Here is a 144,179-nt window from a genome sequence, read left to right as displayed (position 1 = left end):
GTATAATCGTCATCAACTGTTGCCTTTAGCTCGGTGGGGAAGGTGGCTGCAACCAACACCGTCACAGGGAGCAGCATGCACAGGTGTAGAGGGCCCATTGTGAGTTGGTCCGGGCTATGAAAACAAACAAAGGCAAGTATAGTTAAAGTGTTGAAAGTTAATTAGTTGAGAGTGGTGTCAATCAAAAGGTGAGAATCTGATTACCTTATTGGGAATGATTTTACAAATCGGTTTATTTGTAAACTGGAATTATGGGGCTAAACTGATGGCTAGCAATAAGAAAGATCCATCAATGCAGAGATGCTTGCTGGGGGATTTTCATATTTTACCCGGTTGGATTCACTGTACAGTCCTGCTGCATCTGCATAATATCTACTCTTTAGCTGACTTCCTTGGGGTCTTTTAGGTGAGCTATCACCACTTTATAGTTTTTGTCTATCTTGTTTCAGACTGATCGCAATGTTTCTGTGATGAGTACATTTAAATTCCAAGAGTTTAAGCTTTCCAATGAGATGTGGCAAGACGTATTTCAGTGACTAGTGACATTGTACAGACACGTATCTGCTTATCAACAGTCCGGCGGTCCGTTGGGACCTTATGGGGTGTTTTAATATTGAACAACTGCAAAGGAGATTGCATAGGATTACAGTTCTCTATTTTCACTATTATAGCACATTGTTCGTTGTTTACATAATTGTTACTCTTAGCCAATCATGTTATTGTTCTTTGATATCCACACCATTTAGGGCAGACCTGCTATTGTAACCTATGGGATTTATATAAAAAAAAAAACGGTTCAGCTGGTGGCCTTTAGAAAAAAGTTGGAATTGATTTCCGTAGGGTGGGGCTCCCCTGTTCTCCTTGCAAGTTTAAAATCCACTGATGTCTTTTTTCCTTATTTTGAGTGTCTACTAAACATTAAACTTATCAGAAGGACCTTGTGTGCAGAGTCCCAAATTGCAAGATTTCCTTGGAGTCTAAATGAATATTATTATTTACCCTCCAAAGATGTTTCAAAATATGCACTGTTTTTCAAACTCGCGTGTTGTGATATTGTGTAACGTCAACAGAAACAGTCCAAAAACTGTTCACATTAAAAGTACGCAAAGAATAAAAATCCGTAGATTACACAAATGTAGCTGCTGACAGCTTGCTCAAAACAACAAATTTCTCGTCATTCCTGGTATTCATTTACAAAAATATCACTGGATACAGTTTATGCCATTATTGTAGAGTACGTCAGATGTTGGTGGTCAAGTTAATAAGGAGCAGAACACAGCTGTTCCAGTTTACAGTGAAAATCACATTCTTAAGGAAAACATTCTCAAGCGCATTCTGAGGAATACCTTGCTCGTTGGGTTTCAGAAAACGTATTCTCTATTCTTTGTTTTGAAAAACGGCTAAGACAGAGACATATTTTTGACATTCCCTGCACTCAATAAAGGAACACACCTGTGATTGTGTATTTTACTTTACCCCAACATTCATTACTGTATATATTAGGATCCAGCATGAGTCACCCATACCTGACGCTCTTTAACTTCCCTGCATACAATGACTGTGCCGACAGCAGAAGCTGTCGGATTGTTGCGTTCCGCGTTGAAGTCCTTCCCTTGGCCCTTAACCACTTTGCGCCAGTTTGCTCCTGACTCAAGCCTTCTTATAAACTGCCAGCCGAGAGCTTGTTCCGGATTGTTTTGTTTTTTTATGGGTTTTAACTCTTTTCAGAAGTGAATTCACAAACCTTTGATCCCTTAATTGTTTAAAAATGTTCTTTGTACTTCCTTTTCTGTTATAGTATTATTCTTTTTAGAAGAGAAGTGTCTCAACAATTGGTAGAATAGAATAGAATGGAACAGAATGGAATTATTGTCATTGTAACACGTTAAATGCACAACAAAATTAAAAAGTGCAATCCTGATGGTGCAAGATAGTTTACAATAAGATAGAATACCACAATGCAAAAAAATCAGTTAGGTGTAATTGTATAAAACGAATAATATATTTTTAATGATAATAAAATAGAATTTAATACTTACCCAACAAAAATACAAAAGCACCTACTCCACCTCTTTCTGAGCAACAAACATGAAAGTTAAACTCCTTCTCAACACCTTCCTAACATTTACAGCCTAAATTACGATGTACTGCAAAGTACTTTTAGTTAGGAGTAAAGGGACATTTTCCCAAGCTCTCGTGTATGCAAGGTTTTGTAGCCGTTAAGATAACATGAACCTTCTAACGCCCTCCCTGAAGGCCCCTCGCCTCCCTACTGGATCTGTTTTGGTGCCAAAACTGTCAGTGCCTCCCTAACAGAGAGTGGTTTCCTTCACTTCAATGGATGACCACTTAAGATATGGGTGACAACATTTGTCAGATTGTTGCAGTTTGTCATAGTCTTGGATTAAGTGTATTCTAGACAATCCACAGTGCTAATGGAACAACTGAACAGATAGACAGGTAGGTAGGTAGGTGGTTACTTGGGTGGGTGGGTGAATTTGATCTTTAGGTAAGAAGATATCTAGGTAGAAAAGGACCATTTCAGTTAGATTTAATGTGTTAAACTCACTTTATATTGTTTAGTGCTGATTGTTATTTTATGATCCTGTTTCTTTTTGTTGCACTTGAAGTGTAGGATAAATCTGTTGTCCGTTCTCTAATCAACTAAGTTGAATACTGCTCTGAAAATGTCAAATTCTTTGGCATACAACAACTTTTTAGAGTAACGAAAATAGTTACTTTCCCTGGTAACTTGTTACTTTATTCATAGAGTAATTCAGTTACTAATTCAGTTACTGTGTGGAAGGAGAAGCGATTATCCATAACTAATTGTTTTTTTAGAGTAACATATCCAACACTACTAGCATGGCGCGTGGGTGCTGGACAAACATGGCGGCGACCTACGTGTGGATTCCACTGTGTAAAAGACCAATGATTTTTTTTTTTTTAATAAAAAATAACATTGGTCCATGTATGTTTGCCTAGGAATTAAATCAACGCCTTTTTTTATTAAATAAAACTATTTTTTACCACTAGGAGGCACTAAATGTTACATGCTGTCCATTTTCACGCCTTCCAGTTGAAAAAAACCCCGAAAATTTAATTTGATTAAAAAAACAATATAAATCATATTATTTAAAATAAGCAAGAATACCTTAACTAACATAAACATGCATTTTTTTTTCAAAATGTGTATTCAATATATATAACATGAGGCTCACCAAGAAATGGCTTACCTACCCCAAAAACATTGTGAAATGCTGGGCAGAAAAAAATGACAGTAGAAATGTTGCAGTTTGATCGCTTTGAGTCTCCATGGTTTCTATTTGTTCCTTGCACTTTGTAGCACTCATTTTCGGTTGCATTCCACAATACAGTATCATCTAATGGTCAAATATTACACAGTGTCCCTTTAAAATGAATGCAGCCATCTAGAATATGATAGCCACTATTCCTCTCCCCTATCAACGATCCAAAAACATTGTATGATTAGACAACCTTAGTGAGATCACACTTTGGATATTCAAAGGGGGAAACAGTGGATGGTTCATTTTCCCTTTGAGCGATGGTTCTTCAGCACATATTGGGGAATAAAGTGTGAAAATAATTCATTTGTGATCGCTTCGATTTTAAGCTAACTATGAAAGATAATTTTCTGTTTATTTCAGAGATCTCTTGCTAGCATTGAAGGTGGGGTGCATAGTTTGAGATGTCCATCCATCCATCCATTATCTGCACCGCTTATCCACAGTAGGGTCGCGGGGGTGCTGGAGCCCTTTCCAGCTATCTTCGGGCAGTGGGCAGGGGACACCCTCAGCTGGTTGCCAGACAGAGACAGACAACTCGCTCGCTCATTCGCACCTAGGGACAATTTGGAACGGCTAATTAACCTGACATGCATGTTTTTGGAATGTGGGAGGAAACCCACGCAAGCATGGAGAGAACATACAAACTCCACACAGGAGATTCGATCTCATGAGCTCAAAACTGTGGCGCACAAGCGCTAACCACTGCGCCGCCGTTCTGCCTTAGTTTGAGATGCCTTCAAAACAAAAGGTGCTTGACAGAGGCTGCAATGGTGATTTCAGCCAGGAGATGGCAGCAGCAAGTACAATATTTTGAAGTTACGGACACCACCTCTATAGGAGCATTTATTTTACACAACATGAGGCTCACTTAGAGGGATTTGGCATGATTGTCTGACATCTTGGTGGCTTCCGTAAGCTGAAATAATCTTTCCAGCTCTTTTTGTTGCGTGTGCAAGTATGTGAATGACTCCCTCGAATAAATTCTTCCTTTTTCATCTTTTGGTTTTCATTTGGACTGTATATGAAACAGTCCTTTTCTTACTTTCACAATTTCACGTCTTATTTTTTTTTACGGGTCCAGCCTTTTACAAGGTTTTTGGGGTCCTCGTAGCAGCACAATTCGCCCAAGTAGGACCATATGGCACAACACCGGGACAATTTCGAGACACTGGAAGCTCCCCAGTAGCCCAGCCATAAATGTTTGGAAAACATGCTGGATAGATTAAATGGGTTAGATGTAACTAATCAGCGATTTTTATCCCAACCAGAATGCCTTTGTATTTGTAGTTCATTGCCCCACACTCCTAGTGAAGTATCCTGCCTTTTATTTTTCCACCTTGACATGCTATTTTTGCCTGTCTGTTTTGGGTTTGTTTGGGTTTTTTTATTTTTGAATTTTTTAATGGAAATTGTTGAAAACTCAACAAAAAAATGGGCCATACAGTTTGTGGACTTTCCAATTCAGATCTGGAAGCCTTCAACACAGTTTTTCTTTGGCCAGGCACAGGCGCTGTTTCTCAGAGTTAGAACACACACTGTGGTCTTGATTTTTTTGCAGCCACCAAAACTATTCTGCAAGTCTGCACAAACGGAATATTCTTCGTCGAACGGATTTGCTGGCCACTTGCTAAGTTGTTACATCAGCTCTATGGTTAAGAGATTTATATGAAGTTTGAGTCACAGCTGTGGTCGCCATTGAGGGTAGGATGAACCACGATCCTCCGAATGAGCTCAAGACAGTGGCTTGGAGGTTGGCCACAATGGTTAACCTTCTCTTTTAGTTATGACCACTCCTGGTTTTCTGCTCTATTCTCTCGTGTCTGCAAATGACAGCACACGTGCATTTATGCATCTCGGTATGGCATCAGAACAACCAGAATCCTGATAACCCAATCGGAAAAAAAAAAAATCTGCGTTGGGTTAATAGTATTAAATCGATCAAACGGAGTCGGAAAATGTCCTTTGGTCGGATCCGCTGTGGTCATGATGTCACGTAGGCAACTTCCAAACCAATGAGCAGAAAAGTCGTTTGGATGTCGATGCAGACAGTTTGATAACTGCACTTTCCAGCTGGAGGAGGAACCTTTAGTGGTGTGGGTCTGGGTGGACTACCAAAAATGTATTCTTTTTCATTTGTGTGGAAGTGCAACATTACAAAAGTCAATTCCTCTTTCATGAAATGCAATAACGTCGGCCAGCTAAACATCATTGCATTTGCCAGGATTGATAAAAGATCTGAAGTTATACACTAAATCAGGGGTGTCAAACGCATTTGAGCTAAAGGGCCGCATGATAGAAAAAACACTCACTGGGGCCAGACTCGTAAAATAATGGCATAAAATGTGTGCCTGAGCTATAGGGTTGGGCAACAAAGAAAAAAAAATTGAGGGTAATCATCACAGCTAAAAAGATCATTGGAAACTCTCTCCCCGGCCTGACCGCTCCCTCCCCACTCTGGAGGACATTGCCGGCTTGCGATACCACGGCAGAGCCGTCAACATTATAAAGGACTCTTCTCGCCCCAGGCATTACTTCTATGATCTATTGCATTAATGGTAGCGCATTCTTCCCCAGGGCTATCACCACCCTAAACAAGCATGCAAAACTGTTACCAGTTACATTGAAAATATATTATTTATGGACTAATTTTGGAATTTGACTTGCCGCTTAACGTTTTTGCACTCCTTTTCATTAGATAATATTCCATTCAATTACAAATATGCCTCGGGGGTGTAAGATTCAGTTATAAAACTAAATTTTAGGTTTGTTTCCCCCTGAATATTTCTATTCCTTTACCAAGATTGATTTTCTTTAAGTGTTTATTAACTGTGTATGTGTTTAAAAAAGGCAAAAAATAAATAAAGTACAGTTTATTTAACCCAGGGAAACTCATGCAGACAGGAAAGTGACAAAAGTACCATACATACACTGCTGTAATTTTCATCTTTTTTTCTCTTAAAGTCTTTACTCCGTGTTTATTCTGGAGTGTTATGTCTAATCTTGTTGCAAACAATGTGCAACACGTTTTTTTAAATGACATTAAAGACAATTCAATTGTTAGACAAACAAAACCCTCTCATTCGAGTTCAACATTTTACGTTCAAGTAAGCTTTGCGTGCCTTCTTCATTCCCCTACTGTAAAAGTTATGACCAACAGAGGGCGCCATTGTTCCCCAAAACGGGGTGAGAGCATTTACAATATCGTTCAACACTTTATTGAAGTTCTTTTAACCGATGTCAGATACAATCATCTCAAGTTATATTAAAGTAAAACTAAGTTATATTGATATTTTAAAAAGTGGGTAGGATAAGATATGTTTATGTTGTACATCTTCTAGAAATTAATTAAAAACCTGCAAGATGTGACTGATTTAAAGTCATATTAACGCTGGACATTGACATAATATCGTGGATACATTTTTGCATCTGATTTCAGTATGAGATTGTCAAATTTAAATGCAATTGAAGCAACACAAACTACAACATCTTGTTCAAATTTCAAAATAAATATTTTTGGTTAGGCAAAATAAGACAATCAACTCTGCTGTCCTCGGGTCAAAATGACCCACCACTCTAGTTAAAACCCTAGGGGGAAAAGTCCTCCAAATGCATTTTTTTCTTTTACGATAAATGTTATGACTTTCCCTAGATTAGTCTCAACTTTCGAAAAAAAAGTTATGTTGTATTCATTCACATTTCAATGTAAACTGGGTAAAAAGATACAAAGATGTCCTTTGCAGTGAGGACAACAGGAGGAGAAAGTCGAATGATCATTCCTACCTTCTTGCATTCGATCTGATATCCCCAATTTATTACTTGTTCCCACTAGAAGATGCTCAAGGAATGTCCTTTGAAAGACAAAAAAATCAAAAAACAAAAGAAAGGGTCATTACTTCATCCCAGACGTCCTGACATCAGCAGGGCGAATGCAGCTCTCTCCTCATAGCTCCTTCTGAGTGTCTGCAGAGAAAGTTGAAAGCACTTGATGCTGGGAAGGGAGGCAAGGGGTGGGGGATGTTTAGGGAGGCAAACACAATCCGGGAGAGGCTTTTCCCCCTTCGTTCTACAGTGACCCAAAACATAAAATAGAATAAAAAAAACTGGTGCCCACGTGTGGGTGGGGCATCCAGCAAGTGCCAGTGTTGTTTTCAGCTGCACTGGTGATGTGCTCACAAAGAGGCGCAAAACGGGAGCTTGTGAAAGCCTGCGTGTGGGACACTGCAGGAATTAGTTCCACTGGTCTCACAACAATAGCGTGGGGGTGCCACAGTTCTGAATTCCCACATTGTCCACATCTGCAACTCTTTCCGCTTAAAGGGACACTGTATGAAAACAAACCACTAGAGTTATGGTTGAGATCATAACATTTTAAACACACAAATCAATACTTTTACAGGTCTTAATCATATTTTTTGACTTTTTCTGTGTGCGCCTTTTTGACAGCAATCCTACTCTGTATAAATGTGGCTGCATTGCATCATACAACCAAAAAGAGTGTTACAAAGCACAAGGAGGAATACAAACTACTGAGACTCAAAGTGGCCATATTGCATGATTTTCTTCTCATTAATTTACCCAGCCTGTTGTGAAGAAAAAAAGAAAAAAAAAGAAAAGAAAAGCAGTTAGAAAATGGACGGACAAAAAAGGAAAAGAAAAAAGGAGGAAGTAAAAAGTCAAAAAAGGTGCAAATAATTGATCCAATTGAGAGGACATAAACTAACTCAGATGCAGTCTAAGATGACGCAACTATTTTTGTTTCATGTATTGATGTTAAATGATTTTGAGTAGTATGTTAGGAGTGACAAGATTGGACAGATTGAGAAATGAAATTGTGAGAGGCAGAACTGGAGTTGTAGTGGAACTGAGCAAGTGCGTGGATAAGAGTGTACTCAGTTGGTTTGGACACATGGAGAGGATGGACCAGGAGCGAATGTTGAATAGGAGAGCAGAAGTAAATGGAAGGAGACCAAAAGGAAGCCCTCGATTGACGTGGATGGATGGTGTTATGAGTGCACTGCAGGAAAGAGGTCTAAATCTAGTGGAAACTAGAGCTCTTGTTGGTGATAGGAATGAGTGGAGGTGTTGTAAAAGGATAGTGGGATGTTTGGATGCGTTCTAAGGGATGAGCAGGGTACCTGTATGCGGCAGGGGTAAACCAGTAAAAGCTGTTGGGCCTCGCTGTTGAACAAAAGAGTGTGTTCTGTAACCCTGACCCGAGTGAGATGGCAGCTTTCTCGTGTTCCGTTTCATCTGGAGGGACGAAAGCATGACCAACTTAGGTGCTGAGGTGCCTAACTTGTTTGGGCGTTTGGGCATTTGGGTTGGCCATGGTCCAAAAACGTTTGTGTGTTTTTTGCTATTTTTTCCCTTTTTTATTTTATTTGTTATTGTATGTGTTTGTCTTGCTGTCGGTCACCCCTCTTGAGGGATATGACCAAGGTAGATCGAATAGATAGATAGCATTGATGGATTCAAAAGTGTGACCAAATAATTTAATGGGTCATTTAGTACTATGGGGTTCATACTACCCTTGGAGTTGCCTGAATTTAATTAGTTTACAAAAAGGATTGGCATTCAAAATTTTACAGATTTCAACTGTTTGACACGTAGGATGCAGCAGTCCTAGGAGCCTATAAGACAAGCAGAGGCAAATATAAACAAATGCTATAGGTGTTTAAGAATTTCAAAAGAACAGTATGTATTGTTTAGCAGACCTTAGTGCTAAAAACTGTTAAAAAGACACTCAAATGAGGAGAGAAGACATCAATGTATTTTGAACTTGTGGGGAGAATAGGGAGAGAAGCCTTCTATATAGACTTATATATACAGTATATATATACAGTATATATATATATATATATATATATATATATATATATATATATATATATATATATATATATATATATATATATATATATATATATATATATATATATATATATTTATATATATATATATATATATATACCTTGGTCATATCCCTCAAGATGGGTGACCGACAGCAAGACAAACACGTATACAAAAACAAAGAAAAAAGGAAAAAGTAGCAAAAAACACAAAAAGTTGACCATGGCCAACCCTAATGCCCAAACACCTAAACTAGTTAAGCACCTCGGTGAAACGGGACACAAGAAAGGGGCCATGTCACTCGGGTAAGGGTGACACAACACACTCATCAACTGCTGGGCCTGACAGCCTTCACTGGTTTACCCCTGCCGCATCGTACAGGTGCCCTGCCCATCCCATAGAACACGTCTAAACATCCCACTATCCTTTTACAACACCTCTCCACTCATTCCTATCACCAACAAGAGCTTTTGTTACCCTGTTGTAGGAAATTACGACTTCTATTAGGCCAACTACGGAAATATGTACGTCTGTTTAAAACAAAAAAGAAGAAAAATACATATGGTCTTTCCCCACAATCTATCTATATAACTTAAAATTATTTATGTGGGAATGGGAGCAGGTGCACCTAACTGGGGCGTCTCCTAAATTTCTCTTACGCATTCAACTGGAAAAAGTATGTTGTGGGATTTTACGAGCTGAAGCACAGATGCTGATATTGAGCTGTGCACCAGTTTTTGCTTCTCATTTGGTGATTCCTGCATTGATTAAACAAAAGTCATCTGATGTGAGACATCTGGCATGAGACAAAAGAGTAGATGCTATGACATCATTTGTATTTGAAACTGACCTATATAGAATACCTAACTCGGCTCCGTCGTTCCCAGCCATCTGTTTGTAATATTCCACCACTGATGATAGTGTGAGTGCTTCTTTTTATTTTTTCAAGTGCTTCTGTGCGTGCATGAGTGCTCGGGAGAGGAAGTTGGTGGTCTCGAAAACTTGGGTGGCGGCGTACACCTGATGTAAATGATTACATTTTATGATGCAAATCATCATCCGAAATGAGGATTCTGACCACACCTGTCAGCGTGCCAGGACTCCAGATCACTCCTCAAACTTTTTCATTCATAGTGTTCTTGTTGCTTTATGACTTCAATACTGCCATCATAGCAAATAAAGAGCTTTTTAGTCTTATTACAGAAGGTTTGTCAGGTGTAAATGGTGCTTTGGGCCACATAAGGTCAACATTTGGCTCAAAGCTAAACTGAGATGTTTCCAGATCAAGTTAATAATACATGAACAGAAGTAATAGTTTTACAGAGAAACTTGTTCATTAATGTCTTGTTTTTTGAGAGGGTTATGTTCAAGAACATGTGATAGGCATGATGCGCGAAGTAGAACACTAAAAGGTGCTGTACACCATCTTTTTGCTCAAAGTCATAATCTCAGTCTTAGTCAGCCCTTTCATGATGCACGGGCAAGTATGTGCATTTCTTAGATACTCTTGAATAAACTATTTTATTAACTTTTTTCGGGGGGGTTGAGATGGTCTTTTGACTGTATTGAAACAGGCCTTTTCTTGCTGTTCATCTTGGAAGGGCGATTACCACGTGTGCGGTCCCTTCTCAAGGTTTCTTCATTTACCTCATGTTGAGGTTTTGAATGATTCCTTACCCTAAGGGCCCGGTCACACAGCCGTTTGCGTCTGTATCGCGGGTAAAATTTTGCGGTTTTTTTAGCCCGTGGTTGCCCGCGATGGAAAATGCGCAAATTTGGCCAACCCGCTGTTCATCGGTGGTATGCCCGCAAAACAGACGCCGGCGACTGTTCCGCTTCCTCATAGCATCATTTCCGCATCATTTTCTCGTGTGGACCACGGGTATAAAAGCTCCCGAGCCGGTGTTGTGCCCAAATCCGACTCCTACGCAACCCCCCACCCCCCTCGCGTGAACACGCATTCTGCTGCGATCGCTTTGCATTGACGTTGGTAACTTTTTCATCCGCGTTAACAAATGCATTTTGTAGAATACGATCGCACTATATTGTTTAAATAAACGCGTTATATAGACTAGGATCTCCCAATTGTTATAATTAGCTCGCTTTATTGTTTTAATAAGCGTTTTATATAGAATACTATCGCTTTTGTTGGAAGCGCAGCAGAATGCGCGTTCACGCAAGGGGGGGAGGATTTTATATACGGTGTGCATTACCGTTCGATTACGTTCACAACAAAAACAAAGACGGAATGGTTTAAGTTGTATTACATTCCCAACAAATTGCATTTGGTTATATGTTCGCCATTACATTCCCTAAAAGTGATATAAAAGTGAGATAAAACGAGGTAAAAGTGGTTGTAGTAGCGAGGGGATGCAAATCTCGGCAGGGATGCATTTCTCAGCATAACACTGGGCTGTAGAAATCATAACCGCTCAAGACACAGTCCCGTGAAGATCAAGATTTCAAGCTATGGCACCGAAGAAGCCAATATGTTATCATTGTAATAGTTTTTCATTTTGATTTTATTATCTTGTTATGAAATGAAAATAAATGTCAAGAAATAAAAATGGATTAAGACGAGGTCACTACGGTGACGGGGATCCATGTCCACCCCTTGACGCCTCGAGCACAACTGACGTGTGCTCGGCAAATCGCGCTGTATATACGCGGAGAAAGGCGTTTGACCGTCACACGCGTAACACGCTAATTTCACGTAATAACACCGCGATACAGGCGCAGAACATGCTATTACCATGCTCCACCCACGATTACCCGCTGAAATTTCCCGTCCTACCCATGTGTAACCACGCCCTGGCCGCGGCCAGAGCACGTCGTTCCGCGTCATTACCTCGTGTGCCGCCCGCGGTTAACACGTACTCAAAGTTTTGAGCAGCTCAAAACTTTTTCGCGCGGCCAACCGCGTGTGAATTTCCGACCGCGAGTAAAGCACTGCTGTATCTCGTCTATATGGCGGTCTCAAAGCGTCCAACAGCGCACAACAGCGTTTACTCCACGGCCAGTCATTTCTGGCCGTGATTCGGCCTCGATACGCCTGTGTAAGGCTGTGTACCCGTGCTCTAAAGTATTGAGCAGCGCAAAACTATTTCGCGCTGCCAAACGCGCATGAATTTCCGACCGCGTGTTAAGCACTGCTGTATCTCGTCTGTATGGCGATCTCATAGCGTCCAATAGCGTCCGCCTCACAGGCAGAAATTTCTGGCCGTGATTCAAACGGCTGTGTGACCGGGCCCTAATGTAGGTTTAAGATCAGGGGATGGTGTAATAATAGTATGTGGTCTTGACAGCCCTTTGAGAATACTTGTGATTAATGGCTATACAAATAAACATGACTTGACTTTAACCATTTTCTAGCTACACGAACCAAAAACTGCAATGATTAGTATAAATGCACCCTCAAACCTAACCTAATGTGTTGCACTTTGTGAATAGAGTTGCTAAAAGTAAGATAAAAGCAGATAGGCTCGTTGGAAAAGTTAGAGAAATGCCATTTAGATAGATAGATAGATAGATTTTGGTCATTGTTAACACATACCTAAAAGAGAAAATATTTTCCTTTAAACTTTTTCAGCTTAAATGACGCACCCCAACTTTAATTGTTTAAGCATCATACAAATAAACACTCTATTATCCATTGAAACCAAAGAACAGCCCCTTTTTGCAGGCGCAAGCATTTGTTTAAAAATAAAAGTACTATATGCTTTTTTAAATCAGCTTTTTTGAGTGCCACTGAAAAAGAGATCTAAAAAGCACAAGGAATAACACATACTACGAGGCTTGAGAGGGACCAAACCGCATCTTTTTTTGCCCACCCCTTTGCAAGGTTTTAGGTTTTTGTAGTAACCGTAGCAAGATGTCAGACATTTATGTCAGCTCCCTCTTGGAAAGACTCAAACTATACAAAATAAATCATGTTTTGGGTGGTTTGGGTTTCATTTGGTCTGTATTTGAAACAGTCCTTTTCTTACCTTCACAATTTCACTTCCCATTTTTGTCCAGCCTTTCTTAAGGTTTTCGGGGTACTCGTAGCAGCAAGATGGCGACCAACCATGTCAGCTCCCTCTGAGTGAGCCTTATGTTATGTAAAATAAATGCAAATTTCTTGACCTGTGAGTATCTTAAAAATAACGTGTTTATATCATACTTGATGTATTTTTGCTAATTATTTAAATAAAGGCACAGTGATCCCTTGTTTATCCAAAAAAAAACCTGTGATAGGCAAATTTTATTGAATAGAAACCCTAATTTTTTTTACAATTATTATCCAATCAAATACTTAATAAAAGTAAAGTATAACCATATAACAAACATTTTATTCAGGCGAAGAATATGTTCAACAAATATAAGAACTATTAAAAAGGTTTTTTTTTAATTTCGTTCAATTATTTATTTATAAAAAACTACTGGACCAGCAAATAATCAGTGGGGAGAATGTTTAGCAGATCAGAACCCAGAACACAATGAACAATGCTAATTTGTGAAGCAACAAAACCATGAAAAGTAAACTGGGCCATAGCAAGGGATTAATGTATTCCGATTTATGTATTTAGATTTCTTTAAGTGGTAGCTCTCTTGGAACTTATCTTGCACAAATGTGATTTAAATAAATTAAATTTAGTGACAAGTTCAAACACTCGTTGGTTGTTGATGTTTTTGGTGATCCCTTGTTGGTCATTAGTTTTGTTTTTATTCTCTGCTGATTTCCATCCCATACTGGGTTGGTGATTTGTCCAGGCAATTGACCAGATCTCTGAGTCCCTGTTCTCCAGCCAATATCATCAGCAAAACAGAGGTTAGGGATATATTGACCCCCATTGCTGATTGTACCTTCATGTTGGTCCAGGGGTTTAGTCACGCTCTTCTCCAGGTTGATGTGAAATAAAGTTGGCGAGAGAATGCCTCCTTGACTTAATGACTGTTGGCATTGGCGTAGCGCTGTTCAATGGTCTGAACTTGTTTCTGGCCAATGTTGCATTTCGGATCAACGGAAAACTGGTTGGCACTTCATGCAGTCTTGACTTCCCGGGTTTGAATTCCGTGTGTGGAGTTTGCATGTTCACCTCGTGCCTGCTTGGATTTTGCTCCCGGCACTCCGGTTTCCTCCCACATTCCAAGTTAGATGCATGTCAGGTTGATTGGTGACGCCCAAAATGAGCATGTGGTTGTCTTTGCGTGACCTGCGACTGGCTGGCGACCAATTCAGGATGTCACATGTCCACCCCCAAAGACAGCTGAGATTGGCTCCAGCGCCCCGCGACCCAGATGAGGACAGGCGGTTAAGAAAATGAATGAATAGATGGATGGATAAATATATACAGTATAGTATATACATCAAATATGAAAAATATCCCTTGAAAATAAAGCTAAATGAGACTATTATGCTAATCTGTAAGTGTTGCATTACCTGAAAAAAGGATCAAAAACGACAATTAAGGGATACATTAATTAAGATTACCTGCTGGTGAAACAATGCATCGATTGCATGCATTTTTGCTGTGTAGTGGATTTTTCCATCACAATAATATGTCATTTATTACTGCACTAATTTTTTTACAAATTTTTATAGATTGTTCAAAATTAATTACTGAATGTATGTTTTTGTTAATTAATTGGCTGTAGAATTAGCTAATTTTCTAAATCTTACTTTATGATCTAGATTTTTAAAGTAGGGAGTTGCAAGAAGTGAGGAAAACTGTTATAACACGAGAAACAATAAAGTAAAAATATTTTTAAATGAAAATTCTAGTTGCCAATGTATCCATAAAATAATTTTTTTTTTTTACATGATTCCTCAAATCATTATTAGTATTTTTGTGGTAAGCTAAAATGATATGTCCCTAACTTTATAATACAACCTAAAATTAACAACTTAGTTTACCCTATGAAAATATCTGAAGTAATTCATATTTTTTCAGTTCATTAGCCGCATGTGTAGCTGTAAAGCTACACAGGAAGAGGGGAGGGCGCAACAAGGGGGAGTCAAGTCTCGGCTGGCAGCCTTTGGGTTTTTTTTTTTGAGAAAGCAGTGAGTGATATTTTTGGTTGAGAGGTTGAGCCTGTGTATGGTGGATAGAGGGTCTTTTGTGCCTCATGTCACAGACTCATGGGAAATGCTCTCTTTGCACTCTGGTGTGGCCCATGTGTAATTATTGAAGACATTCTAAACTACGGGAAGCAGCAACTACCAACTGCAAAATGTTGTTGTTTTAAAATTTTTTCCATGATAAAGTATCTTGGGAAACCCCTAGGCATAAGTTACTCCATTGCTTTTCAACCTACGTGCCACGGCATAGTAGTGTGCTGTCAGACCTTGTCTGGTGTGCAGCAGAAAATGTTTCAATGTTATCAATTCGTGACCACAAATTGTTGATTACGTTTGCAAAAAGCATACTTTGGCAAATTACTGTAATTTGACGTACTGTGTCTTGAAGAGTGACCCAATTACATCAACACTGTCCAGAATACAACCGCACTATTGTTCAAAATTCAGTTTGTGGGTCTCACGTATGACACACCATGGCTAAACATTTACGCAGCGACGTTTTTCGTGTGCATAATTGACATCGACATACATATCAGTTTTGACTAACGTGATTGTGAAAAACGAGTTTATGCTATGTTAAATTCGACTGCTTTGTGTTTGGATTTCGTTGCTGTACACTGGCCTCTCCACGTACGAAATAACCTTTTCCCAGGTCGCGCTCGTACGTAAAATTTCTTCTGTCTCGAACGAATTTTCACCATAAAAAATAATTGAGAACCAATTAATCCGTTTCCGGACTCACATAATCAGCCAAGTTAACTCTAAAAGCTACAAAAACATCTTTCTGATTACTAAAAACACATTCAAATTGTCTCATCTCATCTCATTAGCCGTACCGCTTATCCTCATTAGGGTCGCGGGGAACATCCAGTTGTAAGATAAATAAGATGATATTAACAAAATGAGGGATTATTATGAGTACTTACCATGGAGATAGTGATTGCTAACTATGTGTGTGTGTGGTGGTGGACAAGAGAGGGAGATAGGTGTGGAAGGAGTGAGGGAGTACGAAAGAGTACGATAGAAAAACACAACACAAGCGCGTGGGATCAAGTCTTTATGATGGGGAAGCTACCTGGGACAAGCTTATGCTGGCAGTGAGCGATTTTGAGCATTCAGCCCTCTAGTGGTAGCTTTTGTAAATTCTTGTAACGTGGATTATGTGTTGGATGTCAAAAAAAGAATTATAACCAAACGCATCCCCCTTTTTTAAATTCTCAAAACTAGAGATGCTCGTATGTATGTATAGGGTCCACTGTATTTCTTATTTACCTGTGATGTCATCATTGGGCTGTAGTAGCATATCAAACTTGCAAGGACCACACTAATATTGATTTCAAACTAGGACAAGGGTCACAAACTATCAACTAGCAAATGGCTCGTGGGTCACAAGTTTGAGACCCCAAATTTAGATGCCTGTTGCTAGTGTATTTTGTTAACATCCTGCCTCTGTTAATGCAATTCTTATTTCTCTTATAACTTGAAACTTTGCCTCTGGTGAAGGAACATGTACTGGAAAATCAGGGGAAGACCTAATGCATGCTAAACCCATGACTTCAGCCCTCCATTTCTTTTTTGCCATTTGAGTTGATAATGTCACGGTTGCCATGGCGCCCAATTGGCCCCGCTCATGGACACCGGCTGAGACGCGTTGACTGATTGCCCCTTTGGAGTACTTAAACGCGGTCCTTTGAGCCGTTAGTTGTCTGAGCTTCTGTGATACTTCTGTGAAATTTCTGTGAAATTTCTGCAAGACTCCTGTTAAACTCTGTGAAAAGCCTAGTCTGTGATTGATCCTGTTTTAATTTTCGGCCTGATTTGTTTGATTTTTACCATGCTTTTGTTTGGATCTCAATCCACTTCTGCAACCATCGATCCCCGGATCAAGTGTGCACGCATTCCTCCTCTCCCTAATAAATTGTGTGTAAGTTACGCGAGTGGGTTCTAAATTCGGTTTCCTGCCCCGGGTCCGTGACATTACAGAGACCATTCTGTTATCGCTGGTTCACACCTTTGCGGACTTTTATTTGAATTGAATTGTCTCTATTGTCATTGATATCAATGTATTTCACATTGTGTTTCGAAAAGACAGCAGAGAGCAGGGGACATTTTTAAGGAGGTGTCTCGTGTTGGGTGGGTGTGACTGTGTGCGCGACTGATAGGCTGGTGTATGCTATTAGTCAAACAGCCATTTGGGCACGCGCAGTCCATGCCCCCCAAATCAAAAGGAACTGGGAAGGATAGCGGCCTTCAGCTTTTAGTGGATTGTTAAATTGAAAAGAAATTAATCAATTAAATCGGTCTCTAAAGAAAGTCAGAAAAGCAGAAAGAAATGCTGATCATCAGCAGGTGCTCTGTGGATTATCATCGGATCCGGGAATCGACTGAGTTGGCGTCGGAAGGGAAAGCAATTGCCTAGCTGCAGGTTCGGCTTAGACTAACACCCTATGCTCGCGCGCAACTTGCCAGCCGTTCAGTGCCTTAAACACACAGGCGGAGGCCTTAAACATCTATGAGGGCGTGGCAAGAGTCCAAGTGTTCCGGTTTACGTTGTGGGTTAGGGGATGATAAAGCCCGGTTCACACAGTGGTGGACGGGGCGTGCGTGTTCAAGTAAGTAGGGCCTGCTGTGCGTGTTTTTAACAATTGTCCTCGAATTTTGTTTAAATTTTGTGTGATGATAATAAAACCATTCATTCAACTGCATTTATGTGTGGCATGTTATTATTTGTAGAACTAGAGTTGTTATTTTGTTACAGTCGGTAATGATGTCATCTCCAGGTAAGTTTGTCCCTTTGGGTCTTATAAAAAGGTGCGACACTATTTCGCAGCAGTTTCCGGTCCCCATTAACTGCGAAAACTGAGGGATCTATGTGCTGTCATTCACCTCTTTTGGTTTCCTAACTCCTTTTTTTCAGTTTAGGAGTGAGAATACATGAGAATGGCTGAAGTTCTATAACAATATCTACTTAAGACTTTGAATGCACACACCAGCACTTACACACACAAAAAAAACAATTAAAAAACAAAAAACGAGAGCAACGATAGTATAAGAAATGATCACCAATCAAAAACACTGAGCTCCTAGAAAAAAATTAAGTTTTCATGTAATTATTGACTAGGTGTGTCTTCCTTTTGGAATGAAAATATCTGTTTAGGGATGTCATGTCATTTTCCATGCTCTCCTCACAATGTCAGTGTCCCATGAATCTTTATTTTAACATTTTGTCCTCTCTCCATTAGAGCACGGCCATGTTGCTTTTGGCTCACAAGTTAAAGGAAACACAATGGACTTATGATAAACATTTAGTCTATTGACACTGTGAGGCTGCATATTAGGTCACATACTATAAATTCAATTCCTAAATGTTTATATCATGTCTAGAGGTACATTATTAAGATTCTCATGTCAAGCTGCCAAAATACTGGCACAGATAATGAAAGTAAAGATGGTTCCCTAATGTGCAGCAAGTTCAACTTTTATAAATAGTATAAATCTCTTTAACACATGATATCATTGAAGCATAGCAGCTGGGTACTATAGTATGAAGAACATACTGTAATAGTTTTACTTTGAGGGTTTAATAGGCATTATCTAGCTCCTATAGGCAACCAGGCTGCAGTGAATACATCAAATGAAACAATCAAGGGAAACAACAATCAAGGGAAATGTTTCATTGAAATCAGAAATGCTTTTGGCAGTCTTGATTTCATGTTAAAAGTCTCAAGCTCAAATTGACAAAATATTAAGGGCAACTTCAGCTTTGCAAACAAATAAGAGCTGTGCATTTAAAGGCAAAAAGCTATTAACTGATGCTAATTTGCTTATTCTTTAGCTGTGACATTTTAGCATTAGCTTGAAATTGACTGTTTAAATGGCATCATTGTTCTGATGCACGAATTTTCATTGCATTCTAATCTTGTTGCATACAATGTTTCACAAACAATGTTATCAATGCCAATAAAGAGGATTCAATTCAATTTATTATTCTCATATAAACCAACACAACACAGCAAGAATTTAGTAAGGAGCTGCATTTTGTCCAACAAAGCCATTTTGGATCAAGGATTCCCTTTTGTGAAGTCACAGTGATTAAATGTGCGGCGTCCCGGTACTGATACATGAGAACTGTTTGGACAAGCGCAAAGTGACATGTATCCCTCAGTAAGGATTTGGGGAGATGAAGTGTTTTCAATCCACATTGCCCTGCAAGAATCTGAGAATGTGAGAGAGGAGAAAGGTGCAGACAGATCAAGGTATTTGTTGAGATGGTCAACTGATGTAATTGAAGAAGAATTCCTGCTTCGGATGTTGGTGTTTGTTGAAAGTCCTTTTGAGTTAACTTCAAAACATTCATTCATCTCTTAAATGATGGTAGTTGAGAGGTGAGACGGACAGAATTTTTTACCCAGCTATTTTGGGGACTTTACTCCTAGTAGTGTCGTGTGTATTATTTACCACAAAATGTCACTGTATGGTGAAGTGAAATGAAAAACAAGTGCTAAAAAGCACAAGGAAGAATACAAACTACACAAATCCCAAGAGAACAAAACACACCATTTTACTTATTTTTTTGCCCAGCCTTTTTGAGGTTCTTGGGTACCCGTAGAAGCAATATGTTGTACAAATATGTCAGCTTTCTTTAGTTGAGGCTCATGTTAACTGAATGCTTATTTTTCAACCGAGGTGTGTCTTAAAAATGTCTGTTTATGATAGTTAATACATTTCTGCCTATATTGTTATTCTAATAAAACTTTTTCTTACCACCTGGCAGCAATGAATAATACACACATACAAACTAAACACGTTTAACCGAGTGAGCTATTCACTGCTGAATGATATATTTTTTAATAAGGTAGGACAGTGTTTCCCAACCTTTTTTGTGTCTGATTGGCTATGCCAACTGCTCTCTTTAAGACTGATTGCATGGACCAGAGTCTTAAAATCTGAGCCTAGTAACAAGCAATGGCAGAAATGTGATTGGTTAAAAGCTTGAATATGAAAACATGAAAACCAGGGAGAAGCAATGGAAGGAAGCTGACAGTCCATTTGGAATTATTCAATTAGTATGGATGGATAAAGTATAAATGACATCACGTGATTCAAATATTTTTGGGGCCAGCAGCGAAGGCCTTGCTGGCTCACCACTCCTTGTTGTAAAGTGTCAGGATCTAGCATGCCGCCTTCCTCCAGAGGGCGCCAGCTGGATGTGAAGCAAGACACACCTGAGCCCAATATCCACACACATGTCCTTAATTACCCCAAGACTTAATATTGACTGCTCAGACAACACACTGCGGCTGATCATAGCATTTCCATTTCCGGTTTAGTCTTTATTTCTGGTTTGGATATTGTCAGGTTTGATTTTCTTTCGACACGCTCTTCATTTTATGACCCCTTTTTTGTTTGTTACTTTGTTCCTGGTTTTGTTGTATAATACCATTCTTATTTCGAGGCACCCTTGCCTCAGTTCCTTTGACCCTTTACTTGGTTCCACCCACATAACGTAAGAGTACAGTGCGTCTATGTCATCTCTTCACCATAAACCCCTGCCAGTGTTTTGCACAACATCCCTATCCCGCAACAGTGTGATTTCATCCTGTCTGTTTTTGGGTGACACACCTCGATTTTTCGTCACATTTATTAAAGGTCTTTCAGCGAGAAAAGAGCAAAATATAAATAATAAGCAGTCAAAAGAGAGAAGAGCATTGCAGACATTTGGTTATAAGATGACTACTCTAATTCGTAATGGTAACTGCAATGAAAAATGGAGTCTAATAATTCACATGTCAGAATTTGTAGCAACATGAGCTATCAATCTTTACTCCTCTAGACTGATTGATGGAAGGAGGACGAACCCGAACAATTACTCATAAAACTTTCCCTTGGGTGGGTTCTACTAATAAAAGCATTAATTTATTTTCAAAGATTTGTTCACTTTCCAGATGTTGTTAGACTTGAGGTAGTAAGAGCATATGATTTCTATGATTTATATTATCATCGTAGAACAAAGGCACTATCTCTTCAAACTAACGAATGAATAAAGTGTATATAATTACTTGTGTCTTAAGGAAGATGTAGCAACAGTTTTACATTATATTAAATGGTACTTTTGATATTTCATCGGCATGTGCACTAGCTAGAATAAGGCAGAGGTTGTGTGTGGATGTGTCAGACATGGGGACTTGAGACTTAGTGACTTGGACTCGAGTCGACTCGAGTCGCTGTTTTTATGACTTGTGACTTGACTTGGACTTGGCAATCTAAGACTCGGGACTTGACTTGTGACTTGACTTGCCCAAGAAAAAAATACTTGGGACTTACTTGGGACTTGAAGGTGAAGACTTGAGACTTACTTGAGACTTGCACATGTGTGACTTGGTCCCATGTCTGGGATGTGTTTACACTAACTGCCTCTATTTTCGTTTTCTATTTTAAAAGAAAACATAAAAAAATACCCTCGCTTAACACAGCTCTATTTGAGATATTATTCACAACACATCTTGTTCACATTGATGAACAAGAAACACGTGTCACATTTTGTAGCAACATAAAGCAATAAATGCTGAATCATCTCGACGGATTGATGGAAGGAGGACAATACCGAACAGTTACTCATAAAATGTTCCAATGGGTGGGGTAGGCCTATGCTACAATACTAAAGATACTCAATGTTTCCTTAATTAGGTTTTATTTCCAATATGTCTTTAGATTTGAACTCACTAAACTAAAAGAATAATTTTGTTTTACATTATTTTTGTAAAAAAAAAAAAAAATAAATACATTTTAAAAGGAATAGAAATTGGTAAGCTTTGGGCTCAGCACTCAGGTTTGAATCGTATGAAGGTCCTTTTGACATGTTGTTTACTTTAACGGCTATTTCTGATGAGGCTCCTTCCCACACGGCACATGTCTGTAATTGTATAAGACAGTAATGCTGCATTGTTGATATTTAAATTCTCCAAATCCCAGCTTCACACCAGTCCTTCATCCAGACTGTGTCTGGCTAGTAGGCCTACTGATTAAATGTAGATATGAATGAATAGACATAGTTGACTGATGATTATATCACAAAGTAAATAATTACACTTTATCTATATAAGACTTAGCATGCAGAGCAAATTTTTCAGCTTCCTCTGTTCGACATCCAACAATTGTAGCTCGATAGAAATAAATCCCGACATGAAATTTGGGTCACATCAACGTTTACAATTGTTTTCTAAGCAACCATTAAATGATGCAAACATAGGTTTGTGGCATCCACATAAGGATCAGAGATTGATACATTCCGATGAGCATTTCTGAAAAAAGAGGGTCAAAGAGTTTACTGAGATATAATACTTTTTAATACGACTCATTTTTTATTGCCTTGCACTTTAATCTTTGTCCCCACTTATCTTTTGATTCAGTTTTGCCCAGTCATCAATAGGGCTTTTAATTCATTACGCTTGATCTGTTAATGTTTATAACTTAGACCTGATATTGCAATGGTCCTCTTGTAAATTAAATGTTTTTATTGATACCCCCATTCCTATTGAGTGTCAAGGAAAATGAAATAAAAACAGAAATCATTGCAAATTGTTTTCAATATACCCTGAAAAAAAGTCCTCAGCCATTGCCAAAAATGTTTGCTCATTTTGAGTATAAGTTTCTTACTTTTGTTTTCTAGTATGATAGGAATACATGTAGACTTAAAATAGGCAAAAGTTGCACATATAACAAAAATATACTTAAAAAAGAAAAAAGGATGCACCATTCTGTTTATTTCTGGTATATATACACAGTATTTTTCTCACTAAATATTTCCTAAATTCAACCAGACACTCTGTTATTAGCTACATTTCATGTTAATGATGTCTGTGAACTATCTGTTCTTTTCCTCATAGACAGGTTTTTAAATTATTCCTTAAGATTTTAGATCAGGGGATGGTGGTATAGTATAGTCTTGTCTGTACAGCCCTTTGAGACCTCTTGCGATTAAGGGCTACACAAATAAACATGACCTTACTTGATTTAACCTATCCAAATGCTAGAAAATATAAAAAAAATGACTACCAATGAGATCCAACAATAAAAATGAGGTAAGACGTTATACTCAGCTACACGCCTACGTTAGATTTTTCAATTATATGTTTATCTTTAACCACTAGGAGGCATTTAATACTACTCGTATACTGTAAATACACACACACACACACACACACACACACACACGCACGCACACACACACACACACACACACACACACACACACACACACACACACATATATATATATATATAGATAGATAGATAGATAGATAGATAGATAGATAGATAGATAGATAGATAGATAGATAGATAGATAGATAGATAGATAGATAGATAGATAGATAGATAGATAGATAGATAGATAGATAGATAGATAGATAGATAGATAGATGGATGGGCACCACGGCGGCGCAGTGGTTAGCGCATGTGCGGCACAGTTCATGTCATGGGAACCTTTTGCGTGGGTTCAAATCCAGCTCCAGACTTCCTGTGCGGAGTTGTATGTTCTCCCCGTATGTTCTCCCCGTGCTTGCGTGGGTTTCCTCCGGGCACTTCGGTTCCTTCCACATTCCAAAAACATGCATTTCAGGTTAATTGGCCGGTCCAAATTGTCCCTAGGTGTGAATGAGCAAATGAGTTGTCTGTCCCTGTGTGCCCTCCAATTGGCTGGCAACCAGTTCAGAGTGTCCCCTGCCCACTGCCCGGAGATGGCTAGGATGGGCTCCAGCCACCCCACCCCCGCGACCCTAATGAGGATAAGCGGTACGGCTAATGAGATGAGATGAGATATAGATGGATAGATGGATAGATGGATAGAGAGATAGATAGATAGATATGTTAAAATAAGGAACAAACACTCTGTTATTTCTAACAAATATTTTGGGGATTAGCTGGCATGTAATTCTGTTTTTGCAGATGCTTTTCCTTCACCTAAAAAATGCTGTACCAACTGTTCACTGTCCATTTCCTTTCCTTGATAAAACCATGAAGATTACCCTGGCCCAGAGTGTTTCCCAAATCTCTCCCAGCATTCCACATGCACTTGTACTGCCAAAGTGGCCAAACTTCCAAAATAACTTCCCGGCTCTGATAGAGGAACAGAAAGCAGATGTTTAGAGTCCAATTGCGAGAGACCCTGATAAGCACCCAAGTCTAGATTAAGTTGAAGCAGTCTAATGGTTGGAACATTTTGGAACAACATTTGAATTGAATTGTCTTTATTGTCATTGATATCAACATTGTGAAACATGGTATGCAACGAGATTAGACATATTTATAATCTCAGAAGTGACACTCTTTGCTATACCTATGGAATGTAATAACAATACAACAGTAAAATGTATTTCAATAAAAACAATAATACTTTGTTTTGAGAGATGTATTTGCAGTATTCCAGAAGGATTTTGATGATCCCCATATGGAGTTGGACAAATTCCAGGATCCTTTCCACTAAAGAAAAGACTCAGGAACAAAATATATGTGAATGATGAGAATACATTTCAGTATTTCACTGGACCATACCCAAACAAGCATGCATTAAATCACCTTAACAGTGCTTAAGAAAAAATACCCAGTAACAAAGAACTGAAAGAAAATGCAGTTTAAGCTTAGAAGACAAGGAATTAATGTATTTTGTTTACCATGTCAATACAGGGAAAATAAATGAAAGTAAAAAGTCATAACTTTTGTCAACAGTCTATCTGATCAAGAGCAAAATTAGATGGTATCTTGAAGGCATTACCTCAAATGTATTGACGTGGTATCAAGTTGCAACATAAGCATTTTCCTCCAACAAACTCAAATTGACAGTAAAATCAAATACAATCTAATGACCTTATCTCATTGACTTATTGAAGGACAAAACTGCTCAAAATATTAAAAAGTGTGCAATGTGTATTATTGAATTGTGTTAAAAGACAGGCAGCACATATCATCTGGTTGGCTGCACATTCATTTATCTCATCATCAGTCGCCCTTTTCTGCACTACAATTAAAGGGACAATGTGTAATATTTAGCGCCTCATAGAGGTAAAAAAAATCAATAAAAACTAGATTCTTAATAAGCAAAAATTCATTGCCTATCATAAGAATACGCATTTTTTAAAATACCCGAGCAAAAAACAAAGACATTAAGTTGTCAAAGACTTTACAGTATCCCTTTAACTCGAGTTGGAAAAGTATAAAGTATAATATTTACCAGTAAAATGTATTTGCTTCACTTGAAGATACTTGTATTCAATTTATTATCGTTTTTTAAAATTATATATCAGATATTTTAATAAAACATGGAATACTACTTCAACTCTTACTACCATTAATAAAGATGATACTAATAATAAACGCAACATAAACTGGTCTGTTGGATTAATTAGCTTGTTTTAGTTATTATTTATATTACTTGAGAAAGAAAACACTTCGTTCGAAAAAAAATAGATAAAAAAATGAATAGTTAAACAAATAATACGCCAAACTAGCAATGGAACAAATTACTTTTGTATCCATATTGTAGTTGCAATTTACTTTCTCCTACAGACTCGCACTTGTGAGGTTTAAGCTGGAGAAAGTTGCATAAGAGGCGAAACTATGCCAAGCTCGACCTAGGCTTCAAATATCATCATGTCTATCTTGCGTACCTTGTGCTTGTACAAGATGACATCCATCAGCATCGATAAAAGAAAGACGAGCAATATTTATCTTTTTATTGCTCATATAAAAGCATTATTCGAGGATTCTATTGTAGCCATAAAAATGATACCAAGGTCAACTGGTTTCTGGGCTTTCACAGGAAACATTGACCTTTCAAGGACAAAGTGTTCCTTAATTCACCCCAATCAAATGTCCACTGTATTATTAAGTCAATGAGAGTTATATTTGAAAAAGTGGATTCTGTTTGGCCCATATGTTAGACCAATAGTTTTCACCTCATTGGGTGATATACACCTTGTGAAATATCCACCCATTCATTATCTGCACCGCTTATCCTCAGTAGGGTCGCGGGGGTGCTGGAGCCCATCTAAGCTGTCCTCGGGCAGTGGACAGAGTACACCCTGAACTGGTTGCCAGCCAGTAGCAGGGCACACAGAGACAGACAACTCACTCGCTCATTCACAGGACAATTATGACGGGCCAATAAACCTGACATGCATGTTTTTTGGAATGTGGGGGGAAACGAGTGCCCCAAGGAAACCAACGCAGGCAAGGGGAGCATGCAAACTCCACACAGGTAGGCTGCGGTAGCTGGTCTTGAACCCTGAAAATTCTACTTAATTATATTTGAATGTATCTTTTCCTTCTCCAGTGAACGTCCAAGCTACTTAATTTTAAGAACTTTTTTTATAATAAACCTTATTCATGTCGAGCAACTCAGTATCCAACAACAAAATGTTAATCAACAATATATATATAACGAAACACATGTACAATATAATATGTTAAACTAAATGAATAAACACGTTTGAAAAAAAAATATGGTGTAAGATTTTTTTGTATTTTGAAAGGGAAAATACAACATTTTGTAAGGGCATAAAGCTGTGGAAGTTGACAGGAATGGTCACAATGCAATTATATACGGCAATTTGTAACTAAGTACTTTCAGAGTAACGCGCTACTTTGGAGGGTCAGTATTTCAGGCAGTTATATGTTCGTGTCCACATGTACATATAACCTAAATCATATCAGAATGCCTAAGAATGAGTGGGATGAAGAAAACGTAATTTATTTTTAGACAAAGTAACTAATTACTACATACCTGTCAACCTGTACGTTTTTGCCGTGCAAAGTACGTTTATTATGCAATTTAAGACGTGTACGACGTACAAGAAAATTCGCACGGAAAAACGCAAATTTGTCAATTATGGGTACCATCCGTTATACACCGACTATCACGAAACGGCAAATCAATCAAGTCAAACGAGTTTGCTGCGGTAGCCTCTATCTCGGTATCGTTTTTTTTCGTTGCAAACGAAGCGAGTGGTTTGATGCTACTGTGCGTATACGTCTGCCGCCTAGGGATTTCCCATCATTCCGTGGTAGTTGTGTAGTGAAAGGAAGTCCGTCTCTTTTTAGAGAACCGGCTTTTTCGGCTCAACTCATTAAAGAGAGCCGGCTCTCAAACGGCTCACTTGCTTTGATGCATTATATTACGTATTATTATGTTGTATAAAGAAGTTAAGAAAAAAAAGGAAGTATAAAAGAAGAAAATGAAAAAAAAAAGGTTTGTGGTTATCCCTTTAATCAGTATATTACCAACAATACTTTAATGCAGAAAATGAATTAATAATAAGAAAATTCTACTTACCGTATTTTCCGCACTATAAGGCGCACCTAAAAGCCTTTATTTTTTTCAAAAGCTGACCATGCGCCTTATAATACAGTGCGCCTTATTTATGGAACAAAATTAATTCGCAAAGTCTTGCAACTAACTTGCAGCCGCCGACTAGATTTTCCCCCAAACGCAGTCTGCGGTGTATGCTGGGATTTATTTACCGGCGTTTCATTGGCTAACCAATGTGTCAATCATCATTTGAATCGATCACTATTGGCTAAAGTTATTCGGAGGTCAAGGGGAGGATCCTTTTTATCATTTACAGGCTGGCATTGGCTTAAACGGCAAAACAAAGCCTGCAATTGGCCGAAAAAGATGAATGCGTATAGCACGTGGCTGACTGCATTCAGAAAGCATTTTTTTACTATTTTGTATTTGTAAATATTTTATTCTCCTGGATTTGCTAAACTCACGGGTATAAGAGGACCACGGCTGCACATTATTATGAACACAACGACTTCGGTGAGCTACTCTGGCTATATATATATCATCTCTGTATCTTGTTTCAGACTGAACTCGATGTTTCTGTGATAAGCGGTGCAGATAATGGATGGAATGGAGTGTCTATTTTTAAATTAAACTCAATTCCAAGTGTTTATTGTCATATATACAGTAAAGTTGCGAGCGAAAAAGAAAATAGAATCTAAGGAATGGTTGGCATTTCTTGAATCCCAAGACTTTAACCTTCCGAATTATGGAATGATGCATTTGAGTGACATCGTACGGACACCGCATCCGCACGTGTTCTCGACACGAATTTGCGTCTTTGCAAGCTTTGGGAATGTTAAGGGGGTAATAAGTTTGACTGAACTATCTGACTGTTTTGTTGACGTTCCCATTGTAGCGCCTTATAATCCGGTGCGTCTTATGTATGTCAAAAATAGGACCAAAAACTATTTTTTCGGGGTGCGCCCTATAACCCGGTGCGCCTTATAGTGCGGAAAATACGGTATTCATATTTGCATGTATTTTTTCCTTCTACAGCAAACGTCCAAGCTACTTCATTTTTGAACTTTTTTCATAATAAACCTCATTCATGTCGAGCAACTCAGTATCTCACAACAAAATGTTTATTAACAATATATATGATACAACAAAACAGTTGTACAATATAACATGTTAAACTACATAAATAAACACGTTTGAAGAAAAAATATGGTGTAAGATTGTTTTGTATTTTTTAAGGGAAAATACGACAGTTTGTAAGGGGATGGAGCCCTTGAGCTTGACAGGTATGTTACTAGTTTTCTAGTAACACGCCCGACACAGGATGTCACTAAAGAGAAACGTAGGCAAAAGTCACGTTCACTTCTTGGACGTCTTCCAGCCGTGACAACGACATCACGACATATTGCCCATAAAGACTTGATTGGTTGTAAAAACAACAAAAGAAAAAAAAAACTCGTTTGTTCATAAGAAACTGCGAATCCTGGTGCGACTGACTTGCGGTCGGTCACTCGGTTCGGACCTTCGTGTCGTATCCACTTGTTGCGTTCACACTTCACAGCACTTGTTGCTATTTCAAGGGACAACAACAACAACATGGCACAGAACGGGCTGGCAAGGAACCAAACTGGGGAGAAGATGCACAAATCGGACGACCACACAAGAGCCTTCGTGTACACTAACAAGAGGGGCTATGATGTCACTCGCAACCCACACCTCAATAAAGTAAGTGGGGTGACGTCGCGAAGAGTCGGCTTATGTTACCTTAGCGCTCTGCTCTTGCGTTCATTTCAGAGGGACGACAACGACCTTGTTGTTGAAATGACGAAAAATACTACAGCGTTATTTCAAAGAGAATCGTAAACATTTTAAGATAGGATATATGACATTTTATGCTTCGAGCCACGCCATTTTTTTCCTGTTCTCAGATGAAACTAGCTTAAATTCAGTGTATTTTGACATGAAACATGGCATGTTAAACAACTTCAGTTCAATTAAACATGCTTTGAATAACCAAACATATCTATGAAAAAAATAGTTGAGTTTTAATTTCATTAGCCAGTGTGCACGAATCTGGAGAAGCAATTGCATTAGTCAGAGCGTGAGTAAGGGCAGTTATATTTAGATTTAAAGAGCACTGACCGAGGTTTACAGTGTCAATGTCCCTTGGTCATGCAACATTTACTTTACTGTGTTGACTTTTATACTTTCTAACGGGGCGTGCGTTGATATCTTACCAGCAGTATTTGTGAATGCATTCCTGAAATTTAGTGGTAGTGAAGTTGTACATTCCCTGGCATTACTTAACATGCCTTTACTTTTAACAGTGATGTGAAACAAACATCCCTGTCGAACTATGACTATTGCTTCCCTTATTAATGATTGTAATTCCCCTTACTAAGTGATAATAAGCCTTACAAACACGATGGGGCACATATTTACTCACAGCAAGACAGACTATGTAGACTAACAACAAGATAATATCAGGGTTGGGTATGGTTACTTTAACTTGATTACTTTCAGTTACTTTTGGATTACTCCAATACCAAATATGCTAATAAAAGACAAAAGAAACTAAATATGAATAAAATTATGACTCACAACACGTGGTATGATTTCTCTCCTGGCTTTGATCTTTTTGAACTCCGGCAAAACTAACATAAAATGCTCTCTCTCTCCCTTATTGCTCCAGCGAAGGTCGGGGGGTCCCGTCCCTGTGCTTGCTAACATCATTTTTGCCGTTCCATGTATTCCGTTACTCCCCAAGCCTGCACAAAATTTAGTAATTTTATTCATATTTAGTTTATTTTGTCTTTTATTAGCATATTTGGAGTAATCCAAAAGTAATTGAAAGTAATCAAGTTAAAGTAACCCTACGCAACCCTGGATAATATGTGAAATCATATATATATATATATATATATATATATATATATATATATATATATATATATATATATATATATATATATATATATATATAAATATAATATGTTTATTTCATTTACTACGTAAATAACACAAACCATTCTTACAGTATTTTTCTTCGTTCTTTCCCGCTTGCCATAAAATTAATGTTGTTTTTATGCGTCGCAGTACAGAAGTTGGCAGACTTTATCTGTTCTACAGATGGTAATACTCTGTAACAAAAAAGTATCACAATTTAAATAATTTTTCAACAAAGATCTCTGAGTATCAGTTCCCATTGTTCTATACTTGGTATGTACAGTACTTACTGCACAAGGCTAAAAACTGTGTCATTGGAGTGAGAAATGCAGAGAAAAACATGCAAAAAATAAATGCTTAAGCAGGGAATTTTTTTTTCTTGTGTACCGCAACAGTTTTGGCAATCTATAATGACGTTTTCATCTGCTGCCAGTGATCAAGACAATCAGGATTAGACCCGGAATGGGCAAGACAAGATTAGTCCAAGCGAGTTTTTGAAATGTATTTCTTAAAAACTTTTTATTTTGCAAAAATTGTTGTACAGCATACACAATTCAAAATGATAAATGATGAAATGATAAAAAACACATATAAGTTGACATGTATGTAGTGAACTCATGCACTTTCCAGCAATACTTGAAAGTCTTTTGATGATGGTAATAGGAAACAAAGAAAGTTTTTCTTTTGTTGCATTTGTTTTGGTTGCATTGTCGGGAGTGTTGTCAAAGATGAAAGTGGAAGGAAACATTCGAGACGAAAGGTCAATGGGATAAAAAGGAACATAAAAGAAAGGACAGAGTTTAAAGTTGTGCAAGTTAGGTTATTTGTGTGGTGCTTGAAAGTGTTTTTCTTCTAAACACCAGCGGCTGTGTCCTCTTTTTTTCGTGGCCGTTGACAATATTATGGGTGAAAATTTTTATTGTTTTCGAAAGTATAATGAGGAACATGGCTTGAACGTTGCTTAATCACACACAAACTTGCAGATCCATATTTGATTTTAAGGAGGTTCATGTCATTGCCGGGAAAATCATTCTCTGGGGTGGACTCACTTAATTTTTCATTTTGTTTGCAACACGCATACTGAACAATAGCGCTCTTGCTAGCTGTTCCAGTGAATTCTCTGGGTTTGTGTAGAGCGACAAAGGTCACCAAGGTTGTGAGTCCGGATTGATGTGATCCCTGTCCATGGTGCTGACTGACCATTAAAAGTTTAGTTGGTGTAATTTGTGAATTTATTTCGGAAAAAAAATATCAAGTGTGATTGGTTTAAAGCAACTTAGAGATATATTTTTTAATTGATTAGTACAGGGCTATTATTTTCTCATGCATTTCTGAAAAGACTCGTATGTTTTTTTTATAAGTTGCTACTATTTTATCAATATGCTTTAACTAGATTTTAACTTTTAGAAGTGAGACTAAATTGTCTCAATCAACAACAAATACATATTTCAAAAAAGCCCTCCTAAATTGATAGGCTAATGCAGGGGTCAGAAACTTTTGGCTCATGAGACATATATGGCTCTTATACAGTGCATATGGCTCGGAGATAATATTATACACATGCAAATTTCATCTATCATGTTCCCAATTTAAAAAGCTCTTAGTTGAGTCTGGTGCGCGCATAGTCAAAAGCGCCAATATGTAGGAAGGTTTGGTCCAATATATAAAGAATTTACTTTCGACTACACTTTACAGTCAAGATGTCAAACCAACAAACCCTGTTTTGGCTATAGTGTGCCAAGGAATCCTTTGTATGAAAGCTCGTTTAACAACTTAGGTTGACTGTTGAGATACTTTATGATGAAATCCCACCGGGGAAACTGTAAGAAACCTAGAAATTCCAGTCAAGCACACAGCGCAATTTTATTCGGTGCTGCTTTCAGAATGGGCGGAGCTATGCACACAGCGCACTTCATTTTGCCCATTTGCAGTATGTTGTAATATTTTTACAAAACAGCTCTACACTTTTTTTAAAAACTATTCTTTATGAAAAAAATGAAGCTCATTATTAGCCTCAATGATCTCAAGTACTTGCGGGATGGAGACAAATTTAAAGTTGTATATTTGGTGATATGGAACACAGGCTCTGTTATTATTCTTCCATCCATCCATTATCTGCACCGCTTATTCTCAGTAGGGTCGCGGGGGCGCTGGAGCGCATCCCAGCCGTCGGGCATTGGGCAGAAGATACTCTAACTTGGTACACAGAGATAGACAACTCGCTCGCTTATTCACACCCAGGGACAATTTGGACTACTCGATTAATCTGACACGCATGTTTTTTGGAATGTGGGAGGAAACCAGAGTACCTGGAGAAAATCCACGCAAGCACGGGGAGAACATGCAAATTCCATACAGGAAGGCTGGTAGCTGGATTTGAACCTATTACCTTAGAGCTGTGCCGCGGACGTGCTAACCACTCAGCCGCTGTGCTGCCTGGCATTATTCTTATTTCATAAATTTGGTCAAATTTAACCTCACCCAATAAAATAAAAAGCGCTTAAAAATTTTGTCTGGAGAGCTGGTTTTGCACTTTTGCTAAATTTGCCTTAATATATTTGTATGGTATGGCTCTCAAAATGTTTTTGCCATTATGGCTCATGGGTCAAAAAGGTCCCTGACCCCTTGGCTAATGAATTGAGACTTTTTAATGATTTCTTACGCCAGTTAAGAAAAACAAATGCTACCAATGTAGAGCTCTTTTATCTTTTTTTTTACATCTTTTGCATTTGTTTACATTTTAAAATTTCTGATAAAACTACAATAAATTAATATTTCCTGAGATGGTCTGTGGACAACCAGGCGTTTTTGGAGACTACTTGTTGGCTGTAAATACAATGCTTGTGCGCCGAGTTTAAGGGTATTCACACTAAGTGAGGTTGGCTCTTCTTATGTGTGTGGTGCCCATATTGAGGGCCTTAGATTGCAGCTTGAAATCCTAAAGCCCGCTGCTTTGCTGTGATTTGCTCCACTCGGTCCTGGCTGAGACATGAAATAAATCTGGCTTGGCTTTTAAGCCTTGGAACTAACTGGTAGCGTTTTTGTGATCAGGCCTTGAAGTTTACTGGGAGTGTTCTTTTGGCACTCAGGTCGATAGCAATGCCGTAAAAATGCTTTCTCACCTCTTAATAATAATAATAATAATAATTTCCTTGTATTGTCATTCTGTGTAACAATGTACACAGAACGAAATGTCGATTGCACCTGACCATGACCTTCCTATTACCAACTTTCTCCATCATATGGCTTATATAAATTTGTAAGGGATTGCCAATTTCTTTTAGCTATTTCTTTGAAAGGATAGTGGTACGATTAACTTCTACCATTCTTAAGAACATAGTTATAATGAAGAAAATATATAAATATAAATATGTTAAAATTTTACGTGCAATAAATGCAAGCTAACTGAGAATTGACACTTGCAAAAGTTAAGACTTTTAGTTAGAACCTTACATTTCTCCAAACAATTCTCGGTCATGTCATCCTGGGTGTACGGATTTATTAACATTGGCAACGTTTATAGTTTTGGCACATTAAACATACAAAGCATATAACATGTCATAGTTCATTGTTTTGTTTTAGAAGATAGGACACCAAGGCTTTTTTGTGTCTTCTTCTCAAATCTTCTCTAAGTGGCACCGCTTTCCCCTGTTATTTAAAGTCTTACAGTGCTTACCTTGGCAGGAGGTGTAGCAGTAGAACGATGGCTTTATTTGAAAGTTAGCCCATTATAGAGGGTGTTTGTTCAGCGATGGAGACATTGCCAACTGGACCCCGGCTTACACTTACATCCATTTTTCTCTTTAAATTCAAATTATGTTGCCACTTGCAATAAGCAGCAGAAATTGCCTTGTTTATTTACGTTTCAACAAGGTACATTTTTGCAATACGAAAGGGTAAAGTGTTGCTTTTCCACATTTAGGTGTTTATTTTTTTTAAATGCAATAAAACAGGTGGATAAAAACACATTAAGGGACCAGCTGGGACCTTTTAAATATGTATTTGACAAGTGATTTTATTTGGACTTTTTCAACATTTCAAGGCATGAATGTTTGGAGTGGAGTTCACCCGAAATACTCAAAGCTTCTGGCCCTGTAAACTCTTAATGTTTACCTCTCAATTTACACCGTGGGACCATGAATGTACCTACTGTGCAAGAATGCTTTTAGAAGGGGCTCCATAGGTTGACCTAATTCGTGCTAGAGGCCTCTTGGTTTACCACTTCGGATGTTACATGCTGCTTTGTCTTGCTTAATAAGATGCTTTTATGACCTGAGCTCTATTGTGGATTGAGGCTTTTGTGTAAAAAAACAAAACACAAGCTTTTACATCACTTTACTGGCTAACTGAATGCAGGGTTGAAAGTGAAATACATTAATATTGTGTGCTTTTAATCAGAAACTGTCCGTTCTCCTTAGTTGTCTTTTTGTAGTAATTAATAGTTTCATATGTATATGAGTGCAGTGGGGTTGGTGTCTGGTGACGTAAAGTGTCAATTACTTTTTCACATAAGGCCACATGGACCTTTTTTTATGCCTTAATAAATGAAATCAACATTTCAAAAATACATTTTGTATTTGTTTGGGTTCTCTCTATGTGATATCAAAATTGCTTTAATGTTGAAATACAACAATGGATTGGTAAAACGATTAAAAGTGTTAACAAGGAAATAGTTCGTCGATTCGCTGTGTCACACGATCGATCTATGCTTCACTCATCATGGCGCAGAGCCAATGACATCACACGCAGCATTTGTTGTCAAAAATAACAAAGTGAGGTGCTGTGCAAACTAAGGCTCGATTTTCAAAGGCTCCAGTCAATTTCATCTCATGAAACATGACGGACACGGAGAAAGCAGTTTGGCCGAAGTGTAAAAGCACTCCACATATCACAAAACAAAAAAGTGCATCACTTGCAAGCTTTGCCAAAGGGATATGGCATGGGAGCACCACGATTGTGAGGCAGCGAATCAAAACCAAAACATGGATTTACCGACGAGGATGAAAGGAGCTCATTAGAAGGTCACTACATTTGTTTTTCAAAAATGTGTTTGTTATTTGAGTTTTGTAAGAGTGGAAACGGAACCTTCGGTGTTTGCTTTTTAGCTGATTAATGACTGGGCGTGTGTGTGAGACACCTGTTATTTCAATTAAATCATCTTAAGAAGTATTTAATTGTGTTTTTATAAAAACACTCAGTTTTCACACAATTGTGGTAGGATTAAGCATCTTGTTTTCATTTTCTGGCAAAGTCCGAGTGATTAAGTGAGGAAACGTAACGTTAGTCTCTGTTCGCGCTTGCTTAATAGCTTAATAGTGATTGTGTGTGTGTGTGACCGACACACTTTTTATTCAGTTAAATGAAAGCATGACGTTTTTTTGGTCACAGCACAAAAAAGCAGTATCAACCACTAATAAGCTCTTTGTGATAAATATGCAAAAAACCCCACAGAATTCATGATGGGGAACATACTTTTCCGTAGCACTGTATAACTATTATGTAAATCCCGTGACGAAAAATTCAGCATCCTCATACTCTGTGCTTGAAATGGTGCCGCCATACCTGATTTCAGTTGTATCTTGTATGTATAAATAAACACGCTCACCCTTCATATCCTATGGCCAGCAAATTGTGGGTTGTATATGACAACATGGAAGTTGCTGTCGTATTCAGGAATTATATTGAAATTAAATAAATAATGAGTAACTGAGTAATGCAGTAAGACACCATGTGGAATCGACAGTGAGGTTACAAAGTCTTAATGATAACTTGATACAGTATTCATTACAGAGAAAGTAATTGTGTTTCTGGAAAGTGTTTCTTCGTAAGGAGTGAGTCGCAACACAGGCAATTGTTAAGTGTCAAACCTAAACTTCCTTATCTGTCGAGACGCTCACTTAAGGCTGAAAAAAGTTTTTTTTGCCGCCAGGTGAAGCTTCTACTGTCAGCACTGTGCCTGAACGGACCTCAGGAAATTGGAGCAGAAGGTCGGAAATGACTACTAAAGCACGTTGGGGGCCCGGCACAGGCGGGCCTCTGTGGCTCGGGCAGTGGCACATTGTTGCCCTCCATCTGATTTCAGCCAGCCCAAGGGATGAGGTGTGTTTACCTCACTCGGGTCAAGTCCACTTCACCTCGAACAGGAGCTGGTCACAGCACAACCTACTAATTGATGCGGTGCTGAAAGCAGCCTGTCCTCACATTGACAGGCTTTGATTTCCTTTTAATCTCTGCACACACTCTATACCTGTGTGCACACACAGGGCAATGTATGTGCCCGTGGTCCGGGTCCTGTCTCTCCAGAGGGGCAGCCAAATATAATAGATGTGTTTTGTATGTACTCGCAGAGCAATAAAGAGATGAAGTGGTTTGCCCGGTGCAGAAAGACCCTTCTGTGGCAAAGACGAAAGTGCTGGTCTCACTCCACAGACGTCCTCTGTCTTCCACCTTGATCATGGGTTAATGAGGCAACTGTGTGTATCGCGGCACTAGCCACGTCCTGCATGGTGCTTTGAAAAACAACAACATTCCCTCCCCCAAAAAGTTTGCACCCAATCAGGGATGCTGTTTTACCTCAAAAGCTGACCTGAGCATCAACATATAGATCCCCATTTTTTGGCTCTGCACTGTCAATGACCACAAAACCAGAGAACGTTGTTAGAAAGTTACATCTGGAGCAAACTGCTCTTAAAAAATAGCGATTCTTTGAGTTTTAATGAAAACATTTCTTTAAAATAATCAGGCAATGTTCGGAAACTGTGGGTAAAAAAGTGTAGGATGGGAGAAAAAATAATTGCAAGCTACAGTGTGATATATGACTTCTACAGATGAAGGAATGGAAACAACAACTTATTTTCAAATGTTGAAAACCTGTATGGTTGGATTCCTCAAAGGTGACGGTATGCTAACTAGTGAAAGTCACAATAATGCACTGAGGCAACTTGAAGTCATTCAAATTGTGTTACAGTACATTTGTAAGGCTGGGACATTCATAATAATAATCTATTGCTTGACTTTTCACCAAAAATGAATTTTCCCTTAAATGTGTACAAAGCCATGTGTACATCTATGAAGAGACAATTCAGTTTTATGCTGGCCACTTACCAAAATTGAAACAGAAGTACAGCTATAGCTGAAACATTTGAGTGTGTGATTTTAGAGTGTGTTTGGTTGCAAGATAACTTCTTACTCTATTTCAGTTATTTCAGAGTTGGAGAATGGGGAAATATGTGTTACCCAGTTCGTATAGTCAAAAAACGTATTGTCGCCATTGTGTTGAGTTTTCTTTGGGTTGAATACAGCTTCCTAAAACCACATTTTTTACGCTAGTACATTTTCAAGTTTGTCAAAGATTTTAACTATTGAATTCATTCACAATTACTTTTGAATGCACTTCTGACAATATACATGCTCGATTTGTGAAGGGTACATATTTGTTATTACATATTTCTTACTTATTTGTATAGCTGACGTAAACACAGTTTTGTATAACCTCTTTGCATCTTTGAGACCTGTGAGGGAAAGAAACCTTCCACAATTTTGAGCCAAACTCTGAAGTACAAAATATACAAATACAAATACAACTTCAGTCACCAACTATGATCTTCCAATCCATTTGGAGCACGTTCAAATTCCCCCACTGAACACCATAGCTTCAGATTTGTGTCACAGTTGGTGATCTCCAAGCAAGGACCACATTATAGACATTCACAAAATTGAATGCCCTGTACATGCTGTCTTATTGCCTATAAAGTATATACATAAAGCTAAATCATAAGGTTTGAGACAAATGCAGCCTTCAGGGAGGACACCTATAACAATTACTTAAATTTGGAGATAAGGTCCTAGGCCCAGGCCCGAACCCGGCCAAAATTCGGGTGGGGTCGGGTATTAAATGTTAATCATTATCGGGCTGAGGCTGGGCGAGCTTCGCACTCGCTGTTTTTTTTAATTTAATTTAATTTTTTTAGTTAGTAGCGTGTTGTCTGGTGATTAAAACAGCTTGTCCTGCAGTTTAAGGTCTGTCATGTGCTCCAAATCTCTGAGCCTGCAGAGGATGCCTAAGCCCCGGAGGTCGGCGACGTAATGGTGGACCGACTCACTGGGCTGATGTCGACGCTGCCGAAAGAAAATCTGCCGCACCAATGTGGAGTGCAAGTTTCAGGAAAGATATGCAATACATTCCAGAAATTTATGAGGCTTCAAAAGATGCGTTGGCCCTCACCCATACAGGCTATGGATTAGCATCTTCTGCCTTCATGCATCGTTAGTGTCGAATAGCCTTAAATTGTTTTTCATAAGATCCTAACCAGCAGGGCCACGGGACTGGCAGATTGCCAGGCAGGGCGAGGAACTTAGGAAGGGGCGTGTGTCAGTGCTTCCAAGTGTACGTAGTTTATTCCGGACAGGTGTTTTAGATTGTCATCAGTGGTTTCTGGTGGTCAGACATTCCTGAAAAGGAGTCTGATGGGTCGAACATAAAAAAATCACAACTTTGTTCCCCTTCACAAACCTCTAAACAAATCCTCCTTCGGTAAATCACAGAAATCTGGGTGCAATGGGAGCTGTAAATCTATACATATTAACCACAGTCACACCCTGAAAATGAAGATTTAAGCAATATGATCCAACCATCAATACAAACCTCCACACAACTGAGTAGCATGAACTCCTTTTTGTGTTGTTGTAAGTCGATCCTCATTCATGGGAGGACAACAGAGAAGCAATTTGTCTTTTTCCAAACTGACACAGGGAGACACTCAAAGCCTCATCTCCTTCCAATGGGGCGCTTGTCAAACATCCCACTTCATCTATTCCTCCTTTTCTTAAAGGCTTCTTAAAAGTACTGGATATCACAGTTTCTCTCAAGAGACTGTCATGCCAGCATTTAGGGGAGCATTTAGTTTAAGTAATGGAGAATTTAGTTTCAATTTTGTATGCATGGTTTTCCCAAGGCCAGAGAAAATTGAAGAAAATTGCTGCCTTGACAGTTTTCAAAGTTTCAAAGACAAATGTGAGTATACCTCTCACCTAAATAGACAGTATGAATGGTATAAGTGCTGAATATAGTTTTCAACTCAATTCAAAGGTTGAAAGAGTTGGCCATTCCCTGTGAGACTTGGATGCCTTCCCAGGTACACTCAGGCTCCTTAGGGACCTGCATCAAGGAGGATGAAAAGGCCACCTTGAAAGGATCCGATGTATTTAAGAGGAGCTCTACATGGCCCTTACCTCCACCCTGTCAAGGCTGCCCTCCCTATGTCAACAGCAGCTGGTTTTTCAAGGCTGTTGACCCAACAAACTTGTCTGTACATTCACGACCTGACATAATTTGCCATTACATTTTTATCTGTGGTTGGTGATTTGAAGATCGTTTTGGGTCATATCCTGGCTTCATATTGCTAGTGCGACCCAAGATTTCATGACTCATGTCAGCAAAATGATGATTACAGGATCCTATGAAGCTTGCTCTTTAATAACCTGCAGTCATATGAGTGGTTGAGGTTAAATATAGTGCTGTTTCATTGATTTTTGGGGGGTGTTGGAAAAACCTTTAATACACATTTGCTTGAAATGTGTATATACTGTTTATTTATGTTGTAATGCGTACTATCGGCCTTGGTAAATTAAAGCAATAATTAACTTATCAATGACAGATTGATCTGATTTTGTTTTGGTATTGTTTTCTTTGGATGTGTTTGATTTGGAGGTTACTACACCATAACAAATACTGTGTGTGAGTCTTGGTCATGTCTGACACCCTATTGTTGCTACCAGAATTCAGTATGGCTTCAAAAAAAACTAGTGGAGATAATTTTCAGCAAGTCAACTGTTATCTTTTACGACCGCTCTCATTTATGATGAACAGTGTTCAAGCAATGTTTTTTTTTTTTTCAAATTAGTTGATATTTGTCTTTAGATTTTTTAGCTGATCCATGTGAAGTAAATATTATTGCTTGAAAAAAGAAGGTCTGTAATGATCAATATTATTTGTACTACTATAGTGTTCATTTTTATAGCGCCCGGGCACAGTCAACCTCATATATGTGTATCTTAGATCTAGTCAATAAATAATTTACCACCCATTAAGTGTGATATGCGCTCTGAATGCTTAGTCCATCTGAGCTTTTGGATTTTTTTAGAGTATCTGTATTTTGGGAATCTTTTTCCTTTTCATCATTTACGTGATTGATGGTATAGCCTGTGATACTCATATTTGACAGCTTCCTGTGCTCTATGGGATATTGACTGAAGACAAGTGGTAAGATTAGATACGGGTGGTATACCAGCTCAGTAGCCTAGATGGTAAGGCACCCGCTTTGAGACTGGGAGGTCGGTGATTCGCGCCCCGGCCGAGTCATTCCTAAGACTTAAAAAGTGGTCGGCGGCGCCCTCTGTTGGCTGCGGCTGCATCGGCTCGCTACAACGGGTCAGGTGCAATCGACATTTCGTTCTGCGTACATTGTTACACAGAATGACAATACAAGGAAATTATTATTATTATTATTATTAAATGTCCTAAATATTTGAATGATTTCAGAACTCAGTGCCACGTTGTTTTACAGGCTAACTATTCAGTTAGTACTCCCAGATTTAACACTATGAATATTGTAGTATGATTGCACTTTTAAATAAAAACTTCATGGATTGACTCACATCTAACTTTGTGTTGAAAATAATTTGAAAAGAAACTTAACTCACAGTTAATCACATTTTAGGAATGCAAATACTTTTCAATGGCTCTATTTCCATTGTATAATATAACAATTATTGCACCGATAACTGGGGCTATTCCATTTGTGATGTATGTAACCTACTTTTAACGAGAGTAAGCCATTTTATGAGTAAAATGTTGACGTTTAATATTGATTGATTAAAAAGGATAAGAGCAGATTAGATGTATTTTTATTGAAGGTTTATTTAGTTGCCACACTTTTTGCCATCATCATGTGAGAAGATTAAGTGTAAATTGTGTTCAAAAGTGAGACCTCTTGCTATTGACACACACAGAATAAAAAATACATAAAGCGTTTGACCTGTGTAATACAGTCAAGTTATTTTACAATGACATAGAAAAGTTATGGATAATCTGCATAATTAACACTGACATTGATCCCAAGAGCCCGTCTTTGAGATATGTTATCGTTGTTTTTATCTGTAAATTGATGACTGATGGTAGCCATGCTCCATAGAAACACACTTTTGCCTTTCTATATGTTTAAGCTTTTCTTTAAAAAGCCAACTGATGAATGGAGGATATTTCTGGGGAGACCAGAGAGGTCACTATTTATGTTGGAACCAATCCATCTGAATTTTGCTTCATGGCAGTTTTATGTTTGGCAGATCAAACACACACGATAGAAAGCATGAGTAGACTCACATGAATGTCCATTCTGGGCTGAATGAATGCACTGAATTCATTCCTTGGCTCCCTCATCCTCGGCTAGGAAGTATTCACCACCGGTCACAGTCTTTCTGTCTGCTCTGCTGTCAGCATGATTGCATGAAAACTACCAGACTGATTTCACTTAACGAGGAGTGTAGCCGGGATGAAAGCAGTTCAAAGTAGATTGAAGTTAAAACTGTCATTCAACAAGTTGGGTGTGAGAAATTAATTTCTTAAGATTACCACTAGAGGTCACAGTGGCTGAAAATGAAGTCTAAGTGTGTACATTTGAATAAGTTGCGTTAAGGAATCCCAAAGGATAGCACTTTGTGTTCACAAGCTTAGTTTGCAAATCTTCTGTTTGAGCAAAGATGAATTTCAGAAGGAGATATGAAAGCCAGTTTTAATCCCCACCTGAAGCGACTGACAAGAACAAAAAAACACAGATCAATTTTGAATTTCCTGGAGCAGCGGTAAAGAATAACTATCTAGAGTTGAGCAGAGCAGCAGTAGGCTACAGTGAAGTGGATAATTTTAGCGGTTAGTGTGAGAAGCTTCTGAAAAGGCCAGTATAACTTATAGTATAACTGCTAGAACAACCCAGAAATTGTCAATCGTCAGTACCCTGAATTATGGAACTCAGCATCATCTGCTTGCATGACCAGCCGTGGAAGGCGAGGGATACCAAAAGACTCAGCAAGCTTTGATTTGCAAGGAGCAGTCAAGAATAACAATTAGCTGCAAGCAGCGAGCCAAGTGGCTAACAAGAAAGGCTAGCAAGGAACATAAGCAAAAAAAGGCTAGTAAAAGCTTGCAAGAGCAAAATAAAATAGGACAGGCAGCTAAGGCTTGAATGACTCAATGACAATCACTCCAATCTATCTAAAGTCAAATCATATTTATTTGTATATAATCTCCAAAAGTCTCTAAGAAATGCACAGACCAAAATAAGCATGAGGGAAATTAAGGGCACATTAGATCTTACAAAGAACAGTTAAGTGGTGTAGTCACGTCACAAGATCATCAGGACTGACCAAGATAGTTCTCCAGAGCACAATCCAAGGAAGCAGGAGGAGAGGATGACCGAAAAAAAACTGGGCCAACAACATTAATGAATGGACTGGTGTCAACTTTGCCATGACCCAAGAAAAGGCCAGGGACCGTCAAAAGTGGAGATGGCTTGGCGGTGCTTCGACGACCCATGCAGTTCAGGGATCCATGAACCTCGATCATTTCACACATTATTTTCACTAGACTGCAAGAGGGGGCGGCATCTTGGCCTCCGTTGATAATCTCAATTTTGCCGTGTTTTGTTCCCCCTAGCATACGTCCCTCAAATGACCTAATATCTCATTCTTGGGAGAAATGTAATAAAAAATGGTAGCACAGAGAAATCCCACCTTCTATGGAAATTCCTTTTGAGCAAGTCTGAAATACTTAACTGTGGCAAACGGACACCACAAAAGTTCAGAAGATAAAGCGTCATTTTGCCAAAGTAAAAGCAACTTTCTCAAATGGGATTTCCAATTTATATAAACAACTGAGCAAAAACACTCCAAAAAAAATCATATTCTGCAGAGAACAAGCTATAAATAGTGATATACAGCCAAAAAGCAGGAAGCGGCGGTGACCATGAGTCAGACGTAATCGAAGTAGAAAAGGAAGGCGGAAGCGATCAGACTGTTAACAGGGACAGTGACACCAAGAATGAAAGTTTCATTGGATTTAGTGATTTGGAGTGAAAATGATACCATGTATTTTACGCTAGAGTTATCTGAACAACTAAATATGTAACATCGTTACTGACGAGAGTAACTAAGATATGCTCGTATGAGTAGCGTTAGTATACCGTGTTGTATTTTAATTTTAAATTGCCTTTCAAGACGTCATATATGTTTCGCTGTTGGATCTTATGACATACATTTCCCCCAAAATACGACTTATAAATGTTTTTCTCCTTAATTACTTTAAAATTTGGACTATAGGGTGCACCTGATAAGCCGCGTGTGCCCACATATTTACAAAGAAAGACAGTACACAGAAAGTGTTTTCATAATATACAGTAACCTAACCCCCTTAACGTTCCGCTGGCCTCTCGCCGGACCCTTGATAAACAAATACGTGTCTGTACAATCAACAGTTGGTATCCTCCGATACGTCCTTTTCTCTTATAATTGGTCAATATGCATTTTTTAAGTAGTTGTGAGCAGGCCCCCCTGAGTCCTTTGGAGGGTTGCGGTTTCTTTACTGCTTGGACAAAGTAAATCGTGCTCTGAGTTGGATGTTGCTATTTGTTCGTGTTGATGTCAGTGCAGATTGTGTCTGCTTTTGCCCGCAGGACCTGGTCGTGGCACCACATATACCTGCCATCTCCTAAGGCCTTTGAGCAACAACTGGGGATGTTTTCTAATGATCCTTTTTCTGACAAACCTGACACACAGGTGAATGAACAGGCCCCAGGTGAACAGGTTGGCAGGGCTTGGGAGGACATCTTACACTGCTTTGACCAGGAAATGGAAGTAGTGTGGCTCTACTTTCCAAAGATCTGTTCAGGTGATCTTCTGGCCAGCAATATTTTCCCCCAGGCCTCTTGCTTGCTCATGTCCACCACATTGCCGACGCGCTCCTCTTCCACCTCATTGCGAACCTCGTCCTGGATAAGCTTTTGCCTTTCCTGTGCTTTGGTTCTGACGTAATATGCTTTTGGGTTGCAACCCAGCCTGGCACAGGCTGTAGCTACAGTTTCAACCAGGGTGCTGTGCCGCTTCCTCCTTGTTCTGACCTCCACTCCTGCTGAAGAGACTTTTCCACCAGTGGAATCTTGGTAGAGCAGGACGTCTTTGGCCCAGCAAACCTTGAACTCTTCTGCCAGACTGCTGAAGGGGGGTTGCAGCAGGCTGCACTTGTATATATATATATATATATATTTTTACATTTATATCTTTTTACCCCCTGGTTGAGTCGTCCCATGAATAATGTTACACAACAATTGATAGTGTAGGGATTCAAGCAACAAAAACAACCCTAAGAGTTTCTGGCTTCACTGATCATAGGACCTTTAGTTTCAATTATTATTATTATAATATTGCTCTGCTCAGATATTGTTCTGGAAAGCAACATGTTTTCCTTTTGGTTGGATCTCGTTGTTCCCTGAAAGGTGAGGATTTTTCATGTGTTTATGTAATTTTTGCTGTCGTCACAGTAGCTGACCATTTACCACACAAATTACTCCCTGCATTTTTCTTTTCTGTAGTTGAAAAAAAGGCAACACCATGCTGTCCTCCTTGTTTGCCTCTGTCATTTTTGGCTTCTCGTAGAAGTGGGCACGTAAATTCTGCCTAGCTGGCAGGATGCACTATGGTGACTATTTTTGCACCAAATGCATATGTTGACCATTTTTTGCACTATGATGACTATTTTTGCACCAAATACACATTGCACAAACCATACGATACAAAACTGTATGTAACATCCTATATGCCGACATTTCTTGGGTAAATTTTGTGTAAATTATACCTATAACCTTATCCTCCTTGTTTTATAACCTTATCTTCTCTGTTCCTTTATCTTCTTGGGTTTTTTACCTCACTGTGAATTTGTGAAACTGGAGTGTCATGCCCAATTTTGTTGTCACAATACGTTAACCCATTTTGTAACAATGACAATAAAGGTATATTCTATTCTATTCTATGCAGCAGTGGTCAAGAGAGGTCCTAACAGTGTGCCTGCCACTCACACACTGGGCGTGCACTGCAGATTTGCTGAAGATGCTGTATGAAAGAAAAGAGCTGCACTATCTACGTGTAGAATTAGCGCTTTGATGGAATTAGTGGAGGAGTGAAGTATAGATCTCATGATGATAGTATCGATCCGCTCCAATTACTTGCTTAGTATCGATATTATCCATATTTGTCTCAAAAACATTCCCCCCGTTATTGATACTGCTCGTGGATTTCAGAACAAAGCAGCTTTTACTTAATGCTGCATTTCTGATTCAGATTCATTGTCAAAAAGCAATAAAACTTCAATTTTCTGGCTCTTTCTATCCCTGTGGTTTAGTGGTTTTGTGTATATGAATGGGAACCTAAAAGAACTGTAAATAGTGGCCCGATCACTAACTTGTTACATCTGCTGTGTTTTGCAAACATATGTTGGGAGTTGATTGTTGATTGATGACTAAAAAATGTTTGTTGTTCAGATTTTTGAGTGACTGTTTTCCTGCTATATCTCTCTTTCTAATTCTGTCCTCTAATCCCAACTGATAACAAAGAGGCGAGTCCGTCATTCCTCCCGGACATACACTCATTTATCCCCACCAGCTGTTTTTACAGCGTCTAGACATACATGCCTCTGCTGATAAAACAAGAGGACGCTTCAGCACGGTCATCAACTATGACGACACTCCGAGGAAACTGTTTTGATTGACTGTATTTGAACCTCATCTGTTTTCATTTTGAATCCCATCTTGGCACGACATTTTTTTCTGTTATTGTTGCGGTGGATGTCGTGCTGAGGCTACAGATAGCCATGCTCCGTTTGCAGTGTTTGTGTACACGACGTAAATGTGTACAGATTGAGACGTTAAGTGTTTGTGTGTAGGCTCTGCGTATGAGGGCAAAAAGTCTGTTTGTAAATACTGATGCTCGATCCCGAAAGGCAAGCGCCTGGTGACTCATTGTTTCCTGCAGCTGTGGCCGTAGCCCCAATCCCAGTTTGGGGCAGGGTTGGCTGAGAAATAATAAAGTTTCCTTTGATAGCAGGGAGCTATCACATTTCAAAAAATTCCCACATCCAATGTCATGTCCCAATTAGCTAACAGAGCATAACTTGGTCACACGTACGAAGCAAATGATAATTTATCACTCAGAAGAAAAAGACATTTGAGGTTAATTCACCCATAATCAGAGAGATGCAGAACAAAATGTGCCGAGGTCTGGGGAGCCGACGTGGCAGTATTAGCGAAGTTAAAAATGTTGATATTTTGTGGGAAAACCATTGCTCTCGATGCTCCCTGTTTGGTCAGCTGCAGTCGGTTTTCTGATCAGAGGAGCCCTGACATCACCAAATGAACTGAATCCAGATTCACAGACGAAGCTAGTGTGCTTTAGTTGACGGTTTGAGTAATATTTAGTACAGTATTGGACTTTGATTCTTCTTTAGTTTTATTCAAAAGCAGCATTTTGGTTGGCTGCTACTTTGGATGTTTCATGTTTGTATATAAGAGTCTTTTTTTCAAGGTCCACAAAGTTTTTCAGATTTTTTTTTTTTTTTTACTGAAATACTTCCAGTGAAGGATACAGTTCCACAAAGCCAAGAACTACAAAAGATTTATTTGTCTGTGTCCTTAAATCACCCAAACATAGCTAAGGGTTCCGTTTTCTTTGAAAAGTTCTTAAAAATAACCGAAGGTGAAAACCAAACTGACATAGCCAAAGACGTGCCACAACTATTTCCTTTTCCTGACAACAGATGGGCTTCAAATTCATAGTTAAAGCAAGACAGTTTTATCCAGGCAGACACGTGGTATGAATAATCACATCCAGATGAGAGATCTTTCTTAAAAAAATCAACATGCAAAATGTTCAACAATTGGTTAGGTGAAAAGTGAATGGTTTGGTTACATTCTTGATGTAGCCTTTGTTTATTCATGACTGATACTTTTGGCTAAAGATTAGATTTTGAAATAGATAAATTTGAATGAACAAAATGATTTAAGTTAATTTAACATTCATCTTATTTTAAATTGGAATAAATAAACAGCAGATTATTACCAATTCAGAAGGCCTTCAAGAGGTTTGTTTAATTTACATTTATTTATTTTTTATATAGACTGCCTTTGTGCATTAATGGTGTACTATATTACTATAGTTGTCATTAGCGTGTACGGAAACTGTTCAAATTAAAGAAACATGGCTTAATATGGGACTTAGTGTACCCAGTCATGGCTTTGTCAAATTGAAGAATGGAACAGGCCTTACTTTGCCTGGTCACATTTTTTAGCCAATCACTGCAATTAAACTAGCCTGTAGCTTGTGATTGAGAGCAAACTGCATAGTATTAATGATTAATTATAATATGGACTGATTCAAGACATCTGCTGCCAGATGTGGCAGAGCATCCCCAAAACTTATCTTCCTTCATGTTTGATTGCTAGGACAATTTCCTCGTTTGTAATGACTTACTTTAGTGTTTGAACATCAAGTTCTGTGTCTCATGAAAAAGCTCTAGCATTGACTTGTCAATCCACAAGACACACTCCTGAAATTATCTTTACTCCTTTCTACTACTGCATTTTTACAATTTTCAACCAAACATTTTGTTGTTATTTTTTTAATATTTGCAAACCCTGGTAATTAAACCCTATTTATCATCAATGGTTTTTTTTTCATGCAGGCAATAATCCGATTAGAAAAGGCACTATTGCCAGTATTGCAATCATGTATAGCCATGTAAACACATACTCAAATCTAATTAAGGTATTTGTCCGACTGCTAGTATCCCAATTGCAATGGTTTAGATTACTCACACATATTCAAGTAATCCGACTTTTAAGCAGGCGCAGTTCTTCCAATCGGGCTTTTCTTTTGCCTCAGAAGACTCTTATAGTACAGAGATGAATTATACCAGCAATCTTCGGTTTATGGACACTTGTTTTATTTTCTGCCCCCACTGCAAAAATGCTCTTGTCCAGTTTTATGGATGTCACAGTGTTATCCATCCATATATAGTGTAAATCTTTGCTTTTGGCAAGCCACTTACAAGGCCATATGACTGACTTGATCAACTGATAACATGCAACATGTAACATCAGGGCGAAAAGTCTGAAATGCAAAAAATAATCTGTAAAGTAATCTGAAAAATAAAAGTTATAAAACTTTTTCACTTTCACAAAATTATTTGAAACTAAAGATGAAAAATAAAAATGGTTTGCTTATTGAAATTAATTAACAAAGCGATTCAAATGTGTTGTTATCCCTACATTTCTATTCACTTTCGATATTCCCACAATGAACCATAGTGTGGAGAATAGGGCCAGATTGCTACAGAGACTTGAGAAGTCGTCTATTGTTGTCATCTGTGGTTACCACGGTATCAGACCAAATCGGATTTGCTTGTCATCATTCCTTGAGGATTAAAGGGAACTCCAGTGAGTGGACAATGATATGGACATAATAATAATAATAATAATAATAATAATTTCCTTTGTATTGTCATTCTTTGTAACAATGTACACAGAACGAAATGTCGATACACCTGACCCGTTGTAGCGAGCCGATGCAGCCGCAGCCAACAGAGGGCGCCGCCATTTTACCAATTAGGTATGACTCATACATGATGTTATGTATGATATGAAATGGACACAGATAATACAGAAAGGGAACTATAACTTGTAACTTTACCTGTTATTTAATTCTGATGCATTAATTGAGGACTTGATTTGTATGAGAAAAACCTGAAATATTGTGAGTATATAGTAAATATTCATCTCATCTCATCTCATCAGCTGCACCGCTTATCCTCAGTAGGGTCGCGGGGGTGCGGGAGCCCGTCCCAGCAATCATCGGGCATTGGGCAGGGGACATCCTGAACTGGTTGCCAGCCAGTCGCAGGGCACACGGGGACAGACAACTCACTCGCTCATTCACACCTACGGACAATTCGGACCGGCCAATTCACCTGAAACGCATGTTTTTTGGAATGTGGGAGGAAACCGGAGTGCCCGGAGGAAACCCACACAAGCATGGGGAGAACATACAAACTCCGCACAGTAAGGCCGGGAGCTGGATTTGAACCCACTTAGGAGGTTCCCACGACCTCAGAACTGTGCCGCACACGCGCTAACCACTGCTCCGCCGTGCTGCCCTATATAGTAAATATTGTAAATATTAAATAAAGAACCATCAAACCTCCTGTTTTGCTTTCTTATAAATTACATGAATAATATTCACCAAAAAACAACTTATTTATCATCCCAGAAGAGCATCTGAAATGTCTCAAACTGTCACTTTGGTACTTTTAGATGGAGTGCAAAGCTTTGTGGAAAAGAGCACCAGTGCTTAATTCATGTGACAATATTATAAAACACAAGTCAATCTTATCAAACATACTTGCTACTCGACACAGTTGCTGTTGTGCCGTTTTCTTCCAAGTAGGTCTGGTTGTGCACTGGGCTTTAGTTCCGTTGTATCTGCGCTATTTGATCGGACAGTGGCTGCTCTTTTGTCTGTAACTGACTTTTTAACCTTTTTCTGTTCTATTATCAAATGGAGAAACAGACCTAACAATCTTAATGTATGCTGCAGTTTTCACTGTATGTCTAATTATTTTTGACGTTATGTAATCTTCCCAACATTCCTTGCTCGATATAAATCGATCCCCGCATGGATAGATATGTAAAACGGCCTTCAAACGTTTGTATTATTTTGATGGACAAATTGTAGAACCGAAATGAAAGTAAAAATGATCCTGCCAATTGGCTGTTCTCAGCAACTGTTGTGCATTAGAAAAAAACAAAACAGGCTGTCTGGCGTCGTCGCCAAACGACCTTTTTGTAGCAAGGTGAGGTGTGTAAACGTTTTTTTTAAAAGGGACATTTAATACATGAGATTTGGTCCTACCGTTTAAGATGTTTGTAACCGTCTCCGCTCCAAATGACTTAGTTTGCTGGTTACAATAGCAACATAAACACCTCCATTGAGAGGTAAGTGGGGTCATAAATCCTTATCGGTAGACATTACGTTCAGCCAGAGGGGTCAAACACAAAGGCCATGCAATGTTTTCTCTCTCGACCTCTTGTAGAAAGAAAACCCTCCCTTTTTCCTCATTGAATAGAAAAGTGCTCCGGGGCAATCTCTGCCAAGCAGTAGATCAGTGCCAGGCTTCTCATACCTTTCCATGCTGACTGGCCAGTAAAATGTAGCTCCTGTATTTGAGCATTGATTGCGATTGTAAGGTTTTGGATGTGGAAACCCCCTATTGTTTTAGGATGAGGCCAATCACAAGGTCGTATTTGTTTTTGCGGGGAAAATGGCATTTCAACTTAAGAGCACAAATAAAGGGAACCATATGAGGTAAAATACCATCACTCGACAGACTTTATTTTGGATGCAGGATTCCGGCATTTTTTCCTGAATGACATCATTTTAATGGTTTCCCATAAAATGCTTCCCACCAATGTTTCCACTGTGCCCATGTTTGCAAAACCATATGAAATGAAATGAAATGATCTGCATTTATATAGCGCTTTTCAAGTCAAGACTTCCCAAAGCGCTTTACAGTGTGCTTCACATTTCCCAATAGCGGCCGTGCAGCCATGAAAGGCGCTAACCTGCATATTGGGGGTCTTAGGGGTTCAGTGTCTTACCCAAGGACACTTCGACATGTAACACGGAGGAGCCGGGATTCGAACTGGGATCCCTTGATCCCAAGACGAGCGCTCTACCCCCTGAGCCACTAAGTTTTTGTTTTAAAAGGAGATAGAGTTCATTTTAAGCATGATGTTATGATTTCCAGATTGTCTTAGCAGGAGTCACCACAGTAAATCAATCGCATGATTTGTTCGCCAAGGCTTTTAAAATGAATACTCTTCTAAAGTAACTTGACCATTTTATTTTCTGAGCTTTTGCACGGCTGAGTGATGAAGCACTGATCGAAACGCAAACTCACACAGGTTGCAGCTTGTACCACTTACACTACCAACATTATACGGCAAGTTGCTCAAGAATAGTTAAAAAGATACACACACACACACACACACACACACACACACACACACACACACACACACACACACACACACACACACACACACAACTACTTAGCTTAACTATTTAGCGCCTCCTAGTAATTAAAGAATGATTCATTAAAAACTATCTTCCTTAAAAAATAAGCAAAGATACATGAATTATATTATAAACGTGCATTTTTTGAAAAGTAATCGTGGGTCAAGAAATTAACATCTTACAGTGTTGGGCACGTTACTTTAAAAAAGTAATTATAGTTACTCACAAAAAGGAACTGATTTACTCTATAGTAAAGGTGACTAGTTACCAGGGAAAGTAACTATTTCCTTTAAAAATATATTGTATTTTAAAGAAAAAGTAATTAGTTAAATTACCGTGACTAAAAAAAAAAAAAAGTGCCGTTATTTATAACGCCGTTATTAACAACATTGTTTATTTTACATAACATTTGCCTCACCTAGAGGGAGCTGACATAATTCTCAGCCGACTTGCTGCTACAGGTATCCGTGAAACTCAAAATCTTGTAAGGCTTGGCAAAAAATAAAAAGAAAAATGGTACGGTTTGGTCAGTTTAAAAAAAGTTTGTGTGCTTCTTGTGATTTTCAAGCACTCGTTTTAGGTTGCACTTCGCAATCCAGCGGCATCTAGTGGTCAAAAAATACACAGTTTTTTAAACTTTTACTTTCCTCCTTTGTTTTGTTTTTTATTTTAAAATCAAATAGTTTTAATTGCACGGACTAGTATAAAAGGTTTACAGATTTTTTTTCACATCCAAGGTAACTGACCTGACTGTCTGTGAAGGATGGTGGACAATCTAAACTCCTTTCTTCTTTCTTTTTTTTTTAGGGTGAACAGACACAAACAGACAAACAAACAATCAAACAGATATATACATACATACTTAAATCCCAAACGCAAACAATACCACCCCCATCGCTTTGGTCCCGGTTGATAAAAAAGATGTTCACATATATAACGAAACGTGAGAAATATTAGATAGGAAATTATGTGACAATGTTGTGCGAGAGTAGTTCCCTAACAGCGGGAATATTGTGATAAGGAACCGACTCCTTTGGATCAAGTTAAACAAACAGTGGCACTTGGGAATTTACTGTAACTGTTTCCAGACTATAGTTGTTAAGGAGGTAGTATCCTGCTGTTTGGCCTCTGTGTGGTTGTGACAGATGGGAATGAAAAAGGTTGAGGTAGCTTGACGTTTTGTTTTTGAACATTTTCCCTTAAGTTACAAAAAAACTGAAGGAATTTTATCACTATCAAAGGACTTAAACCTTGATGTGTCTTGTTTAGCCATCTGGAGACTTAAATTAGCTTTTTTTGGTCGGATTAACAAAACATTTGAGTGGGAATGGATGGAGTCTGATGTTGACGGGTGGCTAAAACGGTTCGGCTTATAGAGTCTGGGAGATGATGGTGTGGGCATCGTCTCTGTTGGTAAGTGCTGCAGCCACTTAAGATGTGGTCTGAGGATGCACAGTGCAAGTGATCAAGGTAGTATTTGTTTTATCAGTTTTTTCCCCTGTGTGTTCTCACTAACTGAAGTCTGGAGGGTTTTCATTTTTGTCTGCAGTTAGTGACAGTCATTGCCTTCTATGCTTAGCCGGAAGCACGGCAATCGTGTAATTTGGGCCTGTCACTGCTCCGAATGAAAGAGGTCTGATTTGAACATCTGGCTCTGTAAAAAAACATAAATCCTTTTATTATAATTGAGGAAAGTTATAGCTCAGCACAGCATCTGTCTGCGTGAGGTTTTCTAACTACAGACTGGACTGAAGAAAGCTTCAGTGAAGTTTGTGATTAAGAGGTCATGCGCAACCTCCTTGCTGAGTCATACTAGACAAAATATTGTAATATGCAATTAATGATGCAATGAAAGACCTGTAGCGATCCGGCTGAGTGATAGTCCTTTACAAGACCTGTGCCACTTATTAGTTATTAAGACCATAAGCAAACCAAAATATTAATTTCAAAAAATGTTTACATTAATACATGGTTGGAGTTTCCATATACAAGTTTTGTTTTTGATTACTAAAATACAATGCTTTCTTTGAATTCAGTTAATGCAATTAACCCTGACACCTGTCTGAGATTAAGACTTTCGTATTGGCAATATAGACAGAAAATCATATAAAGTTCTGGTGTTTTGGATCTCTAAACTGTAATTATGATAGCAGCATTTGCCATGAATGCTGCCATCACGATTTAAACAAAAGTTGTTTACTGTCACGAGGCGTGGTGGGGTCGAAGGAGTGACCGGACCAGAACGGAGGCAGGAGGCAGGAAGAGAGAACTCAATTGCGCAACGATCCAAAAGGTTTATTCAACAAAATAAAAGTTGTCCAAAACTCTGGGACATGACGAAACAAACAGTTGATTCTTCCAACTCAACCAAACAGGACAAGGCATAACAGAACGGACAATGGTTTAAACTAAAACAGGACAAGGCATAACAGACCGGGAGTTTGTATATGTAATGAGCCCGCACCCGCAAAGCCCAAAATCCAGCCTTAAATAGCAGACACTCGATTAGTTGAACTGCTTCAGCTGGGTCCAGGGGGCGGGGCAGACCGGTCGCCAAGGCGACCATGACAGAGCCCCCCCTTTAAGGGACAGCTCCCGAGGTCCCAAAAAGAAAAAAAAAATTACTACCTCGAGTCGGACTGGCAGGCCGCAGAGTCGGAGTCGGACTGGCAGGCCGCGGAGTCGGAGTCGGACTGGCAGGCCGCGGAGTCGGAGTCGGACTGGCAGGCCGCGGAGTCGGACTGGCAGGCCGCGGAGTCGGAGTCGGACTGGCAGGCCGCGCAGTCGGAGTCGGACTGGCAGGCCACGGAGTTGGAGTCGGACTGGCAGGCCGCGGAGTCGGACTGGCACGCAGGGGAGACGGAATAGCAGGCAATCGGCACGGGAGTCGGGCAGGCAGGCATGAGAGTCGAACAGACAGGCGTCAATTCTTCCCGGGACCCCATTCGAGGCACAGCAATGGCCACGACGGGCGGGGCCGTGGTTCGAACGGGCAGGGAAGGTTACCTCTGCTTGCCAAACGGCGTCCTCCAGCTCTCCCCAAATCGCGCAGGGATCGTTCGCTGAGTTCAAATGTTGGCGGGCTCATTCTGTCACGAGGCGTGGTGGGGTTGAAGGAGTGATCGGACCAGAACGGAGGCAGGAGCCAGGAAGAGAGAACTCAATTGCGCAACGATCCAAAAGGTTTATTCAACAAAATAAAAGTTGTCCAAAACTCTGGGACATGACGAAACAAACAGTTGATTCTTCCAACTCAACCAAACAGGACAAGGCATAACAGAACGGACAATGGTTTAAACTAAAACAGGACAAGGCATAACAGACCAGGAGTTTTGTATATGTAATGAGCCCGCACCCGCAAAGCCCAAAATCCAGCCTTAAATAGCAGACACTCGATTAGTTGAACTGCTTCAGCTGGGTCCAGGGGGCGGGGCAGACCGGTCGCCAAGGCGACCATGACAGTTTACCATGTATCCTCTACTTAAAACATGTTGTAACATACAAATGTTCTGGGAGTGTCACCTTATTTTTGGATTAAGTGATTATTACAAATGTTTAACATATATGAGTCAACATTGTGTAAACTGTCTAGTCTTTTCCTTACTGTCTGGCCTGGCTCATCTTGTGGACTATATTTTTTTGTGGACGGGTGCTTGGAATTTTAAAAACACGTCTTTTGTCATTTTTGTAGTTTATTTAGTCAACATCTTTGTTAAGTGTTTCAAATACAACGCATCTTGACTGTGTATTGTCTGGTAGTGCCCTTGTAACATCTATTGCAGCTTTATGGGGAGTAACCTTTTGTGCGACCACTTCTCAAGGTTTTCTTGAGTTTCCTTAACTGTGTTAACTGAGTTTTTCCTTGTCGTCATTTAGGTTTCAGATAAGGGTATGTTGTAATGGTGGCCTAAGCAAACTTTCTATACTTTTGTGATTTAGAGCTACACACGCTGCCCTCCTTACAAACGAGATAGGTTCCGGACGATTGTTCGTAAGTTAAATTTTTTTGTAAGTTGCTTCAGTGCTCTATTTTGTATGTTTAAGGTTTATATATGTACAGTGCATCCGGAAAGTATTCACAGCGCTTCACTTTTTCCACATTTTGTTATGTTACAGCCTCATTCCAAATTGTATTACTTTAATCTCTTATCTCAAAATTCTACACAAAATACTCCATTATGACAATGTGAAAACGTTTTTTTTTTACTTTTTTTGAATTTATTAAAAATAGAAAACTAAGAAATCACATTTACATAAGTATTCACAGCCTTTGCTTAATACTTTGTTGATCCACCTTTGGCAGCAAATACAGCCTCAAGTCTTTTTGAATATGATCCCACAAGTTTAGCACACCTATCTTTAGGCAGTTTTGCCCAATCTTCTTTGCAATAAGTCTCAAGCTCAATCAGGTTGGATGGGAGACATTTGTGCACAGCCATTTTCAGATCTCTCCAGAGATGTTCGATCGGATTCAAGTCTGGACTCTGGCTGGGCCACTCCAGGACATTCACAGAGTGGTTCTGAAGCCAATCTTTTGAGATCTTGGCTGTGTGCTTTGGGTCGTTGTCCTGCTGAAAAATGAACCTTCTCCCCAGCCTGAGGTCAAGAGCGCTCTGGAGCAGGTTTTCATCCAGGATATCTCTATATATTGCCGCATTCATTTTTTCTTCTATCCTGACTAGTCTGCCAGTTCCTGCTGCTGAAAAACATCCCCACTGCATGATGCTGCCGACACCATGCTTCACTGTTGGGATGGTATTGGCCTGGTGATCAGCGGTGCCTGGTTTCCTCCAAACATGGCGCCTGGCATTCACACCAAAGAGTTCAATCTTTGTCTCATCAGACCAGAGAATTTTGTTTCTCATGGTCTGAGAGTCATTCAGTTGCTTTTTGGCAAATTCCAGATGTGCTTCCATGTTCTTTTTACTAAGGAGTGGCTTTCGTCTGGCCACTCTACCATACAGGCCTGATTGGTGGATTGCTGCAGAGATGGTTGTCCTTCTGGAAGGCTCTCCTCTCTCCACAGAGGAACGCTGGAGCTCTGACAGAGTGACCATCTGGTTCTTGGTCACCTCCCTGACTAAGGCCCTTCTTCCCCGATCGCTCAGTTTAGAAGGCCGGCCAGCTCTAGGAAGAGTCCTGGTGGTTCCAAATGTCTTCCATTTACGAATAATGGAGGCCACTGTGCTCATTGGGACCTTCAAAGCAGCAGAAATTTTTCTGTATGCATCCCCAGATTTGTGCCTCAAGACAATCCTGTCTCGCAGGTCTACAGACAGTTTTTTTGACTTCATGCTTGGTGTTTGTGCTCTGACATGCACACTCAACTGTGGGACATTATATAGAAAGGTGTGTGCCTTTCCAAATCATGTCCGATCAACTGAATTTCATGCAGGTGGACTCCAATTAAGCTGTAGAAAGATCTCAAGGATGATCAGTGGAAACAAGATGCACCTGAGCTCAATTTTGAGCTTCATGGCAAAGGCTGTGAATACTTATGTAAATGTGATTTCTTAGTTTTCGATTTTTAATAAATTCAAAAAAAGTAAAAAAAATATTGTCATAATGGAGTATTTTGTGTAGAATTTTGAGATATGTATGTATGTTTAAGGCTTGTATAAGTAACCTATATGTTTTTTTACTAAAAAATTACTATTTAATAAAATAATATGCTCTATAAAGATAGATAAAGTGAGGCTTAACTTACTTTTGGAAGATGGGCTTCAAGAGGTCTTCCTCAGCAGTAGAGGCTGGAATAAAAAGCAATCCAACAATTTTCTCAACCGCATCAAGCTTTCTTATTCCACTTTAATTTCAAAAGTAACAGCTCGCCTCTTCTTTACCCTTTACACAAACCATATTGAATGGATGCATGAGATATTTAACACAAAAAAACCGTCAAAGTTCTTAGCGGGCTAGAGATACAGTACAGTATACGTAGTATGTTTACAAACGAATGAGGAAGAGAAAGTGGATTTCATTTCTTCCGGGTGGAGTCTGGGCGACCTCTATTAGCACCACACGCCTGTAGTGGCAGAAAGAAGCACTACAGGAATGTCCTGTATTCAGAAAAAGGTGCACACAATACAAAATCTAACTTACAGCAATGTCTGGATATTTTTCGAAATCCCGAAAAAAATGTTCGTATCTACCGTTTTCCGAAAGTCAAATGGTTGAAAGTAGGCGACGTCTTCATACAAGTAAATGTAACTTGACCTAAAATGACCAAAAAGTCGCTACTTTCTAGATTTGCCCAAACCAGGTCTATCACTGGGGCAGTCTGTTTAAAGTGATTTTACTGGATTGGATCGAAAAATAGGCATATCTTGCCGCTCCTGATAATTATAGTGCAGTTGGTCATATTGTTTGAAAAAAATATGAAATATTTTAAAAGCACATCAATAACCATGTATCCCAACACTGGTGGCGTTGCATTCATGTTAAAAAAAAACAAGACGAGAAGACTCGGCTACATGTTTTATATGCTTCTTTGATGCGTTCCTAGTAAAATGTTACGGGTGCATTCTAAGATGCCCCCTGCCAAGTCTGCCAAGCCCCGAAAATTGAGAAAACTTTATGAAGTGGTTGGGAAGTGTGAATTCTGGTCTTCTATGCTTGGGTGGCTTTCATCTAAATCTAGCTGCAGAAGAAAATTGATTACTATTGGGGTTTTGTAATGTTTGATTAAGTTTTGGCAAATCGATAGACTTCATCAGAAGAATGATGCATCCTGCTGTTGTTTTGTAATTTTTAAAAACCTTTATACCTAGACTTTAAGTAACATCAAGTAAACAACATAATAAAACACACATTCACACATTTGGGTGGTAGCCAGGTTTACAGCAAGGATCTGTGATCTCCCTGCCCAACTTTGCCTCACACGTTTAAGTCTGTTTGCAATTTGCTGTAAACCTATTCATTTTGGTCTCCTGAATTCACTCCAAAGTAAGTTTCCATTTCCATCTCCAGAAAGCAAGTCGGCCTTCTGCCTGCCGAATCCAAACTGTTTTCTTGACTATAACAGTGCATTTGAAGTTTAGCCCACCTGCAAAAATGCATCAATAAATAAGCACATACTGTACACAAAAATAGACAGCTTTTATTGTGCTTGGTCTGTGGCTGTATGCTTGTGTTAGTCCTAAGTGGTTATAAATGAGTTTTTTTTCTGCATGTTTAAAGGGCATGGCATTCTCCCTGGAGGAGCGTCTGCAGCTGGGGATCCATGGCCTGCTTCCTCCTTGCTTCATTACTCAGGACCTCCAGCTGCTCAGAGTGCTTAAGAACTATGAAATGAAGAAAGATGACCTGGATAAGTAAGCCCCAAACACAATGCGAACACTCCTTAGTGAGTTACAACACTTGTGTGCTGCTTTATTTATTTTGTTTCTGGAATTTTGATAGATTTCCCAGGGGATTGCACATCGTCTCCGTGAGATCATATCTGGATAGTTTTTGTCTTTAACATTAAATATTTCATTAAACACTTGCCTTGTAACTCAGTCCTAAGGCAAAAAAATCCATGTCCTCCCTTTTCCTTCCCATGAGTGTTTTTCTAAACCCGTTAAACATAACATTTAACATCAGTTATGTTGAGTGTGCGTCATTCCTAATCCATGTGTACATACAAAAGTAAGAGTTGTTTGGGCCCATAAGGAGCTCCAAAATTAACAATCAACTGACCGGGTCAATGCTTTAAATCAAGAGGCATGTACTTGATATTATCTACATGCGAAATTTCCTCCTTTTCTGGGCCCCGGCACTTTATCAAACATTCCACCATTAATATTTTTTTTGTGAGAAAGACTTTCATAAAAACTGGTGTTTTACTTTAACTTCAACATTGTAGTGTCAATATCTCAGACAGGCTATTTGGGTCTTATCTTGATTCCAATGCTCTAAAAACAGCAACAAAATTCAGTTTGTGGATCTAACGCATTCCATTTTTGGATTGTGTTGCCATCTTTTTGTTGTTGTTGTTGTTGTTATTGCTTAGTCTAATTGAGTCTTCATATACTATTTATTTCATCAATGTAATCAGTATTTTTGAATTAATAATAAATGTAATGCAATATAATAACAGCAAATTGCATGCTCAACTATTTTGTGGGCAAGTGAAGGGGGGTGTGCTTTTGCATAACACATATTTCTTCAGAAAAGCGTCAATTTAAAAAACTAGTTACCATTTGTAAGTTTTACAGCAGGGGCCACCAACTTGTTAAAGCTGAGAAATACTATTCTAACTATGATTGGTTCGAATAAGTACAACATTTTTAGGCAATTCTAGAGTGACAAAGTATCATAATATTACTTTGTTGTTACTATGTTATTATTATGGTATTTCCCTGTTGTAATGATTACAATTGGGGTTAAATAAGCTCAGGCAGCCACTGAAAAATCTGCCTTGTATATGTGAATGATTTCTCATGCTATTTAGAAATTAAATTCCCCAGAAAATAATGACCCATCACTCGTGTGCTAACTTCAGGTGTTCTTGGGAGCTACCTGGTGCCTGGGAGCACAACATTGGTGACCCTTAATATACAGTACAGTATTTGTTTTTACCTTCATAGGGACGATTGTAAATACATTTACTAGACATTTGCAGAGATCATTACTGCTTACAATGAAAAAAACATTCTCAGTGTAAAGAGGAAATGTTTTGCTGTGTAAGATCAGATGGAAACCGACGTGTCATCAGATAATTAGGAAATGGCTTGCAAAATGCCTGATAACTCATATATTCTGCAACCCTCCACATACACTACTTACACATAGATAATAAGTACTCTGGTTCCAAAAATGCTTTGATTCGCCAACCTTTTAGGGATGGAACAATCATGTAACTCTGGACCTCAGAACCAAATAAAAAGAGACAAATAAGACAATTGTTTGAAAAAGAGGCGGATAATTGAATTGTGCAGTCCTCCATCCTCCACGAGAGCTGGCAATCTGAGTGTTTTCTCTCATTATTTAAAGCATACAAAATCTGAACCTGAAAACCATTGTAAATTCTCCATTCAGAGTGTACAAAATAGTTTCCCAGTGAACTTTGATGCCAGCTGACATTTTTGGAGTTCTTGCAATTTGTGGGAGAGGGCAAAGGGGCAGGAACTCCAGCACAACCTAACACTGTAGCTGAGTTCACTTCTCCATCTAGAACAGGTGGTGGCCATCCTTTTTTTCACAAGGGAAAAGTGTATTAGACAATACAGAGTCTTCAATCCAATACTTTAGCAATACATGGCAAAACTAATTGACACTTCGGACAAGGTTGGCACCAAAGCAACAACATTTTTTTTATAAATAGTACATTTTTACCATTATATGTACTGTGAATACATTTTCACCATTTTCATTTGGCGGGCTGGATTGATACTGTAAGCCTGACGGGCCAAAGGTGTTTGGTCACCTCTGATCTAGAATCTAGATAAAACATGTTAAATTCAAAACTAATAGGTAGCCCAAGGCTCTGCTTATTGAAATACTGTATTTAAAATTGGTTTCCCAGTAGTCATATCAGAAACAAACACAAACAAAAAAATCTGAAACTGTGTAGACAAACTTTTTAAATACAGTACTTGTGCTAAAATGAGTTGATAAACTTTTGGGCTGTCTGTAAAGTCAAATAACAAAAAAAGTAAATACAGCTTTATGAAGTCATCACATTTTATTATGCCAGAATGCAATGCTTAACCCAGTGTTCTCAAACTCAGTTTATCTGGGCGCTGCCGGAGCTAAGGTCTGATTAAGGTTGGACCACACTGGGTTTTCCACTATTCTCAAAATTCCTTCATTTTTCCACAAAATAGCAAAAAGTAAAAAACAAATATTAAGAAAAAAAACAAAAAAAAAAACAATAATAAACAAATAAAGTCGTAAGGAACCAAATATGTAAGTAAAATAAATTGTTAGTGCTCAGATTCAAAAAGTCTTTATCCTGTAACTTTCTGAACATAAATGGAACTTTTAAAATGAACTATTCTGAACATTTACAAGCCACTTGTTTTCACTATGGTCAGGAAGGTGCTGGAGTCTATTAAAGAAGAGATCTTTTCTTCCTCATGCCATGAGGCTCTTTAACTCCACCCGGCAGAGTAAAGGCCCACATTAAACCACACCACCTACATTGGATATTACCGAATCTTACTGCAATATGTATTCTGTGTAGCACTATTTAGTTACTCTATATAACACGCTACAGTGGGCATTTGCACGTCACACTGGGTATTTGTATATTGTATTCTTTTGGCTTTATTATTGTACTGTTCTCAGCTCAGGGATGCTGCTGGAAATGTGAATTTCCCTTCGGGGATGAATAAAGTATCTATCTACTATCTATCTATTAAAGCTGTCTTTAGGCAGTGGGCAGGGGACACCCTTGACTGGTTGGCAGTAGTTGCAGGGCACATGGAAACAGAAAACCATTCCCATGCTTACTTATTCTTAAGGATAATTTGGACCTGCCAATCAACCTGCCATGTTTTTGTAATGCGGGACGAAACCGGAGAGCCCGAAAAAATCCACTCAGCCATTGGAAGAACATGCAAACTCAACCAAGGGAGTCCATTAGTCTTAAGGGAGACATGTAAACCAGCCTTTTATAATCAATTTTAGGATTATATTAAAGACAGACTACTGTGCTGTATGATGACATGAAAGTAACAAAGGCAGTGACATTGTGTTTTTATCACCAAAGTCAATCAGATAAAAAATGTCACTGAAAGTTGCATCCACAGTCCCTCAAGCCTCAGGTCAACAACAGTCACAATCTCCTCCCCTGTCCTACCTCATGCGGTGCCTTATTACGCATTTTGATTTAAATCGTTAAATTGCAAAAAATCATTATGATATTGTGCAGGGCAGAAGTACACTGATTTACACGTTGTTGTTTCTCCCACGTCTCACTTTTGCGTGCCTACACGTACTGTCAAGGGTAGCAGCCAGCTAAATAAACTGACTTTGAAATATCCCATTTAAAGCATACTGCAGACTGAAATGAAGATTTATTTTTTTCCTGATCTATATTTGCCGCTGCATTTTCAAGTTAATTGGTCCCAATTGTAAGCCCTGCCAAACTCATATACACTGAAGTAGCACCCTTATCGAACTTGTGCAGGCCAAACTAACACCATAGCTTTATATCAAAGCCAAGGCCTCAAATAATCGTCCCGCAGGCTGCAACTGGCCCACGGCTCTCTCCTTTGAGACACCTTGCTTGGTCCAAATTCAGATTTCTGCTCAGATGTGACATTTTTGGCAGTACAAGCTATAAAAAGCAAATGTATTCTGTCTTTCCACAATTGGATACAGGCCACTTAAACATGTGGCTCTTAATCTAATACAGTTTATACAGTTTTACAATAAGACCTCAGTCCTAACAGTCAAAAGGGAGTTCATGCAACCATAACGTCATCTTGTCTTTTTCAAAACTAAAACCCAAAACAACAAAAATAAGATAGAGGATGGAGGCATCTACGTACAGTATCTCTATATGTGTCAATAACCAAGCAAGTGTTCTTTCAATTGTAGAAAACTTTCAGTAGCTGGTGTCATGCATGTTAGTGTATGAAATACGATGTTAGTGTCTCATCTCATCTCATTAGCCGTACCGCTTATCCTCATTAGGGTCGCGGGGGGGGGCTGGAGCCCATCCCAGCCATCTCCGGGCAGTAGGCAGGGGACACCCAGAACTGGTTGCCAGCCAATCGCAGGGCACACAGGGACAGACAACTCATTCGCTCATTCACACCTATGGACAATTTGGACCGGCCAATTCACCTGAAATGCATGTTTTTGGAATGTGGGAGGAAACCGGAGTGCCCGGAGGAAACCCACGCAAGCACGGGGAGAACATACAAACTCCGCACAGGAAGTCTGGAGCTGGATTTGAACCCACGACAGGTTCCCATGACATGAACTGTGCCGCACAAGCGCTAGCCACCGCGCCGCCGTGCTGCCACGATGTTAGTGTATGAAAACAATAATACATGTGAACCAAAACATATGTGATAAATTACAAATGACAGAAAATAATGTGTTGGTCCAAAAATGAAATCATTTCTCAATATCAGCCTTTACAATCCCAGCATCGTGCAGCTGCTACCGCTTAATATATAGCAGGATGGGTGTGGAATCCTTTCATCCGCAAAACAAGAGCCGCCTTGTGTTCCACAACTCATGGAAACAGTTCTGATTAGGAATAACAATTTTTGCCATGTTCAGCCTAATTTGGCTCAGATGCAACTCTTGCTTTATTAGTCAAAGAACTCCAACAAAAAGGAGCTTGTTTTCTCAAAATGCAAGCACTTATTGTAAAGACATCTGATTCCTTTCATGTGGTTTTGTTTTTCTCTGTCTATTTTGCTTTTCTTACTTTCTCACTGGTTTTCCTCCTTGTAATTTCTGCCCAGCAGTTCAGCCCTATCAATAGTACTTGTTGTGTCATTGAATGGGATATCTGACCTTTAAAAAAACTTTGACCGGTGACTTTCAAGACTTTAAATACTAATATGTTGTCTTTTCCACTGTGTTAATCTTCTGTCATTCCCAGATATATTTTTCTGATGGGACTCCAGGATCGCAGCGAGAAGCTCTTCTATCGTGTGCTTTTATCCGACATCGAAAGGTTCATGCCTATTATTTATACCCCTACCGTTGGCCTTGCTTGCCAGCAGTATGGCCTGATATTTCGAAGACCAAGGTAATGCACACATAAATACAACATAGACACTCAATACATTTATGGGGATTTGAAGTACCAGAGTACAGAATGTTTAAGTTCTAAAAATAGCAAAACTATATGATATGGCTGATAATTTCCTTGTTTCTGTTTTATCTATTTAGGCAAGGCACAAAAAAATATTCTAGTACGTCTAAAAGTGCTTGGTAATTGCACACGCTGAAAAGGGAGTCACAAGCCAGGAGATGCGGTCACGTGTAAAATGGTTACAAATTCCGTACAGCTCGCTTAAACTCTTCAACCTCGAAGTATGAAATCCTCTTTTGACATTTTCTTTGAAGTGTTCTTTACATATTACATATTTTGTGTGTCAAAATGCACATCAGCGGCTATTACCTAAACAGCAATCTTCCTGTAGGTGTGCAAACCCGTTTTCCCATCAGACCACCATCACAGTGCAGATTAGATCTGTAGTCACTGAAAGTCAAGTAAAAAGGCGTTCTGTGCAAAAACTGCAGCCTTTTCTTGTAATGCCTGACCTAACCAGTTAATCTGCTTCACAGAATCTAAACACTCCGAACCGAAGGCCAAAGTTTAAGCTATAAAGCATGAAAACACTGTAGATTCACTGATCTTTAGATGGGACAGAAAGTGGAGCGAGAAAGGCACCGTTCATTTATCAGAAGATTAGCTGACTTTTATTGGTTTGAACACATTAATCTTACTTCATTTATTTCTTACTCAACACACATATTGTGTGTATCGGCTAACAACGGACCGTCTTCTGTGTTCTGTGTTGCCGTGTTTCTTCGAAGTAGTACTTCAATGGAATTCTGAAATAAATGAATAACAGTCCTATGACATGAAGCACTCCATCTTATGGACGGAGATTGATGACCATATCCAGGTTGATATAGGAACTCTTGTAGCAGGACTAAAAAAAAGTTGAGAAACATAAGTTCTTATTTAACAAGTCACCCTGCTGACAAAAGTCACAGTATTGCTAAGGATTAAAAACAATTGCAAAATAAAAAAAAACAAATAAACCAATAAATTTAAAGGAAAATTAACCTCTCTTGAAGCATATTTAGTTAACTAAAGCATTTTTACTAGGATATTGGAAAGAGGAGGGGGAAAGGATGACTGGTTAGCACGTCTGTATCACAGTTGAGAGGTCTTGGGTTAAAATCCAGCTACCAATCTTCCTATTTAGGGATTGCAGTTGACCATTTTTTCAAGAACAGACTTCTTTGCATGATAAAAAAAGACCCAACATTTGTTTATAATGTTGAAAAATGGAAATGCAGCATGTGACAGGACATTTTGCATATAATTCATATTTGCCTGCATTCCACCGATTGAAGCAGGACACACTTTTTATTCCTCCCCGTGTTCGAGTCGACATGCGAGAGAGGGTGGGTAAAAAGAGCGCTCAAGTGTACAGTTTTTGTTTTTCATTACCGGAAAGTAAAAAAGGGTGCTTTCAAAATGTCTGACAATCATTTATATACCAAAGGGGCAAAACATGGCGGGCTATGACAAAAACGAAACAAGTCAGTGGAAAATTCCCCAAAACTCAGCTTCACACCAGTTTTCATCCTTTGTCCGGACTAAATATATGGATAATCATTACCCCTAAATGATTAACTAGGTTAAAATAATGATGTTTTGATTAATTTTACAAAAAGGATATAACTTGAAAACTCACACAAATATGACTATATGACTACATTATCAGTGTCATCCAACTAAAATGGTCAAAACATGTGCATAAAGTGTATATGACCAAATGTATTTTTTGGAGGCGTGAATGCCCTTCTTTTAGGGCGGCATTAGCTCAGGGGTAGGCACCATTGTTGCTCAAATTATATTTCCTTTCATAGATTCATTTTAGGGTCGTTACAGGCTACATGAAATGACTAGCTTTAAAAAAATGGTTTCCTTGTAAAATATACAGTATTTTTTTTTAACCATCTGCTGTTTCTCCCTGCTTATATACTGTATTTGTGATCCAAGCCCACTGTGTTGCTGAACTGTTTTATTTCCCAATTGAGCACTTGATATGATTTACTGATTGAATTATAAAGTTGATTTGATAGTCTGTTTGAAATACCCTTTAAAACCACCCTAAAGGTGTTGTTGCGTCTTTACGTTTTGGGTGCTTTGGATCTTGGGTCATACAAGTTGGAAAGGCCTTATGTTCTTTAATGACTTGAATGTGAGTCCTAAAAAAATCAAAATCTTTTGGCAGAGCTTAAGCTTGCACATTTCAAATAGAAAAGCTGCCAATGCAACCTCCAATCAAACGCAAAATGTTCACGATTTCACGGCATCAGAGTGCAACCTATTAAACAGGGCGATAAAAACTGGAGTGCTCCATGTAGTGTCGTAAGGAGCAGCACCAATGTTGTTCTTTGACCTACTGCTATTTTTCTCCTCAGTTACTGCTGCTTTCACTTATATAAATGTAACCATATTACTTTGATGTCTCTATTCCAGCTGTCAAATTTGGAATGAGTGATTATTTTCGGTTTGCCAGAACAGATGTTGGAAATTTTACAAAAGTAGCATATTTGTTAGGTCTCTGTGGACTCCTGAAGGTAGTACCAGAACCAGTCCCATTGTTTTGCCCCTTTTTATATATGCAGGCTTCTTAATGTGCTGCTCTGTGCTCTACCTGAAAATTGAAAGTAGATCATTTCTTCTTGGGTTAATATCCTAGTGCATGTGCAGTCTTTCAGATTTAATGCACCTTATTATTTTGTTTACAAAAAAAAAAATCTAATTTCCCTTCGAGCATATGGGGTAATTCAGTAGATGTACAGGTCTAAATTGTGTTTTGTTATCTTCTCATCCTTCTTGTGCCCGCTTTGAGACTGGGAGGTCGCTGGTTCGCGCCTCGGCCGAGACATACCTAATTGGTATAATGGCGGCGCCCTCTGGCTGCGGCTGCATCGACTCGCTACAACGGGTCAGGTGTATCGACATTTCGTTCTGTGTACATTGTTACAAAGAATGACAATACAAAGGAAATTATTATTATATTATTATTCTTCTAGAGCTTTCAATCACTTGATTTGGCACTCTTAGGTCAGCTGTTATAGTTGCACCGATGTACAAGCAAAACATAGGCATAGAATAGAATAGAATAGAATAGAATAGAATAGAACAAAACAGAATTGAATTAAATTGAATAGTTCTCTCTACTCTGTTTTTTTTTTAATTTCGTTATGCTGAGGTTTTGAGTTTTTTCCTTGCCCTCATGTAGGTTTTGGATCAGGGTATGGTGTAATCGTAGTCCGTAATAGTCTTTGGTCTGTGCAGCCCTTTGAGACTTCTTGTGATTAAAGGCTATACATACAAATTACTTGACTTTACTTGACTCTTCATTGTCATTGATACCGACATCGTGAACATTGTTTGCCACAAGATGAGACTTGCTACTCTTGGATAAACAAGATAAACATATAATCAAGACTTATAAGAGAAAATAGGGTATACATTTTTCATATTTTATTTTACTGACTAGTAATTAATAGTCATAAGAAGTTACAAGGAGATATAACTGTCTTACTGTGTAGGTACAAACTGCGAAACATCATTATTATAATGCTTTACTTCCCATTGACAGATATTCACATATTATCTTTGTGAAACATGATGCTATTTGATGTAAAAGTATTAACATTTTTGCCATGAGAGGTATCTGTGCCTCGCAATATAAACAAAAAAAAAGAAATTCAGATGATGTTGTGTAAAGCTTGCTAAACACACAAATACACTTGATTACCATGTAACTTTCAATTAGAATTTACTCTAACACATCCATCTACGGTTAAACATTCAATATGTTAATGGTAACATAATCATAACCAAAAAGATAATGTGTTTGTAATACTTTAAAATGTACTTTCTCATCATGACCATAAAACATGTGCTTTTTACATTTTTTTAGCATCTTCTCAGCTACGACCACATGAAACTCAAGTTTTCTGTAACTCTTTTGTTTTAAAATGGAAATCCAAACCCTGTCTGGTCCTTGCGTTCAATGCTTTCCTTGCCTAACCTTATTATATTCCCATACAAAGTGTTTCCCTCAAGCATTCTTGTGAACTGTACGAACCTAGTTTAAATAAATCATTGAATAGGTAAAGACATTTATAGGTTTCAAAAGACAAAGGAAAGTTAAACCTAGTTTGGTGGAGCTGACAATGATCTAACAACTTTCTGGGTTCATCAGGCCTGTTGCTGTGATTTCTTTAGCAGTGCTTTTCTTGACTGTAATAATCTCTTTCGTGCTGAGTTATGTAAGACCGGCTGAATGGAAAGCTGTATTGGAAATCCACACCCCTCATCTTGACTGCCCGGGAATTCTATTTTACATCGTCTAGGTCCATCTTTGAAATTCCAAAACACCTGATTCCTGTTTTCTTCATCCTCAGGATGGGTGGCGGTCATTTTACACATTTGCCATTGTACTAGAAGATGTGCTGAAGGATTGATAGGACTGAATAAACAGTGTGTGTTATGACATAGCAACCTTGATTTTTTCTTTTCCATAATGGGATGATATGATAGCTGCAGAGTGGAAGACTTGCCTGATTGCAGTGGGTGGAATGAGTTCACGGCTTTAACTGGTGTAAAAGGGGCTGATTCAGCTAGTGTTGAGTGCTGGGATGGAAAAACCTCACAAGTGTGGGCACACCAGGAAGGGCTGAAGGCAGACGAGAAGAGACGAGTGCATTGTCTTTGGTGGCTTGGACTCTGGCAGGAGAGTGCGAATGATGACTTTCTGGAATGGCTTTGTTTCATGTCAAAGTGGTGAGAGGACAGTGCTCGTGATAAGTGAGTTATCTCAAGTTCTGCACAAGTGCTTTTGTGTTGAGGAAACACAAATTCGAGCCACATAACAGTGTGTGTTTGAAACAGTACGTAGTTCTCAGATGGGTAAGCAGAGTGTCTTATCTCACCCCCAAATTCAACCCAAGCACCCCCCAAAATTATATCATTTTGAAATCTGTTTTACTTAATGAAGGACAGGATAGGGATATGAAAAATGCTATGTATGCAGTGACACAAATCAAAATTACAAGCTGCATTCCCAATATAGCATCTGTTATCATGATGTGACTGTGTGGTTATTAAGTTATCATTATGTTATTACTAGCTTGTAATAAGACTTAATCTAAACCACAAAACAACAAAAACATCTTTCTCAAAAAAGGGCACTGCAAAATTACATATATAATGGAAAATTGTACCAGTAAAAGAGATATATTCAATAATCTTTAATACATCGCCATGTATGTAAAGCGACCGACTGACCATGTAAATGATATCTTATGCTAGTTAGAATAACCTAGATACAACCCTTATGAAACATATTCTAAACATATTTTCTTTCTGTTCTCCATTTTTAAAACCTAGAAAATCTGAATTACCTATTACTGGTTAGTTGAGTTCAGGACTGCCACATGATACCCTCGTGTACTCTGTGGGCTTCATAGTGCCCAAGGGTGATCGCTGGCCTAGTGACATCACCAACCTGGTTGAAATAAACTACATAACTTGTGAAATTTGGCCATTGTAAGTCAATACTTTGACCCCGTGTCCACCCTTACACCCTTCCAACTATAATATTGATGCTTGCATCCCAGGAGCTGGCCTGGCTTACAATTCTCGTGTGTTAATTTGGGAGAGGGCTCCCAAATGTCTAGATACACAAAATCATTCTTGTGTCATGGAATCTTTAAAATGTGGTTCAGGTAGTTTGTCAGAGATAATAAGAAATAATATGTCTTCAGTGAGCACGGCGGCGCAGTGGTTAGCGCTTGTGCGGCACAGTTCATGTCATGGGAACCTGTCGTGGGTTCAAATCCAGCTCCAGACTTCCTGTGCGGAGTTTGTATGTTCTCCCCGTGCTTGCGTGGGTTTCCTCCGGGCACTCCGGTTTCCTCCCACGTTCCAAAAACATGCATTTCAGGTGAATTGGCCGGTCCAAATTGTCCCTAGGTGTGAATGAGCGAATGAGTTGTCTGTCCCCGTGTGCCCTGCGATTGGCTGGCAACCAGTTCAGGGTGTCCCCTGCCCACTGCCCGGAGATGGCTGGGATGGGCTCCAGCCCCCCCCGCGACCCTAATGAGGATAAGCGGTACGGCTGATGAGATGAGATGAGATGTCTTCTGTGACGGTATGAGACATACTTACTTACTTACTTACTATTAAAATAATGAAAGGCTTACAGTATTTCAGTTTATTTACTGTATAATCATCCTTTTTTATTGCATTAAATAAAATTTATATGTTTATTATGGTATTCTAATTTCCTGTAAATTATAGTTAGATCTGACTCTGCAACTAAGTAATAGTAGGACCCAGATGCGTAACGTTTTCACACAAAGTTTATTATACGGGAATGGGGCAGTCATGCGCGTGAACAGAAACGCCAGTGATTCAGCTATTGCTGGGCGGAAGTAGTAAGACGGAAGTCCGGTGAGGAAAAACAGGAAGCCAGAGACTGAAGAGATCGATACCAGATACACGAGCAGATACCGGACAGGACGGGACAGGAGGGATAGATACCAGCAACTTGAGCTTATACCGGACAGACGGGATCGATACCGGACAGGATGGGTCAGACAGGATCGATACCAGATACTGGAGACTGGCGTCAGATATCAGACAGGGCGAGACAGACGGGATCGATACCGGATACTGGAGACTGGAGTCAGATATCAGACAGGATGAGACAGACGGGATCGATACTGGATACTGGCGAAATATATCGTACAGGATGAGACAGGCGGGATTAATACCGGATACCGGAGACTGTAGCAAGATATCAGACGGGACGAGACAGACGGGATCGATACCAGACACTGGAGACTGGAGTCAGATATCAAACAGGACGAGATAGACAGCATTGATAGCCAATATTGGAGACTGGAGTCAGATATCAGACAGGACGAGACAGACGGGATCGATACCAGACACAGGAGACTGGAGTCAGATATCAAACAGGACGAGGTAGACGGGATCGATACTGGACAGAATACACAAGCAGGATACCGGACAGAGTCAAAACTCACGTCTTGCAGGTGCAGAGGTTCACTGACGGACTGACAAAGAGCAGTGAGCTTAAATAGGAGGGGAGCCGATCAGGCAACGAGCCGCAGCTGGCGCCAAACGGTCGGGGTCCATTGAGGGCAATGGACAACCGTGACAAATAGAGTTTTTGTAATTTAAAGAAAAATATATTTTTTCAAAGAATTATTTCCTATTGTGTTTTGTTATAGTAACAGTTTTAAAGTAGCTTTTTTCATTTATCCAAGTGTTTGTTGAATTAGTGACTTTAAAAATTCAGTGTTAATTATTGTGACTAAAAATTAGTTTTTAGGATGCCTAATATTAGGACTAATAAGGGCAAAACATACCGGTTGTAAATTGATTTACCAAAGTTCAAATCGATTTGATTTAAGTTTGTTTATTCTATTTGATCCATCTATTTTAAAAGGGGGAAACAGACGCAGTTCCCATGAAGCTGCTCGACAGACACATTTGCCTGAAGGGAATAGTATAACTAGGATTTGATGATCTGAAATAATTGTGATAAATATACAAAAGAAACAGAACTCAGGAAGAGGGCAAATCGTTTTTCACAGCACTGTATTTACATGTTTTTTCATAACCAGGAAACCGATTTCAAACATACTATTGCTTGGATGTAAACGTACTGACTGGAGATATACCACTATGAGAATGTGACAATTTGCTTTTAAAGCCTAGAAGTACCTTTTTCTCCCAGCAAAACTCTATGTTTGGTAGAACCACCTAATAGAGTGGTGGAATTTTTAAATCATACTCAACATGATAAACTTGAATTACACCCTCGTAGTTTGTATAGTCACTGTTATTTTATCATGTAGTCCTTTCTGTTGTCATATACATTTTTGCTCCGATTTCCTTGGCCTAGAGTTTCTTCCATGCAGACTTACTTTCACATGCTCTGCATGCTGCCCCGTCAACCAGTGATGGGGTCCTAACCCCGCTCCTCACGTGCAGAGTCAAAGTGTAAGTTGCCATATTTCATCACAATTTACCAATCTGTGAGGGCAACTCCTGTGCATGGCACTCTTCGGGTCAAGCTAACAGTTTTAATTGGAGTCAGAACTTGGCTCTGTCAAGGTGTTTACTGTCTTCTATGTCAGTGCAGTGCAAGTGTGACTTGGATATATGCGCTGGGTCACTGTCATGCTAAAAGGTGAAATTCCTCATTACTTTGGGAAGAAATCCTTATTTTCAAAGCCATTTTTTATCTGTTCATGATTTCCTTTACTGTGACTTTTTAATTAGAGGAACACCCCCGGCACACACAAATAAAACAGATAGTACTTGTTTCCAAGGTTACCAGTAGCAGGAGAATGCTCCCAGTCTGACTCAGATACAGCACTTTCATTATCTGGTTGCCGTTGTTTTTTTTGTGTGTCAAGCGTCGTCGCGCTCTTCAGAGATGAGCTGGTCCTCGGCATTGATGGGCTGCAGTGTGTGACAATACTGATACCAGGTCCCAAATCACTACGGGGTACTTAGATCAAAATATATATTTATTTAGATTCATTGTGTGTAAATATTTTATTTTACTATTTCATTGGAAACAAAAGAGCAGTACATGTTAAAAAAGAGTGTAGACCATATTCTGTTTTCGCAACCAACATGTTTATCAATATATACATATAATAACTTTTAAGTATTCAGAGATTTTATATATTTTGTATGAATGTGTAGAAAAACAAAAGAATCCCACCTCTTCTTAACCACTAAATATGAAGGTTACGAAAGCGGTTGTAACAACAATCCACCTTTATTTAGGTTCAAAAGAGACCCCAAACCTTAAGTTTATGATATTTGACCTCTCACATCATTGTCCCAACGTAAGTCTTTGTTGTGTTAGCTCAACCCTATGTGGCTCTCTAATGATAAAGATTAAGGTAAAGCTTGAGGCTGAAAACTGGTGACTGGCTGTGTTTGGACACGGGTCAAAGAGTGGAGGGCATCTTGTTGATGGCGCTCACCATGTTTGGGGTCACAGTGTGAAACGGCTTCTCCAAAAGATTTGCAATAAGTTTTTGTGCCTGACTGCAGGTCAAGAGCAGTGCTGTTTCATGTCATCAGGTTGTTTTCTTTTCCCTCTCTATTCTCACCACGCTTACAGGAAAACCAGACGTGCCAGCTCATTGCTTTGTGGTCCTCCTTTCATCTAGAAAAATGAGGCGAGGCTTTTACCCTGTGAATAAATGAAGTATGGTTTGGCAATCAAATGATAAATGGGACTAAAGATTCAATGTCTGAGATGACTGCATTGTAGGGTTAGGCGACACTTGGGATTTTGGTCTTGTTCTGATCCAGGTAAATGCAGACTAGTATTGATTGATACTGATCATATAGTCATACTTGTCATTTCATGATTGTTAAATAATTTAGTTAGTTTATATAATGATAAACACAGAACAAAGATTATTTCATCTTTATGCAATTTTGTGGTGTTGTCACAGGGGCATACCACGTTACCACACAAATGACACCTGGTATTATCCTTTTCTGTAGTTGGAAAACAAGTCCCCACCGCACTGCACTCTGTTTGCCTGTTTTTCCATTTTTAGCTTCTTGTAGGGGTGGCAGATCATTTGGTTTTCTTTTCTATCTGTATTTATATTGATTTTACACCAAAAAAACGAAAACTTCTGTCTTTCGGGAGGGATTCAGTGTAAAGCCTCTGCTCCTCCGCTTTGAGAGGAGCCAGCTAAGGTGGCTAGGGCATCTGATAATGATGGTTCCTAGGTGTTCTGGACATGTCCCATCAGCACAAAGCCCAGGGGACTACCCAGGATCCGCTGAAGAGACTACGTCCTTAGGCTGCCCTGGAAACGCCTTGGGATCCTGTTGGATGAGCTGGAGGAAGTGGCTGGGGATAGGGGGAGGTCTGGGCCTTCCGGCTGAGGCTACTGCGGCTGCAGAAGAAAATGGATGGATGGATATTAGCAATACAACCTTATCTTTAGAAGCTCTTTTAGCTATTTTTTTCTATGAAGTGTAGACTATCAAGAATGACCTAATTTCACAAAACTATAGTATATGTGTAATATATTTGTCTCATTTATGGATTTGGGACAAAGCACTTTAAAGTTATGCTCATTCCCCTTGAATAAATCACACTGGTTCCCTTGAGTAGCGCTAATATTTATTCAACAAGCTGACAATAGATTTAACCCAGTAACTCAGTATGTCATGAATTCAACTTCACCTCAATGCAGGCCTTAACCTTCAAGTTTGCCAAGACTTCTGTTCTCTGAGAGTTTGTCTGGCTCTAAAGCAGCCCCCGTTGCTCTATTTTAATAGTGTTAAAGGTCATGAGTTCCATAGCAGATCCAAGTGCAAAGGGCCAGAAAATGAGTAGATGATGAAGGATGTGTTACCTGAAATGTTTTGGGTGTCGTTGTCTGACAGAGATCAAGGCATTTCCTCCTCTTTCGCTTGTCTGCTTGAATCATCTCATACAGTTGTTGTGCAACTGTCATATTGTGGGGACAAACTTTCCATATAATGTGACCTACCATTTCAAAATTAATCTTGTCCACCATTGTCACCAAAACATCTTAAACGTTTGTACGGCAGGAGTGGGCGGATCTTTTAAAATATCCATATGATTGATACTAAGCAAGTACTAAGATCGGATCGATAGTATTGTCCTTGGATATATACTTTACTCCTCCACCAATTTCCTAACTTCCTCAAAGCTCCACTTCTATATATAGACAGTGCAGCCATCTTCTGTCTAAACCAGCGCCCTTGGCAATTCCTTAAGTTTATGCCTAGGTGTGCGACTTATAGCCACTATTATATCAACTTTCCCCAACTGGCCTGCAGCTGCATCCTGCCTGTCGAGCGGAAAATAGAGCCAAATCTGGGTGCCAATCTCTACCAGAAGCTAAAACAGAGAGGAAAAAAAGCACAGCACAGTGTGGATTTTATTTCAACTACAGAAAAGGAAGATGCCACGTGTAGTTTGCGTCAAAGTTATCCGCTATTGCGGGAACACCACAAATTTAAATTCTCATTAGGAGTCATTATGTGACCAAATCCCCCAATTCCAACCCCTAATGCCGAGCTCCAAGCAGGGAGGCAATGGGTACCAACGTTGTAAGTCTTAGGTATGACCTGGCCGAGACGATCGGCAACCAAAAATGTAAAAATGTCGCTGTTGCTGAACAAAAATCTGTAAGTCCGTTGTCAAAATGGCAACAGAGCCAAAGAGAGACAGGCGACACTTTATTTGCATTACTTATTTTATTTTCAAAATATTGTGCAAGGAAAGGAACTTGAGCTCTGTATAAATGTTTGTATTTTTTTAACATAACTACTTATTTGGTGTGACTCGTTTGGCCTTTGTTCTGAAACAGTTGCAGTAGAAATATATCTATTGATTGTGTTTACTGTTAAAATTTGCAACACAATTATTTGATATAAATGAATCATTTCAGTGTCTATAAAGCTTGTGCTGTGTTTATCGTTATTATAAACTAGTTTAAGGGTCAATCATTTAATAACATTTGCAAGATAAAAGTTTCTGAATCTGATCAGTGTCGATCGATACTACCATGTATTTACTTAGATTTGATCGATACGAAGGTTCCCGCAATCGTTTTTGGTCAGAGCACTTTTTTGCTCCTATGTCTACCTGGGGTCCCCAAACTTTATTCTGTGAGGGCCAAATAACATTTCCCTTTTCTGATGAGGGGCTGGGTTCATTGTGTAATAGAAGAAGTCAGACAATTGTACGATCGCCTTAATGTAAAAATGTATTGTTTTCCAAAAAGGCACTATCAAACAACAATTGTGGGCTCTTCACAAAGCAAAAGTCAGAAAAAGAATAATAACAATATTAATGAAATAAATAATAACCAAATACCCCTCATAGATTATTCACCGAAAAAAAAGTCATCAAATAAATAGGAAGACTATTTGTTGGATTAATGATAACGAAATAAGACTCTGCGGGTTCTTCAGAAAAAAAAAGTCAATGGAACTTATACCTTCTGTTGCCCTGTGAACAGTCTTAACAGGTCCACGATCTGCTTAGTTGTCAGAGCGCTGGACCACCAATGGTATAAATGACTTGCGAAACTGATGTAGATTATCTCATTATCAGACTTTTTTTAGTCACAGTACCAAAGACAAATATTAATTACAGTGCCAAAAACGAATACTAGTTCTAGTTTCACATGTTAGAATGACAATAAATTTGTCACTTAGAATACAATAAAATGTTAGAATCAAATTGATGATGTGGTCACAAGTAAATTCCTTGTAGTGGTCCAATTTTGTAGGTTCAGCAATAGCATTCATCTTGCCAAAATGTCTCAAGTCTTCGATATAGTCCCACTTTAAAAGGTTCAAAATTAAGTAAGTTTAACCTCCAAGTGCAACCACCTCTAACTACCTCCAAGATAAAACAATGTATTTTAATGGTCATCAAAACATGATTTGATTACTTCTAAGTTTGTTTCATTAATTGCAATTGGAAAGGGTGGTGAGATTTTTTTTTTTTTTTTTTTAATGTACAAGCATATCAGCAATTCTTTTGATATTCTATGAATTCTGTGTTTCAGGGGTCTATTTATTACTATTCATGACCGTGGTCACATTGCATCACTACTACGGAACTGGCCAGAGAAAGACATAAAGGTAATGTAAACACTGGATTGGTGCCATTTTATAAATCAATAACGATCAATTTTAACTTGGCTGTCAGTAAAGAGTTAAAATTAATAGGTGAAACAGAATAAGCAGTATTTGAAAAACAATGGTTAGATCAATCTACTTTTTGAGAGTTCAAAATCCACATTTGTCAAAGTCATAATCCATTTCTTGAATAAACGCTAGAAGAATATAATTACCCCTAAATTAGGGCTTAAATGCGGAAGTCATCCGAAATTAGAACCTGTTTCTATCGAGCGTGTACATGTCAGTAAAAAATCTGTCCAACGTTGGATGAATAATGAAATTAGTAACTATTCCTGGTATGTCAAATATTCATCATTTTAACCACCTGCTCTCAGCTGTCAACAAAAGGGTATTTGCTCCAGCTACTATATCCTGCTACTGGTACAAAATCCAATAACAAAAATGAGTTGAATTACCAGGTGGTCTTTCTTTTTCAATTTTCTATCTACAATACAAATATTTTATACTCATTGAATAAATTGGATCTAATACAGTATGTACTAGATTGTAATTGATGGGAGAATATTATTTTAAGATGAGTTGTTTTGTAGATCCATGGATGGGTTGGACGGGTGGACGAATGGATGGATGGACGTATGGATGGATGAATTGATTGATGGATGGATGAGTTTCAGATAGAGGTTGACTGATGTCGTTTTTACAGGGTCGATACAGATATTTTGTGATCCAGCATACAAATAACCAATCTATTGGGCTAATATTCACTTACAATAAAATGAAAAAATACTGGCATTGAATTTTTACAAAATATTTGAAAATGTTTTTTGAACAAGTTAAACATCAAACTTCTGAACAAAATAAATCAGTCGCCATAGCTATTTCTCTTTATATTGAATACATTCTAACTAAACCAGAAAATAAATAACAAGACTATGACAAATAGACACGACCTATCAGGGGTACAATTACAGGGAGTGCAGAATTATTAGGCAAATGAGTATTTTGACCACATCATCCTCTTTATGCATGTTGTCTTACTCCAAGCTGTATAGGCTCGAAAGCCTACTACCAATTAAGCATATCAGGTGATGTGCATCTCTGTAATGAGAAGGGGTGTGGTCTAATGACATCAACACCCTATATCAGGTGTGCATAATTATTAGGCAACTTCCTTTCCTTTGGCAAAATGGGTCATAAGAGGGACTTGACAGGCTCTGAAAAGTCAAAAATAGTGAGATATCTTGCAGAGGGATGCAGCACTCTTAAAATTGCCAAGCTTCTGAAGCTTGATCATCGAACAATCAAGCGTTACATTCAAAATAGTCAACAGGGTCGCAAGAAGCGTGTAGAAAAACCAAGGCGCGAAATAACTGCCCGTGAACTGAGAAAAGTCAAGCGTACAGCTGCCAAGATGCCACTTGCCACCAGTTTTGCCATATTTCAGAGCTGCAACATCACTGGAGTGCCCAAAAGCACAAGGTGTGCAATACTCAGAGACATGGCCAAGGTAAGAAAGGCTGAAAAACGACCACCACTGAACAAGACACACAAGCTGAAACGTCAAGACTGGGCCAAGAAAAATCTCAAGACGGATTTTTCTAAGGTTTTATGGACTGATGAAATGAGAGTGAGTCTTGATGGGCCAGATGGATGGGCCCGTGGCTGGATCGGTAAAGGGCAGAGAGCTCCAGTCCGCCTCAGACGCCAGCAAGGTGGAGGTGGGGTACTGGTATGGGCTGGTATCATCAAAGATGAGCTTGTGGGGCCTTTTCGGGTTGAGGATGGACTCAAGCTCAACTCCCAGTCCTACTGCCAGTTTCTGGAAGACACCTTCTTCAAGCAGTGGTACAGGAAGAAGTCCGCATCCTTCAAGAAAAACATGATTTTCATGCAGGACAACGCTCCATCACACGCATCCAAGTACTCCACAGCGTGGCTGGCAAGAAAGGGTCTAAAACAGGGGTCGGGAACCTTTTTGACTCAGAGAGCCATAAAAGCACAATTTTTGGAAATGTGTTTCAGTGAGAGCCATATAATATATTTTAGGACTGAATTCAATTAAATGTGAGCATAACAAGCGTCTTAATTTATTATTTTACATAATGATGTTATAATACTCACCATTAATGCGTCTTCTGGTGCTGCATGGATTTGCTGATGGTTTTGTAGTCTGGTTGGTACTTGGTGAGTTAAAGCTTCATGCAGGCATTGACGCCTTCATCCGTTAAATGTGATCGTAGGTTGGACTTGATGTTTTTGAGATGTGAAAATGACTGCTCACATGAATACTTCGATCCAAACATTGTCAATACACCAATACTCACACGCCTCAGTGTGTGGTATGTGACTGGAAGCGCATTCCAAGCTTTGAGAATCAGCTCGTCTTTGGATTGTAGTTTGTCCAGTTCTGTCCTCATGTGCTTGCTCGCCAACTCCGCTTTCTGTCGTGCAATTCTTTCCAATTCTTCATTCAGTGATTTGAACTTGCTCATCCTCATCTCTGAGGCCTTCAGGTCAGCCACTTCTGCTTCAAAATCTACCAGGGAGACATCAGGAATGCAACTCAGGTCGGCTGTGTTCAGTGAACACTCGTTTGGATGGGTGGTGAACTTAATAAGACCACAGTGCTCACGAAATTCTCCAAAGTGCGCTTTGACCGGATGTGAAGCCAGCTAGCTGGTGGAGATGTTTTGAGCGGGCTCACTTGTTGTGTATGCCTCTGTAAACTCTGTTTTTCGAAATGTAGTAAGCGACCTGTTTCAAAATCCTTGATCAAGAGCTCCAGCTTGTTTTCAAACCAAACGCAACGTGTTGAAGGAATAACACTGTATTTCCAACGCCTTGCACTTTAACGTTGAGCTGGTTTAGATGTTCGGTAATATCGACGAGATAATAAAACTTGAGGAGCCACTCAGTTTTCGCTACCTCAGGATGCTTGTTGCCTTTTGTTTCAAGAAAAATCCGTATTTCGTTGAGGCAAGCCGTAAAACGGCTGAGCACCTTTCCTCTTGACAACCAGCGCACATTGCTCTGCAAAAGCAGACCGTGCAAAGGGGGCATGGCATGTGTCGAAGTGCCGCTTAACATTCGACTGTTTCATCGATGCAATTTTGTCATAGAAAATTAGGCATACCTCTTCACAAAAGCAAATTCTTCGGGCTGTTCGTCCTGAAATGTACGATATTCATCATCTTTTTTTCGTTTCGCCATCTTCTCCGTCGAAGAGTTAGCTTTGAGCTAATTCAGATTCAGATTCAGATTCAGATCTACTTTATTGTCATTCTAGTACACGTGTATACAGAACGAAATGTCGATACATCTGACCCGCACAGTTTCCTTGAATGTACAGATATAAGTAAAAGTTGTATTGCATTATGGCTACGTATAGTATTTTACCATAGTGCCGATAGTGCAAGAGGAGTAGTGCAAGAGGAGTAGCTAACCGGATGTGCAAAATGGGCAGTCAGGTTAACAAGTCAGGTAAACAGTAACATTAACACTGTAACAATAACGCTGTAAGTACAATAGTGCAGAGAGCAATTGTGCAAGGAGTGGCAAGCTATAAAGAACTGCCAGTAGTGCAAAAAGTCAGATTAGCAGCCTTTTAGATTTAGGTTAACTATATGTTAGACTGACCATTTAACAGTCTAATGGCCAGGGGGACTAGACTACTGCGGAACCTGGTGGTCCTGCACCGCACACTGCAGTACCTCTTCCCAGAGGCTAGCAGAGTGAACAGTCCATGATGGGGGTGAGAGGGGTCCCCGATAATGTTCTTAGCATGGGATAGGCAGCGCTTCTGGCCAATGTCCTGAATGGAGGGAAGTGTAGTCCCGATTATTTTCTCTGCTGTCCTCGTTACCCTCCTCACACTACCCCAGTCGGTAGCGCTGCAGCCTCCACACCACACAGAGATACAGCTGGTCAGGATACTCTCTATGGTGCCCCTGTAGAATGTGATGAAGAAGGGTGGGGGCAGGTGGGCTCTCCTCATCCTCCGTAGGAAGTACAGGCGCTGCTGTGCCCTCTTAACCAGTGATGCAGTGTTCACGGACCAGGTGAGTTTGTTTGTAATGTGCACCCCTAGGAACTTGATACTGCTGACAACCTCCACAGCCTTGTTGTTGATGCAAAGTGGGGCATGGTTGGGCTGGTTTTTCCTAAAGTTGACAATGATCTCTTTAGTTTTGTCAACATTCAGGACCAGGCTGTTGTCCCTGCACCAGCCCACCAAATGCTCCACCTCCTCTCTGTAGGCCAGGTCGTTGTCGTCCCTGATGAGGCCCACCACTGTTGTGTCGTCAGCATACTTCACGATGTGGTTTGTGGCGGACCTAGGGACGCAGTCGTGTGTCATCAAGGTGAACAGCAAGGGGCTCAGGACACAGCCTTGGGGGGAGCCCGTGCTGAGGTAGATGACATCTGAGATGTTCTGACCTATCCGCACTGATTGGGGTCTGTCACTGAGGAAGTCCAGCAGCCAGTTCCGCAGGGGGGTGTTGAAACCCAGGAGTCTCATTTTGTCTACCAGATGTTGTGGGATGATGGTGTTGAATGCTGAACTGAAGTCCAGGAACAGCATCCGCACATGGGTGTTCTTCTCCTCTAGGTGTGTCAGGCTCAGGTGAAGCGCAGAGGAGATGGCATCCCTGGTGGAGCGGTTTGTCCGGTAGGCAAACTGAAAGGGGTCGAATGAGGAGGGGAGACTGGAGGTGATGTGCTCTTTAACCAGTCTCTCAAAGCACTTCATTATGATAGGAGTCAGTGCAACGGGCCGGTAATCGTTGAATGATAAGATCTGGGGTTTCTTTGGCACAGGGATGATGTTGGCAATTTTGAAGCATGATGGTACTATGGCTTGGTCTAGCGAGGTGTTGAAAATGTCTGTTAGTACTTTGCCTTGGTCTAGCGAGGTGTTGAAAATGTCTGTTAGTACACAAGCCAGCTGATCGGCGCACTCCCTAAGTATCCGCCCCGGAATGTTGTCCGGGCCTGGAGCCTTCCTTGTGTTGACCCCTCTCAGGGTCTTTCTCACGTCACGTCAATGACCAACGGCCAAGTACCAATGGACGCAAAAGGGGGCGTGTACCTGTGCCCCCCAGTAACGGCCAACATCGGGTATTATCATCCAATTAAAATAGACAATCGCTCGTGCAACTGCAACTCTGCACAAGACATGATCAATAGAAAATCGATGGATGCATTTAAGCAAACGATAATTTTTTTAAACCCAAATCTGCGAGCCAGATTTGCGAGCCATATGTTATCATCAAAAGAGCCATATCTGGCTCGCGAGCCATAGGTTCCCGACCCCTGGTCTAAAAGAAGAAAAACTAATGACATGGCCTCCTTGTTCACCTGATCTGAACCCCATAGAGAACCTGTGGTCCCTCATCAAATGTGAGATTTACAAGGAGGGAAAACAGTACACCTCTCTGAACAGTGTCTGGGAGGCTGTGGTTGCTGGTGCACGCAATGTTGATCGTGAACAGATCAAAGCACTGACAGAATCCATGGATGGCAGGCTTTTGAGTGTCCTTGCAAAGAAAGGTGGCTATATTGGTCACTGATTTGTTTTTTTTTTGTTTTTGAATGTCAGAAATGTATATTTGTGAATGTTGAGCTGTTATATTGGTTTCCCTGATGAAAATAAATAATTGAAATGGGTATACATTTGTTTTTTGTTAAGTTGCCTAATAATTATGCACAGTAATAGTCACCTGCACACACAGATATCCTCCTAAAATAGCTAAAACTAAAAAAGCCCCACTCCAACTTCCAAATTATTCAGCTTTGATATTAATGAGACTTTTGGGTTCATTAAGAACATGGTTGTTGTTCAATAATAAAATTAATCCTCAAAAATACAACTTGCCTAATAATTCTGCACTCCCTGTAATATTTATTTAAGAAAAAATGCAGACAATTTGCTCCATTAATGGTTAATGTAGCAAATTAGAAGCTAATTTGTTGTTAGCCTGTGTTCTTCACCGTTTACCTAGAAGACTAGTGGGAAGTCGATACAGCTTTAGGGCATTTTTAACACAAGATAGTTCATTGTGCTTCAAATATCAAAATATTTTGATCGAGTGATTGACAATTTATGTTTTTCCACTGATCATCAGATAAAGGTTACATTGAATTTGAAAGTAACCGCTTCAATAAACAATTGACAAAACAGAAGGAAAAAAGGTTAGGTTGAGTCGCTTCAATTTTCTTTCTATTCACTGCTTCCGTGTTTGGTATGGGACTACATTGATTCACTACTGTATGGCTCTGGCTCTTGCTTTATCAACCAATCAGACACTTTTATGGTAGAAACAGTGCTGCAAATTAGCTAAATAACTGACCGATCCAAGCTCTACATCATTTCTTATTGATAAGTTTTAAAATCAATGCTTATTCAACATCAACTTAAATAAAAAGGCTAATACCAATACCTGCTAATATATTGAATACTGGCCCCGATTATCGGCCCGGTATCGTTTAATCTCTACTTTGAGTGGATGGATGTATAATACTTTTAATGTCATTGCAACTAAACCATTTCCTGATTGACAGGCTATTTGTGTGACTGACGGTGAGAGGATTTTGGGCCTAGGAGACCTCGGTTGCAATGGAATGGGGATTCCAGTGGGCAAGTTGGCTCTCTACACAGCCTGTGGAGGTGTTCCCCCGCAGCAGTGCCTGCCTGTCCTACTTGACGTAGGCACAGACAATGAGGTAAGATCAAAAGACCACATAGGCAGTCAATAACTCCCTTTTGCTTACTTGCAATGTCAAAGAATCCTCATAAAACCCCTGTTATGAAATTGCTCTCTGTGAACAGGTGACTATTATGATTGGGTATAACAGGAGCATCATTGAAAAGCTTGGTCGTTCACATGCATGGAAAGGTCAAGGTTTACCATGTTGTGAACACCTGCGTGGGCTAATTGGCCAACAGTTTTAGGAACAATTGTTGAGGATGTTTCATTATACAGTATATAATTCATTATACACTATATAATTATTGATATTGTCCAAAAAGTATAAGAATTTGAAAAAAATCTGTCCACTGCATCGTGTGAATGACATTGCCAATGGGAGCTCAGGAGCTCGACCTACTATTGTCAGGAAACTCAGTTGGTTGCTACAGTTACAACTGTATAACAACAATACCGCCGACTTTCCCTAGACTCAAGCTCTTTTAAAGTTGACTCTCGCAAAATGGAAAAGTATGCTGTGCTGCGGTCTGACAAGTCCACATAAAACAGTTTTTGGAAATCACAGAAGCTGTGTCCTCCAGGCCAAAGAAGAAAAGATTCATATGAGTGTTGGAAGCGGACAGTTCAAAGGCCAGCTTCTTTGATGAAATATGGGTGTGTTTGTCTCTCCAAAAGGATAAAGTGCACATTTGTGAGGATGTCGCTAACCCTGAAATGTACATACAGTTTTTGGAGAAAGAACGGATGCCAACCAAGTGTTTTTTTAGATACATTCATGCTTATTCCAGCAAGACAATAACACACCCTAATCTGCACGTGTTACAGGACTGTGGTTTTAGAATAATGCACAAGCACTAGATTTCACCATTGTTCCAGACGTGTCCTCAATTGAAAATGTGTGACGCATTTTGAAACAAAAACGGATATCTTAAAGGTATTGGACCAATGACACTCAAACCAATTTACTTCAATTCACAATTCACTTCCCTCATTATTCTGTTGTTCCTTGGACATGTAGAGTTGTGTTTGAAGAGCAGTGAAAGACTTTTATGTGTACTGTCAATGTCAACAGTGTCCAGTGAACGAATATTTCCAAGGGACAAAAACTTTTTGAGAACTGTTGCCTCAGGATAGAATAAATAAATAAAAAAAGGATTAAATAGAACTTGACGAGACACAGACACAAGGCCACATGTGAACTCAAAAACCCAGTAAACAGATCGTAGCATGCATTGAAGAAAAACACACAACATTACACACTCAGCAGGATCTCATTCAAGTCCATATTGGATTAAAGTCCAAATCCAACACTTTGCATTTTGTTCTAATGAGCAGAATCGGTTTGTTGTGTAGAAACTAGGTAATGGGTGATAAGGATGCACAATTAGCCGAAATCGAATTGATATTGCAATGTGACGTAGTGCGATTGTGTAATCGCAAGACACTTCATTTATTATTTTTTCAAAGATTTATAGTTCCATCTTTGTGTTTTTTTCCCCTTTGGTATTTGAGTGATGGAGTGTTTGGCCTACCAGAATTGTCACAGGTCGGCTAATCAAAGGCAAGAGGCTGCACTAGCCAATAAAGCCAAGGCAAAGTTTGCAAGCAGCACGCTTTTACACACATCCACCATGTGAGCTTCCTTAGGGGCCGGTCACACAGCCGAGATCGCCATACAGACGAGATACAGCAGTGCTTAACACGCGGTCGGAAATTCGCGCGCGGGTGGCAGCGAGAAAAAGTTTTGCGCTGCTCAATTCTTTAGAGCGCGGGAATACAGCTTTTCGCGGGCGTATCGAGGCTGAACCACGGCCAGAAATTTCTGGCCGTGAAGCAGACGCTGGTGGGCGCTGTTGGACGCTTTGAGACCGCCATATAGACGAGATACAGCAGTGCTTTACTCGCGGTCGGAAATTCACACGCGGTTGGCCGCGCGAAAAAGTTTTGAGCTGCTCAAAACTTTGAGCACGTGTTGCGTAGGAGTCGGATTTGGGCACAACACCGGCTCGGGAGCTTTTATACCCGTGGTCCACACGAGAAAATGACGCGCAAATGACGCGATGAGGAAGCGGAACAGTCGCCGGCATCTGTTTTGCGGGCATACCACCGATGAACAGCGGGTTGGCCAATTTTGCACATTTTCCATCGCGGGCAACCACGGGCAAAAAAAACCCGCAAAATTTTAGCCGTGATTCAGCCACCAACGGCTGTGTGACCGGCCCCTTAAGTCAAAAAGTAAATACTGTAATGATCAGCAGTGTGGAACTTTAACAAAGTTCCCCAGCAGATGGCGCTGTTTTTGAAGATTAAAGGATGTCACTATGATTAAGTACTCACAAAAATAGTGAAGAAAATGCACTTTCCTTTAAAAATGGAAATTCACATCCAAATTGCAATACTGGTCTAAAAAAACACAATGAGTTGTTTTCCAAAACGATGCAGCCCTAATTGGTGATTCCTGATACCATGTTACATTATGAGTGACGATACCAGTTTTTAGGTATCGGTACATAAATGGAGTGTTAAGAAAAACAAACAAAAAAATCTCAAAAATATCTGTGGTGTCATAATGTTTAATGTGGTGAGCAAACCCCGACTCCCCCTAAAAAAACAGTCTTGAGGGGGATGGCCGCTGCCATGCTGTGAACACTGACCCTTAGTTCTTAAATATATATTATTATTTGTTTTGTTTTTTTATTAACCCAAGAACCTTTTCCTTCTTTGGAAAATAATGACCCAAGGGTTAAGAAGCGGATGGTGTGTTTTTCGCATAGGTTGTCCACATTGGGAAATGAGCATTCATTTGTGATGGTATCCTTTCCTCTTATTTTAATTTCTCATTTTTAATCCCTGAAATTTGAGGCGCAAAAAGATGTCTCTTACGTGATGCTGTTTTTGTCTCTTGGATCGTTTCGACTAGGAAAATCTCACTTTTTACAACTGTAATCTGATTTGTGATTAATTATGAATTGTCAAATCCCAAGGTAGACATTTTTATTCCTGTACAAGACAGAAAGACCACACAGTTTCTGTGTACTATTCAGGTCGTATGAGCTAGTCAGAAGTGTAATTATGGTAATAATAGATGGAATGTTTCATTCTCCAAATAGGTGGTTTGTTGGCATTCAATGTGGTTATTCATTTATTTATTTTATTTCTAATTTATGGTTGTATTATTGCTTTTGTGAAATCCTTTGTCTTCTTAACGGTTGATTGTGGCACCACCCTAGAAAGCTTTTTCGTACACTTGAGCATCGATATTTTGACGCATAGCTTTCCATACGTTTAGAATATTTAAAGTGAACAGACACTGTGTAATGCAATAAAATCATACATATTTAACTGCCATGCACATGCAGTCAGAAGTGAAATAAACATTAATCAGATGTACTGTATTATATTACATAATTTCACGTCACCATTTAATATGCAACCATTGATTTAGTTTTTATACGCACCCTCATACTATGTTGTTCAAAATCAATTGGATTACAATGAGATTAAAATTTCAAGCTGTGCCATTTACCCAAGATCAGTTCAATGTTTATCCACTTGGATAAATCACTTAATCCAATTTACGCAGACACGCCTTGCTGCACAAAAAAACATCAACCACCTAATCTTGCACTTCACTCAGGAGGCAACCACCGACTTCGCATTACCCTTGATGGTTCCCAGCTGGGAAAGCACAACCCCTTTTTCCCGTGTGTGTAAGTACCAGCCTGACAGCAAGCAAGTCCTGCACCCGGACTGTGGGCAGCCTAGCACAGACTAAGAATAGTCAGTGTGGATGTCTATATTAAGGCATCTCTCTTGTGTGCTGTATCCACTTTATGTTTGCCAAAGGCGTGGCAACCTGAAAGGATACCCTGCGTGACACGCATGAGTTTGACCGTACAGAAGTTCATTTTTTTTTCCAAGACGCATTTCAGTTGTCTCAGCTGCTGCACTTCAACTCCAATCCCTACATTTTTAATGTGGTTCAGGAAATAACAGAGTTCCAGATATGAAAGGATGCGAATGCAAAGAATGTTTAAATATAAATGTTTGATACAACAGCTGTACAAACTTGAGCTATACTGTGAACTGTAGTGCCTTTCAGTTTGCTGTCCTCTTTTATCAAGTATAAGTACTGTAATTATTTGTGTATAACTCACATTTTTATTGACGAAAAAAAAAAGAACTCAATGTTTAGGTGCGTGTTATATATATATATGAGGTATATAGTAGTATAATACTGCATTTGTGCAGTGATTGCTCAGTCTAAAAATACAACGACAAATGCAATTCATTGGATGTAATGGGAATCAAACACCAGCCGCAGCTAGTTCAGGGGTCGGGAACCTTTTTAACCCAAAAAGCTGTCTTAGCAAAATAGAGAGACACACCATACATTTAAAGACAAATTTCAGCAAAACCGTCAAACGCAAAATCTTAATTTTTCAGCAGATTTTATTTCATGTGTGATGTTCCAACCTGTTCTAAAAGCCCTCCACTGAGCCCTTTCTTTTTATTAAATCACTTAGGTTATAATATCAGACTTGCCCTAAATGGTTTGTCAAAAAACAGCTACGTGATTGATTATATTTGTTGTACCTAAAGATACAGTCTCAAGTCCTATACCTGAGCAATGCTTAAGGGAAAAATATAATATAGGCCTATCCAATTTGCACATTGCTTTTTCTGTGAAAACATTATATTCATGCAAATTTTATAAAATGACAAAAATAAAAATGAGACAAATTTTTTTAGAATAGCAGCAACTATATGCATTTATGAATAAACACGAAGACATCTACATGTACATTATATAATTCGTTTTTCTATAAAAATAGCATTTAATGAGATTGGTTTTGAAACACTCAGAATTAATGCAAAATAAAAAATGAGCCACCGATTTTGAAGGTTGGGCACACTCGGGACAATAGTAGCAAAAACACATTTTTACAAGAACTTGTAAAAAAACAGTTTTATACATATTATCATAATATTTTTAACTTGGCAGGCTGGATTCAGAAGCCTGAGGACATGTGGCCCACAGGCTGTAGTTTGTCCATCCTTGCTCTTAACTGTTCACAAGTCAGATGTAAGTCAAATATAGAAAACCACTTTTACTGCCATTTTATGCCAATGAATTTACCCAGACCACAATTCTGGAGGTCACCTACACAAACACTGCTTCAAGTTGAAAATTTGGATCCAAGCCCTGCACAGTATCATGAGATGTAAATGATTCCATTATCCTGATCTCTTGATGATTTGTTTCCCCTTACCAAAATACACTTGCCTTTCAAATTAGCAGTTTTAAAATGACATATAAACTCTTCATTTTGCTCCCAGGCATACACATTGGGATTACATTAGAGCAGAATGGGTTGGAAATATGTCTGGATGAGACTAAACTATAAAGTGTACCCACATTTACTTGCTACCTCCGCAGCTTTTAAAGAACGTTTTAGAGATTAGAATACAGTCTGCGTGGTTGTGGTTGAATTTTCCAACTCGATGTCATTCATTGGAGACGACAGCACCAATGAAAAGCAATCGGCTCAATGGACCAGCTTTATGTTTCATTAAAAGGACAGAGTTTCTGCGAAGGCTCATTTCATTTGGGCACTGACAGTTTTTAGACTGTGAGCTGGTAGTATCTTAAGATAATGATCATGATTAAAATGACTGCAATCAGCAGATTACACCTGAAAATCAGTGGGATTTGAAAGGATTCCTCTACTATTGCTTGTGTTTTTTCTGTCATCCACACACAATTATTTTGTTTGGTATAATAAAGTTATTGATGGTTATGCGAAAATATGGCACAAATTCAGAATATTAGTTTTTTTTTATTCACAGTTAGTCTTGTTGAAAAACTCAAGCCAGCACATTTTTCATACAAGCTACCATATTTGACCATAAATGACCATAAAGCAGGCATAAAGGTCTTAGGTTTTCTTTAAATTGTGCGGCGCACCCTATTTATCATTCTAACAATGATTTACGTAAAACACGGTGTACTTTTGGAACACTGGAGTGGCTGGTTGCTGGAAATGGTCCTCTATACACCTAGATATTGCAGTAAAAGCATTTGCAGCCAAAATAGTATTTTTTTACGTTAATAATGTATGAGGTGTGTTTCTGATGAGTTTCATGTTATCTTCATTGCAATAAAACTGCCTTTCCTTCAAAAATAAGGACGTTTCCAAGCAACCTCAAACTTTTAAATGGGAATGTATATCTAGGGACAATTAGGAATCACGCTCAAAATAAATTCAATACTAAGAAATACATAAAATCATAAACTTATTTTGCAAAGAAAGGAAACTTGCGTATTAATGGTATCATATGTTTTATCCTTATCGATAACTGTTTAAGATTTTCGTATCATTACCGGTCCGAAACAATTTGGTATCAAAAATCCTGAAACACGGAAACACAAAAACCAGAAAAGCATTTTGGAACAGAGACAAAGATTTCGAATGAGCTGGAGGAAACATAAATTACTAGTGTACTATGCAGCCAACATTGAAAAAGTTGGTCAAGGTAAACAGACTGAACTATTGTGAGAGCTGTGTAGAAACACCTAAAGACAACAATCTATTACGTCACAGAGCAGGGTCGAAGGTTTGACAATCAACAGATTGAAATAGAGTCACAGAGAACAAATATACAGTCAATAAAGATGTAAACCTGTCATTAGAACACTTTTTAAAAAGGCGTGTTAGGGTTAATATTTTCGTAGGTTAACCCCAAGTGATCAGTAAGAGAGGCAAAATGTAGTTTTAGAATTTATTCACTGCGCAGTGAGGTAGACGAATACAAAAGGTCCTAGCGTCTCACAAGTTTTCCCGCGGTGCAACCGAGTTTTGTTCAAAACGTGCGCATGCGCAGAAAGTATCAATGACGTCACACATACGTTTACGTTTGAAAGTTCGCACATGCGTAGTAATGACAAACGACGTCATATCCTTCGGTTCAAAAATAGTTACAAAGCAGAAAACGAGTTGTAATATAAGTCAAGCACATCAGGATTATTTGTAACATAGAAGACAGAGAAATACACAATTAAATAAAAACGATTAGACTTGACATTTCCCCCCTGTTGTGGATTTCGAAGGATATCAGTGATAATACCAGATTTTCAAGTTAACACATCATTAAGAAAAACAACAGGTTAGTAGTTTCGTGGAGGGGCGAAAAACCTTCGTAAAGGAGAAAAATTCCCCTCCTCCCACCTCATTTTCGTGAGGTCGAGAGTGTTTCTTATGCTAGAAAACGTTGTAGTAATGTGCGATAGTTAACTATAAGAATCACAGATAAAACGAACAAAAACCATAATACAAAAAACACAAAACAAAAAACCCTGCCTGTGCGTTGGTCTCCACAGGGCCTGAATGACTTGGTGAGCGGGACTCGATTAGCTTACCCACTCAGATGTTCGCGTGTGCAATAGAGAGGTTTCCCTTTGTTGGTAGGGATAAGTTCTTTTAGACAATGTTGTCTAAGTCCATTTAAATATGGTGTATGGGAATTGATACCAATAAAACAAAGCAGTCCGCAAAGTCCAAAATTTTCAACATTACGATAGAAGAAATTGAACCTTATCTCATTTCCTCCCTTAGTTGTTAGGATTCTCATTTTGGTACTTTTACGACCATTTCTCTAGATATCATTGTAAAATCTGATGCCTATTCTTTCGGAAGAATAGATCAAGACATTATTGGCAGCTTTTGATGCAGTTTTTCATGAGCATGGGCACCGTAAAAATCCCCACATCTTTTATTACTAGCAAAATGTATATGGTCTTTAACGGTAGGACTTCTTTCCGACACTGCCGAAATGACGAACATAGATGGCTGAAGTTGAGCGAGAGGTCTCAGCACCAGCATGTTCCCATTTTAGAGAACTGGATCTCTGGATAACTCCATGGCCCCCAGGGCCTTTGAGCGGCACGGTGACCTGCTGGGTCGGGGCCACATGGCCATGAATAGACGCCGGGCGATCGCCACCTTTACATCGCTCCAGTTTGGTCTTGAGGGCAGAGTAGGAGTCGGCGTGTGCAGGGTTATGAGTGAAGGACTGGGAACGCTTCTTACGAGGATTATCGTCGAAGAACTCGATGACGAAGGCCTGCTGGCTCAGACGCTCGGATGGACCCTGCTTGGAGGGGACTGTGAAGGGGGATGAGATCTGAGGGGGGCTTTGGCACGGGGGGCATTTTCTCTGTCCTTTGAGCGCCGGGTCCTCAGTCACTGAGTTCCGTCGTCATGGTGATGGCCTCCTGGCGTGATGATGTGTCGCTTGTAGATGAGATGACACCATCCAGTTGTCCACATTGGATTGCTCCTCTTTTCGGATCTGGCAAGTTAGCTTCTTCCCTGAGATGACAACAGCCTCCTGCGTCGAGGCGGACGTGTGTGGAGACACAGTTGATGGCGCGAGTGCTGGAACACTCCCCAGAGTCCTGACTGCTGCCCTTGGGAAGAAAAGTTAGGTTTGAAGCTCCCTGGGCAGACAAAACTCAGTCATCTGTTCAGCAGGGGTCACCATCCCCTGTATGGATGAGAGAAGCACAATGAATATCATAGAACTGAATATTCCGGGAAAGCTATAGATAGGAAAAAGGATAGTCAGGACTTAATTAAAAAAATTTTTTTTTATTAATAGAATGTGCTATTCTATTTCTCCCCCCTCTTGAGACTTCATGGCTCAAGAAAAATTCATTTATAGATTTGTATATTTTCTCAAGTTGTCTTTATATTTATTTTAAGTGAAAATCAAAATCCCCACTATAAGATGCCCTATCCAATTTGAGCGTTCTATCCCAAAATGCTAACTCGAAGATTAACAATTTATTTTTTAAATTGTCAGTTCTAAATTTCAAATTTTTCTTTTTCACTAAATCTAGTCACTGAATCAGTCTAACCATCATCCTTGTCAGAATCATTTACCTTGATTTGAGTGTTTGAGTGTTCTCTTTTGTAGATTGATCACATTTGAGAAAAAAAATTTGTATGCACTTTTTATTTGCATTTTCTTTTGATTTTCAATGTGTTATCTTGCTGTTGGCCATTCTCCTCGAGGCAGATGACCAGGATAGATTGTTAAATTATCAATTTAACCCAAGAAAAGACGTTTCTATTGTTATGATTCACTCTTTGTTTTGCCTTTTGTAAAAATCATAACCTATATTATCTTTTCAGTAAGTAAATTTGTTCAAAATAACAGTATTTTGCAAAGAAAGCAGGTAATTCACACTCAAAGTGAATGATTTTGCCAAAAATGAAAAATACCATCCCAAAATATTCTCAATGTGGGCGATTTTCTAATGGTGAATGGTTATTTAAATCGATTTTTGTTGATCAATTTGATAACCATTGTAAATTTGTTATATTACAACATTTCTTTTGTGTAATATTTTTCTATTCGTCCAAATTTCGTAATTTGAATCTCAAAAAAACGTTATATGGAGAGCATATTCAGAAGACAATTTTTCATCAATTTCGGAAAAAACGAGGTTTTAACTTATTTTTTACTGAATGTCTCAATTCTTCCCCCCTGAGTTAAAACCTAAGTTCCCAATCTTTGAATAGGAGTGAAATCAGACACATTTATAAATTTGCAAGATTAATTTATCAATCTTCCTCAAATACATTTACACTTTGTATTAACAAGACTCTATAAAACTTCAAGCAGACGTGTTCTTGAATGTTGTTGCCTTTCAGTCTTTTGATTTGCTTATTCCACATTTCATTCACCAGTTGAATGTTGCTTTTGGCCCATCAAAAATAGTTTTTCAAAAATGTGTCCATGTCAAACACAAAATGACTTTATTGACTTTTCTGTCAGTTCCACTGGCAACGACTGCAGGAATCTCCTGTTAGCTGTCTGAAAAGCAGCTGGGATGTGCCCCCAACACTCCCATGATGTCGTTGTTGAGCGTAGTTGGGATGTGCTCCATCTCACTCCCTTGGCCTCGCTGTTGATAAGCGGCGCAGATAATGCATGGCTGATGTCTTTGGCTCTTTCAGCAAATGATTTTTGTCCATGATTTCTTTTTTACAGGGTGGTATGTCCTTTGAAGAGTAAATGGACTTTCAAAAAGAGTCTTTTGGTGGAATTCAGACACTTAAGAGTCTCGCTAATTCCATTGTGCTTATGTAGTGGGATTTTTTAGTAAATTGGCCGCATTATTCAATGTCTTAAATTTTCCTCTAAATTTAAGTACTAGTAGACATTATCTTGGTTTAATCAATTTATATCCATTTATTTCCCATGCACTTATTCTTAAATTAACCCGATATGTCTCAAAATCAACTAATCCGTTATCCTCTTCAAAATTGATCAGTTTCTCATTGTGTTCTAAAAATGCTCTTCCATAGAAACCGTTTCCTTTTAACTTAATCAAAAGTCAGTATTTGTTGCACATTTGTTTACCACTTGTCAATTGTAACACTCATTCTAAAAAAATTCAGTGTGTAATCAATTGTCCTCCCAATTTCCTTTGGGCTAAATTTGTCAAAATTCCAAATTCTCACACTAAATATCAAAAATCTCAAAGGATCTGAAAAAAAAAAAAAAATCTCAAAAATGCCAAATCGAACTTAATGTCATAAGTTTTCTAATTGTATTTTGTTCTCTCTGTAATCATAATCAATCTTTTGTTATTGATCCAATATAGAGCAATACATACCCGTCACTTATGAATTATCTTGTTGAGTGTATCTATTTTATTTATTCATTATCTTTTATTCTGCGCAACAATCTTCGTTTCTACGCACTAGTCTTCGTTCTAAGCATCCTTTCAAGATCCCTTGTGATTAAAGCTAAACGAATTAACGATTTGGTCCAACTATTGCTACTTGTTTCTCTTTTTCCTGTTTAAAAGAAAAAAAAAAAATAGATTCAGTGACTGAAATAGCTTCAGCTACGTTATGATTTCTAGTCTCCAAATGATTTCTAGTCTCCAATTCTTTTTTGTGTTAATTTGTCGTCATTTTCAAACTTCTTTCAAAATTTTGATTATTTGAAATGGTTCAAATGACCTATTCAGAGTAATCTATTATTGAATACGAGAATAACTAAGGAAATAACCTCTACATATTACGCCTCTTTTGAATTTGTCCATTTACGAACGAGAAGATGAACACTAAAATTATGGACGTTTTTTTTTCAGTCATCTTCATTGCTTTTTTCGTCCCTGCTTTATCAGGAGCAAAACTACATGTCTTAAAGTTATTACCCTTTGCTATTCGCATCTTCAACAAAAAGTGATTAGTTCGGTTACTCAAATATTCTTTCTTTTTAAACTATTCTGTATAGTTATCTTGTATCATACACTCATTGTTTTCAATTCCCCACGTCATTTATGCTGGGGACGCAACCTTTTTTCCCTTTAAATTGTCATTATCATTTAGTTTAGTTACTCTTTAACAAAGATTTATCACATTACAACCTAATCGTTATTTTCTGTACGAGTTTTTGTTATACGAGTTTTATTTTCCTGCACGCCGATCTTAGCTAACGAGATCTCATCGCTTCGAGATTACGTCATTGTTGTTGGTAATTCTTATCGCGCGAAGGTCAGTCTTTTTATTAGACAAACGGCTTTTTTCCTTGTTCAATGCATCAAAGAGATCTTGCTTTTACGGCTCATTTGGTTTGATGTCACCAATTATGTACCACTAAGATGTTAAAGAGAGAGTACAGAAAGCAGAAAAGTGGAAAAAAAAACAAGCCTGTTATTTACAATTACCATCAACAAATGCAGAAAATAAATTAATAATTCGATGACCAAAACTGAAAGAATACGCAGATATCTACTATATTTGTCACCCAGGGGTCATCAGTAATTGATTTTTGGAAAAAAATCAATATCCAAGTGCGAAAAAAATTAAAATTAATTTTTTGTTTTTTTTCTTTTTCGGCAAGGCCAATTAATGGGTATTTATTGGATTTCTAGCCATTAATTGGTAATTCAATGGTATACTAGCCGTGTCAATATGGTCGAACAAACTGATCCCTCTAATCTAATTTAACCATTTTTTTTTCCTTCGGTCCCATAACCGTGCGAAGATTACAATCAATACAGCGTAGTAGTAGTGGTGTACAACGTGTGCGTATGTACATCCACGACGTACGTGCTTGAGGCAAAACGTGAGCCAATCAACAAGCCCGATTTTGTCCCGACCAATAAAAAGCTGCTGTGCAACCACACTACGTACGTACAGCTACAATTCCATTAATTTTTCGCAATTAATGGCATTAATTTTTCACCAATCATTTATTGCTGACCCGTTGTCACCGATTCATAAGTTCGATCTTCGTATCACTAAATTTCAGGGTTATTAGATCTCTGCCAAGATCTATAAATCTTTTAACAAGCTAGTACAGGGAATTCAAAATCCCTAACATATTATCATTATTGATAGTTCAGTATTAAAATTGTTTCATATATATATAATATATGTGTGTGTGCAGCACGGTGGCGCATTGGCCAGCACGTGTGCTGCATTACTAAGGACCTGGGAACAGGTGTGTGTGTTCCAAGCCAGTCACAGGGCTCTGGTGTGGAGCCTGCATGATCTCATTATTTCAGTCCGGCTATCCGGATTACTTACCTCATTCAAAAACATGCATTTCATGTGGACTGGCTGGTCCAAATTCTCCCTACGTGTGAATGAGCTAGTGAATTGTATATCTTTGTGTGCCCTGCAATTGGCTTGCAACCAGTTCAGGGTGTCCTCCAATCGCTGCTCGACGGTCGCTGTGATGGACTCCAACATTCTTGATACCCCATTGAGGACAAGCGGTGTAGCTGATGGGATGAGATCTACGCGTCATAGTTATGGTTCATACCGGCCGAATATGAACACAAAACTTTTCTGGTTCTCACCTGTAACACCTTTATTGATGACATATTCCTTTAATATCATAAAAATTTTTCACTTACCATTTTCACCACATGTAATATCTTCATCATCGTTAATAGTGCTACCTTTCGCTGATCGCTCTTCCATTTTCTCCTCAGCGAGTTGTTGAGTCCAAATGAGACAAGAACCAAAATTCTAGAACTCAAAACATTGTTAGTGCAACACTTTTACTGTAAAATCAAACTTTACCTTAGATACTTTGCAGTGTTTTCACGATAGTTCCCTAACAATATTCTAGTCTGTAATATTTCCCATTATGGCAACAAAATAGTGTAGTGTTCGATAGCATATCTATGTTCATTTGCCTTCAAATAGATTTTCATCATTTAAATAATTTCCGTTAATTTGTATAGCTCATCTATAATAATACTGTCACATGTTTTGCACAATGCTGACAAATTTTTTACACTATGATGACTATTCACCCAATGCATATTACACAAACCTCAACTGCATGTAACGTCTTACACGCAATTAATTTTTGTGTAAATATTGTATCAATTATAACTATAACCTTACCTTCTCTGCTCCTTTATCTTACTTTGTAGATGGAGTGTAATACCAATTCTCATTGTCAGTCACAATATGTTAACCCATTTTGTAACTATGTCGGTAACGGTATATTCTAATCTATTATAAATGGTTTGCATTTATATAGTGTTTTTCAAGACTATGAGGAACTCCAAAAACACTAATGTGATGTTTTTCATACTTTTGTCTCAAGTTTTTCATATCCAATTTTCAGCGAATTATTTTTTCTTTAAATAACTTTTCCCTTTTACATTCCTTCTTTCTCTTACTAGTATTCCACTTGCTCTTTTCCTTAACGATTCACTTTCTTTACCCTTTTTCACTTCCTTCTACCAACTCTTATCTACTTGCAATATCCTTTCTTCTTTTCTCGCTCTGATCAGTCCACATCTTGTGTCTCTTCCTTTCTTCATCTTTTCGTGAACTAATTCAGCCTTCAATCTAATCTTCGTGCCTACTTCCTTTAAAACATTTCTTCAAAACTTCAAACTTTTACTGTCCATCTAATGAAATGAAATGCATTTATAAAGGGCTTTTCAAGTCTAGACTCCCCAAAGCGCTTTACATTGTGCTTCACATTTCCCAATAGCGGCCGTGCAGCCATGAAAGGCGCTAACCTGCTTATTGGGGGTATTAGGGGTTCAGTGTCTTACCCAAAGACACTTCGACATGTAACACGGAGGAGCCGGGATTCGAACTGCGATCTCTTGATCCCAAGACGAGTCCTCTACCTCCAGAGCCACTGCCGCCCCATCTGACAACTTCCTTACATGCTTTGCCAACAATACATTCCCTACATAACACTTTTTTCTTCTGCACTTTCTAACACCCTTTTCAGGTTACCAGCCTAAATGATAAAAATGACGTGTATTGATCTACGAGTCATTTTATCATTTTTATTCCCCTCAATGAATTTTCTCTCCATATTCATTGAAAATAATTATTCGCTCTATTTCGATAATTTTGTACAAAACACCTTTTATCTCTATTGGTCTGACCCATTTTCTTCCTTTAACTAAAAAGAGAAAAACAAAAATACAACAACCCTGGTTTTATAAAAAGAAAAAAATTCATCGAATAAAAAAAAAATTTTTTTATTGTATTAATTTGGCAATAACTTCCCCCGTCTTTGCAGTCCTTAATTTTCTAATTTAGAACTGAAAACCGGAATATTCTATCTTTATTTTTGTTATTGTATCTTTGGTAAGTGTTATTCTGGCATTAACTTCTTTTAACGCATCTAAAATAACTCAAACATAAGTTTTCTAAACTTAGCACACCTAAATTTATCGTTTTCCAATTGAAAAAACAAAAAAAATTCGGACCGAAAAAAAAAAATATTTTTTGGAACCCCTTAGGCCCGCAGGCGTTATGTTGTACACCGTTAGCGCCAAACGCCGATTTCCCAAAAAACGAACGTTTTCGATTCCTAACGCAGTGCTCTCTCGGTTCCACCCAAAAACAACATATTTTAAACGGTCTTACTGTTAAAAAACGACGTTTCTCTCGTTGCAATGTGCGCTTCGCTTCCTTTTTTTTTCTTTTGAAAATGCGCGCGCTTTCTCGTTTGCGGCACTTTTCTTCGTATTTTTCCATTTTTCTTTTCTTTTCAGTTACGTGGGCCGATTAAAAACTAGTACAAACAAACATAAAACAAGAAAAAAAAGAGAATACAGGAAAGACTACAAACATTTACACATTGAACAAACATAAAACATTTGACAAGACAGAGTGGGCCCACACAAAAAAATTAATTTTAAACCGTGTACACTTTTTTATTAAGCCATGCAGTTTACTTAAACTTTATTTTATATGACCACAGATGGATCCGGTCTTTTGTTCCTGACAAAAGACCATCCATGGGAAAAGTGGGGGGTCGTTTCTGTACCTTCCCCCCGTACTCGTTCCCACTTCCGTCCCAAAAATGGGTTAGCATTGGGCATTTCCCGTCCCGAGGCAATCCACCCGTCTCAAACAAAAAGTTTGAGTATTTAAAATACTTCGTATTTTATTCTGATGCCTTATGGGTAATTTACTTAGCTAAGGTTTGTAATGGCTTCTCAAGCCCACATCTGGCGCCCTTCCAACACTACGATCGCTATGCTGGGTCATGTTCTATTTTATCTTACTATAAAAATGGCTTCGTTCTTAAAATTATTCCAAATTTTATATTAAAATGCATCTCTTACCGACCACTTCATCCTGGTTCGTTGACGATGCCGCTGAGTTTGAAGTTGATCTCGAGAAAAAAAGTTTCCTTTGTTCTAGACCACGTGGTAAACTGGATTGGTTTTTTTTTCGTTTTCAACTTCAAAATACTACTCATCGTCCCGGTTTCGGCATCAAAAATGTTAGGGTTAATATTTTCGTAGGTTAACCCCAAGTGATCAGTAAGAGAGGCAAAATGTAGTTTTAGAATTTATTCACTGCGCAGTGAGGTAGACGAATACAAAAGGTCCTAGCGTCTCACAAGTTTTCCCGCGGTGCAACCGAGTTTTGTTCAAAACGTGCGCATGCGCAGAAAGTATCAATGACGTCACACATACGTTTACGTTTGAAAGTTCGCACATGCGTAGTAATGACAAACGACGTCATATCCTTCGGTTCAAAAATAGTTACAAAGCAGAAAACGAGTTGTAATATAAGTCAAGCACATCAGGATTATTTGTAACATAGAAGACAGAGAAATACACAATTAAATAAAAACGATTAGACTTGACAGGCGCCAAGACCATTTGGATTCTGTAAAAGAAGCAAAGAGATTAACAACAAACGTTTTGGAACCAAACTTTACAGACCAATGATTCCAAGATTGCACTTTACCAAAGTGATGGATAAACCAAGGAATGACTAAAGACAGTGTCTTCTTATGACACACAATACACAAGATTATCTGTGAAGGACTGTGAAAGAAAATCATGCAAGTCTTTATTGATGATGTAACTAGGGATGGTGGAAGAAAAATGTTTTTTTAAAACTACACAAATAAAAACTGACAATCAACAGAAAAATCAAAATACTCACCATAGATGCCTTACCATAAAACACAACAATAACATAAGAGGATTTCTTACTCTGAGGAGGTACTGCAGGGGGCGTGGTGGGTTGACAGAAAATAATTGAGAAGGTCTTCCTTAATCCAACAGGATACTTGGGAGGGAAATTAAGTATTATCTATTTTAATTTAGCCTCAGGATTGAAGTATTTACAAATAGAGTAATCACAAATTGTAGCGTTTAATCGGGGAACTCAGTAAAATGGCTGTGACCATTAGATGTCATAATGTCACGGAACGGACCAGGAGACAGGAAGTGTGAACTCATTTTGCGTGTACGATCAGTCACTTTAATTTAGAAAATAAAAGTTGTCCAACACGCAGGGACCAAAGACAAAACAAAACAGGCTTAAAGTCAACCAAAATTACAAACTAGGTATACTCAGGTCAAACGGGCATGAACAGGTCTTTCCTCAAGTTAAGCAATGGTCTGGCAACGGGCAGTCCCAAAAGGAGCGCTTCAGTATCCCACACGCAATCAAGTCTGTCTCAGCCAGTGTCAAGGGGCGGGACCAGCTGGGTGCCATGACGACCGTGCAGGACATGACACATAATGTCTCTGCAAATATGTTCCAAGAGCTATCACAATTCTTATATCTTGATACATGCAGTCTAACAATAAAATATGTTGAATTATTTAATGGGGGTGAGGGGTGTGTGGGGATAAACCATATATATTCCCTCCCTTAGATACCACAGATTACGTAACCTAATGATAATACAGTTGTGCAGGGCTTTGCACTTTACACAGGTGTCCGTGAATAAATGTTTTGCAAACTCATTGCATGCGATTGCATCACTTTTTAAAATGACCACTAAAGTGAGGCTGGTTATTGCTGCACTCAATGACTTCAAACGATCACGTTTTGCCGGTTTAGGTTACAATTTAGCCTGGCTAACTCCTGCACGAGTCTCTCCAATAAACTTCTGCCAGGAAATTACTTGTCAGCATCATATAAATACATTTCTGGAATGGTTCTTGACCTCGCAATGGAAAGGTGACTGCTTCCTCCTTAATGTTTGCTTATTTTAGAGCCACTGTGTAATTATATATTTAAAATGCATGGGAAGTAAATGAGATCAAATGAGGCGTGAACACAGTTGCCAAGACTTTGGGCTTTGAACTTATAAATGTTGAGATGTTTGTGCATGGTAATGCTAAAGCAGATATGCAATGAGTAGAGAGATGAAGCAGATGTTGGCTCTGCCAGGTCAGATTTGTATGACCATAAAACATATACAGAAAGCATTAAACTCCCGAACTAATTGTGTGGCTGAGGCGTTGTTCTTAACTGCAGCACCAGGCCTGACCACAAACTCAAAGGTGGGTGCGCCCTTTGGGATGATTGAGCTACTAATTATCTGGTGTTTTACTTTTAAGTAATTCTGTTAAAATGATAAATGTAGTCTACAAACCATCTCGTACAATTTGTTTAATTTTTTAATTGTGTTTTTCAGTCACTTTTGCAAGATCCACTTTACATTGGACTCAGGCACAAGAGAGTGCGAGGCCAAGCATATGATGACCTGCTGGATGAATTTATGAAAGCCGTGTCAGACAGGTATGCATTTTCTGGCTCACACTTCATATTTTGCCCAGTTCCTCTTGAATATCTGCCTTGTGAATTCATAACATGCAGACCTTTTGAGTCTACTCTACGTGCACAGTGTGTCACGTAGACACATTTTGTGGGATTCAGATATCTGGAAAAAAAATTCTGCTTTGATTGATTTGGGTTTTATGGCTGGAATATAGGGCTCCGTGCTGTTCAGAATGACCATATTTGAATGTGAACACTGGACCTTATTGAAAAGTGATCAGGGCGCTACAAAGTCTACCAGAACTGTTGATTTCATTTACAAGTATTAAAATTGGTCACAATGCAGAAATGATTTGCTTATTGACACTTTTCTTATTATTGTTCTGATAGTGTTCCACAAGTATACCATCTGAAGTACTTTGGCAGCCTCCTGCCTTAAAAAAGAACAGAAGCATAGTTTACTGAAAGAAGCCGCTACTGTAATAACTGGGTAACCTCTCAACTACAGGCAACTTCAATGCTTTACCCCTAAAAGTCACCAGATTGCTGGAAAAACGAATAATTACAAGTCCCGGGATTGAGTGTGTGATTATAGGTCTATTGGTTTATGAGTAATAAACAGCACGTGTTTTTTTTTTTGTTTTTCCGTCTAAACGCACAACATTGGTTTGATCCATCCCTTGCTGTATTTTCCGTGGGTGGGGATCCTCCTTTCCAAATCACTGCTTACGAACCACACTGATTTTGATTCAAACGCATTGCCTCAGACCTGTTCGGTCTGAACGTCAAAAGGACCTGGCTGCAGGCTGCACTGTCAGGCTAGTCCTGCACTATCCAGGCCCTCCACTCTCTGTACAAGAAATCAGGTGAAACATTCTGGAATTCAATATAAAATCGCAAGGGCACCTTTGAAGAAACAACTTTTCTCTTTCTCATACATTAAAATTACTTTTGAATGTTATATCATATATGTATTTTATCATCATTGCTACATTTTCAAAAATTATATTTTGTCGTCCTGCGTTTTCATTTTTTTGATGTTACGTATGAGAGTGGGCATTTAAGCTCAGTAAGTTTTCTGACGGTATAAGAAAATCTAGCAATCAATATCGATACATTCTCAACGAATAGGACAAAGTTCCATCTTGTATTACCCGTATTAATTAGTAGAGGACAATGATTAATTTGGACAATTTTACTTTTTCAAAAAACTTTGCATTAATGATTTCCGACTATATGATTTTATTGTACTGGTATGTCATTACAAAAATCAAACTTGGGGTAATGTGGCTCGGAATTCAATTATGTACAGTATGTTGTTTTTCTACTATAAAGCTGACGATCTTTAAGAGATGTAGGTCAAATAATGGAGGGCAGGATTAACTTTGGTCAATGCATTTTCTTGAAGTCAAGTCAAATCAGGTTCAAAGTTAAAGGGAAAAAACCCACAAAAAGTTACACATAAGATGCATCTAATGTTGTTTAAGCGTTAGTTCAGCACCATTGACTATCTCCTTGCACACCCCAGCAGTTCCTGGGTCTGCATTTGAGTAAAGTAATTCGAGATCATCTTATAAATAATAATCAATTGAATCATCTAATCTGTTACATAATTTCTGGTCTGTGATATATGAGCACTGCCATGGATCAAACCAGGAAGTAGCTGGATAATCCTGTTGCGTGACAGACCTACATCAAACTCAAAAATTAACGTATAGACCCCTGGCCTATATTCTCATAAAAGACCCCACTGTATTTAATTTCGTAGTTTACCAAAAAGGAGATGCTGGAAATAGCAATTCACCAAGAAATATATTTGAATGTGATTGTGATCCCTTGATTACTGCTTCTAAAAAGTAAAAAGTATAATGAAGGACAATATAGTTCAACAGTAATTATGGTACTAATAAAAACACAATTATAATAAAAGTAATCATTTCAGAGGTCTTCGTTGTCCACTAAGAAGATTGACGTCACAAATGCAATACTAATAGGGAATGACTATCTGAATTTTACTGCCTGGGATATTTCCATCTCATGTCTTTACCACAGATGCTGACAGGCCTTAATTATAAAAGGGAAACAGTAACTGATGCAAATAAATTTCACACATCGACTGCCTATAAATATGAAGCACTCAATATAAAACTAAAATCCAAGCCAAAATTGTGCCTCCACTGCAGAGAAAAGCAATATACTCTCAAATGTCATCACAGGAATTAACTGTACTTTCACATTCGGGCTGAATTTTGTAAAAGTACTCATGGCTTCGTAATTAGGGCACAGGTTTCTTTCACTTCCTAAAGCTTGGCTCCTTCTTAAATACATGGAGAATGTCTGGGATTTTGTGCCAGGTTGCATTCACTCCAAATTGTTAGAAGCTATTTTTTCAACAACATGCACCCCTGGTTTCGAATAGAAACAAACCATCCTAATCCATGTAGTCACACTCACACATCACTTCAACAGAGGTTTATGGTCCCAGTTACTTAACTCAAAATGATTTGATTTTGGTGTCAGTCATCATGTTAAGTCTGTAAAGGTCATGTAAAATTGGCAATTTTAATATGTTAACTTGCAATACATTAAGAGTCATTACTAATTTATGGGAAATCCAAACGTATTTGGACAATATGTACATACTTTGAACAACGACAGGATAAATCAACTCCATCAGACCAGTGTTCCTTAACCCCTTAATATTTACTTCATTGGTAAAGTTCTCTAGGACATCTTTCATGTTACTCAATAAAACTAATTCATTCATTTGTTTTTGAATATACCATGATATAACGTCCGTTATAACACACAGGGAAGTAAACACTCATTTTTTTTTGTTTGTGTAGGTCCATAACAACTACCAGAGGGTATTAGTCACAGCAAACACAAAAAATGAATAGTTGTGTCATGTTAACGACTCAAAGTGGCAGTGGGTGTGCAGACTTATTCAAGTTCAAACATTACAGTTGCATTTAAAAAAACATAGATCTGGTTCACAAATCACTTAACCACGTGGGTCATCGGGGTCACCACTTTTCTTGGTGTATCTTGGGCAAGTACAGCCTACTGGCGTTCATCTCTCTTCTGGCCATTTTGGGTAGGGATTTCCTTCCTCACATGAAACAGTACTGGTTTCCATGGTTACCAGTAAAAGGATAGGCCTTCTGATACATCACCCTCATCATTTGGTCACATTGTTGTCAGTGTAAAGCAACTTCTTCCTTATTAGGAATGATGGCATCCATCCCTCTCCAAGCCATTTTTTGCTCCCCCACATGAAACAGTTAGTGCTGGTTTCCATGGACAACAGTAGCAGGAAAAGCATCCTGATCTTACTCAGATACAGCACCTTCAACATCTGATTGCTGTTGGTGTCGGTCTAAAGCGTGTTTCTGCTCTTAAAAGACTAGCTCTCTATTACAAAATTTTGAACAGGCATGTTTTGTTCACATTACCACTCTACAATATGTTATACACTAAATATGACAAAAATACAAAATCTTCTTGAACATATTTAGAATAATTTTTCAATTTCATTCATTGGCATTTATATTGGTGGTGGTCCGTCACTTTGCAGGTATTGTAGCTGACAGACATTGTGGATAATGTAGTTTTTTTGGTCAGAGCACTCTTTTGTTCCATTTTTGTCTTTTTCAAGCTTTTGCGGACCACATAAAATCATGTGGACGAATTTGGCCCTCAAGACTTTGAGACACAGTTATACACACTCAAACACTTCCTCTTTTTGGACTTTACCCAACACCAAGAATCTTTTAGGCTGGGAGTTTCTTTCTACTCAATCCCACAACCTCAGTAGCAGTCAGCTGGTTAGAAGATGCCAGCCCAAATTTTTATGTCACATTTCCTTGTTTATCAGTCTGATGTTTCTGTTAAAATGACCTCAGATGTGCAACCCTGTGATTTTCCTTTTAAACAAAATGAGGAGAAAAGTTGTGACATCCTCTTCCGTTGACCCTTTCACTTGGGTTTGTGTGAACTTTGGTGACCCTGCTAGTAGGAAATTAAACGAGCAAAAGGTCAATGCCCTGTTATTGCTTTTTTAGGGAAGGGTTCAAGACAATAAAATGTTTATTGCGGTCTTCTTACTCCCATTATTCTGTGTATTCTTACAGACACACCGTGCTTTCAGAAAAGCTCACAATTTGATAGAAAACACATTTTCTTCACAACACGACTGCCATGTTGGCAGCCAGGCTCAGGCTCAAAATAAGCCATTTCTTCCAGTGCTGGAAAAAGGAGTATGGCCGATGTCACTTTTTTCTGGACATGTGTCTTTATTCCAAAGTAAAACCAAAATAGAATAAAAATAAAACAGCCTCACGTGTTCCGATTATGACAACAAAGGATTTTTGCATCCTGTCGGGCTGCAGCACTCCAGCCGTGTCGTTTGCTCCGGGGGCAGTTTGCCACTGTTTGCATGACCTGTTCCAATTTCCTCTGCAATTCACTCACCAAAATATGAGCTGTGCTATTTTTATGTTCTTTTGTTAACCACTTTGTAACTTTTGTGCCTTTGGTTTCTATGTTTCAGGAAAGGTTCCCAGGAGTCAGAAATGCAGTCACTATCCAGTCACTATTGAACTATTTTTACTTTAGCAGCACTTTAATAGGATTAGAATTGTCTTTGTTATCATTGATAGAACATAGCACTCGGATAAACATGTGATATTTTTTTTTTATTAGGATAGGCAAAAATCTACATAGTAGTAATTGGAGACTGGCCTAATTTGCAAGCAGTGCCATGAAAATAGTACATGAGCAGCAACATTTTGCAAAATATAAGAGTCAATGAATAAAATAAGAATATACTTTTTTCACTACTTAGGAAGGATTTATTTTACAGTCTTGTGTGCTTATTTAAGGTGGTAATAGCTCTGGGGAATAAAGTGTTTTTGAGTCAGTTAATATTGTTTTTAAGGGATCCAAACAATGTTGATAAAGCCTATCTCAGGGCCCTCAAACTAATTTTAAGTTCTAAGTTAAAGGGAGAAAACCACACAAAGTTGAACTTAAGATGCATCTAATGTTGTTTAAGCTTCAGTTCAGCACCGTTGACTATCTCCTTCCACACCACAGCAGTTCTTGGGTCTGCATTTGAGTAAAATAAGTGTTGATTAGCGCATGTGCGGCACAGTTCATGTCTTGGGAACCTCCCGCGTGGGTTCAAATCCAGCTCCGGACTTCCGGTGTGGAGTTCTCCCCGTGCTTGCGTGGGTTTCCTCCGGGCACTCCGGTTTCCTCCCACATTCCAAAAACATGCATTTCAGGTGAACTGGCCGGTCCAAATTGTCCCTAGGTGTGAATGAGCAAGTGAGTTGTCTGTCCCCGTGTGCCCTGCGATTGGCTGGCAAGCAGTTCAGGCTGTCCCCTGCCCACTGCCCGATGATTGCTGGGATGGGCTCCAGCACCCCCGCGACCCTACTGAGGATAAGCGGTGTAGCTAATGAGATGAGATGAGAATTTGAGATCATCTTATAAATAATTATCAATTGAATCAGCTAATCTGTTACATGATTTCTAGTCTGTGATATATGCACACTGCCATGGATCAAACCAGAAAGTAGCTAGATGATCTTGTTCCGTCACAGAAGTACATCAAACTCCAACAATAGACCCCTGGCCTATCTTCTCATTTAAGACCCCACTGTGTTTAATTTCTGATCTTACCAAAAGGAGATGCTGCAAATCGCAATTCACCAAGAAATATATTTGAATGTGATTGTGATCCCTTGATTCCTGCTTCTAAAAAGTAAAATGTATAATGAAGGACAATCTAGTTTAACAGTAATTATGGTACAAATAAAAACACAATTATAATAAAAGTAATCATTTCAGTGGTCTTAGTTCTCCACTAATTAAGATTGACGTAGAATACCTTAAACACAAATGCAATACTAATGGGGAATGACTGTCTGCATTTTACTGCCTGGGATATTTCCATCTTATGTCTTTACCACAGATGCTGACAGGCTTTAATTGTAAAAGGGAAACAGTAACTGATGCAAACAAATTTCACACATGTACTGCCTTCAAATATGAAGCACTTAACATAAAACTCAAATCCAAGCCAACATTGTGCCTCCACTGCAGAGAAAACCATAATTAATAATTGAATATACTGTATTTTTCAAGACTGACACATTTCAAAATAAAGCAATATACTCTGAAATGTCATCACAAGAATTAACTGTACTTTCACATCTGGGCTGAATGTTGTAAAAGTACTCATGGCTTCGTAATTAAGTCACAGGTTTCTTTCACTTCCTAAAGCTTGGCTCCTTCTTAAATACATGGAGAATGTCTGGGATTTTGTGCCAGGTTGCATTCACTCCAAGTTGTTAGAAGCTAGAAAATGCTTTGGCACACATGGCAATGGCACTTCATTTATATAACACTCCCAACGAAAACAAAATCCCTTGAATCGTTTTACATCCGAACACTAATTTAAAAAAGTACAATAAAACTAATAAAACTTTAAAAGGAAATAATGCTGTGTCTGATGTCATGTCATAGGAATAGTAGCTTAGGCAGTGAAGCACAGACTTATCTCTTCCTAGCCACATTCAGCGGGTCATATGGAATCCCAAGGCATTCCTATGCTAAAATCTTAATGCGTTTTTTCAGGGATTGGACATGTCTTGAGCATCTTACTTAGAAAGCCTCTAAAGTTTCTTCCTCAAAGATGCCCAAGCCACTTCATGTGACTCCTCTCAATGTGTAGGAGTAGAATTAGAATTGTATTCATTTTCATTGATAACAGCAATAATTACAATGAGATTAGGCGGAGCATTCAAGGATAAACATGTAATAAATACTCTCTAAGTCCACATTGTGTATAATTCAGCGCCTCATAGTGGTAAACATGAAAAAACAATACTTATTTAAAAAATAAGCGAAAATATATAAACTCTAATATAAAAGTAGATTTTTAAAAATACTCGTAGGTCAAGAAATTAGCATTTATTTTACATAACATGAGGCTCAACTCAGGGGAGCTGACATTGTTGTCCGGCATCTTGAGACTAAGGTTACCCCCCAGAACCAAAAAACTTGTAAAGGTCTAGGCAAAAAGACTAAAAAAATGGTGCTGTTGGGTCACTTTGAGTCCTCGTTGTTTTGTAATCTTCCCTTTGCTTTGCAGCACTATACAATAATCTGACTTCTGATGGTCAAATTTTACACAATGTCCCTTTAAAAGAGGACATTCATGTCATAAAAAAAATCTTTAGATAAATAAGTACACATACTTACAAGGTAGACTGGCTTAAGTGGTAAGTCCATCAAAACAATTGTGTATAAATGTTTTTACTATGTTTTCACCAGAAAAATCACAACGAACCAGGCAATTTCAACACTCGGGTCAACATGGGGTATTCAGCTGATTTGTTGGGCTACCTTGGTACTGGGGGCACCATGTTGGAGACCCCTGCTTTAAAAGGACAGTTTTTTATTTGACTGACAAGATTTTTCTACTCTTGTTTTTGTTTCCTTTCGCGAAGAAAAATTAAAAAAAAACGTGAAGAAAAAGATAGAACAAAGTAATAAAAAAAAGAAAGAATAAAAGAAAAAGGGATAAAGGAACAAATATTTAAATGAAGAACAAAAAAGGGGGGAAAAGATAGGAAAAAGAAAAAAAAATCTGTAAAAAAAAAGGGAAAAAAGGACAGATTTTTAGTTTATTTTTACCCATGGCAACAAAACTGACGACAATCATGTCAGCTTCCACTAGGTGAGGCTTTAGCCATGTAAAATGAATGCAAATGTCTCCCGAGTATTTTTAAAAAATGCTCGTTTTTATGACTACACACGTATTGTTTTCCTTATTATTTAAATCAATCATTGTTTGTTTGAACGAGTGAAGATTTTTTTTTTAACTACTAGGAAACACTAGATAACACACTCTCTTCTATCTCTTAGAACTCTGCGAGCAATCATATCCTTTTTTGTGGCCTTGTCCTTTAGGAGCGTATCGACAACCAGAAAAAGTCAGGACTGTGACTCATTTGGGTACCTTCCCTCACCCATTTTCAAATTCATAAATTAAGGGCATTCATCTGTTGACTGAGGAGTACGGCAGTCCGAAGTAGGTCTCTAAGACATCTCATCCCAAGAGTCAGCTGGGATAAGTTCCGGTTGACCCAGCTAACCCTGTGCTTGGTAGAAAATAAAAGAACTACCGGTAATGAGGTATTTTGTATTTGCAGACACTTGTTGCTTAGCAGACGTTAGTATTTCAAAGGCTAATATTGGCGTTCAGTCGTGCTATGCTGTTGCCATGGAAACAGGAGAGCGATACTGTTGGGTTAGTTTGTAACTTTGTAACAGTATTGGATAAATTATCCTTGAAACTCCTTTGAGATTACCCACTGAAATATCAATCATGATGCTATACAATCGATACTTACCGGCAGAAAGCCATCCGAATTACATCTTGATCTAGTTTACAGTTTCTCACAAAAGTGGGTCACGGAACCGTTTTCCTGAGCCGCGGCAAACTGATTCAGGAAAAAAGGGTCAATTTCACACTTTAACAGCATGGCAATAATGCTCTGAAAATCCAAGTAGGCACCTGCCATTTTACACCACAGAAATTAATAGAATGAAAAGAATACACCACTGATAAATGTTAGGATCTGTTGTACCAGCCCCTCAAGGGCCAGATGCAGTTTTGTTTTGTGAATACAAAAACATCTGTCTCTGTCTCAAACAGCACAATCGTTTCATTCAATATGTCTTTTTTTGGTCAAGGCTTGTAATTAGGTTGGGAAAGTAGTTCCTGAAGTTGGACCAGTTGAGAACCATTGATCTAATTGACTCTTTCCACCAGCCTCCTCCTGCTGCACCAGGCGTTTCATTTTGAAGTATGAGTGAGCTTTTGCAAACATTGCGTAAATTCCTTAACATGGGAGCCATCTGGTGAAAGGCATGGGAACTCGACATTCTTCAAACAAAAAAATGGCTTTACATTCCATTTTCACAGCTCATAACACTGAGCTTATTTTGTTTAACATTATTACAAGGTCCTGCCACTAACTGTGTTGAACATTTCATCAGTCTTACTAGGATCATTGGGTGCCCCTCTCTCTTGTGCTTTGAAGATTCTTCAAACAGCATGTGTTAGCTCGTATAAAAAAACAATTTAATGATTTGATGATGTTTATGTTTAGTTTAATAAAGTTTTTGGATTAAATTAATTTGTCTTCATTTCAAAGATGATAACTGCATTAAAACGGAGCTTCTAGCGTGCCTCCACCAGCACTAAGCACTCAAACTGTGGTGCAAAGCTCCCTCTTCAGGACACATTAAAACTTGCAGCAGTGTCAAGTCGTGTTTGTTTGTACAGCCCTCTATCACAAGGAGTCTCAAAGGGCCGAACAGACATTAACAATAGATTACTTTATGTGCCCAAAAAAATCAAGCTGTGCGGTGTTCATGTGCGTGTTACATCTAAGAGAAGAAATAAACAAACAAAAAATATGCCTCTATTATGAAATATTGAACGTACGTCCACTAGTCAAAACAGTGGTCGACGAGTTAACTTACCAAATCGCATTTGCTTATCATCCTTCCTCGAGGATTAAAAATAAACTCCAGTGACTAGAAATTTACTCTTATGATCCCTAAAGGGAACTGTAGTGTGTAACTTTCATAGCTGGTTAATCCTGATAGATAAATTGAGGACTTAGCTTGATTTGAGGGCGAAGAAGTTGCGAGTACCTGGTAAATATTGAATAAAGTACTGTCATCTCCCTTTTTCATGCTCCTGTTATACAGTGCCGTAAAAAAAGTCTTTGTCTGCTTCCTGAATTCACTCACAAAAGTTTCAGGCCAAAGAAATATAACCCAGAGAAATGCAAAATCCCTCATTCATTTTCTCTAGTCAAGTCAAGTCATGTTTATTTGTAGAGCACTTAATCACCAAGAGTCTCAAATGGCTGCATAGACCACAGATTATTGCAAACCACAGACTATTATTACACCATCTCCTCATCTAAAACCTACACGAGAGCAAGGAAAAACTCAAAAACCTCAACGTGGGGATAATGAAAAAAACCTTGAGAAGGGACCGCACATGAGGTAATCCCCCTTTCAGGATGACCAAGTTGCAATGGATATTGCATTAACAAATTATACAAAGATATTGTCAACATACAATAAAGGTTATTCATATGCTATAGAATAGAAGTGTGTTTTAAGCCTAGATTTAAACCGTTCCACTTAGGTAGCAGATCGAATCTCAGGGGGCCCGAATGGAGAATGCTCTCGAACCTACGGATCTCTTGGCTCTTAGGATCCCTATTTTAATCATATCCTTTTCTTCACAGGTATGGAATGGACTGCCTGATTCAGTTTGAAGATTTTGCGAATACAAACGCTTTCCGCCTTCTTAACAAGTACAGAAACAAGTACTGTACATTCAACGATGACATCCAAGGTAGCTGGCCACACTAAACCTTGTTGTCTTTTCTCATTACAGCTGGATATTTGAGTCGTGGTATTTTTATTATGTTTACGGTGTACTGTACATTTATTTGATCCTAATATATGCAAGACACTAAACCCACAATCCCTCTAATAGGCAGGTAGGCTTCTGTATGGCTGCTTCTGGCTATCGGTGTGCAAGTGTGTGTGTGAAAGGGGAAGGTGTGAAGCGAAATGGAGGTTTTCCGTGACTAATTAAAAGCACTATACAAATGCAGTCCATTTAAACCGGATGCACTAAAGCAGGGGTTGCCAACCTTTTTGAACGTGACAGCTCCGTTTTTGTTACTGATTATCACGAAGGCTACTAGTTTGAATGCATCTCTAAAATATCAACTTGTGCTTTTTCAATGTGGATACGATGTTATTATTGTATTATTACCAGGTTGTAATCATTAGAACTAGGGTTCAAATAAGCACAGTCAACCACTATTTTTTTTTAAACGCTGATCATATCAATGATTTTATTGCCAGTTAGAAATCAAATTTCTTAGGAAATTGCTATCACTGGTGAACTATTTTCAGATCCAGTTGAAGGGTTACTTTTCAGGGACTGCTGTACCATTTTGGAGACCCTCTGCACTATAGTAATTTCTCCTCTGGGACCCTGTGGCAAATTTGGGCATGTAGTGGAAAACCAACAGATGGCAAAGACCAACATAAAAAGCACTACAATTTTTCAGAGAGACCACACTTTGTAAACCTGGAGAAATTTACTAAATGTACTATTTCGGTGTCCGTACTAGAGAGAAGACATTAATGCAAGGTGGACTTCTGTAAGGCTTCTCCGTTGTAGTATGCATAAGTACACCCTAGTAGAGATTTCCACCGGTTAAAGGGACAGTGTGTATTATTTGACCACTAGATTTCGCTGTATTGTGATTTGCAACCAAAACAAAAAATAAATGCAAGAGCCGGATTCCTAACAGAGTTAATACTACAGATATATATTTTTAATAGATCTAACAAGGATCCTGTGTAAAAGTTGACCACTAGATGCCGCTGTATAATTTAGTGCAACCATTAATGAGTGCTTTTAAGCACAAGAAACAATACAAATTAAGGAGGTTCAAAGTCTTTTATTTTCATATTTTCACAAGGGTTTTGTTTTTGTCCAACAGTAGCAGCAAGATGTTAAGATGATGTTCTTAATATGTGAAATAAATATTTTCGGACTAAAAGTATTTTGAAAGATTCATGTTTATATGATTGAACAAGTATTTTTTTTAATATATTCGCTAGATAATACACACTCATTTTTTCTGTTTTATTCAAGAAAGACACATCACTACCGGCATGACTGTAGCTCATCATCAAATGATTTTTAACTTTTGGTATTGTGTAATTCTCAGGCACTGCTGCAGTAGCAGTTGCAGGACTTCTGGCGGCCCTTCGCATCACCAAGAGCAAAATGAGTGACCACACTGTTGTGTTCCAAGGTGCCGGGGAGGTGGGTCAGATTTACACACTCAGACTTTGTAATCAATTTTCAAGTCTATTGAATATCACTTAACGTAAAAACACTAGAGAAAGACTGGTATTTGAAAAAAATATCTATTGTTATATCCCTGTCATGTTTGTACCAGGCAGCAATGGGGATTGCAGACTTGATTACAATGGCCATGGAGAAGGAGGGCCTTGCTAAGGACGAGAGCTTGAAAAAAATCTGGATGGTCGATTCCAAAGGCCTCATTGTCAAGGTGACCTTATTGAAATACTCCTGTCATCGTGACATTTGCACTGTCTACCCTTGATAGCATTTCCATTACCTGGTGTGCCATACCCTCAAAGGACTGCACATGCTCCTTCTACATGAGTTAAATCTCCAACATTTGTTACATACACATTAATAAGTTATGCAAATGATTTTAAGCACCCAACAAATCATTAAGGTTTATTGGTAGATAGTCGTAAAGTTTGCCATGCGTTACTCTTCTTAACTCTCCACATGCTTAAGGGTCGAGATCACCTGACTCATGAGAAAGAGAAGTTTGCTCACGTGCACCCCGAAATAAGGACACTGGAGGACGTGGTCCGTGAACTGAGACCCACCGCTATCATTGGTAAATCACAGCAAGTCAATTTTGTTTTGTCAACACACAATCATGGCGCTTAAAGCATGAGCTAAAGTCATTCTTATGGATAGATGACTTAAATGCTAAAGGTTGGGACAAATTTTCACCAGTCAGACTTGGGGCTACTGTATATAAATGTTAAGTTCAGATAAGCAAGCAGCTTATCGTTATCCTTCATTAGCTGCACCGCTTATCCTCAGTTGGGTCGCAGGGGTGCTGGAGCCCATCCCAGCCATCTTTGGGCAGTGGGTAGGGGACTCCCTGAACTGCTTACCAGTAAGTTGCAGGGCACACAGAGACGGACAACTCACTTGCTCATTCACTCCTAGGGATAATTTGGGCCGGCCAATTAACCTGAAGTTTTTGGAATGTCGGAAGAAAACAGAGTGCCCTGAGGAAAGGCTTGCAAGCATGAGGAGAACATACAAACTCCACACAGGAAGGTTTGATCCCATGACCTCAGAACTACGCAGGACACACGCTAACCACTGCGCTGCCGTGATGCCCGGTATATAATTGGCACACACCAAATTCAGGTTAATGTGTCTGGTTGTTTCCTTTAATTATTTTTTTCCATAACCAAATTGTGTAATTCACCTAAGACTATGGGAGGGGTTATTAAAACTAAGGACTTTTTCATTTTTTCCAGTAAGACCTACTTATAGCTACCCCCTATCACCTTATACTCGCACTTTCTTATTTGTTTATTTACATTTTTCAGTGGACTATATTCAGGGTTTGGTAGGGTTACTTTAACTGGATTACTTTCAATTACTTTTGGATTACTCCAATACCAAATATGCTAATAAAAGACAAAAGAAACTAATTATGATTACAAATTCTAAATTTTGTGCAGCCTCGGGAGTAATGGAATACATGGAACAGCAAAAATGATGTTGGCAGGCTGTTTGGATTTATTTTCATTTTGTTTCTGTCGCATTTTATGTTAGTTTTGCCGGAGTTCAAAGAGATCAAAGCCAGGAGAGAAAGCTTACCACGTGCTGTGAGTCATAATTTTATTCATATTTAGTTTCTTTTGTCTTTTATTAGCATATTTGTTATTGGAGTATTCCAAAAGTAATTGAAAGTAATCCAGTTAAAGTAACCCTACCCAAACCTGACTATATCAAGTTCCCCAACTAACAGGTTCCTGTCCAGTTCGGATCAGGGTTCCCATACATACATATATATCTGTTTTTTCTTACTTATTCGTAGCTTTTGTCTTAACTAGACTGCTCTTGATTGGTTAGCACATCCAGCGCATGGTTCTAAGGCCAGTGTTCAATTCCAGCTCCCGGCCTCCCCGTTCAGAGTTTGCATGTTCTCCCTGGGCAAGCGTGTTTTTTCTCCGGGCACCCCAGTTACTTCCTTGTTTCAAAAATATGTTGATAGGTTGATTCACGGGTCAAAACTTTCCCTCGGTAAGAGTGAGCGTAAGAGCAGTTTTTTCTTCTGTGTGCCCTTTAACTCGCTGGAAACCATAGGCATTGCCCCCTGGCTTCTGATGGCTAAGATCGGCTTAAGTGAGGATAAGCGGTGCAAAAAAAAATGGATGGATAGACAACATTAAAATAAGAGAAATATTAAAAGAATAGCAGGAATAAAGAATCAGTGTCCCGTCTCACAAACCCGCTTTCTAGTATTTCCCATCAGCGTGGTGTCAGTGTGTCGATTCTGTGAACCGTCTTTGTGTACCAGGTGTGGCGGCCGTGGCCGGCGCTTTCTCCGAGCAGATCATCAGGGACATGGCCTCTTTTAACAAACACCCAATCATCTTCGCTCTCAGCAACCCGACAAGCAAAGCAGAATGCACCGCCGAGCAATGTTACATGTTTACGGAGGTACTGTGGAAATGTATCCACACTTGCATTCAGAAAAAGCATAATCTGCACTTGAATAGATAATAACATGGTCCTTGCTCTATAGGGGAGGGGTATCTTTGCTAGTGGCAGTCCATTTGAGCCTGTCACCTTGCCTGACGGGAGGACGCTTTACCCTGGCCAAGGAAACAACGCGTACATCTTTCCTGGTGTGGGCCTCGGTGTCATCGCCTGCGTGATTCCGCACATCACTGAAGATGTTTTTCTTACTGCTGCTGAGGTAGCAATGACCTTTGACACGGGCACACATTACTTGAATAAACACCACATTCAAACATTATTGCAGTTACTAATACAATATATATACATTTGAACTTGTGCATTAGATTGTGTAAACATACACTGAGAAGTTTCTACGCAGCCGGTCTCGAAACGGTGTTGCACACTTCAAAATGGGCTATATGTCTGTAATGGTTAAAAAAAAATTTACAATTTTTTGGGGGGGAGGGGCTTCGCAGATTTTCACTTTTTGCGGGTTTTTTCGGCGAAACGTCAGCGAACGCAGGATAAGGCGGCCAGCTGGATGGGACGGGGGGGGGAGGTTGAGTCGGCGGAGGTCATTCCCGGGCTGCGCGACGGAGCGAGTTCGGCGGACGCGGCGGCACCCTAATAAGGATAAGTGGTGCAGATAATGAGATGAGATAAGATTATTAGTTTTTTGTTTTTTGTTTTTTTTTTAAGGTGCACCGCTACTTCGCGGATTTTCACTTATCGCGGGTGGTTTTCGTCCCCATTAACCGCGATAACCGAGGTCTTACTGTGTATATATATATATATATATATATATATATATATATATATATATATATATATATATATATATATATATATATATATATATATATATATATATATATATATATATATATATATATATATATATATATATATATCATCATCTCATCTCATCAGCTGCACCGCTTATCCTCAGTAGGGTCGCGGGGATGCTGGAGCCCGTCCCAGCAAACATCGGGCAGTGGGCAGGGGACACCCTGGACTGGTTGCCAGCCAATCGCAGGGCACACGGGGACAGACAACTCACTCGCTCAGTCACACCTAGGGACAATTTGGACCGGCCAATTCACCTGAAATGCATGTTTTTTGGAATGTGGGAGGAAACCGGAGTGCCCGGAGGAAACCCACGCAAGCACGGGGAGAACATACAAACTCCGCACAGTAAGGCCGGGAGCTGGATTTGAACCCACTTAGGAGGTTCCCACGACCTCAGAACTACTGTGCCGCACTCGCGCTAACCGTATATATATGTCTATGCATATGCTGACCGCAGTATAAAATTCATTTGTACGACAGAACATTAAGAACAAAAAAATCACCATTTCATCAGATGATGGCAGTAGCCCTTTGGCCCTTTGTCTTTGGCTTTCTGTGTGAATTTTAGCCCACCCTATTTCCGTCATGGCGTCTGTAAAAAAAAAAAAAAAAAAAAAAAAAAAGAAAAGTTAACTGTGAGGGCCACTGCTTCCACGACAAGCGGAAGATGGAGTATTTTTTTCACCAAAATCTGAAACAACTGTGTCTGCCTAATTCGCAAGAGACTGTGGCTGTTTTCAAAGAATATATATCAAATGGCACTGACAGACGAAACATGCTCACGAGAAGCTTAATGGAAACAAAGGCTATGAAAAGGTGAATCAACTGGAAGATGTTTTAACGGCACAGCAGCGCTTTTTCAGGAGATCTGTGAGTCAAATGAAAATGCTACAAATGCAAGCTATGAGGTCGCGACGCTGATCGGCAAGCACTGCAAACCTATAACAGAGGGAGAATTTATTAAAGAATGTTCAAAGAATGCCAGGCTGAATAATTGGCCCTTACACATTTTCAGCTTACCAAATGTGGAAAGTTTGGACACCCCCGCAAACACTACAGCGACATCTAGTGGTCAAATGTAACACAGACCCTTTAAATGGGAAAAAAGTTGGAAAAAAGAGCCTGTCAGCAAAAGATTCTTCACATTTTAAGCAAAAAAATATTATATTTCTGTCAGATTTCAGTTGTGACATACTGTGCACTTCCTTTGTCTGTTTTCATGTTTGTTATTAGTCCAAACACATCGTCGATGAGTCTGATAACGAGTTAAATGTGTTTGCTGTAAAACAGGCACTTGCTGACCTTGTGACGGAGAAGGACCTTTCGGAAGGGAGACTGTATCCTCCTCTCAGCTCCATCAGGAAAGTGTCTCTGGTGCTAGCAGTAAAGGTGACGGTTCAGCTCATGTCCATTGACATTTCCTTGTATGGCGCACGAGTTTATTTATTGAAACGTGTATTTTGCAGATAATCGAATACGCCTACGAGCACAACTTAGCCATGCTTCGCCCAGAACCCTCCGACAAGCAATCGTTTGTGCGCTCGCTGGTTTTCGCCACCGACTACGACGAATTTACTGCAGACTCGTACCGGTGGCCAGAGGACAGCATGACAGTGCGCTCGTGCAAACTTTGACTTCAAATAAAACACTCATACAAATATAGTTGTGTACAATATTTGGGACACAAAGACACTTTTGGCTTTTTGGTGTAGCTGGATGATTTTTTTTTTGCATTTTTTCGATTGTTAAGATCATTTTGGATATAGGGGTGATTGTAGTGTGATTTGGATAGAAAGGGTTTTTTTCACTTTAGAACAAGGATCTCAAACTCTTAGCCCAGGGACCATTTGCGGCCCTCGGGATGATAGTTTGAAACCTCCGCCTTGATGATATAGTTAAAGGGACAGTGTGTTTTATTTGACTGGTAGATGTTGGGGTATTTTGTGCCACCGAAAACGAGTGCAAGAATGAAAATTAGGGAGATGCAAAGTGTCCCGGTTTTCTTTTTTGGGGTACCCGTAGCAGCAAGATGGACAACTACATCATCTCCCTCTGGCCAGGGTTCACCAACCTTTTTGTACCTGAGAGCTACTTTTTGTTACTCATTAGTGCAAAATGCTACCAATTTGATATACATTTCTAAAAGAGCGACATATGTTCTTAATACGTTGTTACAATATTATTATGATATTAATATGTTGTAGAAGTAGGGTTAAGATTAGCAGTCAACCACTAAAACATTGTTTTTTAAAAGCATGAATGACATTTTTTTTTACAACTAGTAGGCAATGGCTAATACACACGGTCCCTTTAAGAGCATCCCTAGTTGATTATGGATTAATACCTTACTGATTGATCGTTTCTATTTTCACATGAATTGTTTATGTTGTTGGGTTTTGTTTTGGTTTGTGCAAGGAATTAAAAAAATATATTTGAAAACAGGGGGATATTTTTATCTAAACTTTTTTGTGGAAAACTTGATTTGGCCCAACCTCACCCAGACCCTAGCTCCCGTGGCCCTCAGGTACATTGAATTTGAGACCCCTGCTTAAGAATGTCTCCATTTTGAACCACATACTGTCTCATTACGATGTGTACACACTCTCAAATAATGTACAATTTTTGTGAAATCGCACTGTGATATTACTGAATCTACTGTAATATATATAAAAATATTTTGAATAAAAATCTGTGATGGTTGCTGTTTTTTCAAAGGCTTAATTTTGTACAATTGGTAGAGCTACACATTAGAAAATATCAATTTACAGAAGACATTGGTGATAGCAAGCAATAGCGAAATAATTTCTGAATTTTCTAACTGTTAATTCAAAGTCAGGGGCAATTTTAGGTTCAGAGCTTTGGGGGTGCTAAGCACCTCAAGTGTATGCTGCAGTGTCCCTTCCCATCTTTGAACGTCTAATTACACTTTGTGGTTATCAGAAACACTATTACTACACCATGCCCAGTTTTTTCTCTATTTTTCTGATAGAATACACAAACACACATACTCGAAAGAGGAGCAGGGAGGAAGGTGGTAGCGGTTTTAGGAATCAAATGGGCTAAACCATTTCAAGGGAGAGGAATATTGCAGATACTGCGCTGTTCACATTTTGTTTTGTTTTCTTTTTTTTATCTAGTGTTTGTCATCATATTTAAGCCTATCCTGTCCTTTACTAAGGAAAAGAATTTTACTATACTTTTAGAGGGTGCTTGAGTTGAATTTGGGGGGCTTTATATAAAAACAAAATAAAAACCAAAAATGTGAACAATACAGCGTCGGTAATACTCCAATGCTTTGAAATGGTTTGGTCCATTTGATTCCTAGCACCGCTATCTCCTCCCTCACTTGCGGCATAGCGGCGTATTACGGTGAGAGTATGTTATATCACTTTAAAGCCCCAATTGTCAGAACCAGAACAGGAGGACCCAGATGCGTAGTTTATTGAGATATAGAGGAAAAACCAACGCCAGCGATCCGGTGCTCGATGGATGAGGGAAGCAAGCCGGGAGATCGTAGCGTGGTCAAACGGGAAAAACGTGTCGATAGCCGGAGCGGGAGATTAGAGCGTGGTCGGTGATCAAAAACTTGTCGTTAGCTGGGACGGGAGACTAGAACGTGGTCGGTGGTCAAAAACGGTTCGTAAGCCAGGACGGGAGATCGGAACATGGTCGGTGGTCGAACACGGGTCGTAGCCGGAGACAAACGGGGAATCAGGAAGTCGAGTGGTATACGGATGAAAAAACGGGACCGACGGCAGACAGAGTCAAAGTGCCTGCCTTGCATAAGCGGAGGTTCGCTGACGGACTGACAAAGGGTGAGTGAGAGCACTGAGCTTAAATAGGAGGGGAACCAATCAAGTAACCAGCAGCAGCTGGCGCCAAATGAGGGGGCACAGGTGAGTGCAATGAGTAATTATGACAACCGCAAGATGGCAATGTATTGTCTGGTGCGAGGGAGGGCCAATGCTGCAGAGCACAGCATGGCGTCTGGATGCCAGGCAAAAATAGCGGCGACCTAAGTGTGGATTTTACTGTTTAAAAGAAAGACAAATTTCTTGACCTAAGATTTTTTTTAAATAATTTTGTAATAATAGCTCATGTATGTTTTGCCTAGCATTCAAATCAATGTCAGTCATTCTGGGTGCTCAGCACCCACAAAGCTCTGAACCTATTATTGCCCCTTGGCAGGGAGACTGTTTTTCCATTCAAAATGCAGAACACAATGCACAACGCAAAACTGTGAAGTAGCAGAACGGTGAAAATTGAACCCTATTATAGCGAAGGATTGCTGTCAAAAGCTCATTTGGGAAAATTTGTTTCACGGGAGTTTAATACCCTCTATTGGCCAATATTCGCAGTTGCACTTAAAACCAAATAGCTTTTGTATGTTGCTTGAATAAAATAAAATAAAATAAAAAGTGTCAAATAGGTCACGTACTTTACAGTGTTGTGTTGCATCAGATGAATGTTTTAGCAATTTGAATTGTTGACTTAATATCAATTCCTTAAAAAATAGATTTGTTCAACTCACCATTGTGTCCGATTTTTTTATTGACATATTAACATCACCGGCTACTTGTGCCTGGCCCCCTTCACGGCTCTTTTCTTTAGTAGATAAATGATCATGGAGGGCTCAAAAAGGAACCCAGAGTTTCTATAGGTGAGGGTTATATGGTAAATTTTTGTTTATTACTAAATCTGTGTTAAAAATAACACCTAAATGTCCCCCTCACGTCGTCATTTTTTTAAGTGGTCACATTATCTGGTTGGGACACATCCCCTCTGTCAGTACCAAAACTACAACCTTGACAATTGTAAATAAATAAATAAATAAATAAATAAAGGTTTATACTTCAAGGGTTTCACCAATAATGAGATTTTTGGGTGGAGCCTACCTAAAGAAATAACCCGCCATATTGCTGCTATGGGCACCCTCATAAACCAAAAACCTAAGAACGGCACGGGTTGGTCTGAGTCTGCGTAGTATGTAGGGGTCTCCAACATGGTGCCGCAGGCAAGAGCACCTGAGTAGCTCGTGGACCGGTTCTAAAAAGAGCTCACCATTGATGGGTCATAGTGATTTTCTAATATATTTGATTTCTAACTGGCGTGAGGCATCATTGAGCTGATCAGTGGTTGACTGTGCTTATTTTAATCCTACTTCTGAAAACTACAAGGTGGTAATAATACAATGATAACATTGTAAGAACAAAATAACAATTTTAGTAATGCATTTCAAACTGGTTGCCTTTTGTGCTAATCAGTAACAAAATAGTAGTTCTCAAGTTCCCAAAATGTTGGTGACCCCTGCACTATTCAATACATCTCGCGGTCGGATATTACACGCTGTCTCTTTAAGACTTACTAGAAATACTGTTTATTACAAGTGTATTATCTCTTTTAGGATTCTCAAACATACAGTTCTTGCATTGAACCAACTGCAGTTTTAGGGTGCATAAAGATATGCCTTTTACTGCTGACGTTTCCAGACAGTTAATGCACAATGGACGGTTTTACCATCGAGACATATTGATCCACATGTTAGAGCATGAGATGCCCGAGGACATTTTAGGGCAATTTGAGAGACTAGCAAGGAACGCTTGTAACGGCAACATTTCTCGTGCCTGAGGTGGGACGCTGAATGCTGAATGCTGACTGGTCCAGTTGCCTCCATATTGATTCCATACTGGAATGGCCAGTGGTCCAGCCAGTGCCTCTGGTACTAATTGTCTGACCTGGGATTCAAGCATTGACTCGTATTTACAGACAGACCCAAACTAGCACAATTTTTTTTGCTGTGGTTGTCTCATAACACAATCAGCTGGACGCCACGTTTTCAAAGCTTACTTGTTGACAAAACAGGATGTCAATGATTACTAGCGATTTGTTTTTGGCGAGCGAAACGGCTCTTTGAATCGAACGACTGAAGCCGTCCCGTCTTCCATGTGCTTTTTAGCACTCTTTACACACTGTCCCTTTAACTAAATCTTGTAGTCAAGTCTGAAAATCCTGAAGATTTTGTATCAACATCCATCCATTTTCTGCACCTTGCTTTATTCGTCCTGAACTACTTGCCAGCTGGTCTCAGAACATACAACCATTCGCATGCTAACTGATACCAAGGGACGATTTAGACCCAGCAATCAACCTGCCATGTATGTTTTTGGAATGTATTGAATCACTCACACAACAATTCAAACTAACAGCCTAACCACGCCCAGGCTTTTAGAATTAAATAAAAGGTCCATCATCCCACTGGCAAACACAATAGTCAAGAATATATCTCACCCACTTCACCAATCTTTCATCCCACTACCATTAAGGCACAGATACAGGACAATAAGATTCCTAAGGACCCGCCTCTGGAAAAGCCTGATACCCGCTGCACCCTTCTAAACAACAGGCCCCGCTGACCCATCCAATCAGTCTTTTCTCATTGTCACATTGTCATGTATATTTTTCATTTTTGCTGTTTTCAAGTCACTGAAGACCTCTCAAAGTGCTTTACAATGTGCTTCACACTTAACCATTCACACACACACTCACAAACCGATAGCGGCATCAGCCATGCGAGGCACCAACCTGATTATTGGGGGTATTCAGGGTTCAGTGTCTTGCACAAAGACACTAATTGTATTCATAATATTCATAAAACTTTTTAGTAATTTTGAAATTGAAAATCCCAAAAATTGTGAAGATAAATGCATGAGAACTCTAGCACAGAATGATTAAATATGGCAGTGAAGCAGAGCTTACTCAAGCGTGAGGTAGCGAGGTGTTTCTGTGTTTCGAATGTCAAGGAAATATACCATCCATCCATTATCTGCACCGCTTGTCCTCTGCAGGGTCGCAGGGGTGCTGGAGCTTATCCCAGCTGTTTTCAGGCGGTGGGCAGGGGACACCCTGAACTGGTAGCCAGCCAGTCGAAGGACACACAGGGTCAGACAACTCACTCACTTCTTCAAACCTAGGGACGATTTGGATCGGCCAATTCACCAGACATGCATGTTTTTGGAGGAAACCGGAGTGCACGGAGGAAACCCTCGTAAGCATGGGGAGAACATGCAAACTCCCCACAGGAAGGTTTGGTCAAAAAAATAATACTGTTCAAAAGTTGTTGGTCACCTAGACAGTTTAATGTTTTCCATGAAAATTCCCACTTTTATTTCCACCTGTCATCTTTTGCCAATATTAATCTCATCCTTTGGTTTTCAGTCTCAGAGATGAATTTTCTCTGCAACGATAACTTTGAAGGCCAGCATGTCGGAGTCGCTTCTTCACAGTAAGTGTTGACACTGCTGTTTTGCGGGGAACTCTTCAACCAAACTGCTAGTTTGACGACCTGTAAGTGATCTATTTCTCAAACTAGAGACAACTATTGTACTTCTAATACTACTACCAATATTGTACTTGTGCTGTTCTCTGAACACCGCTGTAAAAGATATTCAGTTTTTGGGCAATTCTTTGATTTGAACAGCCTTAACTACTAAGAACAAGAAACAAAAGATCTCATTTTTGGCCATTCTGAAAGTTGAATTACACCCGTAAAATGTAATGCTCCAGAGAGTTGACTAGCTCAAAGAAAGTTCAGTTTTATATCTTCTCTAACCGGCTAAACTATTTTGAGCTGTGCTAACATAATTGTACAAGGGTTTCTAATCATGGTAAATGGTCTGCATTTATATACAATGTGCTTCACACTGACCCATTCACACACTCACACACCAATAGCGGCCGTGCAGCCATGCAAGGCGCCAACGTGCTTATTGTGGGAATTTGGGATTCAGTGTCATATAACACGGAGGGGCTGGGAATCGAACCTGCGATCTCTTGATCCCAAGACAAGCACTCACCTCCTGAGGTAATGCCGCCCTATATCAATCTTTTATTTTTCTAAAGCAATTAGCAAACACAATGTCCTATTAGAAAACTGGAGTTCTGGTTGCTGTAAATGGGTAGATATTCCATAAAAATACATTTTCAGCCAAAATAGACATTTGAGATCTTAACAATGTTTGGGGTGTATTTCTGATTAGTTAATTATTAACTTCGTTGAAAAAATGCATTGTTTTTCCTTTAAAAATAAGGACATTTCTGAGCAATCTCAGACTTTTGAACGGTAGAGTACATATTAATCACAATGATTTCTGCAGTACAATGTGTGTTTTTTTTTCCAACTGTTTCCTGATTAGAAGTGCGACGTTTAAAAGTGTGTCTCTGTTATCACCTTGAAGGTCTTGCTGCCACCTTTCGTGCTGGGACCAGAGCTTAATCTTTGTGACCTTGTTTACACTCTCACATTAAATTGCACCTTGCTAAGACCTTGCGCTCAGTCCCAATCATCAAAGACCCCGAGGGATCGCCCGCCGCCTCTGTCTGTCTGCACATCCTCCATTCGTCTGTCTGACTCTGCGCTAGTTTCGGGCTAATCTACCACCAACTTGTCAGCATGCTAGCCCCCTTTTCCATGAAGATATGTATTTCATGTATATTTGTACATATTCTAATGTATTTTCAACCGTGCATGTTTTGTAATTATTTTTTTCAAGTCCCATGTTTTTTTTTCTATTCCACCCTGGTCATCCTGGAAGGGGGATTACCACTTGTGAGGCCCCTTCTCAAGGTTTCTTTTTTCCTCACGCTGAGGTTTTGAGTTTTTCCTTGCCCGCATGTTGATTTAAGATCAGGTGTACTTGTAATCCTGTGCAGTCCTTTGAGACATTTTTTGTGATTAAGGGCTATATTGATAAAGTTTCAGGAGCGAGCAGAGAGAGTGGGAAAGGTGAGATGGCACAACATTCATTTGGACAGGTAACTTAAAATTAGTTTTACCTGGTTATATCAGTATCAGAAATTATTTTCCCCCCATTTTATTAACACTCCACTTATTGAAACATAAATATTTTGTTTGTTTGTTGTACATGATTCAATTGTTTGTTTGTTTGTACATGATTCAGATTGAATCGTTTCTTGTACATGATTCAATTGTTTGTTTGTTTGTACATGATTCAAATTGAATCGTTTCTCCGGCGCCGTCACGAATGGCAGCCACTCCAGCAGCTCCCGTGTTATTTTCGATTGTTCTGTTCTTTTCGATTGTTCTCAGCTTAGGGATGCTGCTGGAAAAGTGAATTTCCCTTCGGGGATGAATAAAGTATCTATCTATCTATCTATCTATCTATATAAATAAATGTTACATGACTTGACTTGACTTCAGATATGTATCAAATGACAAAATAAAATATATTTGCATTTTTAGTTTGTTGGTTTGTATGATCAAATGCTTCGTGCTTAAAAACGGGAATGATATAATATGTTGCTGTGGTTCTGAGTGTTATAATTGGATGTTTTGGTCTATTAATTAAAAAAATGTAAAATAAAAAGTTCCATTTACATATAAAAGTCTGCATCTATCTTTACAGATTAATACATATTGGAAAAATAAGATTTATTTTTCGTCGTACATAGCCAAGGTGTCGTATTGATAAATAAATACAAAATCTAATGAAATGATATAATCTGCATTTATAGAGCGCTTTTCAAGTCAATGACTTCCCAAAGCACTTTACAATGTGCTCCACATTTCCCAATAGCGGCTTTGCAGCCATGTAAGGCACTAACGTGCTTACTGGGGGTATTAGGGGTTTAGTGTCTTACCAAAGGACACTTGGACATGTAACACGGACGAACCGGGATTCGAACTGGGAACCCTTGATCCCGAGACAAGTGCTCTACCTCCTGACCTACTGCCGCCCCCCAAAACATATTTTTTTCCCTTTCTGGCAATTTTATCTATCCAATGCAGGCCCCCGACATAGTTTGCCCACCCTCCTTTAGAGGCAAGAAATCCAGAAGAGGTCTGTCAGGGCTTTTGATATGGAGCAGCAGAGGGCGCTACAACACGCCATTTCTAAACGGAAAATATTGAACGACTTCAGGGACGTTTGAACAGCAAATCTTATCGTTGCATTGGAATTACTGCAAAGAAATATACAACAATGATAATGAAATCCATAAAAAAAACAATGAAATAAACACCATGTTACACTCCTTCCCTAATAAAAATGCTTAAATGGCATCTATAGATTTATACAATGCAGTACAAGTGAATAGTAGGTGATGTGTAACCGTATGCCTACATGTATGAACTGGTTTCTTCACCAGGACACACTAAAGGGACAGTGTCTATTATTTAGTGTCTCCTATTAGTTAAAAAACAAAAACAACTTTAATCTTAATACAGTATAGGCAAAATAAGTTAACTATCATGTAAACATGCACCTTTCAAAAATACTCAAAAGTTGACAAATTTGCATCTATTTAACATAATATGAGCCCCACCTAAAGGGAGCTGACCTATTTGTCAGCCATCTTATGCTATGGGTACCCAAAAAATACAAAACACTGGCTAAAAAAATTAAAAGAAAAATGTGGTTTGTGTCCATAGTTTGTATCCTTCCTTGTGCTTTTTTAGCACTCTTTTCTGGTTGCGTGACACCATACAGTGACATCTACTGGCCAAATAATCCACATTGACCCTTTAGGACATGGTGGCAAATAATACGTTTACAAATGAAATATACAGAACGGGGAGAGAAGACAACAATGGATTTTGAACTTGCAAAGAGAAAAGGAGAGAGAGGGCAGACCTCAGACAAGAAATTAAAAACTGCTCTTTTCCTAGGTTACGAAAAGCCGATGAGCCCTAACGGGTATTGAAGTCTAAGAGCAACATCATGATTGGCTAATATTGACAATGAGATTAATAGTGCAGAAAAGTGAAAATAACAAACAAGAGTGCAAAGTAACAGTCATAACAACAGTGATGCAAAATAACAAGCAACTGTGCGCAACAATAGCCAAAATAACAAACAACCATCCTGAGGAAGCTTCTTTGGAAGTGACAGATCGCATAAACAGAATAAACGATTTGTTTGTCATTCCCCCTTTTTATGTAAGTGAAATCAAGAAATTATAAGCAGGTTTTATTGTCCGAAAAACAGAAAAAATGACTTACTTAACAGTGCAGTATATTAATATGAAGTCAGCCTCTCAGTAAAGGTCTTTGCCCCTGTAAGTGATAATTGGGATTATTTGCTGAGCCAACTTGGTTTTTCAGTTTGCCACGACCAATCGCACAGGTTTTGGCCTCCGAGGCAGTGACAAGTGCAGGTTTCCGACAGCCTGTCGTATCTTGTGCCGGTACCACACACAGATATCAGGCAGAAGCGCCGATGCCTCAGCATAATTAAATGAGGCCTCCACACGATCCATCTAGTGCTGTTCACAGAGGTGGTATGGTAACGAATTACTTGAATAAGTTTTGGGACATTTTGTACTTCTATGAGTAGTTTTAAATCGCTGTACTTTTTACTTTTACCTGAGTAGATTTATAAGAAGAAATTGTACTCTCATTTCGCTACATTCGCCAACATTGAACCCGTTACTTAAGTACGTAAGTCTGTCTCTCCGGTGGTTAACACTTGTCATGTGAAGTCATGTTTATTTGTACAAACGGTGCCCTACTCGCGATCGTTCGTAAGTTATATTTGTTTGTAAGTTCCTTATGTGCTATATTTTGTATGTTTAAGGTTTATATAAGTATTTTTAAGGCTTGTATTCGTAACCTGTATTGTTTTTTTTTTACCTATAAGTAAACATTTCATAAAATGATATGCTCTATATGGATAAAGTTAAGTTTAACTTACTTCTGGAAGATGGGCCTCAAGATTTAGGCGTCTTCCTCCTGCGTGGTTGAAAGTGGCTGAAAAAAAGCGATCCAACCATTTTCTCAACCGCATTAAAGTTTTTTATTCCACTTTCATTTCAAAAGAAACGGCTCGCCTCTTCTTTACACTTTACACCAACCATATTAAATGGATGCACGAGATATTAAACAATAAATATGTCAAAGTTCTTAGCGCGCTGGAGATACAGTGTGTTTACACACGAACTAAGAAGAGGAAGCGGGGTGGATGCTAGGTGACCTCTAACAATGCCACAAGCCTGGAAGCGGCGGAAAGAAGCACTACAGTACTGTTCTGTACTCAGACAAAGGTGCACACAATACAAAATCTAACTTGTGCGGATATTTTTCAACATCCCGAAAAAAATGTCCGTATCTACTGTTTTTCGTAAGTCGAATGGTCGTAAGTTTACGTTTTTGCTCCTCTGTCCCGGCCATAGACCTGTTTTTTCCTCGCTCTCGACATTGCCTTCGCTCGACACAGAAGTGCCACTTCCGCGTTCCAGTGATTTGCTACCCGTGACCGACAATCACCGGATCATGGGTGCAAGCCCTTTCCTCCTTCTAAATAAAGCTGAGTAAAACGACCGCAATTGCGTCCCGTCTCCGTTCCTGGTCCGTGACACTATTGCAAACTACAGACTATTATTACACCATCCTCTGATCTAAAACCTACATGAGGGCAAGGAAAACCTCAAAAACCTCAACATGAGGAAAATAAAGACACGTTGAGAAGGGACCACATAAGGGGCAATCCCCCTTCCAGGATGACCAGGCTGCAACGGATGTTGCAATAACAAACAATTAAATTCAAAAAGTATTATGTACAATAAAAAATTGAATTAACAAAATAAAAATGATGACCAAAGGATGTAGCATTAACAAACAATACACAGACATTGTCTTTACTCCATTCCGAATTATGTGTCGTTTGCAAACAAACCTGCTATTTTTATCCAGGGATTCTGTTATTGACCGATTATAACAAAAGTTTAAAATTGTTATCACATTTTGTAGTGTTTCCTTCTCAGTTGCTTGGAGTCAACATAAAAGGTTCTTAATATAAAAAAAGTTTAAATATGTTCCACAACACAGCGACATCTTGTGATAGAGTAAAATAAATAGCATTATATTTTAGTAGAATAATAGATTTTCTCTAAATACACAATGTTGTGCATAATGTTACATTATGATTGGTAATATACTAAATTGATGGGACCCCATCCTGTCTATTTTTTCCTTCTTATTTTTCACAGAGACTGAAACACACACAGACCAACAGACACACAGACACACACACAATGTATACGAGTACATGGGCAAGCTTGCACTGGGGCTTTTAATGCGCTACTTGTGCTTATTTTTTTTTCCTTTGCTTTCTAGAATTATTATTTCATCGTTTATCAAAGAACTTGAAACAACCTTGATCATTTTAATCTATCTCTAAATTGAATGTAAATTGTTGTTGATGGGATGGACTTCTATGATTTGATGATCTGATTGAAAGGTTGTTTAGGGTAAAAATAAACAATAAATAAAACGTTGCAACAGTTACTCAGTACCTGATTAATTGTTTTCACCAAGTAACGTTTCACATTTAATCAGATAACTTTTTGGATGACGACTGTTGAATTCTACTTGAGTCATTTTATTCTGAAGTCACAGAAATTTTACTTGAGTAACATTTATGGCTATTCTACCCACCTCTGGTTGTTCTCCAGAAATTTGACGTGACATGTGTGACTACGACCCAAAGTCGAGTTTAATTAATTTTTGCAGCTACACGGGGTGTGAGCCCTGATTCCTTGCAGCTTCCCGCCGTGAACAAAAGTCAGTTTTGATAGCGTTTCATGTATCACTGCTGAAATTTAATTTTTGTGCAGGAGGTGTGCTGGTCCAGTCATTGGAATCGTTCGCTCGCTCGCACAAGTTTAATTTGAACACGTTTTATCTTAGTTAGGCTGAAGTGTGCACTCGGTCGCCTTAAGCCGTCGAGCATGTCTTTGCCGCCTTTTGAATGTCGGCACATGCTAGCGAGGCTTGTGCTTATTATTCTGCTGTGGGCTCCAGATGGATCAACACATGCTGAAATTATTACAAGGAAGGCATTTGCATCTGACCTAAATCCCTCACTCGTGCTCCACCATGAATACAAGTCAGTACATATCAAAAATATTTGGTGAATACGAATGAGATGATGTACTGTACACTGAAGCTGTTTTTTAATTGGAATTTAGAAATATATATTATAATCTGGTATTATTCTAAAATTAACTGTTGCTATGCATCATGAAACAGGGAATAGCCGGATGGATGGTTGAATGGATGGCTGGATAGATGGATGGATGGATGGATGGATGGATGGATGGATGGATGGATGGAAGGATCGACGGACAGTTGGATAGATAGGAACCGACTGATAGATCAATAGACAAGTGATAGATGGACAGGCGGAAGGGTTGAAAGACGAACGGCAGACGGTTGAACTGATGGATGGATGGATGGATGGATGGATGGATGGATGGATGGATGGATGGATGGATGAATGGATGGGTCGGTGGATGGTTCAGTGACTGTATAGATAGATGGTTGGGTGGGTGAATGGGTCAGTTGATGGATGAGTAAGTGGGTGGATGGATGGATGGATTGATGGAAGGATAGAAAGACAGTTGGAAAGATACAGACCGACTGATGAATCAATAGACTGATGGATGGACATCTGTAAAGGAATTGATAGATGGACAGGCGGAAGGGTTGAAAGACGGATGGGCAGACGGATGAAAGGATGGATGGATGGATGGATGGATAGATGGATGGATGGATGGATGGATGAATGGTTCAGTGGACATATGAATAGATGGTTGGGTGGGTGAATGGGTCAGTTGATAGAAGGGTAAGTGGGTGGATGGATGGATGGATGGATGGATGGATGGATGGATGGATGGAAGGATAGAAAGACAGTTGGAAAGATACAGACCGACTGATGAATCAATAGACTGATGGATGGACATTTGTAAAGGAATTGATAGATGGACAGGCGGAAGGACTGAAAGGCGGAGGGGCGGACAGATGAAAGGATGGATGGATGGACAGACCAACATAGCATCTCCATTTAATTTACCAGCAGCTCAAACATTAATTTTTAGTTAGTGTAAACCAGTGGTAACAAAGTTAAACGGACAGAGGGACAACTGGTTCCCAGCCAGTAAAGGGCACACAGAGACAGACAACTCACTTGCTCATTCACACTTAGGGACAATTTGAACCGGCCAATTAACCTGACATGCATGTTTTGGGAATGTGGGAGGAAACCGGAGTGCTCAGAGGAAACCCACGCAGGCACGGGGAGAACACGCAAACTCCACACAGAGAGGCTGGGGTAGCTGGACTTGAACCCTGAACCTCTGCAACGTGCTAACCAATCCGCCGTCGTGCCGCCCTAGGATTGGATAAACAAGCCAAAATGTTATTATGGTTTTGTCAGTAATATTTCATTTTTAACAGGAACAAAAGGAAATTCCATAACATTAAATGAATGAAACTGGTGTTTTTCTGGCACCTTCAGTATCCTATAGTGTAAATCAGGGGGTCTTCAAGGAGCCGCCAAAGGACAGTTGAGGTGCTCGCGCACTTGTTCTGTAAATAGCTCACCTGTGCTGGTTCATTGGGATTTTCTAGATAAATGTTTTTTTAGTGTTTAACTAAGTCTGTTCAACCCAACTCCCAATAATGGCATTAACATCGTAACATCATAGTAATACGTGATTAGTTGTTATTTTAGAACTGCATATCAAACTTGATGACCTTTGCACTAATTAGTCATAAAAAGTAGCTCCAAGCTTGAAAAAGGTTGGAAACACCTGGTGCAAAATATAAAAAATCTTCTATTCTTTACACAACTTTACACACTTTTGTGGGGGAAATACAGTTGGATTTAAATTCAATAACTTGCAAAGATCTATCTACCTAAAACTACAGGAGAAGTAACCTACAGTGAAAAAATACATAATACCTAATGTATGATCCAAAAATTAATCAAGAACACAAGTTCAATTACGGCCGTAGAAAACCTTGTTGCTGGCCGTATGTGGCCCGCGGGCCTTTTACTTTCACACATCTGAAGCAAACGCACTATAATGAGAAGCCATTACTTGCCAACACATTTATATATTTTTTATGTTACTGATAAGTAGACATTTTATATTGGACACAAAGGAGATTGTATGTGCCAGAACATTATTTTGACTATTTCTCCCCAGTTTTATCGTTGTTTTGACTATTGTTACATTTTTAGATTGTAGTCACTATCAGCCAATCATGTTGCTCTTCTTTGATTCCCAGACACTTTCGGGTAAATCTGCTTTTGTAACCCTGAAGATTCAATAAAAAGAAAGGGCTCATGTTTTAGAACATGTTGGAATTTCTTATCTGCGGTTTGGACTCTCTCCCCTGTTATCCTTAGAGTCTAAAATATATTTATGTCTTCTCTCCTTAGTTTAGATATCTACTATACTATAAAATACTCAGTTACATTACTGTGAAGGTTTTATGTTTACAAATACATTTAAGATGTGTATTAATTTTAACTACAAACTGCTTACCGTAAATTCCGGACTATAAGCCGCTACTTTTTTCCCAAACTTTCAACAATGCGGCTTATTCGGTGATGCGGCCAATTTATGTAATTTTTCTAACGGCCGCCAGCGGCGCTCGAGTACAAAAGGTAAAATTTAGACTGCAACTTCTTAGCTTGTGCACAAATTAAACTAGCGAAGACATATCCTCATCATGCAAATTGCTAAAAGAAAGGCACACGACGCAACTTTCAAGCTAAACGCAATCGAGCAGTCCGATATAAAAGGAATCAAAGCTACCGCACGTAAACTTTACTTTGCAAGCGTGAAGCTAGCGTATTTTTGAATAAGGGAGCGTGGGACGAAGTCTATGTGACAAATTATCTTTCTTATAATGAAGGAAGACAACTTTAATAAACGTCAGATATAAGGAGGAGGGGGAGGGGATTTTTTAAGGGTTATTGTTCTATCTTCTTTATTCATTATCCATTATCCGTTATAGGGCAGTTCATAATACGCTACAAAGCCTAGGAGCCGGGACTCTTACTCTCAGCCAAAAGGCCAAGCTAAGGTCCTAGCCTTAAAGCCTTGCTGCGATCATTGCGAATGCAACGTTCCCTTCATGCCGACACTTCTAGATCTTCACATTCGACCAGATATAAGGAAGAAGGGGGAGGGATTTTTTAAGGGGTATTGTTCTATTCTCTTTATTACTTAGCCATTATCCGTTATCGGTCAGTTCATAATACGCTACAAAGCCAAGGTGATATAAGGAGGAAGATGAGATGGATGAGATACGGTATGTTTTTTTAACAGGGCTATTTACTGAGTTGCAAGCGTGTTACTAGTAGCATTTTGCCACCCTTCACAGGCACGGTTTGGGATGAAAGTTATAATATTATTATTAAAGCTTTGAAAACTCTCTCGGTGTCTTTCTTTGTAAATATGTGTAACCATGTATAATATGTATTTGCAGCTGTATATTTTTGTAATGTATTTATTTTAGAAACTTATTCTGATGTTTTGCACTTCAAATGAGAAAGAAGGGGCAGGGCAAACGCGGGCTGATGGGAAGTGGAGTAAAGGTGAGCCGTGTTTGTGGACGCGGTCGACAATAGTGGATATATATTTTTCCCACCCTTACCTTTGGAAATATGCACTTTTTTCCTTGGATTACCTTCAACGGGCACCTGGACTCTGCAGGTCTGCATTAAATGTTAAGTACCGGTATTATTTTCCGTTCATTTTCCCTGCTGTGTTTTCTGGACTGTATCGAGTATGGGTTAATTTCGTGTTTGTATTGCGTTTTTTCAATGTGGGCGCATTCGCCTAATATACAGGTGCGGCTTATGTATGTACAACATCGATTTTCCTCCCGAAATGTGGTGGGTGCGGCTTATAATCAGGTGCGCTCTATAGTCCGGAATTTACGGTATATATTATTAAATGTATGTATTTTTTCCGAATCTTTTTATCACTTAGCTTAACTCAACTGATCTTCCCTGGTTAGACTGTGTTGTTCAAGGCAGGTGAATGGATGCCCGAAAAATAGACAATTGGATGTCGTGACACCCTGTCCTGTGAAAATTATACAATGTGTGATTGTGCCTGTCTAAGTGTCCTCGGTATTGGTGTCTGCATATAGCTCATTATCTACTGTTTTTCTGAGCCGGCAAGCACAGCGGGCTGAACAACACACCACTGCACAAAACCGGTAAACACTGGGCCTCCTAATTGAAAACGCGGACGTGTTCACAACAGTCTGTAAATGAAAAAGATAATGAGGACGAGACTGCAAAAAAAGCCTCATGCATGAAAAGGTTGGAATATAATATCCCTTTATCAAGCATAAAATGTAAACAATTCTTCCTTTTTAGTAGTTAAGCTGCTGGTAGACTTATATAATTGTTTCGTCACCCAGATGCCTTAACCTCTTATTATGACGGTTTTCCGATGTGGCACATATATAGCAAAACATGTATGCCCGGAAGCAACGAAAACGGAGATGTACGAGTTGTCTTGAACACCCCAAATGAGGTTTATATGAAGTGGGATGACAATTGTGGTCATTTGCCTTCATATAGGTCATCCAGTCTGCATCTATCCATCACTTCTTTCCACCCACCAGGAGCTGTTAACAAAATGAGATGGAGGTAGCAGCCAGCCTTGTATTTGTCAATGTCTGCGGGATTACAGTGATCCAGTTAGATGAAATACTTGTCGAAATGTTTGTTTGTGTAAGAAGAAAATCAAAATTTAGATGCAAAAATGGATGGTGCTGCAATAGACACTGTATCGGAAATTAAATTTTTAGTGTTCATACTAGACAATAAATTAAGCTGGAAAACAGACATCAGACACATTCAAACTATGGTATCTAAAAACATTTCAATAATTTATAAAGCCAAATTCCTTATAAACTAGAATGCATTGTATTTATTACATTGTTCTCTGGTTTTGCATACTTAACATACTGTGAAGAAGTCTGGGGCAATAATTGCAAAAGTTCACTTCAGCCCCATTTTATCCTCCAAAAACGTGCAATTAGAACCACACACAGGGTAGGATATCGTGATCATTCTAATATTTTATTCCTGCAGTCTAAATTATTATAATTGGATGATTTAGTAAAATGTTTCACTTCACAACTGCTATTTAAGGTCAACAACAACACAGTGCCAGAAAACATACAAAAATGATTCACTCGTAAAAAGGAAGTTAAGGGGCTGAAGTAAATTCAAAATCCCAATGTGAGAAGCACCAGAAAAAGTATGTGTGTGTCTGTGTGTGGAGTTGAACTTTGGAACAATTTACAAGACGAGATCAGACAATGTCCAAATATTCACGTGTTCAAATTTAAAAACAAAAAAACAATACTGGCAAAACACATGTGTCATGATTACTGATCTGACTCAGCTGCGCCCGCTCATTTGACGGGTTTTGATTGGCTCCCTGTCACTATTTTAACCATGTCCTGTCAATCACCTGTTGTCAAACCGTCTGTAAATCTCCGTGTATACTAGGCAAGCATTTTTTGACCCTGACTTACGCCTGTCCCGTTTTTTGCTCCTGTTTGTCTCCCACTACGACCTGTCTTGATCCCTACCACGTCTGCTCTCCCATCCTGACTTACGAGCCGTTTTTGATCCCGACCACATCTGCTTTCCTGTCCCAGCTTACAACTCGTTTCCGACCCCGACCACGTGTTGCTCTCCCAGTGCTGGCTACCGACCAGTTTTCTGCCCCTTACACCGCCATTGCTTGTTATGGAAGATCCACTTCTGTGTTCGGATCACAATCCAAGTACGAGAGCGACTTACTTCCCGCGCCCAGCGAACACGTGGGCGCAGCTCTTTCTCTCTCTTTTATTAAAACTTGTGGTAAACATCACGCAAGTGGGTCCTGTTTCCATTGTGGTCCTGAAAAGATTAAGAAAATGGGGTATAAGCGGTACTGGCGATTGGAAATATTGCATAGAAAATGGATGATTCACAACTATAGTTTACCTTGTTGATATTCTTACTAAGGCAGCACGGCGGCGCAGTGGTTAGCGCATGTGCGGCACAGTTCATGTGTTGGGAACCTCCAGCGTGCGTTCTAATCCAGCTTCAGACTTCCTGTGCGGAGTTTGTATGTTCTCCCCGTGCTTGCGTGGGTTTCCTCCGGGCACTCCGGTTTCCTCCCACATTCCAAAAACATGCATTTCAGGTGAATTGGTCGAAATTGTCCCTAGGTGCGAATGAGCGAGTGAGTTGTCTGTCCCAGTGTGCCCTGCGATTGGCTGGCAACCAGTTCAGGGTTTCCCCTGCCCACTGCCCAATGATTGCTGGGATGGGCTCCAGCACCCCCGCGACCCTACTGAGGATAAGCGGTTGCAGCTAATGAGATAATGAGATATTGTTACTAATATTATATCATAACTGTTATTATTGCTATTGTTTTTATTATCATTGGTGTCTCGATGATAGTTAGGGACTAGTAGCATTATAACGTTAATAGATGAGTACTACGATGATTAGTATATAACATATGTGACTATAGTTGTTATTATAATTATTTATATGCGACCTCCGTAATATGTATATCTGTGAGATTTTGTTATATTTAGACACAAAAGAGGAGCTATATGTGAAATGCAATTAATAAGGAAGATGAAGGGGTAGGGAAATTAAGCGTCTGCTTCTTACTACCCCTTTTTGAAAACGTTATGTTAACATTATTTTTGTTGTTGAGTCATTGTTTTTGTCCTGTTTTTATTTTCCAATGTTCGAAATATAGTTTTCATTCATTCATTCATTCATTCATTTAAGCTGTGCACCAGCCAAATTGGGGGTTTCTTTTGTGCCACGTGATATTGCAATCTTGTATTAATGTAGCAAATTGATTTTATATTGTGTTCCTGTTGGTTGTATGTAACCATGGTAATGATAAACAAGAAGATTGAAAGTAAAGGCCTTTGTGTCATTTTTGTCCATACACTTTAAAAACACATGGGTCAAAAATGGGACCCACCCCTAATGGGGACGAATTTACCCATTTTTGTAGGTCGTTTTACAAAAAACGACCCAGTTGTTAGGGTTGTTTCTTTTCTCCCAAGGAGCTCAGGGTATTTTATCCAAGACCATTTATAATGACATCATTGCTGCTTCTTTTGCCATTCTAGTGTATTTTCGACTCCTAGCTTACTCCAGTAGTCGGGAAACTAGCAGAGATGAAAAGTAGATGTTGGATCAAATCAGGATTCTATTACTATTTTTTTCGCGCGATTCTCTCGTACAAAAAAACTCAAACATTCCACCATTTTATTTCGGAGGCGGGGCTTCTGTAAATTAACACATTTTTAAGCAAACTTGGGTTATTTTTTTACCCAAAACCAGACTTTTCTTAATACAACCTACAATACATAACAAGTAGTGAATATTGTGTATTACTTAGTGGATCCTAATAGTAAAAATAGCTTTATTCATTACAATAAAATGTTGATTTCAATAAAAAGCAAAAATACACGAACACATAAATTAGCAATTTTCAAATTTTTCGAATGTTGAGAACTATGTACTTATTCTACAAGAGGTTCACTTAGTTGAAACTGACATGATTGTCTGCCATCTCGCTGCTACGTGTACACTCAAAAATCAAAACCTCATGAAAGTAAGGGTTCAATAATGGCTGGAAAATTGGTGTGGTTTGATCACTTTGAGTTTCCATAATTTGGTTTCTTCATTGTGATTTGTAGCACTCGCTTTTAGTTGCACTACATTAAACATAAACATCTAGTACTGCACAAGCAATGGTAAAAATAATTTCAACATTTATTTATGAAATTTTCTTAACACGTTTTTCAGGACTTCCGGTTCACTATACTCGAGAAAAAAATCAATCTTAGCAACTGGAGTTGAGGCTACAAAATTTGTAGATTTCCCACGTTGTCTCTCTAAGAAAACTGTTCTTAGCTGTTTGGAAAGGACAGCATGGATACTGAAAATCTACATTTTAAATACAACAATTTGAAACCTCAGTTCCCTATTTTTATTTTCAAAATCGTCTTTAATGTAACAATAAAACTTTGAAAAGTGCCAACATTATTGAATAATTATTAAAAAAAAGTTTAAAGAAAATCCAAAAGGGCAGTTTTTTTCAGAGGGAAAAGGTGCAATAGCTCTAGCACCACCTGGTGTCTTCCGTGCACACCACTGTTCAGTGTGGCATACGATAAATGGCCACACCACAACAAATCTTTAAAGGGACAGTGTTTATTCTATAGCGTCCTCTCTTGGTAAAAATAAACTTGATTCATTAAAAAAATAATAATATTGATTTAAATAGTAGTCAAAACAACATGATCTATCATGTAAATGTTGTATTTATTTTACATAATATGATGCTCACATAGAGGGAGTGTCATTATTACCGATGTGAATCACTTGTGCCCGCTCCTTTGGCGCCAACTGCCTCTGACTTTGATTGGCTCCCTGTCACTATTTAAACCCACCCCTATCTGTCCCCTTTTGTCAGTCCGTCTGTGAACCTCAGTTAACACTGGGCAAGACTTTTTCAACCATGACTCCCATCTGTTTTTTGCTCCCGTCTGTCCCTCGGCTTCGACACGTTTTTTAATCCTGACCCCATCTACTTTGCCGTCCCGGCTTTCGACCTCTTTTTGTCCCCGACCACGTCTACTCTCCTTTCCTGGCTTACGACTCGCTTCCAACCCCGACCGCGGTTTTGCTCTCCTGTCCTTTGCTCCTACTGACCCGTTTTTCCGATCCCGACACCGCCATCGCTCGCCACGGAGGATCCACTTCCACGGTCAGAGTGACCTGCTTCCCCCGTCCAGGAATCACCGGATCGTGGGCGCAACCCTTTCTCTTTATTCCAATAAAACTTGTGAGAAACGCAACGCAAGTGGGTCCATAATTGTCTGACATGTTGCTGCTACAGGGCCCCAAAAATCAAAAACCTTATGAAAGGCTTGTCAAAAGTAAGAATACAATTTAGTAAAAAATAAAAGTCAGGTGTCGAGGTCAAATGTACCCAGGGCCAAATTTAAGGTTTAGTACAAGCCAAGGGACATGCTTATAGTAGCTTTCCAATCATATTAATATTGAACTTGTGCATAACTATTCTCATTGTTTTTTTTTATTTAATGTATGAATTGTTGAAAGAATATTTGAAATGATAAAATATTCTAATCCTTAATAGGATAACAGGGAAAAAATGTGTTTATAAATCAATCTCCATTAAAATATAGAAAAAAATTGCACAAATAAACCAAAACTATACTTGACCACTCTTCCTTTTCTATCAGGAAAAAAGGATTGAAATAAAATAAAATTTTAAGAAATACTATTTATTACGACATTAATTTGCTTTAACATTTACCTTGCTAATAGGACTGCAAAAAATAAACCCAAAATTAAGACAACATATGGTAAAGCAGAAAAATAAATTAAAAAAAGTCAAGTTTAATTTCCTTGTTTTCTTAGTAAATTGACAATCATATTATGACCTAAAGGTAAGACCATAAAATGTTTTTACAGTTAATATACAGTTTGCTCTCTGGCTCTGCCAATCAAATGATGAATAAGTATTGTAGTTTCGTTTATTTTTTAATTTGGAACCTCACCAAATGAGGTAATCTAAACTGAACCAACCATTGTTATGAACATCAGCAATATTAGTGGTAGAGCTACATGGTACAGGTGTGATCAAGAAGAATAGCCCTCGAAAGCCGAAATCTAAACCCTTGTTTTTTTTTAACCAGCCTGATATTGCGAACAAAACTTTCTATTCAAAAGAGCATCCAGATGTTCAATATGTCTGATCTCCATCAGCAGGAACGAGGTCATGGGACCCTCATGTGTCTGACCATGCTGATTTTTTGGGGTCAGGTTTTTTTTCCCCCCATTGTCTTTCTTCCTGCTTTGAGGTTTGAGGGCATCAAAGCTGGTCGGTCAAGTCGAATAGCTCCAGGCTACGCAGAAACTCGGGCAGGTCTTGGGCCTGTGGTGCCGCATCCGATTTGCGGATAGTGGGTCTGAAAGGCCAATGTGATGGCTCAGAACGTAATCGACTTGGAGAACCGCTAATCCACCAAACTGGTCAGGGCGGGTTGGGACTCTGGTGTCTTTTGGAGTTTGGCCTGGAGGATCATAAGGTTACAATTTCAAGAGTCTGTAAGTGTAATGGCCGATATGATTTGAAGGTCTACAGTGCTGGGATACTTGTAAGCCACCCGAAAAGAGAAAGTGCTTCAGGCTTTCTGAACATTGAGCCGAGAGAGAAAGTCGAAGGAGTTTTTGGTAATTTTTTTGAACGGTGAACATTTGATGAGTTTATTCTGCTTTTTTTTGTTTTAATATTGGACACCTGCACAAGAGATTCCATACGATGCCAGGGTTGTTTGTTATTTTGACTGGTATTGCTCACTGTGTTTGGTATTTTGACTATTATACACCGTTTACACCATTGTCACTATTGGCCAATACTGTTACTGTTTTCATTTAAGGCGAATCTGCTTTTTGGCTCAGGGGTGGACCTTTAGAACAGATTCAAATGTTCTTATCTGATGGTTATTTGCACAGTCCTTTCATGTTCTTCTTGTAAGTTCAAAATTGATTAATGTCTTCCCTTCTCATTTTGAGAGTCTACTAATGTATAAACTTTTCAACATTTTTTAAACTTTGTCTTCGACCCAATGTTTTGAACAAAAGAATGATTATGGTGAATAATTTAGAAAATCTTGTTCCAATGATTGATAACGATTATTTTACTCTACTTTTAAAACATTTTCTAATCAAATAAGAATATTTAGCTCGTGTTCATTATTTTATGTTTTTTATATCTTTTTATACTTATTCTTCAAGTATTCAATTTTATGTATTTTTATTATCTTCTTGAAAAATGAGAAGACTTACTTATAATGAACAGAAACAGGTAACTTGTGCGTATTTGTTCTCATTTTACGTGTTTTGTTAAATTTATTTATGAATTATTCAAAGATTTCTATTCAAAACGAAAAAACGAAACTAATCCTTAAAATGATAACGACCAAATTGGTTGCTGTGTTTATAAATCAACTTACAATAAAATATAGAAACAAGATCGCACAAATAGACCAAAAGTATCTGCTACCGCACATACTTTTCTATCAGGAAAAAACATTGAAATAAAACAAAATATAGAATATAATATTTAATATGACAAGATTTGCTTCAAAATGTATTCTGCAAAAAGCTGACAAATAGTACTGCGGATACTCCCAATAGAATGAAAATAAAATATGGTAAAATTTGAAACAACTGGTAAGTTTGATTTTATCGTTTTCTTGGCAGATAATTCTGCTTTTTTTCTGTATTTTCTTATATCACTATATTTTAAATTATAGTTTTAATCTGTTTTTTTTTTCAACAACTATTTGAGATCCACACTGATAATTTTCAAATAAAATTAGGAAAAAAAATCCGTAAATATATAATTTTCGAATTCCAGTAAAATAAGAAAATATTTCTTAAAATGGGCAAACAACCCTAACAACTGAGATAAACAAACTCCTTTACCAGTGGACCAAGAAAGTTTTTTTAGGAAAATGATGATGATTACAATTATTTCACCTAATTGATTATGTTTTTTATTTTATTTGAGTTTTTGGAGTGTGCATCATTACTTTAACATTTATATTCAGTTCATCATAACGTATTTGTGCATTATTATAGAAGCAATGTGAATATAAAGTACAAAAAGATCTCTTAAAGGGACAGTGTCCTGTATTTGACCATAAGATGTCGCTGCATTGTGTAGAACAACCGGAAACGAGTGCTAAAAAGCACAACAAACTAAGGAGACACAAAGTGACCAAAAAGTACAATTTTGCTTGAATATATTTCGCCCAGCCTTTCGCCAGTTTTCTTTTCAGGTACCCGTAACAGCAAGATGGCGGGCAACAATGTCTACTCCCTGTACGTGAGGCTCATGTTCTGTAAAATAAATGAACATTTCTTGACCAATGAGAGTTTCATAAAATCCACTTTCAGATGATAGTTGACGTATGTTTGCTTATAACCTAAGAAGCAGTTTTTTAATGAAAATCTACCACTAATGAGCGCTAAATAATAATAGAAAACGGAATGGTCACACTCCTAGGTGTGTACAAAATCTTATCAGTGTTTTCAGTCATTTAGGACATTTTCTTTCACAACAAAAGTATTGCCTGCAGGCAGCTTTTCTCAAATTAAAACCGATGTAATCAGATTCAATTACATCCAAAAGGAGAAGCCCTTGTTAGATTTTTTTTCCCTCTAGTTTTTCTTGGAGAGTTCAGCTCATGAAATTAATTGGATCCAACCGCTGTTTGCTTTATTCAACGTGACACACCTAACAGCTTTGGTCTTTATGTCAGACACTATGGGGGAGAGTGATGGGATGATATTAAGAAAAAAATAAGAATAATTAAAAATAAATTATTGACCAGTTAATTCAGCAATTATGCTCAATTAGGCAATACCGATGAAATGTGATAATTGTTCTTGGTCTTTAGAATCCAAATGAGCATTTTGACACTCTTTCTTGCTTTTGCCTTCCGGATGCAATCTAGTGTTTAGGTGTGGGGAATAAACTATTCATTTTGCCTACACATTACATCGCTTATGATGTCATAATTAGATAATGATTATTTTCAAAGTTGTAATTCATGACTAGTTTTTACGCACTATTATTACTGGCAAGTGTGCACAATAGTGATAGAGATAAGGAAAGATAAGTCAAACATTTACAACTCTTTCACAATGCCTAAAAAATGGCCGCAGTAAAATAAAAATTTTCAAAAGTTTGCCTAAACCTACCCTTACAAAAGTGTGTAAAATACAATGTTCAGTTTTTCAAATTTGGATCAGATTTTACAAGGTACCAGGTGGGGCTTCAAGGTATTGTCTAACCTGTTTTCCGGCTAAGATGCCCATGCTCTACTCATCTGCAGGCTTTTCATGGCAAGAAAAAAAAAACTTATATTTCTGAGATTACTCAATGTTAGGAGCACTTGCAGTGATTATTTCGTTTGGGACAAAACTTCAGGGTGTTACCTTTCAAATATGATCAAAACCAAATATATTTTCCAAATGGTTAGAGAACAGCTTTCAACTACTTTTGGGTACGTCTTGGATTGTGATTTTACGCTAATTTTACAGGAATGTTGAGTTTTTTTATGGCTTAAATTATCTTGTTGCCAAAAATGACAGTTATAAATATTTTTGTGGCTCAG

The 144,179-nt window shown here is 38.9% G+C and overlaps 2 protein-coding genes across 6 annotated transcripts in view; one reads left to right on the top strand and one right to left on the bottom strand.

Annotated features, from left to right (window-relative positions):
- Window positions 1-16,206, bottom strand: part of prss35 (serine protease 35) — a 19,796-nt gene extending 3,590 nt beyond the window's left edge. The window contains exons 1-4 of one of the 3 annotated variants that reach the window (XM_088326458.1): window positions 16,146-16,206; window positions 14,004-14,363; window positions 7,089-7,268; window positions 1-114 (exon numbers count right to left, since the gene is read on the bottom strand). The exon at window positions 1-114 is cut by the window's left edge and continues 3,590 nt beyond it. In XM_088326458.1, coding sequence (XP_088182584.1) covers window positions 1-98 — 98 coding nt within the window. In that variant the 5' untranslated portion in view covers window positions 99-114; window positions 7,089-7,268; window positions 14,004-14,363; window positions 16,146-16,206. Of the gene's footprint in view, window positions 115-7,088; window positions 7,472-14,003; window positions 14,408-16,145 lie in introns of those variants that run through there. The other 2 variants (XM_088326459.1, XM_088326460.1) reach the window with 2 other exon arrangements.
- Window positions 16,207-28,877: 12,671 nt separating this feature from the next.
- Window positions 28,878-118,761, top strand: me1 (malic enzyme 1, NADP(+)-dependent, cytosolic). Of its 3 annotated transcripts, none has more exons than XM_088326455.1 (15): window positions 29,110-29,245; window positions 36,396-36,565; window positions 58,814-58,947; window positions 64,185-64,334; window positions 76,979-77,054; window positions 83,616-83,777; window positions 101,732-101,835; window positions 112,161-112,270; window positions 113,670-113,767; window positions 113,904-114,017; window positions 114,275-114,380; window positions 116,091-116,233; window positions 116,319-116,492; window positions 118,394-118,492; window positions 118,570-118,761. In XM_088326455.1, the coding sequence occupies exons 2-15, from the start codon at window positions 36,461-36,463 to the stop codon at window positions 118,735-118,737; spliced, it is 1,743 nt and encodes a 580-aa protein (XP_088182581.1). In that variant the 5' UTR covers window positions 29,110-29,245; window positions 36,396-36,460; the 3' UTR covers window positions 118,738-118,761. The 3 variants fall into 3 exon arrangements, with proteins under 3 accessions (XP_088182580.1, XP_088182581.1, XP_088182583.1); XM_088326457.1 differs by lacking the exon at window positions 29,110-29,245 and adding an exon at window positions 35,358-35,487; XM_088326454.1 differs by lacking the exon at window positions 36,396-36,565 and having other exon boundaries at window positions 28,878-29,245.
- The last annotated feature ends 25,418 nt before the right edge of the window (window positions 118,762-144,179 follow it).

The sequence above is a fragment of the Urocampus carinirostris genome, chromosome 2 (genome assembly GCF_059441175.1).
Source record: "Urocampus carinirostris isolate Australia breed hairy pipefish chromosome 2, RoL_Ucar_1.0, whole genome shotgun sequence".
NCBI classification, from domain to species: Eukaryota; Metazoa; Chordata; class Actinopteri; order Syngnathiformes; family Syngnathidae; genus Urocampus; species Urocampus carinirostris.
This window is presented reverse-complemented; position numbering and strand designations above follow the sequence as displayed.

Coding starts and splice junctions, on each gene's coding strand:
- me1 (XM_088326454.1), top strand. CDS start 29,117: ATGGCACAGAACGGGCTGGCAAGGAACCAAACTGGGGAGAAGATGCAC. Junction 114,381..116,090: donor GAGACCCACCGCTATCATTG/GTAAATCACAGC, acceptor TTTGTGTACCAG/GTGTGGCGGCCGTGGCCGGC. Junction 116,493..118,393: donor TTTTTCTTACTGCTGCTGAG/GTAGCAATGACC, acceptor GCTGTAAAACAG/GCACTTGCTGACCTTGTGAC.